Source organism: Delphinus delphis, chromosome 20 (assembly GCF_949987515.2).
Source record: "Delphinus delphis chromosome 20, mDelDel1.2, whole genome shotgun sequence".
NCBI lineage: Eukaryota > Metazoa > Chordata > Mammalia > Artiodactyla > Delphinidae > Delphinus > Delphinus delphis.
This window is the reverse complement of record NC_082702.1, coordinates 32,573,006-32,701,699: the sequence shown is the minus strand read 5'-3', so window position 1 is coordinate 32,701,699 and position 128,694 is coordinate 32,573,006. Positions and strand designations below refer to the sequence as shown.

The 128,694-nt window shown below is 44.1% G+C and overlaps 2 protein-coding genes and 1 long non-coding RNA gene across 4 annotated transcripts; all 3 read left to right on the top strand.

The window, feature by feature from the left end:
• The first annotated feature begins 38,029 nt into the window (after positions 1 to 38,029).
• On the top strand, positions 38,030 to 76,686 carry CSNK2A2 (casein kinase 2 alpha 2). 2 transcript variants are annotated; one of them, XM_060000237.1, is made up of 12 exons: positions 38,030 to 38,403; positions 39,223 to 39,334; positions 47,919 to 48,020; positions 50,614 to 50,664; positions 60,211 to 60,270; positions 65,187 to 65,270; positions 66,081 to 66,191; positions 67,023 to 67,124; positions 67,997 to 68,097; positions 68,926 to 69,074; positions 70,500 to 70,593; positions 76,262 to 76,686. In XM_060000237.1, exons 1-11 carry the CDS (start codon positions 38,300 to 38,302, stop codon positions 70,574 to 70,576), a joined length of 1,053 nt encoding a protein of 350 aa, XP_059856220.1. In that variant the 5' UTR covers positions 38,030 to 38,299; the 3' UTR covers positions 70,577 to 70,593; positions 76,262 to 76,686. The 2 variants fall into 2 exon arrangements, with proteins under 2 accessions (XP_059856220.1, XP_059856219.1); XM_060000236.1 differs by lacking the exon at positions 76,262 to 76,686 and having other exon boundaries at positions 38,032 to 38,403; positions 70,500 to 74,761.
• Positions 76,687 to 85,686: 9,000 nt separating this feature from the next.
• Positions 85,687 to 97,930, top strand: CFAP20 (cilia and flagella associated protein 20). The gene is made up of 6 exons (XM_060000810.1): positions 85,687 to 86,004; positions 94,592 to 94,671; positions 95,386 to 95,497; positions 96,336 to 96,524; positions 96,881 to 96,991; positions 97,503 to 97,930. Exons 1-6 carry the CDS (start codon positions 85,921 to 85,923, stop codon positions 97,506 to 97,508), a joined length of 582 nt encoding a protein of 193 aa, XP_059856793.1. The 5' UTR covers positions 85,687 to 85,920; the 3' UTR covers positions 97,509 to 97,930.
• Positions 97,931 to 98,871: 941 nt separating this feature from the next.
• LOC132417318 (uncharacterized) lies at positions 98,872 to 124,303 on the top strand. The gene is made up of 3 exons (XR_009517781.1): positions 98,872 to 98,946; positions 99,060 to 99,213; positions 124,260 to 124,303. It is a non-coding gene; the product is annotated as an uncharacterized lncRNA (long non-coding RNA).
• Positions 124,304 to 128,694: the final 4,391 nt, after the last annotated feature.

The following is a 128,694-nucleotide window of genomic DNA, read 5'->3' as shown; positions in this document are numbered from 1 at the left end:
TGTAATAGTATCTATTCTTCTCTTTTTCCAAACTGGGAAACTAAGACCCAGAAAGTTCATTTGATTTGTCGGAGTGTCCTGCTTCTTGCACCTCACTGTGAGGCCTCTACTCTGTTCGCCACCTGGCACCTCATACATATTCACTGTAGTTTCTCTCGGATACTAATAACCTTCATTCCTGGAAGGAAAAAACTTGGCTGATTATTAAATGGGTATAAATTCAAGAGACATTTCTAAGTAGTGATAATGTATTATGTCCTGAGTATCCTGGGGTAATGTATGGAGCAGACCATTCTGACCCTCAAGGGGCTTCTAGTTAAATGAGGAGATAGCCCCTAAACCAGCTGTTGCAACCTGGAGTAATGATGGTGGCAAGCGTTGTGCCTCACACCGTTTTATAGTCATTAACTCATTTAATTCTCAAAACAGTCTTATGAAATCGGTACCGTTGTCTTCCTCTTACAGATCAGGAAACTGAGGAATATAGTAGCTTAGATGAGTGGCCACCCAGGAATGGAGTCACCCTCCAGCTAAACTCAAGTCCATGCTGTTGACTCCTACACCCATGTGCCTCCAGACAAGGATCTGCCAGGCAGCAGGGTTGCAGTCTGTCTGCTCCCAACAGGATGGAAGAGGACAGAGGGCAGGATGGGCAGACTTCTTTGAGGGAGGGTGGGCCTGGATGTGATTAGAAAGCAAGCTGTGATAAAATGCTTAGAATGAGGGTCAGCCACTCCCTGACCCCCACCACCCCACAAGAGATGTGTGTTAGCATCAACACATAGTCACTGAAGTCCAAAGAAGGACTTTCATTTTGCTGCTTAGGACGCACAATTTTAGGGCCAGAGTGGACTTACTAGGGAGGATAGCAGAGAGACTGAGCCCTGCCACCACCTTCTCTCTGCTGGTAGGCCTCTTGGGATGGGCTTAGGGAGCAATGCTTAATATGCTCATATACCACGTGGTACAAATGGGTGCCGGCCCCAAGAGGGCTCAGAGCAAGAAACGGCTCTGCAGCAGGTCTGGCTATGGGGCCAACAGCCCTGTCAGTTGGGCTATGTGATACAGCAGGCCTTACGGTGTTGGAGCTATTAGTGGTGGGAAAAGCGTGAAGCTTAAAACAAGATCCAGTGGGAGAATAACTGTGCAGGACCTGAGATTTTGAAACAAGACCGACCATGCAATCCACGGCAGGAATTTTCACACCTTCTAAGAAACAGCTTCTGGCCTGTTACTAGACCCTGGTAGAGACAGAATACTTGACTATGTATCCAGTCCTGCCCACCATGAGCTGGGTTCTGTTGGAACTACCAAGTCATAAAATTGGATAGGCCCAGGGAGGTAGTGCCAGGTATCTAAAAGAAGTGGGGGAAAGGGTGCCTTAGAGGTGGGAGAGCAAGGAGCAGAGTGTTTTAGTGGCCGAGAGTTCCAGCCCTGACTTGGCTACTGGCCTCTTGACTTGGATAAGTCACTCAATGCTTTTGCCCCTCAATTTCTACCTCTGTGAAATGAGGATGACACATCTTAAGTGACTGCCCTGTGCATCTTGCAAGCTTCCTCTCGGGCTCAAGTGGGGTAGAGTAAGAGAAAGAAGGAGTTTGGAAACTAGGATGCCAAGTTGGGAAACCCAGCACCTCCTCCATCTTTAAGAGCCACTGCCTGGGTTTCTCATCAGTCCATAGTAGATTTTGATGAGAAAAACTGACTCAGCTTGCAAATGGTAAATAATAATGATAATGATCATTGCCATTGTTATTTCTTAATATATTTATTACCCATTAGGTAATATTAGTATTGCTTAATAAAAACACAACAATTACTCTTTCAGTCACTGTTTATTGAGCATTCGCTAAGGGCTGGACGCTGTGCTAAGCACGTTCGACATATTCCCTCATTGCCTCAGCGTGACCCCGTGCCCCCTGCAGTGGAAGCAAGGAGCCCTAAACACTGAACCACCAGGGAATTCCCGAGAGAAGGGAAATTAAATAAAGCAGCTATCACGTTTATAAAGCAACAAGAGAATGCTTTGAAAAATGAAAAAAATGAAAACTAGCCACTGGACCTCCAAGGAAGTCCCCCAAGTACCTTTTTAACTCCCATTTTACTCATGCGGAGACTGAGGTTCAGACATGTTTAGCAACTTTCCCAAGGTCACGTAGCTCTTCTGGGTGGGGCTGAAATTTAAACCCAGGTTCATCCCACTTTGCTCAGTCCTCTCATCATTTTTGCCCCATTAGAACAGTGGTTCTCAACAAGGGGTAGAGAGGGGACTATTTTGTTCCCTCAACCAGGCGACATTCTGCAATGTCTGGAGACATTTTTGTTTGTTATAACTGAGCAGGGTACTCTTGACTTCTAGAGGATAGAAGCCAGAGACAGTGCTTGTATGCAATATTAGTTTCCCAAGGCTGCCATAACAAGACACCACAAACAAATGGCTTAAAACAACAGAAATTTGTTGTCTCACAATTTTGGAAGCTAGAAGTCAAAAATCAAGGTGTTGGCAAGGCTACACTCCCTCCAAAGGCTCTAGGGAAGAATCCTTCCTAGCTTCTGATGGCTCCCAGCAATCCTTGGCATTCCTTGCCATGTAGCTCTATCACGCCAATCTCCTTCTCCATCTTCACATGGCCTTCTTCCCTGGGTCTTGTGTGACCTCTCCTCTTTCTATAAGGACACTAGTCATTAGATTCAGGGTCAACCCTAAATCGAAGATGATTTCATCACAAGATCCTTAACTATTTACATCTACAAAGATCCTTATTTCAAACAAGGTCACATTCTGAGGTTCCAGATGGACCTGAATTTTCAGGGATGCTTTTCAACCCACTACACTGTTAAACACCCTTCAAGGCACAGGACAATTTCCCACAACAAATATTTATATCAAAATATCAATAGTGGTGAGGTTGGGAAACCCTGCTTCTGAGGGAGGCATTTCTTCTCTGGGAAGCAAGGAGAATGTGTCTCTGCTAATCCAGACAGCTACAAACAAAAAGGGTCTCAGAGCAGCTTAAAGTCCAGAGGCCACCCTCACCCTCCATTCTTCTGGGACCGCTTCTTCTGACAGCCTCCAGTATCTCCATGTGCATGCTGCCCCCTGCCTGGCATTTTTGTAGCACTCTGCATTTTGACTTAAGAATCACATGATCAGATCCACCCAAAGTATAAGCTTCAACCATAAATGAAAAGTGTCTGGCCTCTTCTTCCCCAAAAAGAAAGCGGCTCAAAAAGCAAACAAAGGAACTCGGGCTCACAGGCAAGTGATATTTGCACGTTATGGGAAAGGGACCAGCCCTTCAAGGTGGACCATCATCCGATGACTGCCAGAGCACTTTCTCCATTCTTTCAACAAATATTTGTCAAGCGCCGACTGTGAGCTTGGCCCTGGGGATGCAGCAGCAAGCAGCAAGGCTGGTGTGTCTGATCATGTGGAGCTGCCAGTCTGATGTAAACAATTACAGTCCAGTGGGGGAGTGCTATAACAGGGAAGTACAAGGTGCCCAGGTTGCAAGGGGTCATGGAAGGCTTCCTGGAACAAGGGAGGCTTAATCTGAGATTTGAAGACTGAGTAGGATTCAAATCCAGGTGAGTCAGACTCGTAAGTCCAAACTCAAGCACAACTTTAGCCCCTAAGTGAAGGCCAAAAGCAGAGTAGTTTTGGGAGAATCGAAAGCTTGTGCAAAGGCCCAAAGAGGAGAGCGAGCACATTTGGGGAATTGAAAGATGGTCATCTATGCTTCACCCCTTTAGAAGAAAGCAGGGAAGATTATTACTAACATCCACCTTCTGGTTTTCCTCCAGAAAATCAGAATCAGAGGTGTAGTTAAGGGCTAGGAGCCATAGTCAACATCACTTGTGTGTCCTGCTTCCTCTGGATCATAGAGGAGCAAAGGGGTTAAGATCCTGGGCTCTGGGGCCAACACAACCTGAGTTCCAATCTTGCCCCAACCAGTTACTAGTTGTATGGCTTGGAGCCGTTCAGCTCACTGAGCCTCGTTCCTCATAACCATAGTGCTACCCCCTAGAGGTGTGTGTGTGTGCGCGCACGCGCGCAACTGAGGGGGCCGTGAGACCACTCCTGTAAGAGCTTAGCACATGGCTTGGCACCCAAAAAGACCCCAGGCCTTGGGGCTTATTTCTTTCTCATCTTTGGCTGTGAACCCAGGCCCAGCATCCTCCTGCATCCAGTTGCCAGGGAAGCTCTCTGGACTGAGATGAGGGATGCAGGAAGTGGGATAAGTAAACAGGCCCTCTCTTAGGGTATTCTTTTTTTTTAAGGTAAACATAATTAAAGAATAACATAGAAAAATGTGTACAAATCATAAATGTATAGCTTAACAAAATTTCAAAGACTGAGCACACTCATGTAACCAGCACGTGGCTGAAGAAACAGAACATTACCCAGAAGCCCCCTCCCAAATACTCCTTTACTGTCACCATCACCACCAAGGGTGACCACGACTCTGACTTCTGAAGCAGACATTAGTATTGCTTGTTTTTCTATTTATACAAATGGAATCATGCAGCACATACTCCTTTGTGTCTGGCTTCCTTCCCTTGCCATCCTGTTGACAAGAGTCATCCACGTTGATGTGGGTAGTTATAGATCACTCAATACTGTGGCTGTACGGTATTCCATTGTGTTTATCCATTTCACTGTTGATGAGCTTTTGGGGAGTTTCCAGTCTGAGGCTATTGTAATAAGCACCACTACAAACATTCTAGTAAATGTCTTCTGGTGAACATATGTACATCTTTACGTTAGGTACACGCTTAGGAGTGCAATTGCTAGGTCGTAGTGTGTTCAACATTAGTGAATATTACCAGTTTTCCAGAGTGATTATACCAGGTGTTCACTTTTTAAAACAATCAGTGACATAGGGCACTGTGCCTTCCTGCCCCAGCGGTCAGTCATTTGTTCACACATGTTTATGAAGCCTGGGTCTGTGCCAGGCACTGGATGAGCTATTGGAATGCCAAGGTGGAAAGGCCACGGGCTACTTTTAGCCCCTGTGCCCTGAGATCTATTCCTTCCCCTTCTTCATCCATGTGTGTGTGTGGGGGGGTAGGGGGTGGCAATGAGCCTTTCAGGCTGCACCCCCCAGGCTCCTGGGTCAGCTGGAAGGCACTGGCTGGACCCCAGGGGGCAGGTGAAAGGAAGAAGCTTGTGGCATCGGAGGAGGGCATGGGGGTGGGAGGATGGGGTTCTCCTCTCTCTCTGCCTTGGGCAACACCTCTGGTTGTGGCCGCATCTTTTCCACGGCTCCCAGAGGACAGGCCAGTCATGGTTACAGCTTCTGCAGGTGACCCTGGCCCCGGGCTCCAGTGACATCATCTGCCCCCTTGACCCTCCAGCTGAGGGGTGGCAGTAACTTTCTCAGTGGCTCTTTGGCTTCCCCACTCTTCTACCACATGTGTATCTAATTCTCTGCAATCAGGCCCTCTTCAGATGCTTGGAGTGGTTTCTCTTTTTCTGATTGGATCCTGACTGATCCTGACAGGGACCTCCAGGGCCAGTGGGGAGATCTCCAGGCAAAAGGACAAGTCTCATTCACCCAGACCTTGTACTGATGGTGACAGATGAGACCTCTTGTGGGTTGGGGGGTTCTGTTAGACATATGCTAACTTGCCTGGGGAGTCACCACGAGGACTACTGCCAAGTAAAGGCAGTTGCTTCTCCCAGACCAAGTAGCGATGTTGGGAGGCCTATCTCAGTGTCCTGCTGGCCGAGCCTGCTCCCTCCAAGGCATCCGTCTGTCTGGTTCTCTGGACCAGAGATCCACAGGTTGGTCCTCAACGTGAGTTGCCTGCAATGGCTGTTTATCTTTGTGGAGAGCAGCCCGGAGTGGAGAATAGCATCTTAGATCTCATGGTGATCTCAGTGCCTTAATGCACAGTAGGTAATAATAACAATTCACACATGAGCATTTACTGTGTGTAGGAATTGTTCTGAGCACTTGACGTGTCTTAACTCGATAAACATGTTACTATGATCCCATTTTACAGATGAGGAAACTGAGGCGTGGGGAGCTAAAGTAGCTGGTACTCAATTGATGTTTGTCTATGACAATAGCATCAATAATTTCTGTATCAGAGTGCTTAAAAACACTGGCTTTGGAATTCAAAAGACAGTGCTTTGAATCTGGATCCTGCCCCTTGCTAGTGTGTGACCTTCCTCAGTTTCCTTCTCTGTAAACTGAAGGTAATGATGCCCACCTGGCCAGGGTCCTGAGAGGATTAAATAATGGGTGAGCATCAGTGGTAGTAGAACGTGCAAAATTTACATGTATATGTAAAATGTAAAATTGTACCTAACTGCATGTATACTACATCTCAATTTTTTTGATCATGTACTTCTTTATTTATGATTATTAATGGCCTGAAAATAAATTATAACCTTCAGATTTAACAAACCAACAATTATTTTATTTAATAAAATAATATTTTTGATGAATTTGCCTATGTTATCCCAGACACTAGCCTCAAATCATGTTACCCATTTGGGGATCACATTAAGAATCCCACTCTATGAGGTATATTTTTAACACTGCACTATTTTTAATTTTTAATTTTGAAATAATTTCAGTTGCAATATATAATAAAAAATTGTCATACAACTTTTACCCAGAGTTTCCACATTACCCAAATATTAACTTTTTACTACATTTTCTTTACCATTCTCCCTCTCTCTCTACATATATATATATATATATATATATATATATATATGACAAAGTAGATGTTCATCTATATTTTCCTTACCCAAACATTTCTTTTTCTTGAAACATTTGAGAGTGGTTGCAGACCTGATGTGCCCCTTCATCCCTAAATATTTCAGTGTGTGTTTCCTAAAAGCAAGGACATTATCTTATAAGATAATGTTAATCAAGACATTAACATTGATTTCATATTGTTATCTAATATATAGATCTTATTTAAATCTTGTCAATTTTCTCACTAATGTTTTATTTATTTATTTATTTATTTTTGGCTGTGTTGCTGTGTGTGGGCTTTCATTGTTGTGCCTGGGCTTTCTCTAGTTGCAGTGAGCGGGGGCTACTCTTTGATGCAGTGCGAGGGCTTCTCATTGCAGTGGCTTCTCTTGTTGCAGAGCACGGACTCTACGTTGCACGGGCTTCAGTAGTTGTAGCACTCAGGCTCAGTAATTGTGGCTCATGGGCCCTAGAGCGCAGCCTCAGTAGTTGTGGCACACGGGCTTAGTTGCTCTGAGGCATGTGGGATCTTCCCGGACCAGGGCTCGAACCCGTGTCCCCTGCATTGGCAGGCAGATTCTTAACCACTGCGCCACCAGGGAAGCCCCACTAATGTCTTTTTTAGTAAAATAAATACATGAATTCTTCTGGTCCAGCACTGCATTTAGTGGTCATGTGCCTTCAGTTTCCTTTGATCTGAAACAGTTCCTTCGTGTTTGTGTTTGGGACCTTGACATTTGTAAAGAGTCAAGGCCAGTTGTTTTGAACTGTGCTCCTCAATTCGGGCTTGTCTGCTGTTTCCCCATGATTAGATTCAGGTTCTATATCTTGGGCAGGAAAACCACAGAAATGATATGTCATTCTCAGTGCAACGTGTCCGGAGGCGTTTGATATCATGTGATTTTAACTTTGATCACTTGGTTAAGGTGGTGCCTGCCAGGTTTCTCTGCTGTAAGGTTACTGGTTTTCTCTTTGCCCTTTATGAGTATCTTGTGGAGAGATACTTTAAGTCTGTAAATATTCTGTTTCTCATCATACTCTCACCCACCATCACTGGTGATTCTTGCTTGAATAAATTATTATGGGGACAGCTACCAAATGGTGATTTTTCTAATTTCAGGATTCCTTTTACATTTGTTAGTCGAGATTCTACTTTGTTTATATCTGTATGGACTCATGAATTCTTAGTTTATTCTATGATTTGTAATCCCTAACTATCATTATTTAATTTAATGCTCAAATTATCCCAAATTTGGCCAGTGCGAGCCCCTTCAAGCTGGTTCCTTCACCCTTTTGACGTGTCCCCGCCGTTTGCTGTTTGTGCTTGCTTCTGTGTGTGCATCTAGTTTCTGGCAAACTAGATGTTCATCTACATTTCCCTTACCCAAATCTAGAATTAGCCATTTCTCCAAACAGCCCTAGTTTCCTTTAGAAGAGAATTTATCCTTCAGTTTTTAAAAGGAGGAAGGAGAAGAACAAGGAAAAGGGGGAGGAGGGGAAATGCCCAAGAAGTGGGGGATAGGGGCTTGCACATATTGTAGTATGTGTTTGTTTACATTTAACAAATCAATAGTTTTTCAAAAAAAGATATGATACAAATATAATTGTACTCCACATAAGACGGTTACACCAAAAGTCTACATTTGAGGTCCTTCCTGAATATGGGTCCAAATCTGCTCCCCAGTGCACTCCCTCATAGCCCTCTACAGTGGTGCTCAAATGAGAAGGAAAAGGGAATTCCACAGTGCGATGATGAATCTCAGAGAGCTCAGCTCTGGCTTCTCTGAACCCTGACCTTGACCCCCACCCTCAGAGCAGCTCTGCTAATATCTGTTTATATCTTGATTTTACTCAGTTTTATTTGAGGAAGTTTTAGGAAAGTGGAGGGGGGAAGGTGGTTAAGAAGAGCCAGAAGAGCCAGACTGGACCAGTGGTTAGGACTCTGTGCTCCCAATGCAGGGGGCATGGGTTTGAGATCTGATCAGGGAACTGAGATCCCAGATGCCACACCAGCACAGCCAAAAAAAAAGAAAAAAGAAAAAAGAGCCAGACTACCTGATTTCAAATCCTGGCTCTGCAAGTCACTTGATAGCTCTATGCCTCAGTTTCCTCATCTGTAAAATGGGCGTGTACCACCCCCAGAAGATTTTGGAGAGGGTGGCACCATTTGATGTATGTCAAGCACAGGGAGATGCAGCTGGCAGATGAGAGTATTATTACACATGATGTTGGTGGTTGTCATGACTTCACACAGAGGCTTCTGCCTTTAGAGACACCTTCCCATTTTTATACTCCCTGCCCTCAAGGATTGGTGCTCACAAACTATCCCTCATGGCCCAGGACTGGAAGATCTCCACTCTGACCTATCTTCATCCCTGGACACCTGCAGGCAGCTGTGCATCAGTCTGGACCCTTTCCGGTGCAAGTGACAGAATCCCAGCTCCTACCAGGTTACACTAAACAAAATCCATTGGCTCTGAGGGTGTTTCCTCAACCTTCAGGCATGGCTGGATCCAGGGACACAATTATGCCATCAGGATACCAACCCCCTCCATCTCTTCTGGCCTCACTTTTTCTCTATGTTGGCTTTACTCTGAAGCTTCACTCTTCTTATGTGCAGCAAGATGATCAGTGGCATCAGGTTCATGTCCTACCAGCTGAGCCATCCCAGCAGAGAGAGCGAGAGCCTTTACCCAGTAGCTCCATCTAAGGTAGTCAGGCTGATGGCTATTGATCCGTTTGCATCACATGCTGTGCTAGATCTTTTCTATTTGCCCCTCCACAGCTACTCCCCACCCTTTCCATCCCACTCTGTGCCTCGGGGGGCTGACCCATGTAGCCTGTAGAATCAGGCTCCCCTGCCTTCTGGGTTTGGGTTGGGCTCAGCAAATCGAAAGCACAGGCAGGAGACTGGAGGGCATGGAGAGGGTACAGTCGGGGTGTGTATTTTCCAGCTCCTTCCCTTCCAGATCAGCATGGGCTGTCTGTGTGTCTCCACTGAAGGTCCCAGCTCCTGCTGGGGTGCCCTCTTCATAGGACCACCAGAAGCACCATTCCTTCTGGGTCCAGTAATCACTCCCTCTCCTTGCCCCTCAAGCTAGGGGAGATGATGGCTCCCTGCCGATGCAGGTCCGGCACTAGGTCTTGTTGGTTTCCTTACATCCTGACTTCACCTTTATAAAGAACTTTGATTACACTCTCCTCAGTGACCCAGTTGAAAGTGTCACCTGTGTTCTGCTGATGCACACGTGAAGTCTGTCCTAATCAACCATAAAAGAAGGGACAGACAGTGTAACAAAGATGTGAGTGTCATAATGCTTTGTAAACCTCACAGCCTCAGGCCACGTTGGGGGTGTCAATCTGTAAGTCAGGACCCTCTTAGTCTTGGTTTCACCCTCCATCTTCTGAGTTCCACTGAGCAATGGGATGAGGAGGGGAACTGAATTTGGAGTCCAAAGCCAACCACCCCCCTCCCTCTTATATCTCCCACTAGCTGTGTGACCTGAACCATTTACTCAGTTTCTCTGAGCTTCACTTGAAGTGAAGAGACATTGCCTGCCTCCCCCAAGCGTTGCTAGTAGAACTGTTGGCTGTGGGAAGGGATGGCTGACGTCTGGAGTTCTCCACTCTGTGTGTTGTGACACCTCAGGACTTCTGGGGTACCCACAGCAGCCTCCTTCCTTCTCGCTTGTGGTTCTATTTGTTTCCATTTTGGCCACAGAGGATCTCAGTCCTCTGCCAGCTACTCTCTGCATGACCTCAGAGGTAACCTCCTGTACCATTCGTCCCCTCCCCTACCCTGTGGCCAGGATGCTATGAGGATCAAAGTGATAACATCCTTTTATGGTCTCTCTGTGCCATTCCCACCACAGGAGACCATAAGCTTCTTGAGGGCAGGGATATCATCTCTTCTGTCCACTGTTGTATGCTCGTGTCTATGAGAGACGAGCACAGACCAAGTGCTCAACAAACATGCGTTCCATGAACAGAGGCAAACAGGAATCGAGGATGTGTTAAAAAACAAAATGAAGAATTGTAACACAACGTTACCCAAATTGCCCACATGGCCAGCCTGGTGATAATAATGTCTCCTACATTATAGGCTTGTTGTGAGACTGACATGAGATCATGTATGTGAAGCACTCAGCACAGTGCCCGGCCAGGAGCAAGTACCCCGTCAACGTTGGGTGGATTCATGAGCAACAACCTGCTCAGAGACCAGCATTGTCTGATGGTCCCTCTGCTCCTGCCAGCCTGGCATCATTGGATTCCAAGGAGGTGGACCATTGTCTTGGGGACAGAGATGTCTTTCTGTTTCCTTCTCAAGGAGGGACACAGTGGCAGATAAAAAGGCAAAGAGAAGCTATGGGCCAGGCTGAGAGGACACTGCACTCAGCTATTAACCTGCCCCTCAGATAAGTGGTCTAATCTCTCCAGGCCTCAGTCTCCTCATCTGGAAAATGGGCATATTTCCGCCAGTTCCTTCTACCTCACAGGTGGTCCTGAAGGCCAAATAAGAAAATGACCGTACTTAAAAGCTCTTTTAAATTAAAAGTCACTAATGAAACTCAATGGATGACAAAAACCTTTCACTATCCCAAACTCACCTCTCACAGCCCCAAGGTGTCCCCAGATCCCCATTCTAAGGCTCTTTCCCAGCTCCCCCCGATCCTTTGCTCTAATCAATGAACCTTTGCTCTAATCAATGAACCTTGGACTCTTCATCCTTTGCTCTAATCAATGAGCCTTGGACAACCCCTACCCGCTCTCCCCAGGCTGGCTCCAAAAGAGCTTTGTGCAAAGGCCCAGATTGAAATGGTCCCTTGTTTCTATTGATTTGGAAAGGACTCCTCCTTTAGGATGGCTGAAACAGGGAGCTCTGTAGGCTCTAGCCCCGGGGGAAGCTCACAGGGAAGGAGAGGAGGGAGTCATCTCCACCCCTCCTGAAAAGTGAGTCACTCTGTCAACATCCCCGTCTGATGTCACAGCTGGTTCTACCAGACGTCCCAGGAGCTGGGCCCCGCCCTTGCCAAGCCGAACCCTCACCCTCCTCCTGGGTCCAAAGCCAGAGACACACGCCAGCCAGAACTACCAGGACCCCAGAACCCCGTTCTACTCAAAAGCCTTTCAGACTATCACAGTCAAACTATTAATGCTGAATAACATGGAGGAAAAGGAGAAAGTTTTCTCTCCCTCCCTGCCCTCCACCTTCATCCACACCCCAAAGGAAACCACTATTAATAGCTTGGTATAGAACATCCAAGATGCTATATAAGGCATATTCAATTTTATTCATTAGGATTTTTTAAAAATTTTACAATGCTGTGTTAGTTGCTGCTGTAGAGCAAAGTGATTCAGTTATACATATATATTCTTTTTCATATTCTTTTCCATTATAGTTTATTACAAGATATTGAATATAGTTCCGTGTGCTATATAGTAGGACCTTATTGTTTATCTATTTTATATCATTAGGACTTTATTTTTTGGAGCAGTTTTAGGTTCACAGCAAAATTGAGGGGAAGGTATAGAGATTTCCCACACGCCCCCGGCCCTTACATGTGCATATCCTCACCCCCTACCAACATCCCCTACCTGATGGTACATTTGTTACAATGGACGAACCTACACTGACACATCATAATCACTCAAAGTCTGTAGTTTACGTTATGTTTACTTTTGGTGTTGTACGTTCTATGAGTTTGGACAAAATGTACAATGACATGTATCCATCATGATAGTATCATACAGAGTATTGTCACAGCCCTAAAAGTCCTCTGTGCTCTGCTTATTCATCCATCTCTCCACCTCCAACCCCTGGCAACCACTCCTTTTACTGTCTCCATAGTTTTGCCTCTTCCAGAACGTCTTATAGGTGGAATCCTATCGTATGCAGCCTTTTCAGATTGGTTTCTTTCCCTTAGTAACCTACATTTGTAGTTCCTACATATCTTTTCATGGCTTGATCGCTCACTTCTTTTTAACACTGAATAATATTCCATTGTCTAGATGTACCACAGTTTATTTCTCCATTCACCCACTGAAGGACATCTTGGTTGCTTCCAAGTTTTGTTAATTATGGATAAAGCTGCTAGAAACATCTGCGTGCGGGTTTTGGTGTGTGATTGCTGGATCATACGGTAAGAGTATGTTCAGTTTTGTAAGAAACCACCAAACTGTATTCCAAAGTGGCTGGATCAGTTTGCAATCCCATCAGCAATGAATGAGAGTTTCCTATTGCCCCACATTTTCTCCAGCATTTGGTGTTGTCAGTGTTCCCAATTTGGGCCATTCCAATAGGTGTGTAATGGTATCTAAGTGTTGTTTTAATTTGCATTTCCCTGATGACATATGATGTGGAGCAGCTTTTCATATGTTTGCTTGTCATCTGTATGTCTCCTTTGGTGAGATTCCTGTTAAGGTCTTTGGCCCATTTTTCAATTGCATTGTTTGTTTTCTTATTGTTGAGTTTTAAGAGTTCTTTGCAGATTTTGGATAACAGTGCTTTATCAGATGTGTCGTTTGTAAATATTTTCTCCCAATCTGTGGCTTGTCTTCTCAGTCTCTCGGTGTATATTCAACTTTTAAGATTTAATTTAATTTTAAAGGTAATACAAAATCTTACCTTCTTTGGGGGAAAAAAAAAGACACAGAACAAAATCTGCCTTGACTTTTACCCCCCATCTGAGTCCACTCTCGCCATGACCCATGTGTTATGCCTGTTACCTCTCCCAAGTGTATTCTTCCCCACTTTTCTCTTTGTGCTTTTATTTGTACATATTTCTATTCCTATGGGAAATATATAGCTCTATTTTGTGTGCATGTGGTTTACATAAATGCTGGCATATCATACTTATTCTTTGCCCGTCACAGCCATGCTGTGTCTTGAAGATCCAGCCATGTCAGGACCTACACAGCTATCTTGTTCTAAGCATAGCATTGTACTCCGTTAAATGGTATATCACAATTCATTTAGCCTTTTCTTGTTGATGGATACTTGGGTTGCTCCCAATTTTTTCTTTCGTCCCTTTATAAAAATTATTTTTTAAAATTTTGATCAAATTCATGTACATTCATGATATTAAAAATTAAATAATATTATGATGTTTATAGCAAAAGTCAGTGATGCATTCCCCCACCCCACTCCCTCACATGCATACATACACACACCCATCCCTCCAGAGTCCTGCTCCTTCAAGAAAATGACTTACTACTCTTTCAGCTGTTTCTTCTGATATTTACCTCCATATTTCTGAATAAGATGCTTATGTGCTATTTCTTGATTTATCAACCTGAGGCATGATCTGCTGCCTTCCTCTTGTAGTAGATGCAAATTTCTTGCCACCCACTTACTTGCCTCCTCTCTTTTTTCCTTCTTATATAGTTACATGACAACTTTCTGGTTAAATCATATTCTCTGTTTACATTATTGTGACTGTGGAAGTATTTTTTTCCTGCCGAGCTGTGGTTCTCAATGCTAACTGTACTCAGGGAGCTTTAAAATCACCCAGGGAGATTTAAATAATCCTGAAGCCCAACCTGCACCCCAGATTGATTAAGTCAGGCTACCTTCAGCTTTTTCCTTCTCAACCTTCCATCAAATGTTTTATTTCTGCTCTTATGTTTTCGTTTTTAAAATTTATTTATTTATTTATGGCTGCATTGTGTCTTTGTTGCTGCACGTGGGCTTTCTCTAGTTGCAGCGAGCGGGGGCTACTCTTCGTTGCGGTGCGTGGGGTTTCTCATTGAGCCTGGAGCACAGGCTCTAGGTACACAGGCTTCAGTAGTTGTGGCACACCGGCTCAGTAGTTGTGGCTCACGGGCTCTAGAGTGCAGGCTCAGTAGTTGTAGCGCATGGGCTTAGTTGCCCCCCGGCATGTGGGATCTTCCCGGACCAGGGCTCGAACCCCTGTCCCCTGCACTGGCAGGAGGATTCTTAACCACTGCACCACCAGGGAAGTCCTGCTCTCATGCTTTTAATTTTCAAGAACTCTTTCTTGTTTTCTGATTGCTTCTTGTAGCAGACACTGCTGCCATAAGCCCTTGGCATTCAACCCTATATGCTGCCCAAAGCTGTTTGCTGCAAATATCTATGACGCCTGCCCAAGGGCTGTTTTTTCTTCCAAGTAGCATCCTCAGCCTGAGTGCAGGACAAGTTAGAAGTAATGAAGATCGCTTCCCTCGGAAGCAGTGTGTTCTTATGCACTTGTTGGGTTATTTCTGAGGGATGTTCTACACCATCTCCAATAGGTCCCCAGCAAGATAGATGCCCACAGTAGTAACTGGCTGGAATAACACACCTTTTATTGTCTTCCTTTCTCCTCCTGTCTCACTTCCCAACTCCTCAACCAGTTTTTCTGGGATTACCTGCCAAAAATCACTTGCATTGGAATCATTGTCTCAGATTCTGCTTCTAGGGAAATCCAACAAGACACTCCTTCTTCTCAATTTAATAGAATCTTATTCATGTTTCATGGATGCAATACCTTATTGTCTCTCTGAGGATATTAATTATAAGTGAGATACAACATTTGTTGAAAAAATTTCACTCTTGCTGCTACATAGAGACTTAGCTTGGCCCGTAATATCTGCAGGTTGATTTTCTTGGGTTTCTCCAGAGATAACACTCCAGTTTCCCACTGTGATGAGGATATGTGCCCTGCTAGCAGCATCATTAGAGCCAAGTGGAAGGAGGGACCAGGGTTCTTCCTAGTCAGCATCTGGACTTTCCTATTACATTCCCGTTTGTAGTATAGTGATTCTGCCTACCTTCTGCTGTGTCTGGTGTCCGTAGGTCTGGAGCCTCCCTGGTTCCATTTTTCTGTAGAACGAACTTCTGTCAAGGATGGGAAGGGGTAGTTGCCTGGCTGCATCAGAACTGAAAGGGGCCCTAGGTGGTTATTATTCCAGTTACAATTGCTAAGTAAAAAGTCACCCAAAACTAATCAAAACAATAGGTATTTTAACCTCTGTCATAGTTTCTGTGACTAAAGAATTTGGGAAAGGCCTTCTGGCTTGAGCTCTCTCACGAGGTTACAACCAGAAGGTGATTGAGGCTCGAATAGCAGGGGGCCAGGCATATCTCTCTCTCTGTCTCTCTCTGTCTCTGTCTCTGTCTGTTTTTCCTTCTCTCTCTCCTTAGTCCCAGGTCCACTCCATGGGGTTTGGAGGCTACTTTGAGCTTCCTCACAGCATGGTGGTCTCAGGACAGTCACAGTGCTTACATGGGGGCTTAGGATTCCAGCACCAGAGTTCCAGCTTCGGAAATTACACAGCATCACTTCCACGCATTCTGCTGTTACAAGCCTGTCCCAATTCAAGGCGAGGGGACAGACCTTGGTCACATTGCGGAATCCATGTGGAATGAGAGATACCGCTGTGACCATCTTTGGAAAATACAATGTGCCACTGTGGTCTCACTGCTTCTCATACGCGGTTCCGAGCCATGCTTCTGTTGGTAATCCCTCTCCACCTCTGACACATTGTTCTGACTCAATTCCTGGCATTTTTGGATTTAGTCCGTAAATCTTCCTGCTTCTCATGGGGGGGCCCCCATGTACAGATTTGCAAGCTGGGCAGCACACAGTGGAACCACACCTTAGGGGTGCCATTCACCTTGTAAACATTGCCACTTTGTCTATTAAGATCATTTTCCAGGAGATGGCAGTAAAGGGGGGTGGGGGTAGGAAAGAGCATATTCTGTTAATTTCCCTCCAGATGGAAGTCAAGTATCTAGCGTTACTTCCTCTTCACACAAAGAGGCTGTAAGGCTAGCAGGTAGCCTGGCTGCTTGTTGGAACCCCCTTCTGCAGGTACTTTCCGCTTTAACTCACCTGCTCTCCACCTCCTCAAAATGTAGCCCCTTTCATCTGCTACTGTCCTCTCACCTGTTCTTTTTGGGTTGATATCTTTCGGTTAGATACTCTGATTTTGGTAGGGTTTTGGGAGTGGGCAAATACATGTCCTCAATCTATTATTTTAACTGAAACGTTTCCAACTTTTCCCTAATATAAATTGCTGCAATAACACCTCATTGTGCACATAGCAAATGTTAATATCTCTTTGTATAGTTTACTTTTACAAAAATGGATCATGCTATACGCGTTGTTGGGCAATTTGCTGTTTTCACTTAATATATTCTGGGCGTCTTTCAAGGTCAGTTTATGTAGTTCAACATTTTTCATTATGTTAGCCGTGTAATGTTCCATGGTAGGGACAGGAACTTTATTTCAGAGGAGAGCAAAGGAAGGAAAAACACCTTTTCATCACTCCTTATCCCCCAGGTGGAGGGACGAGTCCCCAGAGGAGTGCCCCCAGGTCAGGCAGAGGGTCTGGTCAGGGGGGATGAGGTGTACATAGTTTTAACTATATCCTTGACTCTATGTACATAATCATAACCATAGTGTGGACACTTGAGATCCTGTTTTTTCCTCCCCTGGCTTTTTGTTAAAAACCAGGATTTCTCAACTTCGGCACAATTCACATTGTGACCAGAGAATTCTTTGTTGTGGGCTGGTCTGTGCATTGGAGGATGTGTCACAGCATCCTTGGCCTCCACCCACTAGATGCCAGTAGCATTTCTCCACCACCCCCCAACCCAGTTGTGACAAATAAAAATGTCTCCAGGCTTTGCCTAATGTTCTCTGTGGCAAAATCACCCTCAGTTGAAAACTGATCTGAGGTTCTGTTAGCAACAAGTGACCCAGGTAGCTGTTTTTCCTTCCTTTGTTTCTGGTAAAACTAGGTATTTATGATTTTCTAGGAGAGGACGTATATTCCCCCCATGCCATTCCCCTGTGTGCCAAATAGGGTGTGAATTTCTCTTAATTTACTCTCAGATTTTTTATCAAGTGCATCTGCTGGTTTTCTCTTAAATAACTTTGAGGAACTTTCAAATGTAATGCATATTTCTGGTTAAAAGTTGAAAAATACAAAAAAGCACAGGAAAGAAAATTTAAATTTTCCCTTTAGGCTCCCTCCAGATAATCACTGATAATATAATTTTGGTGATTACTCTTATAGCCTTCCAGTCTTTTTTCTCTCTCTACCTCTGGGTAGAATGTGTGTATGTATATACACACATACACGTATATATACATGTATGTATAACATTTTGGGCAAACCCCTCTTTTTCATATAACATTGTAATATCTCTTCTTGCTTTAAGCCCCAGAGTCCTTTGCAATCACTCTCTTGCATCTGGAGAGCTACTCCTTACTGTTCAAGTTCTGATTGTTTATACTGATTAAGGTGATCACTTGTCCATAACATTTTTGAAATACAGCAAATGACCTCTGTTCCCTGTTAAAGTACAACTTTAAAAACATTAAAAATATGACTGGGACGGGAACCAAGATGGCAGAGTAGAAGGACGTGCTCTCATTCCCTCTCGCGAGAACACCAGAATCTCAACTAGCTGCTGGACAATCAACAGGAAGACACTGGAACTCACCAAAAAAGATACCCCACATCCAAAGACAAAGGAGAAGCCACAATGAGACGGTACGAGGGGCGCAATCACAGTAAAATCAAATCCCATAACTGCTGGGGGGGTGACTCACAGACTGGAGAACACTTATACCACAGAAGTCACCCACTGGAGTGAAGGTTCTGAGCCCCACGTCAGGCTTCCCAACCTGGGGGTCTGGCAACGGAAGGAGGAATTCCTGAGAATCAGACTTTGAAGCCTAGTGGATTTGATTACAGGACTTCGACAGAACTGGGGGAAACAGAGACTCCACTCTTGGAGGGCACACACAAAATAGTGTGCGCATCGGGACCCAGGGGAAGGAGCAGTGACCCCAGGGGAGACTGAACCAGACCTACCTGCTAGTGCTGGAGGGTCTCCTGCAGAGGCAGGGGGTGGCTGTGGCTCACCGTGGGGACAAGAACACTGGCAGCAGAAGTTCTGGGAAGTACTCCTTGGCATGAGCCCTCCCAGAGTCTGTCATTAGCCCCACCAAAGAGCCCAGGTAGGCTCCAGTGTTGGGTTGCCTCAGGCCAAACAACCAACAGGGAGGGAACCCAGCCCCACCCATCAGCAGTCAAGCAGATTAAAGTTTTACTGAGTTCTGCCCACCAGAGCAACAGTCAGCTCTACCCACCACCCGTCCCTCCCATCAGGATACTTACACAAGCCTCTGAGATAGCCTCATCCACCAGAGGGCAGACAGCAGAAGCAAGAAGAACTACAATCCTGCAGCCTGTGGAACAAAAACCACATTCACAGAAAGATAGACAAGATGAAAAGGCAGAGGGCTATGTACCAGATGAAGGAACAAGATAAAACCCCAGGAAAACAACTAAATGAAGTGGAGATAGATAGGCAACCTTCCAGAAAAAGAATTCAGAATAATGATAGAGAAGATGATCCAGGACCTCGGAAAAACAATGGAGGCAAAGATCGAGAAGATGCAAGAAATGTTTAACAAAGACCTAGAAGAATTAAAGAACAAACAAACAGAAATGAACAATACAATAACTGAAATGAAAACTACACTAGAAGGAATAAATAGCAGAATAACTGAGGCAGAAGAATGGATAAGTGACCTGGAAGACAGACGGGTGGAATTCACTGCTGCAGAACAGAATAAAGAAAAAAGAATGAAAAGAAATGAAGACAGCCTAAGGTCCCAGAAGGAGAAGAGAGAGAGAAAGGACCCAAGAAAATATTTGAAGAGATTATAGTCGAAAACTTCCCTAGCTTGGGAAAGGAAATACAGACGGAAGACAGACGGGTGGAATTCACTGCTGCAAAACAGAATAAAGAAAAAAGAATGAAAAGAAATGAAGACAGCCTAAGGTCCCAGAAGGAGAAGAGAGAGAGAAAGGACCCAAGAAAATATTTGAAGAGATTATAGTCGAAAACTTCCCTAGCTTGGGAAAGGAAATAGCCACCCAAGTCCAGGAAGCACAGAGGGCTTCCCTGGTAGCGCAGTGGTTGAGAGTCCGCCTGCCAATGCAGGGGACACGGGTTCGTGCCCCGGTCTGGGAGGATCCCACATGCCGTGGAGCAGCTAGGCCCGTGAGCCATGGCCATGGAGCCTGCACGTCCAGAGCCTGTGCTCTGCAACGGGAGAGGCCACAGCAGTGAGAGGCCCGCGTACCGCAAAAAAAAAAAAAACAAAAAAAACGAAAGCTGGAGTAACAATACTCATATCAGATAAAATGGACTGTAAAATAAAGAATGTTACAAGAGACAAGGAAAGACACTACATAATGATCAAGGGATCAATCCAAGAAGAAGATGTAACAATTATAAATATATATGCACCCAACATAGGCGAACCTCAATTCATAAGGCAACTGCAAACAGCTCTAAAAGAGGAAATCAACAGTAACACAATAATAGTGGGGGACTTTAACACCTCACTTACACCAATGGACAGATCACCCATAATGAAAATAAATAAGGAAACAGAAGCTTTAAATGACACTAGACCAGATAGATTTAATCGATATTTATAGGACATTCCATCCAAAACCAGCAGATTACACTTTCTTCTCAAGTGCGCACAGAACATTCTCCAGAATAGATCACATCTTGGGTCACAAATCAAGCCTCAGTAAATTTAAGAAAATTGAAATCATATCAAGCATCTTTTCTGACCACAATGCTATAAGATTAGAAGTCACTTACCGGAGGAAAAAACTTAAAAAACACAAACACATGGAGGCTAAACAATACGTTACTAAATAACCAAGAGATCACTGAAGAAATCAAAGAGGAAATCAAAAAATACCTAGACACAAATGACAATGAAAACACGATGATCCAAAACCTATGGGATGCAGCAAAAGCAGTTCTAAGAGGGAAGTTTATAGCTATACGAGCCTACCTCAAGAAACAAGAAAAATCTCAAACAAACAATCTAACCTAATCTACACCTAAAGGAACTAGAGAAAGAAGAACAAACAAAACCCAGTTGGCAGAAGGAAAGAAATCATAAAGATCAGATCAGAAATAAATGAAAAAGAAATGAAGGAAATGATAGCAAAGATCAATAAAACTAAAAGCTGGTTCTTTGAGAAGATAAACAAAATTGATAAACCATTAGCCACACTCATCAAGAAAAAAAGGGAGAAGACTCAAATCAATAGAATTAGAATTGAAAAAGGAGAAGTAACAACTGACACTACAGAAATACAAAGGATCATGAGAGATTACTACAAGCAACTCTATGCCAATAAAATGGACAACCTGGAAGAAATGGACAAATTCTTAGAAATGCACAACCTGCTGAGACTGAACCAGGAAGAAATAGAAAATATGAACAGACCAATCACAAGCCCTGAAATTGAAACGGTGATTAAAAATCTTACAACAAACAAAAGTCCAGGACGAGATGGCTTCACAGGCGAATTCTATCAAACATTGTTTGTTCTAACAAACATTTAGAGAAGAGCTAACACCTATCCTTCTTAAACTCTTCCAAAATATAGCAGAGGCCTCATTCTACGAGGCCACCATCACCGTGATACCAAAACCAGACAAAGATGTCACAAAGAAAGAAAACTACAGGCCAATATCACTGATGAACATAGATGCAAAAATCCTCAACAAAATACTAGCAAACAGAATCCAACAGCACATTAAAAGGATCATACACCATGATCAAGTGGGGTTTATTCCAGGAATGCAAGGATTCTTCAATATACGCAAATCAATCAACGTGATACACCATATTAAAAAATTGAAGGAGAAAAACCATATGATCATCTCAATAGATGAAGAGAAAGCTTTTGACAAAATTCAACACCCATTTATGATAAAAACTCTGCAGAAAGTAGGCATAGAGGGAACTTTCCTCAACATAATAAAGGCCATATATGACAAACCCACAGCCAACATCGTCCTCAATGATGAAAAACTGAAACCATTCCCACTAAGATCAGGAACAAGACAAGGTTGCCCACTCTCACCACTCTTATTCAACATAGTTTTGGAAGTTTTAGCCACAGCAATCAGAGAAGAAAAAGAAATAAAAGGAATCCAAATCGGATAAAAAGAAGTAAAGCTGTCACTGTTTGCAGATGACATGATCCTATACATAGAGAATCCTAAAGATGCTACCAGAAAACTACTAGAGCTAATCAATGAATTTGGTAAAGTAGCAGGATACAAAATTAATGCACAGAAATCTCTGGCATTCTTATACACTAGTGATGAAAAATCTGAAAGTGAAATCAAGAAAACACTCCCATTTACCATTGCAACAAAAAGCATAAAATATCTAGGAATAAACCTACCTAAGGAGACAAAAGACCTGTATGCAGAAAATTATAAGACACTGATGAAAGAAATTAAAGATTATACAAATAGATGGAGAGATATACCATGTTCTAGGATTGGAAGAATCAACATTGTGAAAATGACTCTACTACCCAAAGCAATCTACAGATTCAATGCAATCCCTATCAAACTACCACTGGCATTCTTGACAGAACTAGAACAAAAAATTTCACAATTTGTATGGAAACACAAAAGACCCCAAATACCAAAGGCATCTTGAGAACGAAAAATGGAGCTGGAGGAATCAGACTCCCTGACTTCAGACTATACTACAAAGCTACAGTAATCAAGCCAGTATGGTACTGGCACAAAAACAGAAATATAGATCAATGGAACAGGATAGAAAGCCCAGAGATAAACCCACGCACATATGGTCACCTTATCTTTGATAAAGAAGGCAAGAATATACAGGGGAGAAAAGACAGCCTCTTCAATAAGTGGTGCTGGGAAAACTGGACAGGTACATGTAAAAGTATGAAATTAGAACACTCCCTAACACCATACACAAAAATAAACTCAAAATGTATTAAAGACCTAAATATAAGGCCACACACTATCAAACTCTTAGACATAGGCAGAACACTCTGACATAAATCACAGCAAGATCCTTTTTGACCCACCTCATAGAGAAATGGAATTAAAAACATAAATAAACAAATGGGACCTAATGAGACTTAAAAGCTTTTGCACAGCAAAGGAAACCATAAACAAGACGAAAAGACAGCCCTCAGAATGGGAGAAAATATTTGCAAATGAAGCAACTGACAAAGGATTAATCTCCAAAATTTACAAGCAGCTCATGCAGCTCAATAACAAAAAAACAAACAACCCAATCCAAAAATGGGCAGAAGACCTAAATAGACATTTCTCCAAAGAAGATATACAGACTGCCAACAAACACATGAAAGAATGCTCAACATCATTAATCATTAGAGAAATGCAAATCAAAACTACAATGAGATATCATCTCACACCGGTCAGAATGTCCATCATCAAAAAATCTAGAAACAATAAATGCTGGAGAGGGTGTGGAGAAAAGGGAACACTCTTGCACTGTTGGTGGGAATGTAAATTGATACAGCCACTATGGAGAACAGTATGGAGGTTCCTTAAAAACTACAAATAGGACTACCATACGATCCAGCAATCCCACTACTGGGCATATACCCTGAGAAAACCATAATTCAAAAAGAGTCATGTACCAAAATGTTTATTGCAGCTCTATTTACAATAGCCAGGACATGGAAGCAACCTAAGTGTCCATCAGCAGATGAATGGATAAAGAAGATGTGGCACATATATACGATGGAATATTACTCAGCCATTAAAAGAAATGAAATTGAGTTATTTGTAGTGAGGTGGATGGACCTAGAGTCTATCATACAGAGTGAAGTAAGTCAAAAAAAAAAAACAAAACAAATACCGTATGCTAACACATATATATGGAATCTAGGGGAAAAAAAAAAGTCATGAAGAACCTAGGCATACAATGAGAATAAAGACACAGACCTAGTAGAGCATGGGCTTGAGGATATGGGGAGGGGGAAGAGTAAGCTGGGACAAAGTGAGAGAGTGGCATGGACATATATACACTACCAAACATAAAACAGATAGCTAGTGGGAAGCAGCCGCATAGCACAGGGAGATCAGCTCGGTGCGTTGTGACCACCTAGAGGGGTGGGATAGGGAGGGTGTGAGGGAGGGAGACACAAGAGGGAAGAGATATGGGAACATATGTATATATATAACTGATTCACTTTGTTATAAAGCAGAAACTAACACACCATTGTAAAGCAATTATACTCCAATAAGGATGTGTTTTTTTAACACATGCACCCCAATGTTCATTGCAGCACTATTTACAATAGCCAGGTCATGAAAGCATCCTAAATGCCCATCTACAGACGAATGGATAAAGAAGATGTGGTACATATATACAATGGAATATTACTCAGCCATAAAAAGGAACGAAATTGGGTCATTTGTTGAGACGTGGATGGATCTAGAGACTGTCATACAGAGTGAAGTAAGTCAGAAAGAGAAAAACAAATATCGTATATTAACACATGTACGTGGAACCTAGAAAAATGGTACAGATGAACCAGTATGTAGGGCAGAAGTTGAGACACAAATGTAGAGAACAAACATATAGACACCAAAGGGGGAAAGCTGCAGGGTGGTGGAGATGGTGGTGTGATGAATTGGGTGATTGGGACTGACATGTATACACTGATGTGTATAAAATTGATGACTAATAAGAACCTGCTGTATAAAAAAAATAAATTAAATTTAAAAAAAAACATGACTCTCATACAAATGAGAATGCACCCAAGATATATTTAATTTGTTAATGAGGGAAGCAGCAGGACAGTGAAAGATGGTGCAAAGGAGAATTAGAGGAAAAGGGATTATATAGTCCATCAGAAAAGACATGCCTAAATGAGTTTGCTTCTTTAGAGACAACACTAATTACTATTCTGCAGGGCAATAAAACTGTAACCTTTGGGGTTATCTTTTCTACCAGACAAAAATCATTTGCATCTATACCAAGCAAAGTTCTACAAGCTAACACACAACTTTACAGAATCTGGGACCCAAGCAATAGGAAAGTTTAAGTCGAACAAAGGTACATCCCCCAGATAATGAAATAATAATTCAGAGGTGGTCTGTTAGACAATGCTCCAGCATAAGCTGAAAGGAGATGCATTCCTCCTTTTGCTTTATTTCCAAGTTTGGGATAATTTTTCTTAATATCCCTATTCTTTACTCTGGTTCCCCAAGAAAATTCTGCACAGTATTTCCCTAAGGGAAAGTGGCCATGGTTTCTGTGGTCCCCTTGGAATCTCTCATCTTCTCATCTTCCTTCCCTCTACCCACATTCTAGGAAGGTGAGATCAGTCCCCAGGGACCTGGGTATTTCCAATGAGCTGCTATACCTGGTAAGGTCTCCTATTCAATATGGCCCTGCTCCTTCCTTTCTCTCTCTCTCTCTCCCCTTCCTTTCTTTTTTTAAAACGTATCATCCTATACTTTGATTTAATATGCTGCTTTTATTTTTTTTGGGCTGCTCTGCATGGCATGTGGGATCTTAGTTCCCCAAACAGGCATCGAACCCAGGCTCCAGCAGTGAAAGCGTGGAGTCCTAACCACTGGTCCACCAAGGAATTCCCTCTTCTTCCTTTCTTACTTACTTTTAAAAAATATATAACTGCTTTACTGAGATCTAACTCACTTACCATACACTCATTTAAAGTGTACAATTCCATGTTTTTTGGTTTGTTCACAGAGTTGTGAACTAAGTTTTAAAACATTTTCATCACCCCAAAAGGAAACCCTATTCCCATTAGCAGTCACTCTCTATTACCTCCCAGCTCCTGGCAAACAGTAACCTACATTCTATCTCTATGTATTTGCCTGTTCTGGACATTTTCTATAAATGGAATCATACAACATGTGAATCTTTTGTGTCTGGTTTCTTTCATTTAGCATAATATTTTCAAGGTCCATCCATGTTGTACCATGTATCAGAACTTCATTCCTTTTTATTGCCAAATTGCATTTCCTTGGGTAGACATATCACATTTTAATCAGTTGATGAACATATGAGTTGTTTCCACTTTTTGGATCTTATGAAAAATGCTGCTATAAACATTAGTTACAAGTTTTGTGTGGACATATGTTTCGGTTTCTCTTGGGTATATGCCTGGAAGTGGAATTTCTGGAGCATATGGTAACTTTATATCTGACTTCTTAGGAGCTGCCAAGCTGTCTTCTAAAGTGCCTGCACCATTTTACATTCCCATCAGCAGGGTAGGAGGTTCTGATTTCTCCACATCCTTGTCAACACTTGTTATTATCCGTCTTTTTGATTAAAGCCATCCTAGTATTACCTAACCAAGTTCATTTAAAGCCATCCTAATATTACCTAACCAAGTTCATTTGCCTGACGTGCAAAACACTGAGACGCCGAGTTTTGCAGCAAAGAAAGGGTTTATTTAAGAGGCAGCCAAGTGAGGAGATGGGAGAACAAGTCTCAAATCTGCCTCCTCGAAGGCGAGGGGCTTGGGATATTTATAGGATTAGGAAGTAGGTTGGTCTTAGGAATGGGGAAAGGAGGTAGGGAAGAGGTGAGGTAATCGGTATGCTGCTCAGGCATATCTGAGTTACATGCCTCTTCACGGGATGCATGTTCAAAAATGGAGGCGCTTAGAGGGGGTGGAAGAGGATTGGATCCGGAGTTTGGGATTAGCAGATGCAAGCTATTATATATAGGATGGATAAACAACAAGATCCTATTGTATAGCACAGGCAACTATATTCGACATCCTGTAATAAACCATAATGGAAAAGAAAAAGAAAAAATGGAGGCATTTAACGTGACCTGAGGGTGGAGTTTTCGGCCCTCTCATATCAAAAGGTCACCAAGCGGACACTCGCGCATGCCCAGTTGGAGGGTCAGTGGTCCTATCCAGTCTTAACCTGCTCAGCTCTAATTAGACATAGCTGACTCCGAGTTCCTGGGAAACAAGCTCCGGCAAGATTCCTGTTGTTTAGGCTATGTGCAACTTGAAGGACATGCAAGGTATTTTGTAGCAACAGTTAAAACTACCTTGATTAGTGAAGGCAGGTTACAGGTGTAATGGATTTAACTCCTGATTACCCACAGTTTCACCAGTGGGTGTGAAACGGTATCTCATTGTACTTTTGTGGCTTTGCGTCTTAAACCAGTCTTGCACAGAAATGAATTTTGCACACAGTCAAGGTCCTCAGTCCAGTGGCCTCAAGGTTTAAGTCTCTCTTAGTGAGTTGAGCCTGATGGATGAGTGAAGACTGCCCTGCTGAGCCATCCCACAGATGGGGGCCCCCAGAGGGGCAGGGCAGCTAAACCAAACCCTGCCCATCTTGGGGAAAGCATCTAGAATGCATGCTCTTCTGGCCAAGTGTGGATCATGTAAATACCCAGGTTGTGTGAGGCAAGGGAGGGGAGGAATGCAGCCTGGCCCTCGGCTGGACCGCTTCCAGGAGGTCCCAGACTTCTGTAAGCTGTCTTTTGACTACTGGCCAGAACAAAATGACCTCCTTCAACACGCTGCCACACCATCAGAGATTCCACCACTTTCCCAGAGCTAAGTAAATAAGTTGCTGCCTTTTCAAAAATGTGAATGCTTCTGGGACAAGTAGGCATCTTGCAAGAAGTCAATACCTTATTGTGAATTAGCTTATCAGATGGTCACCCACATCCTGCAGAGACAGGGCAGAGACAGAGGAAGTGGGAGCTTTGACTCACTGGGAAGGATGGGGGAGGGATGGATTGAAAAGGGGTAGCTCTGCTCAAGGGGTAACATTGCAGGAGGCTAGGACAGGGCCAGAGTTGGGATAAGGAGGCTGCTGGGAAAGGTTTCACCTCCATTCATCAACTGATAAACAGTGATCATGATTAGTGTATTATATGCCCCATGTCGTGCACGACATAAGTATTCTTTTTTATTTTTTATTTATTTTTATTTTTTTGTAAGTATTCTATTTTTTTAATTTATTCATTTATTAACAAACACTTATGTAGCACTGTGTGCCACGACGGATCTCTCACACTCCACCCGCTACATCTAATTTATTACAGATTCCATTGGCTCTCCCTGAAAAATGATTTTGGAATCTGACCCTTTCTCACCACCTTCCTAGCCGGGGTGCTCACCCACTGGTTTACTGTAAGTCTCTCCCTCTGGTCTCCCGGCTTCCATACTTGCAGTCAGAGCAACCCTTTTAAAACGATGTCTCTCCTGTATTCGAAATGCTCCAATGGCTTCCTATCTCGGTCACTATAAAAACCGAAGTCTTTACAATGCAAGGCGCTACCTGAACTAGCCCCTCTTACCTGGCTGACGCCATCTGCCTACTGGCTCAACCACAGGACTCCTGCTGTTCCTCAGACACACCTGCATGCCTCTGCTGGGGCCAATTCAAGGACTGCAGCGTTCTGTCTAGAACACTCTTCTCCCAGAATCTGCATGGCTTATGCCCTCACTTGCTTCAAGTCTCAGCTTAAAAGGTCACCTCCTCAGAGGGGCCTTTCTGACCACTCTCTCCACCACCTAAAAGAGCCTGCGTGTGCCAGATTTCCACTGTCAGAAAAGAGGGTTACAAATATAGAGAGGGAGAAAACTAGAACGAATTCTATGGTGTTAGATTGGAATTGGAGATATGCAGCGAACTCACGGTTTCCAATAAACACAGATAGAGAAATAAATATAGAAGGAAAATAAAGTGTGTGTGTGTGTGTGTGTGTGTGTGTGTGTGTGTCTGTACGTACATATATACATATTCTCTAGCTCAGTCGACTGGAGAAGGCTTGGGAACAGCAATAAGAAATAAGAAAGAGTGAGCATATCTTGTGTTCAGATCTTGGTTTCTAAATACTCTTCTCCACTAAAAGGAATCAGGACACTTTGGAGAAATGGTTGATTCCAGGACTGGGGAAGCGAAAGTACAAGACGAACTAGGAACATTTTTTTTGTGCCAAAAAATAAGAAAGTGCTCGAAGGATGATGGAACATTGAGAGGATACAGGAGCCAGCTTGAAGGAGTTCCCGCTAGCCACATAAGGGACAGTTTGAACATCAAAATAACTAATGACAAGAACTGATTATAACTCCTTGAATAAAATAGTTCATACCAACATAAAGAAATAAATAGAGAATTTGATGAAGACCGGGATAAGTACACAGTTTTCAGAACACTTCTCCATAAAATATATATTCCTTAAAAGGGTAAAAAGAGTGACTTTACAGTGGAGAAATCTGGCAGACACTACCTTGATAATCAAGTGATTGAAGTTAATATCAAAACTTTGGGTAACAGGATGATAGAAATTGTATGTCACCTAACAGGACGCGATGAGAACATGGAATTATGTCTGTAATATTTCTGCCAAGGATACATAATCTGAATCAAATCATGAAGAGATATGAGATAACCTCAAACTGAGGATCAGGCTACAAAAGTACTGGCCTATAATTCTCTAGAAGAAACTGAGGAACTGTTCTAAACAGAGAGAGAGTAAAGAGCCACAACTAACTCTGTGTGGCGATGGATGTTACCACGACTCAGTGTGGTGATCACTTCACAACATATACATGTATGGAATCATTATGTTGTACACCTGAAACTAATATATGTCAATTCTATCTCAATTTAAAAAAGTGAAACATGACAACTAAATGCCACTTGTGGTTCTGGAAGGGATCCTTTTGCTCTAAAGGACATTACTGGGCAAATGGCAAAATTAGAACAGGGTGTAAGGATTACGGGGTCAGCAGAATGACATGATTCTTGCACTAATTAGGGTGAGTCCAGCAATCCCACCGGTGTCTACTGTGCTTGCCACCAGGGCTATCTTCTCCCAACCATCTCTCTCACTGTGGTCTATGTCTCCCCCTCCATTTTTGCAGTGAAGGGATTGGTCCCCACTTAGGGTTGTGGAGTTTTCATTTTCTTCTTGGGCTTAGATTGTGCTTTCTGGGGCTGGCAGATCATCCACAGGAAATTCTGTTGTACTTTGTGCTCTTGTGAGCAGCGGAGCTGGCAGGCCCCTGCAGTCATAGGGCTGGCCCGTCGCTGGCACTTGGGCTTTCCATGTCATCTTCCAGTCAAACAGGAAGTCTTCTGCAAGCATCCAGAAATGATGCACTTCCTAAAACAAAAAGAGCTTGCAAGTGCAACATCTTTTAGTTTAGTTGGTTCTTTGTTGTTATTTTGTATGGTTTTTTTTGTTATTCCTCAGGGCATATCCCCTAGTATCTGTTGGGGGAAATAAAAAGTATCAAATGTCAGGCTCACAGCCTTCTAAACAGATGCCTTAGGGTCCGGAGGAGGGACAGTCCCACTGTATCCTCCGGAGGAGGGACAGTTCCACTGTTTCCGTTTTGCCTCCGGCAATCAGAGCAGCTGGTCCTTCTGGACAGCAATGGCTTTTAGTATAGTACGGAACATTTTTCCTTTTGTGCATTGGCATCCTTCTGATGTATTGAGATGATCTCCAAAGTTCTGACGAAAACTGAGACCTCCAGGAAAATCTACAGACAAGGTTTGGAACTATCTTATGAATCAGTTGGATCTTTGCTGGTCAACCATCATCTATCACGAGCCTAACTAACTAGAAAGCTCATCAGAAGTGACCCAAAGAAGCAGATCTAAAACAACATCTTTTTTTTTTTTTTTTTTTTTTTTTTTTGCGGTACGCGGGCCTCTCACTGTTGTGGCCTCTCCCGTTGCGGAGCACAGGCTCCGGACGCGCAGGCTCAGCGGCCATGGCTTACGGGCCCAGCCGCTCTGCGGCGCGTGGGATCCTCCCGGACCGGGACACGAACCCGCGTCCCCTGCATCGGCAGGCGGACTCCCAACCACTGCGCCACCAGGGAAGCCCTAAAACAACATCTTAATATTTGGGTTTGTGCTGAAATTCTTCTGGATCACTAACAATAAGAACTAACATTAATTGAATATTTATCATGTGCCAGGAATATATTGAGGTAAAGTGAGATTAAGCAATTTATAATCAGAAACACAGCTAGTAAGTTTGAACAAGGGTTTAACCTGGCTGGGAAATGGACCAAGCAGAAAGATCCAGCTGCCAAGCTTTCACACTTGACCACATGCTCCAGTCTACAGCCTCATGAACTGAATGACCAGCACCAAATGCCACCTTATGCTTCTATCAACCATTTTCTTCAATTCTGAGAGGATCCATTACAATCTAGTTAAGGATTAAATCTTACTTGTCAAGACTGCAGTGATGATATTTTTCCCTTTTAAATGTTTATGAAGATATGGCAATAAAACATGAGAATCTGAAAACAAAACAAAACAAAACACCAGGGACTTCCCTGGCGGTCCAGTGGTTAAGACTTCACCTGCCAGTGCAGGGGGTGCAGGTTCGATCCCTGGTCAGGGAGCTAAGATCCCACATGCCTCGGGGCCATAAAACCAAAACATAAAACAGAAGCACTATTGTAACAAATTCAGTAAAGACTTTAAAAAAAATGGTCCATATCAAAAAAACAAAAAAATCTTAAAAAAAAAAATAATAACACCAACTGTAAAGTGACAAGCAAATATCTGGGATTTCTACTAGTGACATACTCGCAGGGGGCACTAATACTACTGGGCTTTGTTTGTTTTCATTTTTTTAATTTATTTATTTACTACATCCATAATGGAAGGAAATGCTCAATTTTATTTAGAGGTTAGTGAATAAAGATGTAATTTTCTTTCACCCAAGGTTATGAACCCAATGAGTTCTAGCCACTGACCCAGCCAGGTTAAGGACCCCTGGGTTAGTACGTGGTGAGTCTGACAGCCCAGAAATGGCTGCAGAAAAGAACCTGCAGAAAAGCCAAGGAGGAAATGATTCAGGCTTAAGTCAGGGCCAACTCTATAGGCATCAAGACAGGAAGGTGGAAGTGAGCTGCCAGCTGGATAGAAAACCAGCTGGACTTGGTGATGGATGGGAGGTGGGAGTGGATGGTGATTGTGGACAATTTGGAAGAGCAATTGGTCTGCCCGGAAGAGGATAAATGTTTGCGAAGTACAGTGGCCTTGCCAGGGGCTGTGGTGCCTGTTACTGTAGAGTTCAGCCCACGCCCCTCCAAATGCCCACCTCAGTCTCTCGGGGTGGGTGCAGCTCTCAGGGAGGTACTGCCTGCCCTTCAAAATAACCCCTCCACCTACCACTCACAACTGCGTGATGAAGGATCCATTCTGCAGGACTTCTGAGTCCAGACCCTCCTTCAAATGCAAATCCCCTTTAGAGAGATGTTATTGACATTTTAGTCTGAATGAGTTTATCTCTTTCCCTGTGAATAATAGGAGAGTTTGAGTTCACTAAGCTTCTCAGAAAGGATGGGTGATGGGGGACAGGGGTGAAAAGTGTGCCCCCTTTTGCAGTCAAATGAGGCTGAATAGGGCTTCCCCGGTGGTGCAGTGGTTAAGAGTCCGCCTGCCAATGCAGGGGACACAGGTTCGAGCCTTGGTCCAGGAAGATCCCACATGCCGCGGAGCAACTAAGCCTGTGCGCCACAACTACTGAGCCTGCGCTGTGGAACCCACGAGCCACAACTACTGAGTCCGTGTGCCACAACTACTGAGGCCCGTGCGCCTAGAGCCCGTGCTCCGCAACAAGAGAAGCCACCGCAGTGAGAGGCCTGTGCGCTGCAACGAAGAGTAGCCCCCGCTCGCCGCAACTAGAGAAAGCCTGCATGCAGCAACGAAGACCCAATGCAGCCAAAAATAAAAAATAAATAAAATAAAATAAATTAATTTTTTTAAAAAAAGGCTGAATAAAGAAGGACCCCACTGGAGCACCAGCAGAAAATTTCTGTTTCTAGTCTGGGCAGGCTGTGCCACATCTGCTCCTGCCCCTCTGTGGGGACACCTGCTGGGTGGAGGGTGGAGTGGGTCACACTTTAAGGATGATTAAGAAAAAAAGAATCAAAGTGTGTTATCCCTAAGCAAGTTGTGGGAATGGAACCAGGTGGAGTGCTGCCAGTGCGGCCCTAATGAACACACTTTATTCACCTGTCTGGAGCCTCAAAGACACACAGAAATGAGAGTCCAGCATTCCCTGTGGATTCCTCTGATTACAGAGAGGATTTAAGACCTTACTCCCCAACCCTCTACAACCTCCCAACTGGTGAAAAGCCCCCACTAACCCATAGGTTGTTGGGAGAAGGGCCAACATAGTAAACAGCATGTAAACATTGGTTTTTTTTTTCTGACTACAAAAGAAAAATCAAGTGATTCCCAGACTCAAAGGCACTTGTATCTCCTTGCAGTTCTTTTTCTATACATTTGTTACAAGCCTGAGAACTTATCTACTAAGTATGTATATACACTTTGGTACAAAGCAAAGCAAAGCAAAAGAACATACATTGTATTGTATGTTATTGTATTATATGTTCTTATTGCAGAGGAAAAGGCCTGGAAGGATACACACCAAACTGTGGGAATGTCGAAGGGAAAGAAGAACACTCTTCACTTTTAACCTCACTGACCGAGTTTCTTGAAGAATGTTTAGTAACTATATTCTACTGTATGAGTTTCTTGTTGCTGTTATAACAAATTACCACAAACTTGGTGGCTTAAAACAACACAGGTTTATTATCTTATAGTTCAAGAGGTCAGAAGTTTGAAATGGGTGTCACTGGACTAAAATCAAGGTGTGGGCAGGGCTGCATTCCTTCTGGAGTTGCTAGGTGAGAATGTGTCCTTGCCTTTTCCAGTTTCTGGAGGCTGACTACAATTCTTGGCTCACGGCCCCCTTCCACCTGTAGAGCCAGCAATTGCATCACGCTGACCTCTGCTTCCGTCTTCACATCTACTTCATTGGCTCTCCTGCCTCTCTTTCCTTTATCAGGACCCTTGTGATTACATTAAGCCCACTTGGCTAATCCTGGATAATCTCCCCAACTCAAAATCCTTAACTTAATTGCATCTGCAAAGCCTCTTTTTCCATGTAAAGTAATATATTCACAGGTCACAGAGGTTAGAAAGTAGAGATCTCTGGGGAACAAGGTGGAGACTGCGGCATTATTCTGCTTACCACAATTACTTGTGTAATTTTTTAAAAACCTAATAAGAAACTTCATATAATAAAATTTTTCTCATCACTAAAAATTCCTGATAATCATAATTTCTAATGATGCCTAATATTTCACTGTAGGGATACACGATTTATTTAACTGGTCCCTCAATTGGGGATATTTAGGTTGTTTTACATTTTCATGATTTTAAAGATGGTGATTTTCATGATGAACATCTTTAGGTCTTTGGGGGGATATACTGAATCAGAAATGGACTTGGTGGTCAGAAAGACCAGAGTTCAAATCCAGGCTCTGCTTCAGTTATCCATGTCATTGGAGTCTTGGTTTCCACAACTGCAAAAAGGAGATCCTTACAATAGCTCCAACCTCACTGGAGTTTTAAACAGCTTTCTTGAGATATAATTCACATACTATACAATCCACCCAGTTAAGGGGTAAATTCAATGGTTTTTAGCCTCAGGGTTTTTGCAGGATTCAATGATATTGAACACACAAATTGTCACTACCATTAATAATTCTTTGATCATAATTGTCATCATTTTCTTGGGCTAGGTTCTAAGAATCAGCAATATAGCATAAAAGCCTGTAAACCTCTCAAATGTTTTGGAAATAGGCCTTGGAAAGATAGAAGGTGTTCTTGTGAGGGTTTTTTAATTTTGGAGGGGGGTTGGGGGTTATTTTTTAGTATTTGGATAGAATTTGGGGGCATAGGAGGAGCTGGCATTAAATTCTTGAGCCAGTTGACTCAAGATGCCCTCTTTCATTCTCCCTTGTGTAACCCTGAATTATGCTCATCCTGAAACACACACACACAGAGTAATTAGAGGAGGTTGATTCTGGTTCACTGAATGTCCCTACCCTGTCTGCCATCCCTGCCGAGCCACTGGCCTGTCCTTCTCCATATCCAAGTGAATCTTACTCCTTCAGTGAAAGCTGCATTGGTACCATCTCCAATCGCCCATCTTAATTCACACCAAGCACACTGCATGGCAAACTGGCAGGAAGGAGAGGAGGTGGGTATCTACCAAGTCCATGGAGTGCCTAACCTACCTACCAAGAAACCACAAAAGCATACTCCATTTGGCCGTGGGAGGACTGACTGCAGGTTTCAGGGCTGAGTTAGCCAAGTGTCAGCCAAATCCAACGGCATTTTTCACCAGAGTGTGTGGGCAAATCCTCAGGCATCCCGGCAGGTGTGGGAGCAGGTTACGTGAGATGGGTGCGGGTTAGGTGGTGAGGGATGAGAGAAAGGTGCAGGGAGGGTAGGTGGGGTCAGAGGTGGGTGAGGGTGGAGGTAAGGAGTGGAACCCCAGCTGGGACTGGACCTAGTAGTTAGACCAGTAGTTTGGAACCCTTTTTGGGCCATGGGCTCCTTTGAGAATCTGATGGATGCTAAGGACAGAATGCACACACACCCATATGCATAAACACACACACACACACACACACACACACACACAAATTTGCACAGTGTCAAGGTTTCCTTGAACCTAGGAGGCTCATCCAGGGCTCAGAATTGAAAACCTCCAGTCTAGACTAGTTCACAGGGACTTGTCAGAAAGAAATCCTAAGGCTGCATTAAGAATTTGAGAATGTTTGTGTCTTCTCATGCAACAGAGATTTAGGGAGGTTTGCAGGTTTGGGAATTAAATTCCAAAGCCCACTTATTCCATAAATGCTTTATTTATTTTTTTCCAGTTTTTATTTTGAAAATTTTCAAAGTACCAAAAAATTGCGAGCTCATGTAGTCCAATCACATTCTCCAACTGTCAACATTTCTCTCTAATCTCTCCCCTCTTCCTTGCATGCTTGTGCTTTCAGGAACCCCTGTTTTTCTGGGGAACCATTTGAGAGTAAGTTGCAGATATTATGATACTTCATCCCTAAACACTTGGCATATAACTCCTAAGATCAAGAGAGTCTCCTGCCTAACCACAACATAATCCTCACACTCATAAAATTTAACATTGATACAATACTTTTATGTAATATACATCCTATATTCAAATTTCCTCAGTAGTCCCAATACGTAGTGTCCTTTTAGCTGTATTCTTTCCCCTTCCCTTCCTCCCTCTGTCTCTCTTTCCTTTCCTTCCTACCTTTTTCATTCAGGATCGAATCCAGAATGATACACTTCATTTAGTTATATCTCTCAGGCTCTTTAATCAAGAGCACTACTCCAGAGTTTTGGTTTTTTGTTTTGTTTTCTCTTGTGACACATCTTTTTGAAGAGTCCAGGCTAGTTGTTTTGCAGAATGCTCCCCAGTTTGGATTTGTCTGATTAAAGTTAAAATCTGGGGGCAAATGTTGTGTCCCTTCTTGATGCATCACATCAGAGGGTCAGTTAGTTCCTTACTGATGATGTTAAGTTTGATTCATGATTAGCGTGATGACCTCCAGGTTGCCCTTTGTAATTAATACATGCTCTGTAGGGTAACACTGTATTCACTGAAAGCCTTGAGCTGTGGCAGATGCTGGGTGAGACAGTGGTGAGCAACCAGACTCAGTTTTTGTTCTCATGCTGTTTCTACAGTAGAGGAAACAGACAAAAACCCAGGAAACAAATAATTAGAAAATATGCAGTTTTCTGAAGAATGTGGATGGGTGCTGGGATAGAGCAGTATCAACTCTAACATTTAAAGTGAACTTAAAGGTGAGACTTGAAGAGGAAAAAGGAGTCAGGCATAGGAAGATGGGAGTGGAAGGGGTGGAGGTGGCCCTGGCCAAGCTTGGAGGGTAGAAAAGAACTGAAAGATGGGCATGTGATGATCTCAAGGACAGAAAAGTGATAGGAGGAAGGCTCTGGTCTGATAATAATAATATTGAGCATGTAGTATCTGCTAGACACTGTTCTAAGTGTATTACATGGCTTACCTTGTCTAATTTTCCCCATAGCCCTGTGAAGTAGGTGCCACTACTATTTTTATGCTGTAAAATCTACAACACAGAGAGATTAAGTTATTGACCCAAGGTCACACAGCTTGTAAGTAGCAGGGCTGGGATTCAGACCTGGGATGGATCTGACTCCACAGTCTGTGCCCTTAACTATATCAAAAGGGAGGAAACAGGGTCTCACCTGGAAAACAGAATATGAAAAAGGATTGGAGTCAGAGCAACCTGGGCTGAGTGAGGAAGTTCTGTTGACAAAAAAAAAAAAAAAAAAAATGTGGGATGGGAAAGCAAGAGAAAAGAAAGGCCCAGAAGATCAAAGAGAGAAGAGTGGGGCTTCCCTGGTGACGCAGTGGTTGAGAGTCCGCCTGCCGATGCAGGGGATACGGGTTCGTGCCCCGGTCCGGGAAGATCCCACATGCCGCAGAGCGGCTGGGCCCATGAGCCATGGCCGCTGGGCCTGCGCGTCCGGAGCCTGTGCTCCGCAACGAGAGAGGCCCCAACAGTGAGAGGCCTGCATACTGAAAAAAAAAAAAAAAAAAAAAAAAGAGTGTTCAGGGCTAGAAGACAACATGGTAAAATAGGCCAAAGTTTGGTTGGCTACCCCACCCTCAGTCCATGCCCCTAGCCTGTCCCTGCCGGCAGGACTCTCACAATACTCCTCCTGCTCTCTGTGGTCCCAAACAAAACCAGGGTACTTACATGGTCCTAAAGTATCTCCCCACAAATTGCTTATTAATTACAAAGGGAAAAATAGGAACTTTACAGTGAGAAACCCGGCTGACTCCAACTTAACCAAGTGACAGAAGTGAACATACAGAGGGCTCTTAGGGAAGGTTCTGGAAGGAAATTTGGGGGAAAGCGTAAAAGAAGGGTTTCGTGAGGAAGGCTCTGGATGAGGAGAGAAGGGGAAGTCTTGAGGTTCAAGAGTCTCTGGGTGACACGGCAGGGTCCATTGGGGGAAGATGGGGTGTCTCTGGGAGGGATGGGGAACTCTCTTGAGTTGGAGAGGTCCTGAGAGATAAGATCAAGTCATTAGGGAGAGACTTGATGGGAAATTTGTGTGACAAAAAGGTCACAACAGCGTCCGTTTGGGAGGTTGGGATGGGTAAACTCTGGATGACGAGAGAGTAGAGAGCTTCGGGTAGGGGTCTCTAGGAGACTCCTAAAAGGGTATACGAGGGGTAAGCCTCTAGAGCAGTAACCTGTGGGTGGACAAGACTCCGTGATGAGGGCGTTAGGCCAGACCGAGGATGGGGAGACTTGGAAGGTAGCCTTGAAGGGCGGGGCCGGGGGTGGGGCCGGGCCGCCGGGCGGGTCCCCCCGCGCAGCAGGGGGCGCTGTGAGCCCGGGAGGCCCCGGGCCGGGCGGCGGCCGCTCCTAGTGAGCGCGGCCCCTTTTCCGGGTGTCCTCCTCCTCCTCCTCCTCCTCCTTCTCCTTCTTCGCCACCGCCGCCGCCGCTACCCTTTCCCCGGCCGGCGGCTGCCGCTGCTGGTGCAGCCATCGCCGCCGCCGCCGCCGCCGCCGCGGGGCCGCGAGCCAAGCGGAGGCCGCCGCGGAACGCGAGAGCCTCCCGCCGCGCCGCCCCGCCGGTCGCTCCAGGGCCGGGCCGGCTCGGCCGGCGCCCCCAGCGCCCCCAGCCCGCCCGCCCCCGCGGGCCCGGCCTGGCGCGGCCGCCCGCAGCCGAGCTCCTCCTCCTCCTCCGGCGGTCCGCGGCCCGCCGCCTCCTCCGCCTGCCGCCCCGCGACCCCCGCCGCGCCGCCGCCGCCTTAGGCGCCCCGCGGCGCCCCCCGGTCCCGCCCGCCATGCCCGGCCCGGCCGCGGGCAGCAGGGCCCGGGTCTACGCCGAGGTGAACAGCCTGAGAAGCCGCGAGTACTGGGACTATGAGGCTCACGTCCCGAGCTGGGGGTAAAGCCGCCGCCGTCCCCCGCCGGGCCCTCTCACCCCCACCCCCGCCCGGCCGCCCCCCGACGCAGACCGCACTCGTTCCCCGCGATCTGACCCCCAGCGATCTGTCTCCCCGCTGGGCCCGTGCTTCCTCGGGTCTGGGGTGGGCGGCAGACCCCCACCCCCCACACACACACTATGTTCTCGTCTCCCTCTCCCCCCTTCTCGTTCCTTCCTCTCCGCCGTGCGCACCCCTCTCTCCCGCTCACCCCAGAGAATGCTTTCTTACTGACAAGTGTAGGGGTCCAGGGACCAGAGCCTGGTGGAAGTGAGGGAGCGGCCCTTCTCACGCTTTGGGGTTTCTATTGGGGTGGGAAGTCAGCAGCTGTACTCTTGAGCTATTAAAATTCTCTGCCTTTTTAGTTTTTTGAAATGAGGCTGGGTGGGAGGAAATTTTTTAAAGACGTCCAGGCTCTCAAAGGAGGGGCTGTCTACCTTCGGTGTGTGAAGTATAAGGCAGGTGCTGTGGGCAGAGGGGCACTTCTGAGCCTCCAGGATGGTGATGCTTTGCTCACCTCTGTAGATTGGCTCAGACCCTTGCCTTCCTACCTCATCTCCCCCAAGTTAATGAGGAACCAGTTAGGTTAGGAGCTGCGTCCAGTGAAGGGAGCCAAGTTTATGTTGTGGCTTTCATTTAGGTAATGAGTCGTGGCATGATGTATATAGACAGTACCAAGTGCTTGATTAATGGAAGTGGCTGGATGGGGGTGTGTCGTGGGCATAGGCTCAGTTAATCCCAAGTCCTGGCATTTATGTGTCGCTCTTTCTTGCCTTTCACAGTAATCAAGACGATTATCAGCTGGTTCGAAAACTTGGTCGGGGAAAGTATAGTGAAGTATTTGAGGCCATTAACATCACCAACAATGAGAGAGTGGTTGTCAAAATTCTCAAGGTGAGTGTCTTATGGGTGGCGTTAAAATTTCTTTTTCACAGGTCAGGAGGATATAAACTACTCCAGCCACATACTAGAATGAGTAGTACAAGCTCTCATTTTACATATCTTCTGCCTGATGTCTCTCTGCTACTCCTCCCACCCCGTTTTCCTGTGAACTTTCAAGAAAATACGCAGACCTGTTTCAAATCATGATAGTTCAGGAACGTTCTTGTTCTGAAATGTAATTATGGGGTCCCAAAGTGAAAATTCCAAAGGGGCTCCATTTGTTACAAAATAAATAGGTATTCGGGAGCAAGAAGAGCCTTTTCGTGCAGATCCTGTCACTCCAAGAGCTCCCTGAGTACTGAGCTTCTTATTCCAGAGAGGAAGTTGGAAACAATTAGAGTAGCTTCTTTGAAGATGAGCTTGAAGCCTGAGCGGAGGGAAACACCTCAGTGGATAATCATTGTTTTTTCTCCTTTGGTGATAAAAGTTTCAGGTGGGGTGGATATAGTGAGCCAATAGTGTCAGGAAGCTTCATTGTTGCTTATTAGCTAGTAAAAGTGAAGTTGGGAGCAGTGGGGGATACACTTGTAATCACAAATAATAATGGGAACAAAACAGCCTGAATCTGGTTTAGCAGCCTAAGTTTGTTAAACATACACCTTTGTCATCTCTTGAATGAAGGCATGGTCTTAATGAGCATGAAGATTGGCTAAATTATCTTCCAGGTGACTGATTGTGTAGCTTTGATAATGTTTTATAGGGTGTACTAAAAAGTAATTCTTAGAATCTGTGAAGGGTATTCATCATTGCTAGATTATTTAATATGTGTGCATGTCATTTAGTGAAATCTTGAGATGACCAGAGTTAGTTAATATAAACACTTTTACATATACAAGAGTTACATTGTGGCCATTTTGAAGAGGCTTTGTGAATAAGAATGTGGGATTGAAAAGCTGTTTTTGTATCTTAAGTAGAGTTAGGGCAGCTGTGTCCCTATTTAGAAAGAGGGGTCAGGCTTAGACTGTCTGAAAATCACCTTTCCGAAAAGTGATCATCTCTATTACGCAGTACCATCCTGGCCTAGTGATGAAGAGGCAGGATTGCAGTTGAGAGAAATAAGCAAATTATTTGTGCTGTCAGAAACACTGGGGTAAGAAGTGAGGAACTGATATTGAAGACGTGGAGTTTTTGACTCTCCTCTTCCCTAAGTATGAATTGTACCTACAGAGTCATGTGATCTTTTTTGTTTGTTTTTCTTCACAAGCATAAATATTGAAAGAAATGTTCTCTTCAGAGAAATCACCTGGCAAAGGCATACAATTTTTTTCTTTATACATTAGCATAAATGTTTTTAATATAAGCTGCTTAAAATCTCTTTAGGAAATTTTAAGCAAGGCATAAGTTGAAATTAGGAATATCCACATTCCATTGCTGTACATTCAGAAGAATGAACTGCTGACTCTAAAGCAATTCCAGAAAAATGTCTAAACATTTGTGTGATGGTAGCATTTTTAGAGTAAGTGTGCAACTTCCTGTAGTGTCTTTTTTGAGAAGGAACAGCATTCAGGTGTACATGTAAATAACAGTACGTTCATTTAGGGAAGCATCACGTTGCCCTTTAGTCATCCTTGTAGAGAGCTTCATAGCCTCAGTTGCTGGATAGCTTTTCCCCTGCTCTAAAGATTCGGAGGATATGTTTAGGGAACCCAATATGGAAGCTGAAGGTTATTTTTAACCGACAAGAAATGTAGGCACAAAGAAACATATCTAACATCACTATGTTGAAATAACCCTTAGCCAGAACTCCTGTTTCCCATTCTTCCTGTCTCTTACTGCTCATTTTAGCACTGGGCTATAAGATCTTAACGTTGAGCACAGAGTAAGTACCAGTGTTCTCGAATAAGACTTGGGAGGCCCCCTTGATGCTCTGGCTAATGAAGTGTTGTTTCTCGTATCTTTTCCACACAAATTCTTCTCAGAGTGCAGCCTGAACCACCTTGTTTCCACTGGTGAAAACTACACTCACTTTCTGTTTTTCAAAGCCCTGTGACATTTCTCTCCAGATTTTGTTCTGTCTGAAGGATGGGGTAAGAAACTACTAATGGTATTGTCGGGTTTTCTTGTTCTGACAGGCTGAATTAAAGTAGATTGAAAGTATTGTTTTTTAAAAAGAATAGGGTCTTTACTCAGTAAAGTGCCCCTATTCAGATAAGTCAAAGTTATGACTAATACCTACTGTTGTGGTGCTTGGCCACAGGAAATTAGTTCCTTAACAGAGTGCCAGTTGCTCATAATTTGAAGGAATCCAGAAAAAGCTTCCTCTTCATCTAGGCGTACTGTATTTCAACTTCAGGAAGGAATTATATATTGATGTGCACATTGTGACTGAGACAGAGGGTACATTCCTTGAGGACAGGGGCTGCCTGCTTTTTTGGCGAACATTCCATCCAGTCCTTTTCAATATATGACAATGGTTGGATGATGAATGACCACAGAGGGATTTTATATCATTTAATTTACATCAGTAGATTTCTCAATATTTTTGTGATCAAAAGATATTGGGGCTATTAAGAGGTTTTAGGAATTTAGAAATTGGTGAGCAAAATGTTTCTGTCTATGCTGAAGTGAGATCCTGAGTTGGAAATCTTCAAAGAAACTTTCCAATCAATAGGGAGGTTATATCTTTTTTTGACAGAAATTGTTTTGAGGAGAAAAGGCCGAGGTGGGGAGGGGGTGGATGGTAAGGGTTAATATAGCAGGGCAGAAAACCACTTTTGTGCCTGAGGTTTCATGTTGATTTTGAAAAGTCAACTTTTCAGTTCCTTTTTAGTACCTCTTAGGAAGGCATAGACAAATAAAAACATTTGGCCATTTTGGACAACTTTTAGCCCTTTGTGAGTATCACCTATGTATGGATTTCATCTCTTCTTAGAGTCCTTGGGATCCTTCAAATTCAGCTGCTATTTTCTAAGTAGAAGTTAAGAGCAATACCAGTTTTTAAAAAACAAATGTGCAGGCTTTTGGACCCATGCTGCAAGGACTGGAAATCCTCATATTAGGTTTCCTGTTGGTAGTCTTATTTTATACAAAGAGCTTGGCTGTCCATTTTTGCCCCCCAGAAATTAATTATCAAGCTTCAGACAAAGAATGGTGGTAATACAAGTTTATTTTTTCAGCATGTTTAGCCTACTTGTTTGTAGGTATATTTAAATTTTTGTACTTGCAGGAGGTAGTGTTAAAAGAAGGATGAGATGACTGTTGATTACAGATTTTTTTAGTTAGTTCATAGTGGGCTGGTGGCTGTTTAGGTTATATCAAAATGATGTTTGCTCTGTGCTTTCTCGTTTATTTCTACTTCATCAGCTGCTAGGTTTTTTACCCTCCATTTACTTTATTAGGCAAGTGTGCCAAGACATCATTGTTCTGAAACAAGACATTGATACTAATTTATCTAAATATTTTGGTGATTTCTAGTTTCTACACACATCTCATGGTATAAAAAGTGTTAAAGAGTATTATTAAAGTATTAAAAATAAAAATTTGGGGACTTCCCTGGTGGTCCAGTGGCTAAGACTCTGCGATCCCAATGCAGGGGGTCTGGGTTCGATCCCTGGTCAGGGAGCTAGATCCTGCATACAGCAACAGAGATCCCGCGTGCTGCAACTAAGACCCGGCACAGCCAAATAAATAAATGAATATTTTCTTAAAAAAAATAAAAATATTAAAAATTGTGAACTAGTCAGTGCTGTTTCTAATATTGTGGTTGTGGGGTCAGACATTGAGAGTGTGGTTAACCTGTGAAACAGAGTCACAGGATAGGGGAGCACGGATATTACTAGAACCCAGCCTCTTTTTTACGGACCCAGGGGAACCTGCAGTTTGCTCAGGGTCCCATGGCTGGTGGGGGCAGAAGCACTAGGTTCACGACCTTCGGTCCCTCCCATGGAGTCTTGGTAGATGTGAGGGAAACAAGTAGGACATTTGCTGGATGTTCTGAACTGTACTGGAAAGATGGCCAAACACTCACTGGAAGTCAAATGGAATTAATTTGTTTCCAATGATTTTGGGAGTTATTCTTCTGAAGGGAAATATTTGACATCAGAGTGTTGCTGGTTGAAGTGTGGGATAGGTTAAAGCCCAGAGAGCTATAGGGACCCAGACTTGGGTTCTCTGGTGTGTATCCACAGCAGCATGTTTAATGTGTAAGTGAAATGTTACTTTCTTTTCTTGTTTGATACCACAAGAACCAGTGTTTTTATACTTTTTAAACCCATACAGTTCTTCCAAGTCTCATCCTGATCACTTGCTCAGAGAGCAGAACCAGTAGTAGAAAGGACCGTACCATCCTCTCCATGAGATTCAAAAGGCCTGCTATGTGCCTCACATTTTTACATAAAAAAATTTTTTTAATCTAGAATAAACAGTTCAAGACGTTGATAATGTAATTGAGAAGATGAGAGTTGAAAGATTAGGGGCAAATTTGCTGTGAAGAAATAAACACTGCTCAGATAATGTTTATATTTAGGTCAGTCATGATGGATTTTAGAGATGCTACCAGGGTAATAAAATAAAAGCCATCATCCAGACTGAGCTTTCTTTCTCCTCTCTCCTACATTCCTGACAACCATTGTTCATTGTAATTGTTTATTGCAGGTGATGAAATTAATCTTAGTGGGGCAGTTGTTGCTTTGGTAGTGGAATAAAAGTAATCCCAGATTTGAAAGTTCTGAGCTATATTCCTGCCTTCCTTGAATTTATTAGTTCAGTTATGCTTGGAAAGAAATTAAAATGGGACTTTGCCTGTTAACATTTGCTGGCATTTACTGAGGTCATAATTCTTATGCCTTTGGTAGACATTACTTTGCAAATTCAGTCACAATTAAATGCTGGTAATTGAAATCATTCTCAGATCTGGCTTCTTAAAAATCTGCTGTAAGTAAATAGGACAGATTACTGGCCTTATCAACTTTTGTCTTTCTAAGCAGCCAGTACTAAATTGGTCTTTTGTTTTAAAATGTTTAATGTTGGTGAATAGGGAAAGAGAAAAAGGACCTTACTCTTGGATTACATTGAACAAGGTTCTCCTGAATAGCTGGGAGTCTTCGCCTGTGAGCAGAAACCTTCTGAAAAAAATCTGTTTTTCTTTGTTTTCAGAGCCCGTGCACAGAACTTTTTTTTTTTTTGGTGGTACGCGGGCCTCTCACTTTTGTGGCCTCTCCCGTTGCGGAGCACAGGCTCCGGACGCGCAGGCTCAGTGGCCATGGCCCACGGGCCCAGCCGCTCCGCGGCATGTGGGATCTTCCTGGACTGGGGCACAAACCCCTGTCCCCTGCATCGGCAGGCGGACTCTCAACCACTGCGCCACCAGGGAAGCCCCACAGAACATTTTAAATGAGTTTTTCCCCTTTAAATATTCTCTCTAGGTGTGTGCCAAAATTAATTTATTATTGAAACTTGATTTAATACTTTAATTTCTTTTTTAGCTTTTTTGCCATTTTATCTACTAGACTTTGAGTTTAAATTTTTTTGTTTTGTTAAACAGCTAAACTGATTCAGTTAGAACCAGATATTCTCTGAATTGGAATAAATGAACCTTAGGTGAGACAGAGGCTTTTTATAGCATGCAGGATGAAATGTGAAATGGTGAGATTGTGATGGAAATGTATTTTCCACTTTAGTGATGGTGAATGAATGCAGCCAGTGGGCTAGAGGGTCAGAGCATCCTTATTTCTATAAAAATTCATGGTCTGTTTTCCTTCGGATGCAATGATCCTCCCTTATAAATCCTAACTTTTTCTCTTCAATTCTTTTTATAGAATTTAAATCTTTGCTTTCACTCCCTAGGAGCTCATTGGTTTTTCAGCTTCTGGAGCATCTCTTAGGTTCAGAGGAGTGAGCTTGAGGCTAAAGGGAGTTACCCGTAGCCTGGGTCCTGTAGAGACCTGGTGCCCCTGCTTTGGAGGGGAGTGTCCTGAGCTGTACATCACTCTCCTTTTTCTTACAGTCTCTTGGTCTTTTGTCAGTATGTGAGAACTCCAGCTGCAGTGTGACTCCATTGTGCCACTTCAGAATTGTCCTGCTGTCCCCAGTCTCTAGTTTGGGAAGTTATTGGACAGGTGACAATTGGGTAACAAAATATGCTTCACATGCTCTATAGGTTACCTTTAGACATAATGAAAAATATGTTCATCTTAACTGGGTTGTCTAGGAACTGGGTGCCTGCCTGATCTGTTGCTGCATAATGGGAGAACAAAGCAAGGCTTTATATGGGGCATTGTCATAGGAGCAACTTATTTAATGGGTTACCCCTGTACTAATTCCCTGTTAGAGGGGAAGAGGGATTTTGGTGAACACAGGCTTCTTCTGGCCGTTGTGTTTTTCTCCCTCTGTTGTCACTCCCACAGATGTGTAACTGCTTTCCAATAGTGACTCTAGAATTCTACACTATTGACTCTAGAATTTTCTTACATTGAATATACTGGTATCGGCTAAATTTTTAGATATGATAGCCAGCTTTTATTTTTCTTTTAACTTACTAACAAAATTTCAGACTTACAGAAAAATTGCAAAAATTGCTGTATCTCTCACCCAGATTTCTCAAATACTGACATTTGTTTTATCCTTCTCTCTCACTCTTTCATATATATACTCATGTGTGTATATATATATACACACACACACATAGATGTGTATGTGTGTGCATATAAATAATTATATTTCTTTTACATGTCTTAAGTGCCTGAGAGGAAATTGCAGTCATCCCTAATTTCCTCTATTTCCTAAAAACAAGAACAATTGCTTACATAACCCACAATGCCATGATCAAAAATCAGAAATTAACATTGATGCAGTGCTGTTCATCTACAGCTCTCATTCTCATTTGCCAGTTGTCCTTACAATGTTCTTTATAGCAAAGGAAAATCCCAGCCCATGTGTTATATTCAGTTGTCATATCTTTTTAAACTGGAATAGTTGTTCAGTCTGTGTGTTTCATGACATTGACATTTTTGAAGCTTATAGGCTACTTATTTCGTAGTATATCCTTCTCTGGCTGTTTTCTGACCAAGTTGTACTTCATATTCAAGTGCTTCATTTTCCCAAAGTATTGAGCTCTGTAATTATGAAAAAGGGAAGTAAGGAGTAAAATTCCTAAGTGGACGTGGGGAAGAACCACAGTAGCCAGATCCATTCTACTGAAAATCCTGACAAAGTGGAGTGGACATGATTGTGGCAGCTGGCTTGGAAGGTTGCAGCCAGATTCCAGTCTCTCAATTGAGCACCCTCTTACAGGTGATACAGGTGTTCTGTATTTCATAAACCCTCTGTTTTGTTGTGTGTTCAAGCTGTAGCTTGGTGACCAACAAGAGGTTTCTCTGGCATGTGTGTATATTACATCTCCCCCGTCCCATCAGCACCACATACACACAGGCTTTTTCAGTCTTGTTTCATGGCTAATCCATTGCACTCTCTTTGCCTGTGCTTTTATAACGGTGTCTCAGTGGTGAAATACTCCTTTTCCTCAGTTATGTTTCTGCCATAGCCACACTTGGGAAATGAAAGTGCAGTGGTTAAGAGTGAGGCCTACAGTCAGATTGTCTAGATTAGAATCCTGCCCCCACTTTTTAGAATTAGCTGTGCGACCTTGGGCAAATAGCTCAACTTGCCTGAGTCTACTGCATAGGAATTTTGTGAGGATGAAATATGATTTATTACTAACTAAAATTTTGAAAATAATAAAGCTAACATTTATTGACTGCTTCCTATATGCCAGTCACTGTTTAAGTACTTTATAAAAAGCATGATTGATTATGATAATGCTTATTTTTCCATAACTACTTTTATTCTTCTTCAAACTCTTTAGCCCATTTAAGACAAGAAATAACATACATAATGCTAGTATTTCTGATTAAGGTTTTTGATTTTTCTATCCAGCAGATTGAAAGGTTTGTAGGTGGTGGGAGTTTTCAGTCACTGCTGTGTCAGAGGTCAGTTTTCTCCTTTGCTGACCCATCATCTCTTTCTTTAGGAATGGGATATCTTGGGAAGTTTTACTAGCTCTGAACTGATTTCAGATTCTAGATATTAAGGAAATGGGAGTGGAGACAGGACATGGGAGCCAGCAGCTGGGAAACAAGTTTGTAACTTGATGTCAGTGAACTGGTCTTCGCTCCTAGAAGACAAAATTACATGCAACCCGTTGGAAGAGCAGGTGTCTCACCATTTTGTTTCAGTTTTTCCATTTGTGAGTGCATGATAGACAGCTGTTCAGAGCTATAACAGTTTCCATTTGGCAGTTAGTTATCTAGTAAGCATTTTATTTTTAAAGTATGACATGGGTATTCAAAATTTTATGTGCCCCAAATGTAACTACTTAAAGATTTGACACATAAGCTGTATGAGTCCATGAATTATTTGATTCTTATGAGAAGGCCCATTTTATCTTTCTTTTCTTTTTTTTCTTCTAATTTAAACATGCCCTTTAGCATAACACAGCGTGCAAGATAGTACAATATCCATTTGATATAAACATTGTTTTAAAGTTTTATTTATTAACTTCAAAAGGAGTCTTACTTCTGATTACTCTTGTGTATTTAAGCCAGTGAAGAAAAAGAAGATAAAACGAGAGGTTAAGATTCTGGAGAACCTTCGTGGTGGAACAAATATCATTAAGCTGATTGACACCGTGAAGGACCCTGTGGTAGGTGCCTGGTGGTTGCGGGAGAGAGTGTGTGTGTGTGTGTTTATGTATGTCAAGTCACAAAACCTGAAAATAATGGGAAACATCATTATAATATAGTGGGAATGATTGTGTTTGTCTTTACTACTAACTGATTTTGAAAACCAGAAAAAGTCATGGTGGCCCAATGATAAAATAGCCACCACCACTTTTTTTTTTTTTTTTTTTTTTTTGCCGTACGCGGGCCTCTCACTGTTGTGGCCTCTCCCGTTGCGGAGCACAGGCTCCGGACGCGCAGGCTCAGCGGCCATGGCTCACGGGCCCAGCTGCTCCGCGGCATGTGGGATCTTCCCGGACCGGGGCACAAACCCGCGTCCCCTGCATCGGCAGGCAGACTCCCAACCACTGCGCCACCAGGGAAGCCCGCCACCACCACTTTTATGGAACCTAAAAGTTTATGTAGAAAAAAATCCCTGTCCCAGGTTTATTACCTCATTATTTTGATTTGGCCCACAAACGTTTGCTGAATATTTCCTTATGGCCCTGCATTTCTCCCAACTTTGAAAGCTTGTTACTGCCAATTAACATTATTTTACCTCACTTAAGTAAGCCTGACATTTGAAAATCTGGGTTTGTAGAAGGAAATAAGAAGTGTCTCCATGTGGACACTTGCCATAGAGAGCTGAACAGCCCCACAGACCCCTTGAGGTCACTATCTTGCTATTTCTCATACTGGTCTTTAATTCTGCATCCACCGTCGGGGCTCACATTGTATACGCAGATGCAATTTAAATATTTTTGTTAAAATGCTTAATTTTTAGCCATTTTAGATGTGCTGTTTAATTTTGTTTTCTCTCTCCCTCGGGAGTAACGTAACCTTAAGTGTTTATGATTAGCCAAGCTTCCCATTCAATTTCTGTTCTTTACCCGTTCTACCTCGAATATTTCCCTGTTCTCCCATGATAGCTTTTTAAGAAGTAGGTCTTTGCTTCTGTCTGCTAAAGACATCCACATAAAAATGTAGCTGACATGCATTGAATGCTTACTGTGTGCCAGGCACTGTTCTGTGTTTAATGGTATCATGTCTTTTAATCCCCACAACAGTTCAGTGGGGTGGGTAACATTATTGTCCACGTTGTCACATTGTATAGATAAGAAAACTGAAGTCTGCAGAGGTTAAGTAATTTGCCAAGATTACACAGTATCATTGAATTGAAAAAAAAAAAAAAAGTTTTTCCTTTTGGACCCTGAAAAGATTGAGAAGGATGGTTATATGCTGGATTCTATCTGAGGCATTAAAAATGTTTCCCAACCTTATCAGCTCAGATTGATTTTACATTGACTAACTCTGGACTACATAATCCTTGAAAATGGCCTGCAGTGTGGGCCAGTGTGTAGTTTTATACTTAGAGCATCTTCATTTTGCTTTTTTTTTTTAAGTTAACAGACCTTAATGATTCCTGTCTTACTATTTTTGTAATTCGTTACTCAAAGCATGTATGTGTTTTACATGATATGTAACGCAAGTAAATCAAGGTGAACGAAAACCAATAGGGAAGCCTCATCCCCTAACTTGTAGGGGGACAGGCTTGCTCCCAGCCTATAGAGAGATCTGGTGGTCTTGTTGAAACTTTCAACTTTGGGCCAGTGAGGAATCCTTGCACCAGGTCTGCTGCTTGCTCAAAGACTTGCATGCATGCACTGTGGCCTATTTCCTAGGTAACTTTTACTTGCTTCCTTGAGCAAAACTTCACAGCTGTAAAGATTTCCAAGATGATTTTATTTCTTCCTATAACCCTTTAAGCCCCTGCTTTTCTCTCAATTTTGAAAGCTTGTTACTGCCAGTTAGCATTATTTTACCTTACTTAGGTAGATGTGACTTTTGAACATCTGTATTTACACAAGGAAATATTGAACATTTTGTACTCATTGCATTAAAGATTATAGTACTCAAAAATACTTGATTTTATATGATTTGTGGGGGAAACACATCTTTGTAAAGTGAGACATTCTCTAATTGTCCCTAGCCAAGGCAATAATTTCACATTCTACCTTACTGATAATTATAGACTTTTCTGGATCCTAAAAAGACCAGTAATAAATTCCCAAGACCTATGATAATTCTGTAAAATGCATCTGGCTCATTAACCCAAGATGAAAACGTAACACTCCTTTTGTAGTTGGCAACCTGGAACACTGCAGAGTATAAATCTTCACATAATGTGCCAGGCCCACTGACAGGTTGGTCAGAGAATACAACTCTTCTTAAAAAACAAAAACAAAAGCTTTATTATGAACTTCTGCAACCATTTACAAAATAAAATGAATAGTATAATGAACCTCCCTGCACACATCACCCAGCTTCAGCTCACATTAAGCGGCTTGTGGCCAACTTTTTTCCATCTATACTCCACCCACTTCCCAACAACCACCATCCCCAGTTGTTTTGAAGCAAATTCCAAACTTAAAATTTCAAGAGGATTCTTTCTTAATAGGCTCTCCCTGATGAGTGAATCTCTTTCATCTAAGTGGGATTTGGGGTTGGGCCAGTACAACAGAAGCAAATTACATTTATTGTTTGAAACTTACAAAGCATTAATATTCTCTCTTGCAGTCAAAGACACCAGCTTTGGTATTTGAATATATCAATAATACAGATTTTAAGGTGCGTATATACTTTTTCTTTCTGACATGGGGTTAATGGGGAGTGGGGAGGTGGCGATAAGCACTCTTGATACTCTAGAACACAAGGGGGCCGGGAAAGGTCATTGGTGAGAGCAGGAAATAACATTGGATTCCTTAAAGCATTACTACAGAATGCAGAAAGTGGTTAGGTTCTTGCACAGGTGGAATTACTCATCACTCTTTGCCTTGCGTACTCTGGGGAGGGCTGCTGGGCTGGGTCTAAGTTAATGCCTCATTTATAACGCTCCTGTTGTAGACAACATAGTTTTAGGTAGGTGTTAACTTTAATTTTCATACAAATCTTATATTACCGCTAGGAAGTGATAAATGGATACGGGACTTGAATGGAAAACAAGTCAGTATAGTACCTTGGATTCAAGCTGTCAGATGGCATGTATATTCATGCACACTGTACAAAGCAGATGACAGAGTCACGGTGCTTTAGAAAAGCCCTATTTTGAGTTATTTACATTTCTTATGTTTATAAGGTGTGTTAATTTAGACTTTAAAGTGTTCCAAAAGCGTGGTTTTAAGCTGTCTTTTTGTGAATTTATTTTTGTTCAAACACTGCAACCTTCTGATAAGGAGCCAGGCATACTGGACATGGTAGAGCATAATATGAAAACCAATATAAAAACAAATAGTGGTGTTGATTTTTAGGGGCATTTAGAGAACTTTTAGGTGAATATAATTCTCTGTCAGTGTTTGAAAGGCTTGTGGTTTTGTTTTGACGGAAGTTAGGACAAAACCAAATCAGCAGTTGAAAGTTGATGCTATGGGGAGTGATGCTTTGGGGTGAAAGTAAAAGCATCTTATCCTCACATTTACTTTTTCTTTGGTAATCACTCTAAAATAATTAGTGAAAATAAGCAAAAGTGGACTTATGACTTATAAAACAATAAGCAAGTTTTATATTCAGTGCAGTCATCCCTTGGTATCCATAGGGGATTGGTGATTGGTTCTAGGAGCCCCAGGAATACCAAAACCCGAGGATGCTCAAGTCCCTTATATATTAATAAAAATGGCATAGTATTTGCATGTAATGTATGCATGTCATCCTGTATACTTTAAATCATCTCTAGATTACTTGTAATACCTAATATGTAAGTGGTATGTAAATAGTTGGTGGAGCACAGCAAATTCAACTTTCTGGAATTTTTTTTTTCAATCCGCAGTTTGTTGAATCCTCAAATATGGAGGGACAATTGGATGGCTTTTCCCACTTGTAACAAGTTTCCTTGTTGATGTGACTCCTTAAAGGTGAACTCTAAAAAGTGGGATGTAAATTTTTTCATTAACTAGCAGAGCAGTGCTTAGCTGGTAGAGTACTGTGCTGATACACGTAACTGATCACACTTTTGCTGTGAACAACTGAGGTTTATCAAGATGTACATGATTGCGAATGTGTTTCTTAAGAAATAGGCTTTAATGAAACCAAACATTTTCCTAATGCAAAAGTTTAAAAACTGGTCTCAATGGAACTTCATAGTGAAATCCCTCAGGTTTCAGATCCCTCAGGTTTCAGTGCTTCTGCTTCCTTAATGAATTTTTACCAGTTATCTAGCCACAGATGTAAAAATTTCACTTCAGTATTTTTTTTTCAGTTTTTATTTATTTATTTATTTTTGGCTGCATTTGGTCTTCGTTGCTGTGCACGGGCTTTTCTCTCCAGTTATGGCAAGCGGGGGCTACTCTTCATTGCGGCGCACGGACTTCTCATTGCAGTGGCTTCTCTTGTTGCGGAGCACGGGCTCTAGGTGCACAGGCTTCAGTAGTTGTGGCACGTGGGCTCAGTAGTTGTGGCTCGCAGGCTCTAGAGTGCAGGCTCAGTAGTTGTGGCACATGGGCTTAGTTGCTTCGCAGCATGTGAGATCTTCCTGGACCAGGGCTGGAACCCGTGTCCCCTGTATTAGCAGGCGGATTCTTAACCACTGCACCAGCAGTGAAGTCCCTCACTTCAGTATTTTTGTGTTTTTTAAATTGACAGCTGTTCTGTTGATTTAATAACATACAGAGGATCAGTTTTTAATTCCTAGAGAAATCTTACTTCTTACAAAGAGGATGTTTTGGTGGCATATATTCTCTAGGAGCTTCCTTTAAAAGGATCATGGGAAACTGATGTTTTTTGAGGCTTGCATATCTGAAAACATCTTTATTTTATCCTCCCAATTAATACATTTGCCGTGATATAGAATTCTAGGTTGTAATTAATAATTTCCTCAGAATTTTGAAGAGATTGTTACCACTATTACCACTGAAGCCATTCTGGTTTCATCTTATATGTAATCTGGGTTTTTTGTTTTCTTTCTTCTGAAAGCTTTTAGTATTTTCTCTTTATTCTCAGTCTCTGAAATTTCACAGTGATGTGCTTTCATACAGGTTGCTTTCATCCTTTGTTCTGGGGACTTACTGGGCTTTTTCAGTATAGAAACCCATGTCCTTCCATTTTGAAAAAATATTTTTAATGTTCTTTTATTTTTTTCCCTTTCTTCCTTGTTCTCACTTTCTAGAACTCATTCGAATGTTAGACTTCATATATTGGCATTCTATTTTCTTCTCTGAATTTTAAAAATAGTATCCTGTTCTTTTATGTTTTATGTAATATCTTCTATTTTCTCACTGAGAATATGTGGGGTTTTTTTCCCATTATGTTTTCTTCTTCATGTCTTTTTCTGTTTTCCTTCCAAATTCCTTTTTGGGGGGTGTTTTTGGGTTTTGTCTCTGCTACAGTTGTCTGAAATGTCACAGTTTTTGAATGTCTGCTCCCTCTGTAGAGTAATGAAATTACTGATTACTGATTGTCAGCTCCCGTCTCAAGAGTGCAAGCCTGGCTGCCTGCATCCCTAGTAGCCTCAAGTTGAGGAGAGCTGTAGGGAGTGCCATGTAGACTTTCACTTAATTCCCCCTTTTCAGTGTCGTGTTTTTAAACTCATTTTCCTGTCTTCAGCTCAATCTCTTTGCCCTTTTTCAGTGATACCTGGGGTCACCAATTCCTGAGCCTTTCTGTAGTTTTTCATTGTGAAGTGTTTGCTACTGGGCCCCCTCCGCTGGCCGAATGTTGGGAGAATTCTCAGCTTTTTTGGTCTGCTAAGTCAACTGGACATCTGTTTTATAGCTTCAAAGTTTGTTGTCTCTTCCATTCTCTTAGCATTGTGAGTAAATCCCCCTGTTCCTCTTACGGTTTTTGTTTTTGTTTTTTTAATATTTATTTATTTGGCTGCGTCAGGTCTTAGTTGTGGCGTGCGGGATCTTTCGTTGCAGCGCCTGGGCTTCTCTCTAGTTGTGGCGCACAGGCTCCGTAGTTGCGGCACGTGGGCTTAGTTGCCCTTGGCATGAGGGATCTTAGTTCCCCAACCAGAGATCAAACCTGCCTCCCCTGCATTGGAAGGCAGATTCTTAACCACTGGACCAACAGGGAAGTCCATCTTACAGTTATTTTAGAGGAGCTTTGGGAAGAAACAGAGGTAGGATGGGTTGGTTCTGCCATGTTATTAAACTGTAGGTCCCCTTTGAATGTTCAAACGATGCCATTTTAGTTAACTTAAAATATCTTAAATATCAGGTAGTAGATGTGTGTTTTGGAAGAGCAAATCATAACAGGAAAATTACTTTTTTTTCCAGATAGTATGACAGGCCATAAGTGGGGAAATCAGTTATTTAGTGTCCAGTGTCCTTCAGGCTATTTTGTCCTGTGTCCATCTTATTAGGAAAAGATGTTTTTATGTATTTTTAAAATTTTACTGTTAAGTGTATTAATAACTGGTTTTAAGGTATCATCTAGAGAAGGTTTGTCCTTGGTTTAAATATCAGGGGTGAATCAACAGTGACACAGCCTGTTCTTTTCAGTATTTTTTATTGATACAATTGATAATAAATTTTGATGTATAATTTCTTTTTATTGTAGAGTCTTTCTGATTTTGGTATCAAGGTTATACTAACTTCATAACATAAGTTAGATAGCTTTTCCTTTCTATTCTCTGAAAGTTTATATAAAATAGGGATGACCTAGGTAGTAGGTATCTTCTGAGGTGGGGAAGGGAGACTTTGAACTACACTTTCCTTTTTAAAACATACTGTTGGTTAAAGTTTTATCCTGGTTTTCTATCTCTTCCTGAGTCTATTTGGATAATTATTTCTAAAGTTGTCTACTTTAAATTATATTCGCATAAAGCTGTTAATAGAATTCTCTTAGGACTTAAAAACTTAATATGACTGTAATTATGCTTTCCTTTACATTTGTAATATTATTTGTACCTTTACTCTCTTTTCTCTCTTTTTTTTTTTCTTAAATCAGTGTTGCTAGAGATCTCTTAATTAATGCTTTCAAAGAATTGCCATTTGGTTTTGTGCCCAGAGAGTTTATGTTAGGTTTTCTATTTCATTCTGTTTCTGCTCCTGTCTTAATTATTTTGTTCCAGCTTTTCTTCTTTTTTCCTTAATTATTTTCTTTCTTGGGTTTTCACTGTTTTTTCCTGTTAACTTCTTGAGTTGAAGTCATCTCATTTGATTTGTTTCTGTCTTTCTTAATTGGTAGTAAGTGTGCTTTAAGTCTGTACAACCCCAAGCACCATTGTAGCCACATTCCATGGTTATGTAACTCACTTCTGTATAGTTTTCAAATTACAAGTACAGATTCCAAACTTGTGGATTTGGGTTTTTCTCCCCAAATCTTTTACTTTGAAAAATTTTAAATCTACTGAAAATTGGAAAGAGCACAGTTAATACGCTTACATTACCTAGATTTACTAGCTGTTATTATTTTGCCACATTTGTAGTTATTTCTCACCTCTTCCTCACCCTCCCCTCTTTGTCTTTCTTTTTGTTGAAGTCATCTTAAAGTAAGTTGTAGTCATCATGATACTTCACTTTTAAATATGCCATCACTGGAACTAGGTGACATTTTCCTGTATAACCACAATACTGTTAGTACACTTAAGAAATTTAATATTTATATTATGATGCCATCTAATATATAGTATAGAGTTTATATTCAAAAGTTTCCCAGTAATTATTGTCCTGGGAATGTCCACTCAGGATCCACTTGGTATTTTTTTGTTTATTTTTTTTTATTGATTCTTTTAGTTGGTTCCTAATTTGATTGCACTGTGTCCAGAAAACATGATCTGTATAATGTTGATTATTTGGAATTTGTTGATGGTTGCTTTGTGGCTTTGGTACACAGTCATTTTTTTATATCAAGCTTGTTAATTTAAATCTTGTTCAGATCTTCTATGGCCTTGATAATTTTTTCCCTTGATATTTTATTTTGTGGTAGTGGTACTGGTTTGGTCAGTTTCTCCTTAAAATCATCAGTTATGCTTCATATATGTGAAAGTGATAATAAAAGATACATGGTGATACTTAGAACAAAAGACAAAATTTGAAAGCAAATGAATAGGAAAAGCCAGTTTCTAAACGTTGGAATGAATAGTTACAGAAAACTTCCAAACTCAGAATTGTCTCAAGGAAGCTAAGGTACTGTTTTAAGGTAGAAAGAGTTTTTGTTGAGACATGCCTCTCAGTTTCCTATGCCTTTGGAAAAGTATCAATAAAAATAAGTATATATTTTAAGTAAAATGTATATAATTTGGGCATTTAAAAAATGTTTAAGACATCCCAAATGGGCTTCATCTTGAGAAGATGGTAGACCCATATTAATCTGTAGAAAATTTTATATCTTTCACATAGAATTAGGCCTTGACTACCTGATTATCTTGAGGCCTTGTTAATGCTGTTAGGGTCCGATGTGGAGATGGTGCATTCACAGACTAAATAAAGTTTCCTTAATTGGGGGAACAAAATTTACTTTTATTATAGATCACTGACATTATTTTGTCATTTCTTTGTAAGACATTTTCGGGTGATTTGTAGTAACTTTGATGTTCTTGATTAATGATTTTTTCTGCTTCCATAAGTTTCTAAAAATGTTGCTCTTGGGTTTCATTCTGGATCTTGGGGTTATGTGTGAACAGTGCTAAAATGGGTGCCTCCTGCATTCAGCACCTTTCACTTTTACTTTATTTCGCACTCCCCCCACTTTTTCTTCTCCTTTTACGTGGGGACCACTGGTTTCTGGACGTAGACCGAGCTGTGTATGGCAGGGAATATGCAAGCTGTGTGTGCAGCGTGAGAGTTTGCTGTGCTGGTGATTCCCACATCTGGCTGGGAACCTTCTTGAAGTGAGAAGTCCTCCTGAATGACAGTCGTTAGGGATGGGGCCTTGGAATCTAGCTGCACCGCGACTGGAGCCTGAAGAACTGTGTGTAGACAGCGTGAGTGAGGCCCACTTGTGGCCATTCCTTTCTGGATGTTGATTTTAGACCAAGAAGGCACTGATTCTCTTGGTCAAATTGCATTTTTCCCATTCTTCTTCTCAGACCTTCTGAGGTTAATTAAAAGTCCCAGGAGATTTCTACCTTGGGCCCTTGGAATAGTCCTGGAGTATAACTGACTTCTAGGGAAATGCCAGTGTGTTTGAGGCTTTGGAACCAAACTAGGATTGGTGAATAGTTTCTTTCTCAGCACCTTTGTAATCTTCCGGGAAGTATAGGCTTGTTTTGTTTTTGGTAAGTCAATTACTTTATGAAAATGTAAATAAAACTAACTTCCTGACAACATTTTGCAGTTGGTTGGTTAAGGATGTTCTCCACGTAGCTAAGAAAAATGGACGAGAAGTGTGCTTCTTGTGAAATTTCCCTTCCTAATTTGTCATGGAATCTTAGTACTTCTGTTTCTTGAAGACAGTTTTAATTTTGTTCCATTGACTAGTGAGCATCGTCAAAGACATTTATTGACTGCCTTCTGTGTACAAGCACAGAATTGCCACACGTGGTGTGGGCTATATAAAACATGTTATTCTGCTGTGCAAGGACAGAGTTGCTGTCCACAGACAGAGTTGCTGTCCACAGACAGAGTTGTACGGTGGACCCTTGACATGCCTGAGGGAGGGAAAGTTCAGAGATCTTTAATCACCAAATTAGTGACTGCCAGCAGCTGTGGCATCCGTTCCTCCCCAGCATGCATATGCCTCGATACGCAGGGGCGGTGGCGTGGGGCTCTTGGCGTGTGGGCAAGGTGAAGAAGCCTCTTGTTCACAGCAGAGTGAGAAAGTATCCTGAGAACTTCGGGTCACCGCCAGTACCCGAGTGCAGAACATTAACTCTAGGCACGCTGCTGCTGTAGGTGTCCTGTGAGCGCCCCAGAGAACAGTGAATAGCCTGGGGGTTCAGAGAAGGAAGAGACCACTGTGGGCTCTGTGGCACCCGGATGGGATGGTTATGACTTTACCAGCTTAAGGGGGAGGGGCAGGCATTCTAGATATGGGGGAGGGAAGAACAGAGGTGGCAAAGACAGGTTTCTTTGGTCAGAGTGGGGAACTCCTGGGGGCTGCAGTGGAGAAACAGCTACAAAAGTTGGAGGAAGGTACTCCCCGGACTCTGGTGAGTCCTAAATTTCAGGCCCGGGTGGTAAAATGTTACAGGTGTAGTTTGGTCTCCTTCCCAGAGCTCCTGAAAACCGAAAGTGAATATCAGCCTGTCACTCAAGACTTTGTAATGTATTAGGCCTAAACCCTATAGTCAGCTGGTGTTTTTTGTGTTACATAAAATTGATATTGGTTAGAGTAGCTAGAAATACTGTGTTGGCAGCCCAAGGACATTTGTTTTTATCCCTTAATACTCGCATGGATGCTTGGGATAGATACCGCATGGTATGAGAGGAAAGCCTTCCGTGGATAAAGGTCCAAATAATAAAACAGCCCATGTTTGTTTTCTGGAAATAGAATATTCTAGCCCTCTGAGGGTTATTAGAAAATGCCCTTTTCACTTTCATTGTCTGTTTATTGACTTGAGGTTCAACTTGGCACAGTCTCTGGGAGTGATCTCCTTAACTCTCAGAGGAAGAGCTGATTTGGCACCCGAAGAGATGCTATCTTCGGCCTGTGTCTGTACATACAGACTGTCAGTGTGCTGCTGAGAAGCCTTTCTCGCTATGCAGAGCTGGGGGAGAACAAAACACTTGGGTGTTTAGCTGTTATGCAGTTGAGTCTCTCGGGAGCAGAAGTGGTGGCACGTTCATGCCGTTGGGCCTAAATGCAATTCAGTCCCAAGCAGGGTCAGCCTTCAGTGGTGGAGCAGCTCCAAGCCACCACCAGTATACTGGAAAGTATGTGTTCATTTTCTACAGTGCCATGAGTGAAATCAGACACTCTTACTAAGCTGGAGGGAGAATTACTCTTACTTAAAAGGGGAAATTTGAGAAAGAGGCTAAGTCCTGCCTGGTGTTCGAAAATGTTGGATTCGATTCTTGGTAAATCTGTTGTTTTTCATAAAAATTTTTTTTGAACAGGTAGTATGTTTACATGGATCTAAAATATAAAGTGGTACACAGTGAAAAGTCGTTCTTGCAGATACAAATATGCATGTGTAGTTTTAGTTTCCCCTCCTTTTTTACACGAACGCATTGTATACGCTGCTCTGTGCTCCTTGGAGAGATTCCCTACATGGCTTGAGTCTTCCAGTAAAGAGAGAAACAAAATAGGTTTAATAAAGGTGTACTGATTAATTTTACGGAAGGTGCTGCTTGGACTGATGGGGAAAGAGATTTACTTGGAATTGATTGTCTAAAATAATAATATAGTTTCTGATGGGGTTTGTGATGATTTAAATGAACCTGGATGCGTAAATTCTACTCCATCTCTTAGAAATTGAAATTAAACAAACAGACAAAACTCCCAGTGAGTGGGTCTTTGGGTTACCAATTACGAAAACTTACACTGGTATGTCATTTAGGCCTGGAATCATTTTCAGAACTGGTATCCATCCATCCATCCCTCCCTCCCTTTTTTCCTTCCTTCCTTCCTTTTTTTTAAACATCTCACTCCACCACTCCTTTTTTTCCCCCCTAAACATTTTACGTCTTTAGCTCCCATCAGTTTTTGCCTATGAAGTGTTCTTTTTTCCAGCCTGGAAGTGGTTTTGAGGGAGTGGAGGTTATAGATTTTTTTTAAAGTCTCTTGCCATCTCCAAATGCTATAGCAGTTCATTTTCCTTGGGTTTCATGAACAGACTATCTTGCCATCATTTTACCATGTGGGCTAATGAAGTTTTTCAGATTCTGCTATCTGCTCGGAACTTGGTTCTCTAAAGTAAACTGTGGTGCTGCAGTGGGGATAGTTTGTTTGAAGTTCAGTAAGAATATGAGGACAATTGGACAACTTGGACTTCATAATAATGTAATTGTGGGTGTTGATATCATGGAGCATTACACAGGTTTTTAAAAGATCCAAGTTGGTGTAAATGGTTTTTTTTCTTCTCCCCTTGGAATTCCTTTCGTTTTTTCTTCTGAAAACCAAAGTGTTAGACCCTTGTCTTTAGTCTTTGCCCTCATTTGTTCCAGATCAGGTAGTAAAAAGTGGTGGGATTCTTCAATGACTTAAGCACTAAGTTTACAGAGAATAATGACCAACTTTGGATAACAAGATGCAATAAGACTAAATTAACTTAATGTTTTCTGAAATCTGTTTCAGCAACTCTACCAGATCCTGACAGACTTTGATATCCGGTTTTATATGTATGAACTACTTAAAGTAAGTGACATAAACTGTGAAATTTGAAAAGAGGTGTTTTTTGGTTTGGGATGGGGGGTTAACTTACAATGAGGCCTCCATTGTGGACTCTTTACATAGAAACTTCAGTGGAACTGAGAAAAATGGTTAAGTTAGTGGTACAGGGGACATTATACCAGAGGTTAGAACATACCTCTTGTTGGTCCTTGGTTTTTTGTTTACTGTTTTTCATTTTGTTTTGTTTTTGCTGCTTAATTAATACTTACAACTAGTTTTCATTACATAACAAATCACCCCAAACTTAGTGACTTTTTAAAAATGATTTATTATTTCCCATAATTCAGTGAGTAGGTTGAGTGAGTCTTTTGGTCTGGGTCAACTTGACTAGGGCAAGATGGTCCAGGATGGCCTCATTCACGTATCTGGGATGGCAGCTGGAATAGCTGAGGTCTCATTCTCCAGGATGGTCTGGACTGCTTCCCATGGTGGTCTCATCAGGTCCTAAGAGCAAGACAGGGCAAACCGCGATATATGTAAGCACTTTTCAAGCCTCTGCTTGTGTCACGTTTGCTAATGCCCTGTTGGCCAAAGCAAGTCATGTGGCCAAACCTAGAATCAAAGGGTGGAGAAGTAAACTCCACTTTTCATGGGCAGAGCATTGAAGTCACATCGTGGAAGGACATGCATACAGGGATGGTGGGCATTTTATGGCATTTTACATCCTTTTCTTGCCATTTCTCATAGTCCCCTTCTTGTATGAGATAACCCACCCATTTAGCCCCGGCTTGTTAACCTTAACATGCAAGAAGAGGTGACGGGTGGACCTTCTAGGAGACTGAAATTTTCAAGTGTTATTGATTGACAGAGGAATGATCTTTTTTAATTTGGTTAGGTAAATGCTTAAGTAAAGAATTCTAAAAAGGTTTGTAAAATGGAATACAGTGTTTTTTTAGGGTCATGGATCACTAAGAATCTAATGAAAGCTATGAACCCCACCCCGCCCCCCGCGCCACCAATGCATGTAAAAATATACATCATTACATAAAGTTATAGGGTGGAATGGATGGGTCTCAATTTAAGAACCTCTATAGGAATATAGAGGTGTCTAAGGTATTGGTATTATTGAAGAAAATTGTCAGGATGGAGTTTTGATGGGATTATGAACAGCTGCTCGAAGAAAATACAAGTTAAATCAAGGCTTAGGCTTTAAGGAATGGGAATTTGAAGGACTAGCTTTATGTGAAGTGAATGTGTTTTCTTACAAGCACTTACACAAACTAATCATTCGAGCCAAGGTGGTGGATTCACTCCTATGGCGAATGAGTCTTTGTCATTAAGATCAGAAAGATGAAGAAAGTTGAACTTGGTTTATCACACCTTTCTACCTTTCTTCATATCCCCTCCGGGCTAGAATGGAAGGCCTTGGTGGGCAGAGGTTTGCAGTGCTGTGAACTGTCAGGCTAGTCTGTTTCCTAGGGCTTCTCAGAAAATCCCAGGCATTCACTCCGTGAGAGCAGCAATCCAAATCTCACAGCTGGTTATTTTTTTTAAGTAAGGTATTAAGATTTTGTGGTTAACTAGCACACCAAAGGTAAGATATATAACCTAGTGCAGTTGTCCTTAGATCAGGTAACAGCATAGCAGTGGTACAGGCTGGTCGTTCCGATGGCAGTGTCTGATGTCCTCTCTGCCTTCTGGGGGTAGCAGCTATGCGGTGGGTCATACTTTGTGCTAATGAGGCAGAGCCCCAGATGAAACTTGAAAAACCTCTTTCATGCTTAATGGTCAGAAACGATCAGATTTTTAAATTGAAATAATTCCCCCAAGGAATTTAAAAGCAGTTAATAACTCCACAGGGAATCTGACTAGTGGCAAAAGAATTTATTCCCTTACTGTATTTGTTCAGCCTCTGCTTTCCTCAGGTATTTTTCACACCTCAGGTACTGTGGTCCTAATTAGTTTATTCCTTTGGACAAAGACCAGGCAAAATAACAGAATCAACACTTGCTAAATTTTCTCATAGAAAAGAAAAAAAAAAAAAAAAAACGGGGATGGGAGAGAGGAAATGTAGGTGGAATGTAGAAAATGCAGAAGGAACTAGGCTGAGGGCTGCAGAGTGATTGCTCAGTGACTCGCTGAGGCTTCCCACCAGGTCTGAGCTCCTGATTCCGATTTAGGGAGGTGTGTCCTCAGGAGCCATGGTTCTCTACAGCACTGCCACAGAGCCACTGTGGAATCTTGCTGCAACTGTTGGTATAAAATAAGACAAAGAGAAAAATTAAATTGAAGTAGAACCTACATAGATGAAATGAAGAAATCCTAAGGGTATAGTTTTTTGATTTTACTTAAGTGTGAAACCTTCACCCACACTGACACAGAACTATGCTGTCCAGTACAGTAGCTACTGTCCGGAGGTAGCTATTTAAATTAAGTAAAATAAAAAATTCAGTTCCTTAGTCACACTAGTCACATTTCAAGCATTCAATGGCCTCATGTGGCTGGTGGCTACCATATAGTGCAAAAATAGACTGTTTCTCTCCTTGCATAGATTATATTCTCACCTCTACCACCATAGTTTAGTTTTCCCTGTTCTTTTTTTTTTTTAACATCTTTATTGGGGTATAATTGCTTTACAATGGTGTGTTAGTTTCTGCTTTATAACAAAGTGAATCAGTTATACATATACATATGTTCCCATATCTCTTAGTTTTCCCTGTTCTTGACCTTCATATGAAAAGCATTGTACACTGTATACTCTTTTGTGTCTGGGGAAAGCAAAGTTTGCTTATTCTTGGATTGTTGGTTCTATGGATCATTCTCTGGATTATATATTCCCTCCCACTTAGAGATGCCTGGTACAATGCCCTTGCTAGTCTAGTCCAGTGATTTTCCACCAGGTTAACTTTGTCCCTCAGGGGACATTTGGCAATGTCTGGAACCATTTTTGGTTGTCACAGTCAGAGGGACACTACTGGCATCTCATGGGTGGAGGCTGGGGATTCTGCTAAACATCCTATAATACACAGGACCACTCCCCACAACAAAGAATTATCTGGTCCCAGATGTCAACAGTGCTGACGTCGAGAAACCCTAATCTTGTCCCATGGAAAACTCCACCTTGCAAGAGCTCTCAGTGTCAAGCACATAGTAGGTACCATACGATTATGGGTTGCTATCATTATTCAAAGAGTATATTATGGGCCTCATGTAGGCTTCAAGTGCTTTTTAAGACAAGCCAAAGGGCCCAACATTGAAATTTATGAAAATAGTTACTGTGTTAGAAAAGGGAGATTTAGGAGCAAAGTTTTATATTGTTTAAAACAAACAACCCAAATAAGAAATGGGTGAAAGATCTGAATCAACATTTGTCCAAAGAAGATATGAGATAGCCCAAAAGTATATGAAGAGATATGCAACTTGATCACTCATTAGGGAAATACAAATCAAAACCACAATGATATTCCTCATCAAACCCACTAGAACAGCTGTAATCAGAAAGATAATAACAAGTGTTAGCAAGAATGTAGAGAAACTGGAACCCTCTCATATGGTGCTGATGGTAATGTAAAATGGTGCAGCCACTTTGGAAAACAATTAGGCAGATTCTTTAAAAGTTTAAATGTAAACGTACATACAACCTAGCACTTCACCTGTAGGAATCTACCCAAGAGAAATGAAAATGTGCGTCCTCTTAAAGACTTGTACATGAATGTTCATAAGTAGCATTAGTCTCAATAGCCAAAAAGTTAAAACAAACCAAATGTCTTTCAACTAGTATACTTATACAATGGAATACTACTCAGCAATGAAAAAAGCAACATGGATGAATCTTAGGAACAGTATGCTGCGCAAAAGAAGATAAAGTACTGTGTGTTGTATTATTTCATTTGATGACTGTCCAGAAGAGGCAAATCTGTAGCAACAGGTGGTAGTAGAGCAGTGGTTGGGAGGAGAGGGGAAGGAAGGAAGGAGGTAGGAGGTAGATGGGATTGGGGGTTGACTGCAGGCAGGCTTAAGGGAAATTCTTGGGATGATGAAAAACTTCTAAAAATGAATTGTGGTAATGGTGGCACAGCTTGAGGAATTTACTAAAAAATCATTGACTTGTAGAGTCATAACATAATTCTTAAAGACCAACTGGCTCAGGGATTATTTTTAAGGAAAATACTAATATTAGAATATATGTTAATCTAGAAAACCCACATGGGGCACTTATCTAAAAGACAAGTCATATTGCAGATATATTTGGATGTCATTCTTCATGTCCACGTGTACTCTTTTCATGTCGTTGAACTCATAAGAGAAGTGACTCCAGTGTGGTTCCTAGATCTGGTTTTAAACTCATCAAATTAGACCAACAGATTAATGTATGATTTCTAAATCGAGGTGGCTGATTTATTGCTACCAGCTACAAGTAGGAGAGGAGCACCTAAAGAAGTATATCATTCCCACTTTTTAAGAAACCTTCATCATAGCCCTTGGTGTCCTCTCCACAGCCCCCTTTCTACCAGCTGCCAGCATAGTGTGCTCAGAGAGCAAGGGGTGCCTTCTGAAGCATGTTTTTTCTCTTTTGTTACAGACAGTAAGGCTGCCCCTTGAGAGGCTGTATTCAGATCAAGCTGTCACAAACAAATAAGAATATGCTTGCAGATGCTGAAAATCAGATCTCTTGCAGTAATACAATATGCCAATTCTTAAACTGTTAACAGAATTCTCAATTTAACATTTTCAAAGATGATATTAAAGGCAAGAATTTCACATCTATGGTAGCACTTACAGAAGGGCATTTATAAATATGATGTCCATACCTATGAAGCTTACAAATTTGACAATGCTCAATAAAAGCTTTCAGAATCAAAAAAAATAAAAAGAATATGCTTGCATTGCGGGGTGGTAGAGGGTTTGCTTACTTTTCTCTGTGCTTTCTTATCTAATAGGCTCTGGATTACTGCCACAGCAAGGGAATCATGCACAGGGATGTGAAACCTCACAATGTCATGATAGATCACCAACAGAAAAAGGTACCATTACAGCCAGGCAGTGAAAAGCCTTTCATTGGAAGGCTTAGAGCCAATCAAAACTCTGGCCAGTACCTAGGTAGTTTCTGAAGACCCATGCTGTTTTCTTTGGCAGACTTGTGATACTGTTATTTCTCTAGTCTCCAGTGTTGGTTTCTACTTCACATAAGCATAGTACACAAGAAGAGTAGACAGCTGACCCTGACTGTAGTCACTTGTTTACTTTGGTCATGATTTTCTGGAGGGCCTCAAGACAGAAACTACAGCTGGTGATTTTTACTTCCTTTCTTAATGACCCTCAGACCAACCTGCCTGGCCTTAAAAAGTATACTTGGGTCCCTCCTATTTTCTATTCTCAGTTCTGATTGTCCCTGACTGGTGAGTAAATGAATCAGCTAGTGTTAGATTAATGAAAAGCTAGAGCAATGCTTCAATCCTGGAGTGGGGCACATGTCCCCAACCTTTTCTGTTAATGACTAGAGCTTATAATGAAAGCTGTCAGTAATGAGGGGGTATGTTAACACATGCAGCTGGTATGGAGGCAGAAGACAAGCTTAAGCTTTATTGATCTAGAGAGAATGATAAGCCAGGATAATTTAAATTTTAAAAAAGAAAAAGCAAATAAGATTCCAAGTGCTCTGCTCTAGAAATGACCTCTTAACAGTTGCTGAAAAGTGTATCTTTTTAGCCAGTGCACTTGCTAACATTTTTTATGTGGGCAAATAATTGTTATTAATTAGATGTGGCCTTGTTGTAAGACACAGGCATCTGGAGACACTCCTTTCACATGTCTTATTTCTGTCGTATTTATAGCTGCGACTGATAGACTGGGGTCTGGCGGAATTTTATCATCCCGCCCAGGAGTACAATGTCCGCGTAGCCTCCAGGTACTTCAAGGGACCAGAGCTCCTTGTGGACTATCAGGTAAAATGTTAGTGAAGCACCTCTGGGTTCTTTTTACCTTTGCTAGGGCTTTTCTTGGCTTTTTCTTTTTCCTGGTTTTTATTTAGTCAATTTGGATACATTTAAAAGCCAGTCTTGGATACAAAAGGTATGTATCCAGGATCATTGTAAATGATCTTGGTTCCCGGGGAGACAGTTTAGGAAAAAACAGCTACAGAACTGGGCCTACATTCCATCCACGACCTCACTACTTTTGGGGAAAAGGTTTGCCACCTTTTGGGTACCATTCCCAGGAATCTGTCACCTGGCTGAAGAAGTTAGACTTGGGACTTCCCTGGTGGCACAGTGGTTAAGAATCCACCTGCCAATGCAGGAGACAAGGGTTCCATCCCTGGTCCACGAAGATCCCACATGCCGCGAAGCAACTAAGCCCGTGTGCCACAACCACTGAGCCTGCGCTCTAGAGCTCAAGAGCCACAACTACTGAGCCCACATGCCACAACTACTGAAGCCCGCGCACCTAGAGCCTATGCTCCGCAACAAGAGAAGCCACCACAGTGAGAGGCCCACGTATGAAAACGAAGAGTAGCCCCAACTCGCTGCAGCTAGAGAAAGTCCGCACACAGCAACGAAGACCCAATGCAGCCAATAAATAAATAAAATAAAATAAAATCCAGTCTTTATTCTACCCCAAAATGATAATTATGGACTTTTCTCAGCTACTTTTTTTTTTTTTGGCTTTGAATTTTAAAATATCTGAAGAGGTCAACTAAAGACTAGAAACCTAGAAACTCAGATCAGAAAAATGACATCTGTAACACCCTTGACTGACGGTTGTCTTTATTTCCTCAGATGTATGATTATAGCCTGGATATGTGGAGTTTGGGCTGTATGTTAGCGAGCATGATCTTTCGAAAGGAGCCCTTCTTTCATGGACAGGATAACTATGACCAGGTAAGCAAACATCATCTGGCTCCTATCCATTTGGAGGCAGATGCCAAGAAAATAGCATCTCGATAGGGATGCTGTTGTTGAGCCACTAAATATCATCCAGTATCTGCATATAAGCTTTTCTTCAGGGTAAAGAGTTTCACAAAATCTTGTCTGTGGTCCCCAAAGATAGAGACAGGTAGTGTGCTGTGTTCTGCCCAACTTCCAAATTGTGTCTATGAGGAAGTCAGGTACCTCCTTGTCTAATAAAACAAGATTCTAGTCATTAGGGACTTCACTGGTGGTGCAGTGGTTAAGAATTCGCCTGCCAATTCAGGGGACACGGGTTTTAGCCCTGGTCCGGGAAGATCCCACATGCTGTGGAGCAGCTAAGCCCATGCGCCACAACTACTGAGCCTGTGGTCTAGAGCCCGAGAGCCACAACTACTGAAGCCCACGTGCCTAGAGCCCGTGCTCCGCAACAAGAGAAGCCACCACAATGAGAAGCTCACGCACTGCAATGAAGAGTAGCCCCCGCTCGCCGCAACTAGAGAAAGCCCGAGCACAGCGACAAAGACCCAACGCAGCCAAAAATAAATAATAAATAAATAAATTTATTTATTTAAAAAAAAAAGATTCTAATCATTAGGTTTTATGTTCCCATAATCATCAGCCTCTAGAATATTATTGTCATAAGTTGTGTTATCATTTTAAAGGCATTTTGGAAATTTGCATTCATGTGAACTTCATATCTGTGAGTCTGCTGCCTGTCCGCCCCGGGCTCAGATCTGTATCTGTTCCCTGGAAATTTAGTGATGTGGAAGTCTCCTAATTCTTTGGTCCAGCATCCCCGCGGGCTGTGCTCAGTAATTTGGTCAGTTTGTTTTGTGTTTCAGCTTGTTCGCATTGCCAAGGTTCTGGGTACAGATGAGCTGTATGGGTATCTGAAGAAGTATCACATAGACCTAGATCCACACTTCAACGATATCCTGGGACAGTAAGTAAGAGAGAGAAAGAAAGAGGGTCTTAATTTACCCAATTCAGAAGTGAAAAGGTTAGCTGAAATCACTTTCTAAAGCTCTTTCTCCTTTCTAATTATATCAGAATTGAAATATTCTTTTTTTTCCCCATATATATTTTTTAACTTGAGAAATTTGGGCATTGTTTACATGTGTCTTCTAATCATTTTACTTCTCTAAGAGATAGCCTGTTTATCAATAGAAGATGGAAGACAAAATCATGCTACAGAAAACTTTCTGGAATAGCATATGGCTTATTTTAATGGAAAATCTTAGAAAGCTGTGATTCTTCTTTCAGTAAGAGATTTGTAGTTTCTTCTTGTTCTGTGTAATGGATTTTCTGTAAGGGAGCAAATTTTAAGGCATATTTTCAGATACAGTACAATAGTGTTGAAACGTAGATGTTGTGTTGACAATTTTCAGACAGTAATTTTATGGAACCTCCATGTTTCTGAAGCTAGCTCTTTAAATATATCTGCTGAACAATAAAGATTACTCAGCTACCTCCGTGCCTCACCCAGAATTGACTAAAAGTCTGGGGCATAAAAAACTATCTAGAAAGGTTCTACAAAGTTTAAATCAGATGCAGACATTATAATTAATTCTATGTATCAGTCACAGAGCACTGTTTTGTTTGAGGATGCTGTGATCATAACTATGGGGGGGGGACAGGTAACATTAAGAATGAGATTTAATGAGCTTGTAATCAACACAGTGTTCTAAGACTTTGTTGGCTTTAACCCTAATATGTAAGAATTCTTGTTGAATTTAATCTCAGAATACCAATGCTTTCCTTTTCTTCTCAGACATTCACGGAAACGCTGGGAAAATTTTATCCATAGTGAGAACAGACACCTCGTCAGCCCTGAGGCCCTAGATCTTCTGGACAAACTTCTGCGATATGACCATCAACAGAGACTGACTGCCAAAGAGGCCATGGAGCACCCATACTTCTGTGAGTTTCCAGGGACCTGATCTGTCAAAGGGAAATTCTTCTACTCCTTATCTTTGAGGCCTGACAAGAGAATTCTGGGTATTTGGATGAATCATGCTTGGGATTTGGCCTCATTAGTTTGACTCTTGAAACAGCTCTGCAGATCTGTTTCTAGTTGCCCAAAGGTGTTTGCTTGTTCGCTGTAGTTCCCTTGAGTCTGATCTGTATGACCATTGCCTATGACCCTGAGTTGATAGATGACAAGTATCTAAAGTTTTGTTTTCAAATATATACATTTGTGTGGAAACCTAATCAAAGATTTTTTTTTCCGCCTCAAAAAAAAAGTGATTTGTTGAAAGTAGTAAGGTGACCATAGCATATTTTTAAAGAAGGAAATAAGATAAATAAATACAAGGAATTTGAGGAAAGGAAAGCAGGTATGGCAGGACCTCGCTAAAATCCTATCTGAATTACAGACTTCCTAGGTCTCACTTTAAAGTATGTGTGTATATTCAGTTTATGCACTTGCTTATCGGTCTGCATGTGTATGGTTCTCCCCACTGATAAAGTATGTCCCAGACTCTCCTCTCATTAAAGGCAGTGTGACGTCATTTAGACCAGTCACAGAGGAGACTGAGAGTGAGGGAGGTTAAGTGATCTGTCTCAATTTTCTGTCTGAAGTGAGATGAGAAGTTTCAGCCTACCTCTTGCTTGACCAATATGCTCTTTCCTTCTCCTTTTTTTCCTCTCTGGAAATTAACTAAATCTTGCCTGAAGAATACATTGCTCTGTGGTCTTGAGCCTGGTAACCCATAAGCATTAGTAGACAGCAGATTTAAAAGGTGTTACCCTTCATTCTTCCAGACCTCAGACAAGTGTAAATGGTTGTCTTTCTGTCACAGAAAGCTATTTTTACACTCTGAGTTTGACTGAATTAAGAACACTGATGTTTATATTATGCAAATCATGATCTGTCTACTTTTCTGAATACATACTATACTTCTATAAAAAAATTTTTACACTGTTGCTTAAAATCGATAGTTCTTCTAGTAGCTCTTTTTATTCACCCTTTCCTCCAAAGTGTTTACTATCTATTGCACATACTTTGAAGAAATGGGAGTTGGATATGATGTTAGTATTCAAGGAAAAACAACACATAAGAAAATCAGTAGAAATTTTGAACAGTGGGAAATGGGTGTTTCTGTGCCTCTCTTTTTCCTGAGTCTTAGCAGTTGAACTTGTACTCTGAAGAGGTATACAAGTTGATTGTGAGAGCATTTCCCCCTGATCATTCCTCAGTGTCTGTAATTTTGGTTGCCCTCCTGACCCTGACTTCCTGGTAGCCTGTGTCTATGTCACTGTGGAAGAAGGTTGGGTCTGTTATGGTGTTCTCCCCTGGCACTGGCCAGCCCTGCCTCTGCTGACTGTCCTCCTGTTTCCTTGCAGACCCCGTGGTGAAGGAGCAGTCCCAGCCTTGTGCAGATAATGCTGTACTTTCCAGTGGTCTCACGGCGGCCCGATGAAGACTGGAAAGCGACGGGTAATGCGGCATTGATGCTTGCCAATAAAACCAACCAACCAAACACAAACCTTGAAGGAAAACTACAGTGTGATAAAAAGAAATTCTAGCCATTCCTTCTAAACGCAAAGAAGAGTAAAGACCTAAAAGTCTGTCAAAAAGAAAGAAACTCCCCAGCACTAGTCTACAGGGAACTGCTGTTTGGCAGCCTGACGATGCACATAGTTGGGTATCTGAGGGGACTTTCCCTTTGGAATGCATGGGAGATGAGAGACTCGGAGTTGTTGTACATTTACCTTTATTTAACAGGAGACCACTGTTGAATTAACCTGTTCAAGTCAACAAGCTCTGAATATCTGACTTCCTATCTATTCCACTGTGGTCTGGGTTTCCTTTGGTGAGATTCAGGCTCAAGTTTTAGCAAAATGTCAGCAGTCTATAGTGACACACCAGCCTCATTCACGAAAAGGAGATACTAAAACAGTGACAGTATTTTTTTTCTAAGCTCTTTTACAAATTCATGTTTTATGTATTTTTTTTTTTTTAATGACATGAGCTCTCTGGGAAATGTACCTCATCCCTGCAGTTTTCTTCTAAGTGATTCATTTGGGAGCAAACTGCAGTCACTCTCACAGGAGTCCCCTTTGATGTCAGGAGGCATCACTTTAAACCTTCCGATGCCATGGACAGGTCCATCTGTCTCATCAAGAGTTGGATGCTAAGTGCATAACTTGGAGCTCAGTGTAACCTTCGTTGATCTGCCTAACCATAAAATCTTGTTGCTATTTTTTTATGTAGCTTTTTTTTCCAGCCTCTTAAGGAAAACTTCATTTCCCAGCACATCCCTGTGTGTGCACCTATTTTAACGCACGTCTCTGAAACAAAGACTTTTTGTTCACAACCATAACTAAAGCTGGAAAGTCAGTCTTCAGGGAGGTCAGGGAGGGAGAAAGAAAAGCATCCTTATTAGAATTTATTCAGGAAAGACGGATTGGGTGAGATAAAAACAAGTACTCCCCTCCCATGCTTTACCCCTTTTTATCCCCATGAGAAACAGTTTCCCTCTGTAATCAGGGTAATCTGCGTTTTTAAGCTCTGATAGGTAATACATGAATGTGTTGGCAGAGAGAAGTCTTTCTCACGTGCAGGGACTGGAGTTGTGTGGGCAGGGCCACCCACCGATAACCCGAGCGACCGGAGAGAGTAGCATACAAGGGGCTTGGGGAAAGGAGTGGAGCTGCTGGGGCAAGTATCAAAGCTTGGGATCCATTGTGCTAGCCTTCACGTTAGCAAAGGAAGCTATATTTTGTTTAAGAAAATTTAAAAAAATAGAGCTGATATCACTCTGGGGACTTGTCATCAACATGGTTTGCAAGCAGTCCCCTGACCCCAGCTGCAGGGCCGTGCTACAGCTGTGGGGACCTCTCACACTAGGCTGGAGCTCAAGGTGTCTACCACCACATCACACTTCAGGACTCCTTTATTACTATTTAATAATGCCGTACATTTTTATAAGGTTAGGGTGTTTGAAAACATCTGTTTACATTCCATATCCCAATAAAATCGTATTGGTATTGGTAGCGGGTCCTATCTCTAAATGTAGATTCTATTTTTGTTGTTTGGTCAGTGGGAACTTCAAATAAAACAAGATCCCAAAGCCAGGAAATGCATTCAGTTAAGGTTCTCATACCAATGCTACCTGCCTTCATTGCACATTCTGTATATTAATGTATACATTTGTTCTACCTGAAAATCAAAAACAAGACAGGAGCTCTTGAGTGAACCTATATTGATATGTCAGGCAGCAAAACTCAGTGTTTGGGATTATCAAAAGCCTTCTAATGTGCCCTTCTAGGCAACACCGAACTGTTGGTTATTATTTATCAGGGAGATGTGCCACTGTGTGTCTTTCCTGCCCCACCCATTTCCTCCTTTGTCACCCATTCCCTCCCCCCACCCTTCTTTTTTTTTTTTTTTTTTTTTTAAATTGCCGGTCTGGACCAGGCAGAGGAAGCCTACTGGAGGGTCTTGGTGAAGTAGTAACCCCGTTTCTTTCTCTTGGGTCTCCCCAGAGGCAGTAAAAGCAGCTGGAGAAGAGTCAGGTGACTGACTTCTGTCTCTCCTCTGGTCATGATGTAGTAGGTGCAAAAACAGCTCACCTGCCTGTCCTTGGGTTCTGTGACTGCAGCTTGGCAAAGGAGTAATTCTTCCATTTTATGTGTACAGTTTACTTTTCCACCACCTATACTTTTTACCTCTCTTCATGCCTTAGACATATAGAATAACTGAGTTTAAAATGCTCCTTTCTGAGTCTGTTCTTGACACCCAACTTCTGGCTGACTGACTGTGGGTGGTTCTTTCCCAAACTGAACTGAGTCTCGTCCAGACCTTTCCTCTTTTACCTATCTCCAAAACCATTTTGTGTCCAGATGGACCTAGCTCCCCTGAGATTTTAGAGTATTTACCTGGGTTAGGAGGCAGTCTTGGAGAGTTCCAAAAGAGGGATGAGAGCGTGCGTGTGTGTGAGTGAGTCTAATCTTATATTTAGACAAAGCTGTGGTAGATTTACCCACCCAATTTCCTTTTCGGTTAGCATATTATTTCTTAAATTCATCTCAGTAATTTTCATTAGACATTTTGTTTGCTTCATTACCTTGTAACAGGTTAAAAGTGCCTATGATAAGGACCTATTATTTCCTAAAGAAAAGCAAAAAAATGTGGGGAACAGGGTAGTGTTACACTGTCATCTCAGGTACTGCCTGTGTTCAAGAACATAGACCCAGTATGGTGAGAACGGAAGGTTCCCGTGCCAAATACAGATTGGTGTATCAGAGGTTATTGGCCACAGGTGAACATAACTGCAAGGTTTTGCTTCAGCTGAGAAATCCCATGGCGAGAGCAGAACTGATGAAGTGCGAATATTTTCATCAGGTTTGCTTGCAGTTCACTCTCCCCGTGATCCTATCATCTGGCCTGCCCCTGTCCTATCCTAGCCCCGTGGTAAGTGACCAGGTGGGAGAAGCCAATGAGTGTATAACGCAGACCAAGCATTCCCGGGTCATCTTACCACTTAGAGGAGTGCCAGAGCCAGTTCTGTGAGGCACGTGAACATCAGTCACTCTGCTGGGTCTCCTCACAGGCATTCTCCAGCACATTGGTACTCACGAGGCTCAAAGCATATGTATTCCCTTGCAAAGAAGGAAGGTGCTTTCCAACTGATTGATTAGAGGAGATGGAAGAGCTTATAATCCTTGGGGGCAGGGAGAGAGGACAGGAGAGGGGGCTGTTAAAAGAAGAAAGGGAATCAGTAAAAACAGTTGAAAGGTAGATCTTGAGGTGGGGGAACATGACTTCTTGAGGGAAGAAAGCAAGGGAGCACAAAGTTCAAGTTCTGGAACGTGCCCTGAGTTCTGGAACGCCCCCAGGATTGGTTCCAGTGGGACTGCAAGGTGGTGCTCTTGAGGCAGATGCTGAGTCCCAGAGAGAGCCAGCCCATGGCCGTGGATCTCAGTCTGCGTCTACTCAGGGAAATGACTTAGCTTCTCCCAGGTGCTGCTTTGATGAGGATGGAAGCAAAATTATTTTGGGACACAAACAATTGGAAGAATTTTTACATATGCATTGAAATGGATCTGAGAGAGCCCCGTTGACAGTCTCCTTTAATGCCAGTTCAGATTAATGATTCGTTTAGGAACCTGTGTTACTGCATGAGCACTCACAGGAAAAAGCAATCTTCCCTCCTACAAATTAACAGGAGTGGATAGTAACTGATCAGAGTCAAGGCCATTGAGATACAAACCCGAAAGCAAAAGCAGGGTCCATATGAGCACACAAGAAGCCAAAGTTTGTCAGTGAGCTTAATAAATCTAAGACTGAGTGACATCTTGCCATTAAAACTAACCCCAGGGTGGGGATGAGGGGAGGGGAGGTGGCGAGGAAACATCTGGCTTAAGAAAACCAGTAATAACATATGCTTTGGAGCTATGTGGATGTGTCAGTGAAAATGACCGCAACCAGGTATTGTAGAGGCAGGGGGAAGTGATGTTATGGGATTATACAGGGGATGCATACTTTTGTGTAGAGAATCAACAATGTGCTACAAATGTGATACTTAATCCTGAACTGCATGTATTGGGGATTGTTTTTTTTTAAAAAAAATTCATTGAATCAATAAATTAACAGTTTTTCACTTGCTGGCTTTTCTTGCTGTAAATGGTGACTAAGAGGTTGGGACAGAAATCTTGACACCCAGTGGAAAGCTTGGATAAGTCTTCAAGAAACATGGAGCCGACTATTTTCTTCTGTTTGCAGAAAAGCAACACTGCCTGGGTTGTGATCCTTTACTAATGACTACTTCAGACACAATTGACCACCTCTTTGTATCACTGGATGACTGATGTATGATTTATGTGCTGCTGCCCTTTAGAGGAAAGAAAAATGCCATGTTAAATCCTGTTTTCATAAATAAAAATGTTGATAATCACCAGCATGTTGAGAATCACCAGCCTTCCCAAGTGGGAGACAAGCCACCGCTATGAGGACCTTAAACTTGTATTTCCTGTCTCTTGGGGGAGAGGAGGAATAAACCTTGAACTGTGAAGTTGTGTGGGCGGGTGGTTGCAGTTAATCACCTTGGTGTGAAGACTTGACTTTAGCAGAAGTGGTGGGACTAGGGTGGTGTGGGGATTGTTTCTTGGTACTTGCTTCTGAACTGTGTCACTCAGAACCTGCCAATCCTGCTTGGGATTGACCATTTCATTGCACAACTTTACCTTGTGGGAGCGTGTTCTGCACTTATGAAAACCTCTCCCCAGCCCCATTTCTTGCAACACAAGTGGGCACACGCCATTGTTTGGCAGATGGTGGAGTCTTTCATCAGTGCGCTTGCTTCTCACTGATCCCTCTGTGGAGTGGGATGCTTGAAAATCATCTGCTGAAGAGTCATTTCTAACCTTACGTACCATGCAGCCTTTCTCAAATACTAAGTGTAGAACCCTTCCCGTACCCAAAGAAAGTTTGGGTCATGAAATGTTTCTGTGTGACAGCTTCCCAGATACATTGTCCTTTCTCTCGGTACCCTGCTGTGGCACCGTTCTGAGCTGCTGCTTCTAGAGTTCTGCTGGAATCTCACAACCCACTCCGCTGTGCTGGACATGGAAGGAGGAACGAGGTTTTCAGGCCATGCCAGACAGCTCCTTCCAGGGTGGAGTTAAAAATATTTGAGCTCCATTTTTGCTCTTTATTAGTGAACTGGGCCCTTTCCCTCTGTAAATACAGTCATCTGATTCTTGGTCCCAAGACATAAGTAAGTTGGTTCAGGTCTGATGGGTATCTGGAGCTGGGCTGCTGAACCTGTAGCTTGGCTTACACAGAATAGACAAGAGGCTTTGGTGCTTCTAGATTAGCGTCCTGGACCCGAGAAAAGGGGAGGGACTCGGTCACAGTAAGGCTGGGACCAAGACTGCCTCTGTGAGTGGTGATCAGAAGAGGAAGAAAAAGGGTGCTATTTGAAACCTGAAACCGGTCAGTTCTTACTTGGTTTTCCACGAAGTGCCGTGGGAAAGTCAGGCTTGTATACCATTCCCAGTGCTCCCCAAGAGAAGGGAGCCACATGCCAGTGGAGGCCTGTCCTCACTCCGGGTCAGAATGATTAATGCCATCTTTCCCCTCCTCCCATCTCTCTCCCCAGGTCTGTTGCGGTTCCTCCCACTTTTCCATAAGCAGAACAAGAACCAAATCAAACGTCTTAACGTGTGTAGAGAGATCACGTTCCGTGAGCAGACACAAAACGGTGGCAGGTTTGGCGAGCACGAACTAGACCAACCGAAGGGCAGCCCACCACCGTATATCAAACCTCACTTCTGAATGTAAAAGGTTCACACGCCTTTGGCTTCCTGTTGACTTCCTCCTGACCCAGAAAGCATGGGAAATGTGAAGGGTATGCGAAATGGTGGTTACTGTTGCTCCCCCGCGCCCCTGGCTCGTCCCCGTGGCCGCCTGTTTTTTCCAGCAGACCATGTTAACTACCTGACCACAGACTCCAGTGGGAGCACGGGGCGTATATGGCATGATGGGCGGTTACATATTATAATTTTAAAAGTATATATTATTGAATAAAAGGTTTTAAAAGAAATGTATGGAGAGTTTTCAGTGCGGAAGGGGCCATTAAACAAGACCTGTGGCCACAGAGGACAGAGAGAGAGAAGGGCATTTGAGCCAGGTTCTAGCCAGAGGGAAGAGGGCCAGTCCCAGAGGTGAGGAGGGCCATTTCCAGCATGCTCTTGACAGAGATGAGAAGTTGAAGAGGTATGTGAAACCAGTCCTGGCAGTGGGGGACCCCAGGTGATTCCAGAAGACTTGGCGAGCCAGGAAAGCCAGGCCTCGGCCTCGCCTTGAACGCGTCCGTCTCCCTGGACCCCTCCTTCCAAAGCAGGTGAGTCAACCAGACATTTACGTGGTAGGTAAATGTCACCTCTAGTGAACTCAGGAAGCTGCCTTAGCCCATTCTTCGCTTTCCCTTTGCGCATCACCGTGTTCCATTCCACCTCCCAATACTGCTCACCACCCCGCCACGCCCCCTTCCGAAAAAGCATCTTACCTTGGAGGCTGGTTGAGTCTGCTGCCCCGAGGCAGGGGAAGGGGTTGGGTCTGGGGTTCAGATTATCCCGAAGCTCCCGTGAATGGGAGGAGAAGCAGCCCACTCACAGGTGAAAGAAGGTGGAATAGAAGCACCAGGTGTGTCTGTTAAGTGAGAAAACGAAACCTGTTTTACAAATGAGATTCTCTGGCACCCTCAGTCCTCTCCCAGGACAGCTGTGCCACGGGGAGGTGAAAGCAACAACCTGGTGGCTGCCCAGCCTTGTGTCTGGCTGAGGCCTGCGTCCTCCCACCGCCTGTAAAGCAGAAGCGGTGGGCAGACCCGACACCTGGGCAGCTAGACGGGGCACCCGCTAGTTCTCCACAAAAGCCACTGGTCTGCCCAACATCCCTTCTCCTGTCTTCTCTGCTGCTTGTCCTGAACAGGTGACTATGGGAACCCAGGTGTGGACGCTCACAGTTTTTGAAGCAATTATAGGGGGAAAGCAAAGAGGTCCCTCAGGGCCACCATGGCGTCAGTGTCCCTTGGACCAGCTCCTGTTGTATCCAAGCCATTCCTCAGGTGTGGGAGCTCAAGACTGTGCCTGCCCCCAGACACCAGCGAGTGAGGGCCCGCAGGCCCCCAACTAGGTGACAGGACACCGAACGTATGGACTTGGTCCTTTCCAGCTCCATCACCGGCCTCATATTCTCAAGCGGTCTCTCTCATGAGGCCCTTTTTGACCCAAGGCTCTGTAAACTTCTTTTGGTCTCCCACGTGTCTGAGACAGCATCTCAATACCTTGTTTTAATGAGCATGTCCCTGAAACTCTTAGGAACGTGGTACTTCATATGTGTGTGTTAATCTACATAGCATGTTATCACCATGTTGACCCACTGGCGTTCGAGGGCCTTCCCCGACAGGGAGGGTCTCTTCAGAGCACGTACACGGTCGATTGGCTTGGGAGTTCTTCAGATGCCATGCAGAACTGAAACGCTAGCTTTATCCAATTTCCCTTCTCAACCAGTGGGAAAGTCTTATTTTCCAAAAACCTCTCAACCAAGATAAACTTGGGTTTTGTGGATGATAATTGTTGGGTAGGAGAGTGCTCAGTTGTAGGTAGAAGGTGAAGGAAGAGTTTTTGCTTAGGTTGTTTTGGCCTTGAGAGAAGGAGACAAGGAACCCACTAAACCAAGCACAGTCTGAAGCTCATCCACAACGTGCTTGGAAATTCAGAACATCAATCACATCTTTCAGTAGTCCTGCTTGTATTGGGATTGTCTAAAGTAATATTTATTGACTTTTCTTGATTACCAAAGTAATATATATGTTCATGGCAAAAAATTCAAATGTTACATAAAAGTAAATAATGACAGCCTCACCCTAACCACATACCCACACATCCAAAAACTCTTCCCTGCCTTGGAGGAAACCACAGTTAAATTTGGCATGTATTTTTCGACTATTTTCTATGCATTTACTAACATTTTAAAATTATAATGATTTTTATTTGACAGGTAGTCAGATTTTACATTCTTTTTCTGCAACTTGTGCTTTCACTTAGTTGGGAAAATTTTACTGTTATCATGTATAGATCTACCTCACACCCCTTTTCATGGCTGTATAGCATTCCATTGTGTAATGTACCACAGTTGAAGCAATCCCTTATGGATAGATGCTTACCAGTATTGTTGCAATGAACAAATTTGCACATACATTCTTACACAGTCTGTATGTTTGTGAGATAAAATCTTTTCAAAAAAAGAATTACTGTGCCATATGCTTTTTTTCTTTTTTCCTTTTTTTAGCAAGGGCATTGTTGAAATTCAGAGAAAGTAGTCTTCCATTGCTTTCTCTCACTGGTGTAGGTTGGCACCATGATGCCTTTAGCTATGGAATTCTTGTGGGGCTCTGACAGGCACTTGGGGCATGGTGTCCAAGGTCTATGAGCTTTCCAGGGACCTACAGAATATTTGAGACTTGAAAAAAGGGTGTTGGATCTAACATAAGAAAGTTGCAAAATAAAAATTTAATAAATGTAAGTAAATGTCTCTCCGATCCTGTGAACTGAGAATTCCAAAAAAATTACAGGGAAAAAAAGTTATCTTAAATATGAAAAATGGCTGCCTTTTAATGTTTGAAATGCTATGGGGATGCCTTCAAAAGTAACCATGCAGAGGGCTGGTAAATGTTTTAAAATATCCCTGGCCTGAATGGTCTGGGTGTTGGAATGGATGAGCAACTCTTTGCAGAATATTCTACAGACTTTTAAAATAACGTGCATCTCAAGTACATTGTGCTAAATGAAGAAGCCAGTCTCAAAAGGCTGGATGATTCTATTTATATGACATTCAGGAAAAGGCAAAGCTGTGGGGATGGAGAACAGACCCGTAGGTGTCAAGGGTTAAGGTTGGGGGGTGGGGGGTTTGACTACAAAGGGATAGCATAAGGGAATTTGGGGGTGATGGAGCTGTTCTGTATCCTAAATGTGGCAATGGTTATATGACTTGGTACCTTTCTCAAAACTATACCAAAGGGACTTCCCTAGTGGCGCAGTGGTTAAGAATCCGCCTGCCAATGTAGGGAACACGGGTTCGAGCCCTGGTCTGGGAAGATCCCACATGCTGCAGAGCAACTAAGCCCGTGCGCTACAACTACTGATGCTGCACTCTAGAGCCCGCGAGCCACAACTACTGAGCCTGAGTGCCACAACTACTGAAGCCCAAGCGCCTAGAGCCCGTGCTCTGCAACAAGAGAAGCCACCGCAATGAGAAGCCCTCACACCGCGGCAAAGAGTAGCCCCTGCTCGCTGCAACTATAGAAAGCCGGAGTGCATCAACGAAGACCCAACACAGCCAAAAATAAATAATAAATAAATAAATTTATATAAAAAAAAACTATACCAAAAAGAGTACATTTTCCTGTATTTAAGTTTAAAAATAAATTTAAAAAAATAACAATAACATGCAGGGTCCCAACACAGTCCCCTTTGAACTTCACTCTCAGATTAGCAGGAGCTTCATCTGCCTGCCACTGGCTCTTTTAACGATGTCTTTGGATATAACCACTGAGCTGGGATTCAGCAGTCCTCCATCTGCTAGCTGAGCACCCCAGTCATTTGGGCAGTCTTCCATCTTTGCTCCCAGATAAGGGGTGATTCTCTAGGCACAACCCCTCACCTCATTCCTATATCTCCCCATTTCCATCAGCAGGGAGGGGTGAAGAATAATCTCTGCCTTACAGTGTGTGGCAAGGCCCTTGTGTCCTTTAGTGGCCAGGTGCTTGGAGTTTCTGGTCTCAGACTGACATAAACAGATGCTGTCCACTGGATTTTAGCAAGTAACCAGGGCTTTCGTGCTCTAAAAGGGATTCTTGGAGTTCTGGGTGTTTTATATAATATCTTAGTTATTAAAGCTGTACATTTTGGGATTTCCCTGGTGGCACAGTGGTTAAGAATCTGCCTGCCAATGCAGGGGACACGGCTTCGAGCACTGGTCCAGGAAGATCCCACATGCCATGGACCAACTAAGCCCTTGAGCCACAACTACTTGGCCTGTGTGCCTAGAGCCCGTGCTCTGCAACGAGAAGCCACCGCATTGAGAAACCCATGCACCGCAACAAAGAGTAGCCCCCACTCACTGCAACTAGAGAAAACCTGCACGCAGCAACGAAGACCCAAAGCAGCCATAAATGAATAAATAAATAAATTTATTTATATAAAAAAAAGGAAAAAGCTGTATGTTTAAAAACCTATTTTGTTTTGTGGCTACAAATCTTGTTATAACTACAAACTGGTTGGTTTTGTATGTAAATTTGAACATTTATTTTGGTTAATCTTTGATACTCAATTAATTCAAAACTTAATGGGTTAAACCATAAACATTGCTCACATACTAAATCTAGTTTCCTTAGACAATTTCAAAGTAAACCACGTATTTAATCGGTCTGATTTGCACAAACACTTCCAATAGCTAATATGAAAGGCCTAAAATCTGCTGAAATCTTCCTAAGCATTCAAATACTAACATATCGAAGTCTAAACTCATAGATTTAATCAATCAAACGTTGTTTACAAACTTAGTTAAATTTTCTTAGCATTTTAAAACTAAAATTGCAGACCTAATTTCAAATTCCTTTAAGCATTTCAAATTAAATTCAAAGTACCATATCCTCTAATCCTCTAAATGAGTTAACTATTTCAAATATCTTAAATAACAAAATATCACAATAATCAAACTTATTCCTCTGTTTGACATGGATTACTGATACTATGAATTTGATTCACTTCCCATAGTCTCTGTGTGTATTCTGACACTTATCCCACCAAGGTGAGATATTCTATCTAAACTCAGGACTGTGATTCGTTCATGGTCAGAGATTCTGGGCCGGGCACAGAATTCCTTGCTGCTTCTGCAATGGTTCTACCCAAACTGTAGGTTAACAAACTAAGCCCCTTCTTTTTTTTTTTTTTTGGCTGCATTGGGTCTTTGTGCGCGGGCTCTCTCTAGTTGTGTCACGCAGGGGCTATTCTTCGTTGCAGTGCAGTGGCTTCTCTTGTTGCGGAGCATGGGCTCTAGGCGCTCAGGCTTCTGTAGTTGCAGCACGCAGGCTCAGTAGTTGCAGCACGCCGGCCCTAGAGTGCGCAGGCTTCAGTAGTTGTGGCTCGTGGGCTGTAGAGCATAGGCTCAGTAGTTGTGGCGCACGGGCTTAGTTGCTCTGCAGCCTGTGGGATCTTCCCAGACCAGGGGTCGAACCCGTGTCCCCTGCATTGGCAGGTGGATTCTTAACCACTGCACCACTCGGAAAGTCCCCATCTATTGTTGATGGACATTTGAGTTGTTTCTAGTTTAGGGCTATTATAAATGACATTGCTAAGAACATTTCTGTACATGTCTTTTATGGACATAAGCAAGCATTTCTGTTTGGTACCCAGCATTAGAATTTCTCACTCACAGAGTATATATATGTCTAGATTCAGTAGACATTATCAAATAGTTTTCCAAAGTGGCTGAACCAGTTTATACTTCCATCAAGAAGGTATGAATGTTGGCTTCCCTGGTGGTGCAGTGGTTGAGGATCCGCCTGCCAATGCAGGGGACACGGGTTCGATCCCTGGTCCGGGAAGATACCACATGCCACGGAGCGACTAAGCCCGTGCGCCACAACTACTGAGCCTACACACCACAACTACTGAGACTGCATGCCGCAACAATTGAAGTCCGCGTGCCTAGAGCCCCTGCTCCACAACAAGAGAAGCCACTGCAATGAGAAGCCCACGCACTGCAACGAAGAGTAACCTCTGCTTGCAGCAACCAGAGGAAGCCCACGTGCAGCAACAAAGACCCAACACAGCCAGAAATAAATTAATTAATTAAATAAATTTATTTTTTTAAAAAAAGGTATGAATGTTCCAGTTGCTCCACATCCTCCCTATCAGCGGGTATTGTCAGTCCTTTTAATTTTAGCCATTCTGGTTGATCTACAGCAGTGTCTCATGATTTAAATTTGCATTTTCCTGATGACAAGATATGGTGAGCATCTTTCCATATGCTTATTGGTCATTTGAATATTTTCTTTTGTTTTTCAAAATTGGGTTTTCTGTCTTTTTCTTATTAATTTGTGGGAGTTCTTTATATATTCTGGATAAAAGATTTTTTTTTGTCTGGTGTATGTATTGCACATACATCCTCCCAGATTGTGGTATGCCTTTTCACTTTCTTAATCTTGTCTTTTAATTAACAGACTTTTAAAATTTTAATGACATTCAATTTATCAATATTTTCTTTTATGTTAGTACATTTTGTGTCCTATTTAAGAAATCTTTGTCTACCTCAAGGTCTTGAAGATATTTCTAAGGTTGTTGTTTTTAAATTAAGACCTTATTTTTGGAGCAGTTTTAGGTTCACAGTAAAATTGAGGGGAAGGTACACATTTTCTATATATTTCCTGCCCCCACACAGGCATGGCCCCCATTATCAACATCCCCCACTAGAGTGGTACATTTGTTATAATTAATGAGCCTACACTGACACATAATAATCACCCAAAGTCCATAGTTTATATTAGAGTTCACTCTTTGTGTTTTACATTCCATGGATTTGGACAAATGTATAGTGACATGTATCCATCATTATAGTATCATACAGAATGTTTTCACTGCCCTAAAAATCCTCTGTGCTCTATTCATCGTTCCCCACCCCCCTACCCCTGGAAAGCACTGATCTTTTTATTGACTCCATGCCTTTTCTAGAATGTCATATAGTAGAAATCATACAGTATGTAGCCTTTTTGTATTGGCTTCTCTCACTTAGTAACAAGCATTTAAGTTTCCTCCATGTCTTTTCATGGCTCGATAGCTCATTTTCTTTTTTAGTGCTGAATAATATTCCACTGTCTGGGTGTACCAGTTTATTTAGCTGTTCACCTACTGAAGGATGTCTTGGTCACTTACAAGTTTTGGCAACTTTGACTAAATCCGCTATAAACATCTGTGTACTGGTGTTGATATGGACATAAGTTTTCAACTCCTTTGGGTAAATACCAAGGAGTGGCGTTGCTGAATCCTATAAGAGTATATTTAGTTTTGTAATAAATCTCCAAGCTGTCTTCCAAAGTGACTGTACAATTTGCATTCCCGTCAGCAATGAATTCCTGTTCCTGTTGTTCCACATTCTAACCAGCATTTGGTGTTGTCTGCGTTCAAGAGAGCAGAATTAAAAAATCCTGCAATAGACTCAGGTGCACATGAAAATCTAATGTACAGTAATTGTGTTTCCCCCTAGGATATTTTGAAAAATTTAATAACCTTAAGGGATAAATTGTTCACTGACCTGAATTATACAGAGTCCTCAGAAATCATCCAAAAATAACAGCTTTGTATAAACATTTTTGACTTTCTGCTGTAATAAGATCCATATTTTTCCTTCTGTCTGGAAATTCTGGTTGGACTGTTCACGGCATTGCCATGAGGATTAAATGATTTAATAAAGGCTAAGGCACTCTATTATATGCCTGACACAAAATAAATGCTCAATTGATGTTAGGAATTATTAGTTATTACAATGATGACATTAGTTGTTACAGTGAAGTTAGCTGCAAACTCCTTTTCTGTCAGCCACAATACCCAACACAGGCCTGAACACAGAGTAATATCCAGGTAAGTGCTCAGTGAGTGACTGGTTTCCAACATTTGGGATTTCTTCCACACTTGAAATACCATAGCTTATTTTATGTCTTTTTAAAAATGTTCTAGGGCTTCCCTGGTGGCGCAGTGGTTAGGAATCTGCCTGCCAACACAGGAGACATGGGTTCGAGCCCTGGTCTGGGAAGATCCCACATTGCCACGGAGCAACTAAGACTGTGTGCCACAACTACTGAGCCTGCGCTCTAGAGCCTATGAGCCACAACTACTGAGCCCATGTGCCACAGCTAGTGAGCCTGTGCACCTACAGCCTGTGCTCCACAACAGGAGAAGCCACCACAAGCAGAAGTCCGTGCACCGGGACGAAGAAGATTAGCCCCTGCTTGCCGCAACTAGAGAAAGCCCGTGAGAAGCAATGAAGACCCAACTCAGCCAAAAATAAAAATAAATTTATTTTTAAAAATTCTAAGAATTAATTGATTTAAAAAAAAAAACAGCTGTTGATCCAACTCAACCAACTCAACTTTTTTTTTTTTGCGGTACGCTGGCCTCTCGCTGTTGTGGCCTCTCCCGTTGCGGAGCACAGGCTCGGGACGCGCAGGCTCAGCGTCCATGGCTCACAGGCCCAGCCGCTCCGCGGCATGTGGGATCTTCCCGGACCGGGGCATGAACCTGTGTCCCCTGCATCAGCAGGCGGACTCTCAACCACTGCGCCACCAGGGAAGCCCTCAACTTTATTTTAATTGCATTAATTTCTGCTTTTATCCTAATGTTCAGGCCTTGTTTTCTAATCATGCATTTAAGGCGATAAATTTTCCTCCAAGTATTGCTTTGACTTCATCCCACAAGTTATGTGGAGTATTCATAACATAACGATCCTGTCAATAATTAAAGCAGATGCCTATAAGGCATTTAGCACAGTTAGTGCGCAATACTGGTTAGCTGCTTTAACCTTATCCAGTACTCGGCCAACAAGTATTTATTTGTCATTCTCAGGACACCAGGTAAGCTTCTCCGAGCCACCTTCCGTGCCTCTCCTCACTTTTCTTTTGCCTTTGTAACTCCTCCTAGCCCCTTAGGGGGCGAGGCCTGGCCTTCACGCGCTTTGACCCCACCCCCCGCCAGGTTTCCATGACACTACGTAGCTTCTAACGACATATTCTATAATCCTGTCTCCTTCCGCTTTCTAAAAGCGGCTATGGGACCACGATGGAAAAATAGTCCCTTGGCAAAGGAGTTCTTTTCACGAGGAGGCGGAACTAGGGCGGGGCTTAAGCGGAAGGAACAGGAAGTCTGTGAGCCCTGTGGCGGGATTGGGCTCAGCGCTCTCAGGGGGCGGAGGGATCCATCACAGGCGGCGGGCGGCCACCGCCTCCATTTAAGGAGGGGAGAACGGTGCGGGCGGCAGTTGCTGTGGTTTCCGTGTTGAGGTGGCTTAGTTTTTATGGGAGCTGAAGTTCACGGACGCAGCGTCGCGTGTCCAAGTCCAGCTGTCTGTGGCTACCGAGCGGGAGGTCAGGAGTGCAGCGTCCTTTCTTCGGACTAGGGCCAGCTCCCTGTTTTCCCTTCGCCACTTGGTGCCAATATTTAGGTCGTCTTCGGCGCGGCTGAGGAGAAGGCCGCGGGCGAGATGTTCAAGAACACGTTCCAGAGCGGCTTCCTTTCTATCCTCTACAGCATTGGCAGCAAGCCCCTGCAAATCTGGGACAAAAAGGTCAGGGGCTGGGGGCGGCGGCGGCGGGGCGGGGGCCCGGGGCTGGGCCCGGGGTAGCGGGTAGTTGTGTCGAACTGGCGCCTGGGGGAGGCCGGGCGGTCTCTGCTGTCTCCTGTCCCCAGCCTGGCGTGACTGAGGCGCGAGGTGGGGGCGTCGTGTAGGCCGCGGGGGCTGCATTGTGGGGTGGGCGTGCCTGGGGTTTAAGTGTCCTGCGGCAGTAGTGTGGTTAGGACAGTTGCCCCTCGCGGCAGACTTGACTGGGCCAGTCGGTTCCTCAGCCTCGGTTTCCGCATCTATATGTGGGGTCGATAGTGCACGTCTCACGGCATGAAAAGCGTAAACTCACGTGAGGTTGCTTCGGGAACGCGCAGATGAAAGGAACCGCTGTGGAATGGAACGCGCAGATGAAAGGAACCGCTGTTCACTGATTTCACAAATATTTACTGATATCCTGTGTTGTGCCAGGCACTGTGCTGGGCACTAGACACAGAGCCTTTGTTCCAGGCCCCCTTATAGAGGCACAGCCAGAACTCAGTTATGTTTGGGTTTCATTCATTTGCTCCCTTCCTCCCACTGATCCCAGCCAAGCCGGAATTCGGTGGCCTTTGGCACCTGCTCCACACTCACTGTGACTTGGGGTCTGTACTCTGCCTTCAGTGGCTGATCTCCATCAGAGAGGTTGCAAAATGGTGATAAAGTGTTGTCTGGGTTAACAAGCTGAACGCCAGGTACAAGCCTCATCATCTTTATTCAGGCATCCACTAGATGATAACTTTCACTGACTCTGGGAGATGGTGACCCTGTCCACTTTTTGGAGATGTTGATTGGGGGCATGTGTGCCTAGCAATCTATGAGTTGGTCTGCATTTAATTACTTTGATATTTCCTTTCTCATGCAAATTCCCAGTCATCCGTACCTTTTTTGAATATAAGTTAATATAAAGCACTGTACATTGGAAGACAGGTGATTTAGGGTATAACCTTAGTACTGCACTCCTTCGGGGACAATGGAGAGAGGTGGTATGTTGAATGCTGTTTTTATAGAGAAGAATGTAGGATAATCTAAATAAGCAGTTCATTGGTAATGAGGCCAAGAATTTTGGATATCATCTCAGAACAATTCCCTGTCTTCCCTTATCCACAGATGAAGGTTTGGGGCCACATAGAGATTAGGAGAGAACATGGACAGCCTTCTGCCTGTTGCCACTAGGGAATTCTGCTTTCTGAGAGCAGCTTTGGGAATGGTGTGTTCACAATGTCATTTTTATAAGATAGTTGAAAGATCTGAATGTAATGAGTTTGGCCTTATGCATGTGTGAGAAATCTGACCAGCTCTCCTCTTTCACAGTGATTCTGTCCACAAACTAGAGCTAATGCCAAGAGTTACTTATTACCCAAGAGAGCAGTTCCTTAACTGTTTTCCTACATTTTACTGAGTTTTTCAGTTCCATGGTTTTGTTCACATTGGAATAAAAAACACTTTAAACTCCAAAATTGTACCTCTACAAAGAGAAGCCGGAATGAGTGTACCTGGGAACTTTGTAAAGATGATGGCTTCTCAGCTGTGGCTTGACTTAATTTTGGACTGTCCAAAGGCAAGGAGAGAGTGGATTGTATGCCAGTTGAATTTGGGATTGTAACCAAAGTGTCAATATGAGGCAATTGATATAGAGAATGGGGCTTGATCTAGGAGGAGAGGTTTTCAGAGCAGGTCAGAGAACTTACCAACACAAAGAATTCCAGTGGTAGAGAGGCCTCAGCATTTCTATCAGGTGAAACTTTTATCAGAGTTGCCCCATTTTAACCCTTCTGGGCTTGATCTTTTGTAGTGTGTTTTATTTTTCAAATGCAGCTTTTTGAGTAGTCAACATGTTTGCACACGGAATATAAAAGCAGAGTAACCATGGTGCACTGTGTCCCTTAACAACGCCACTAGAGGTCGGATGGTACCCTAATAACATAAACCTGTGTGAAAACATTGTTAGAAGATCGACTGGCAGGGTTACGTGGAGTAAATTAAGCAGACATTTTGGCAAAGAAAACCTTTAGAGGAACACTCATTTTAAGCAAAATTCTCATAATAGTAAAAATAAATTATATGTTTCTACTCTTCTTATTTAGACTAGATTGAAAAGTGTTTATCTGTGAACTTTTCCCCCTTGAGGCAAGAGAAGGAAAGGGAGGAAGAAAGGAAAGTTTGGGGCCAGATCCATAGGCTTTGGTGTATGTGTTCCTTTACTCAGCTGTATTATAAAGTCCTCAGAAAGTGTTGGGAATCCAGTCTAGAAGGGGAGACACTGGGAACTGATATTCTTATCAAAGATTTATTGAGCAACAGCAAAGTGACAGGCATTGTATAGATTTGGGGAGATACAAAGTTAGGGAAGAGAAGACATTTTCCCCACTCCCATGATTCCGAATAAGGCAAAGTTGTAATAAGGGCAAAGTTTGGTGGAGGGAGGGAAGGACTGTCCACATTTATCTAGAAATGACCCTGCCCTCTGCTAGTAGGTACATATTGGCTATAAGTGCCTGTTTTTAGTTGTTACATATTTTGATTTCACAAAACTTTACTATTCTCCTTCCTGAGTTTATGGAGAGAGAATTTCTGTTATTTGTTTACGGTGAAGAGCAGTCTTTGAAAACTTAGGTTTGGCTTCATTTAGGCTCTGTGTCTCCTTATGAATATGAGGAGTGAATGCCATATTCATAATAGTTAATTTGCAAATTCATTTTGGGGGTGTGGCTACATTTGCAATACCTGCATTTATCTGACACTCTGAAGTTCTCAGCCCTTCCCCCCATCTCATCTTCAAATCTCAGCTTAACTTAAGTTCCCAATGAAATAATGTTTATGTCTCCTGTGTGCTCCTGTGGCGCTCTATATCACGCTGAATGGCAGTTGCCTATTTATTGTATATCTCCCACTAGACTACAGGTTCCTTAGGGGGAAGAATAGTATCTTACCTTGAAACTCCAGTGCCAGAGTGTGGTCAGACACCTTGGATTTGTGTCCTGGCTCTGTCATATGTCCTGTGCAGTGTAACCTTGAGCAAGTACTCAACTACTCAGTTCTCTCATCTTGTAATCCACCTCCTTATCATGGTTATGGAGATTAAATGAAGATGTATATAAATGCTTAGCAACAGTTATGGCACACATTATTAAATAGGGCAGGGAACTGGGGCATTTGCTCAAGAGTAAGTGAAAAATTTATAACTGAGCCCAATATTCAGATGCCTGGGAATAGGAAGTACAGTAACTCCAGACTTCTGAAATGAGAATAATTTAGTCAGTGTACCATGGCTTTCCCAATCCAAAACTTTAACATGGCTGTAAGGCCACACAGACTGTGGTCTGGTACCTGCTTAACTAGTTCTCCAGGCTGACGTCCCACAGGATCCCCCTTCTAGTATTGACCTCCTACTGAACTGAAAGAAGTCTGTTCTCTCCTGCTTTAGGCTTTTGTACTTGCCAGCCCCTCTCCTGGGACCCACTCCTACCCCCTCTTCATTAGTCTCTAGGTCTCAGCTCAAAGGTACCTCCTCAGGTTAAGTTAATTTATATCCACTTATAGAACCTCTACTTCCTTCTCATCATACTTGAAATTAGCTTCTCAAGATCTGTATTCCTGGCTGGACGGTAAGCTTCCTGATAGAGACCTTTGTAATTTTTCAAACCAAGAGTTTAGCAGAAATTAGGGATTTCTTAATGCTCCCTTAACTTCTGGGATCAGCAAATACTACATTATTAAAGGACTTTTTATGTTTAATGTAAACATTACTTCCGGTTTGTAAAGAAAATACCAGGAGGTTCTTTTCCCACTTATGCCTGTGTAAAACATGTAACTTTCAGACTTTACTGGTAATACCCTAAAAATCTACTACATGAGATTGTTAACTCATACAAGCTTCTCTTTCTTTCTGCTCACCTTGTCTTTCTCTGCTGCTGATCCTCCCCATTCCCAAACGAAATATTAGAACCAGAGTTTTTGTGGCTGTTGCTGGAAAATACTAGATTCCCATTCCCAGTTCCTAATTTTAAAAATGAACAAAGTCTCTCTCCAGAAAAAAAGTTCCCACACCCTAACTTTTAATTAGCAAACCTTGTCGGTACATGTTAAATTTCTAGTAGTAGAATTGAGAGCATTTGGACATGAAAGTACTAAAACTATTTTTTTCAGATTATCCCTGGGTCAATCTGAGGATGTTATTCATTTTTCCAAAAAATATCTTTTACTATAATTGGGCAAAGGCCTGGGTTTTAGTTACACTTGCCCTTTCAAGGCATTCTTAGGAAGAGACTGGTTAGCAATACATATAATTGTCCTTACTTTAACTGAACGGTTGTTTGTAAATGTCCAAAGTTGCCTGTCTGCTGTTTGGATAGTCCCTGTTACGTGCCGCAAAGGAAGAGAAGCCTTTAATCCACTGGAGCCTACAAGGCCGAGCGCTTGAGACAGAGCTATGCCCAGCTCTCCCCACAGAGGTCTCCCTCTGCCTGTTTTCTGACTTAGAGCCCAGCCCCTAGCTCAGGGCAGAAACTTTCCTGCTGAAATGGACAGCTCTAAAGGCTTAATGTAAATTGGAACATGTGTCATTAAGACTAGGATGCCAGATGGCTGAGGGCTCAGCTGTCTGCCAGGATAAGTGGGTGGAGCCACAAAAAAGAAAGGTGGGAGTGGGGAACGGATACAACTCGTGTTATTTTTAAAGCACTTGACGAAATATAGAGCATTGGCCAGCTTCCTCCCTATCCCAGTAGTATTTTCCCCTGCTCAGCTTTGACTCTCCTCCCTGGGGCTTACATTGGGGGAAAAAAAATCAGTGTTCTTTATTAGTTGTCCCAGCAACCATGGAAAGCCTGGGAGAGTGATTGCAAAAAAGGGCTTGAAGTTTCCCTTCTTGGTGCCTGCAGAGGCTGAGAACCATTCTGATTGTTAATTGCCAGTAGCCTGGGTTCTGAAGCTTCTAAGGTACCTCCACCTCATAGTTGGGGCCCGGGGGTGGGGGAGGGGAGGAGATCATGAAATTAAAAAATGTAAGATTGGCTTTATTTATTATCATTATTTTGGAGGAAAAAAACACTCATAGGCCACACTACAGGAATGTGTCATGAAATAAAAAAATTAGCAAGTCAAAAACAATAGGCACTTTCTAATTTAGAGAGGGAAGTAAAATAAAACCTACTTCCACCAGGTGCAATAAATGCTGACCAGTTCATTTTATCTTCATTTCAAAGCCAGGCCTGCCTAGTGGCCTCTGAACTGGAAGAAGCTAAGGAAAGGAAGTTGATACTTTCTGAGTCCATGTGTCTTGTTATACATGTTTGTCAGAAGCTGGACTGGGGAGGGGCTTGCTTCCTGGAAGACCTTTACAACTTAAGGCAGTGACAGCCAGATTGCCAGAGTGGTTGGGAGGCCTTGCCCCAAATTGTCCACCTCTCTTTCTCCTTTGATCGTAGTTTTAGAGCCTAGAGAGAAGTTTGGGGACGTTTCCCACCCATATCTCTGGTTAATTGCACCCCTGGCCCCACTCCACTCTTCTTCCAGTGAATTTGTATTTACAGCCCTTTGAACTTAATAAAGAAGAAAAATCATAATTCACTAAGAAATCACCTTAATTTGATTTTAAAGCTCTGGCAGCTTGTGATATGAGAATACTTTTCTTTGAGGACTGAACTTTCTCCTTGGGCAAAGCTCTATTTAGACTGTTCTCGCCACTAAGCAGGTTAAAACTCTAGAGAGACTGTTGGGCATTCCTTCGAAAAAGCTGCCTTTTCCCCCTCTGGGTTCTCGTGTTTTATGGGCTATGTTAATTAATTTTGTAAGAATTAAGCTTGTGCGTGTGGTAGTTTATGTGTTGTGAAAGGAATTTCTCTTAAGAAGTTACTGACAGTCCAACTGAAAGTTAGTTTGCCCCTGGGACAGAAGTGTAAGAATACACATAGTCTGTTTTGGCTTTTAGTCTGTTGGCTTCTGTGTGCAGTGTAAGGCATTGTTTTCTTCTGTAAAGACCTGAGTAGTCACATTTACTGGAGTGCTATAAACTTTGAGATGGGCAGAAGGCAAACGTCCTAACATTTCCTCCCTGTGAAACCTGGCTGGGTTTTCTGGAGCTGAGGGAGGCTTCCCGTGACTGTAGTCAGAGAGACCTTCCAGGATGTAAGATCTGAGGTCCCACTTACAATGTTGGCTAAATTGCAACGTGTTGCCTTTTAACAATAGTAGTCTTTGGACCCTAATTACTTAATCCTTTCAATTTAACCATCTGTTTGGTTTGTTGCATTCGGTACCTTTTTAAGAAAGAATGAAGTTATAGAGAATAATTAGTGGTATGTTATATAATTAGTATTTGCATCTTGTTGGAATACTGTCAGCTCTTATCAGTGTGCCTGCAACATACTATATGGAAAAATTTCTTTATGAATTCCTCCTTTACCAAGAAGTCTGCCTGATTTTCCACAGCAGCTGTGGGCTAGCAAATAGAGGAGGAATATTGCCACTTTGGGAGCATTTATATGAGGAATGAGGTGGGCAGTGTTGGCATGTGCTACAAGTCTTTGTGATCCAAGTCTTTGTGCTTTTAATCTCCCTTGGAAAGAGGCCCAGAATTCAAAGCAGGAGGGCATTGGATGTCGCCAGCTTTGTTTGAGAAGCACTTCAATATGATGTTTGTGACTTGAGAATCCAGAAGTGCTACACTGGCAGAGATCTGGGGCCCATCCACTCAGCATTCTGTCTCTGACAATGGGTACCAAAGGATGATTTGTGGGAAGGCATTCTTTATGCTAGTAACCTCACTAGCATTGTGATATACCTTAGGATCTCTGGCTTCCCATAATAGCCCACGGTGGATATGTTATCCAGGAATTTTTGAAAAATCCTCCTTGAATCTCTTCATATGTGCCAACTCTTAGGATGACAGATTCCAGAAGTCAGCAAATATTTGAATGCTTAGTTTATGCCTAGCAGAGTACTAAGCACTATAGAACATATAAATGATGTTTAATACTTGGTCCTTACTCTTCAGCTTATACTTTTTTGAGGAGACAAGACTCAGTTGCATCTGGCAGAAAAAGATGGGCAGTGATATCAGATGTTACCTGGGGAATACCAAGCACACCACAAGTGGATCAAATTAACAGGAACAGAGCACACAGAGACTGATGTCTAAAGACAGAATGCCATGTTATTAATAATTGTGTTGAACAATACAACTATCAGACTCAACGCTGTATTCTCTCCCCATATGCAAGTCTCATGGAAAGCCACATGATGAGTTGTTGAATATGACAGCACAGGCAGCCGTTTTCACTATACGTAGTAAAAGACCACATGCTTGTCATTCTGATGCATCAGGTTCTAAACCTGGTTGATCTTTTTCATGTGTTAATACATTCAGCCCTAACAGTCCAGCCCTGTCTCAGAAGTGCCTTTGCATGTCTCTGCTCTGTCCATATAAGGTGCTTGGATGTAATGCTTGAAGATAATTGTGCTTTCCTAAATATGTTTTGAGAGGAGGAATCCGTATCGAATATTGATTCCTCTCCATCATATTCCCCCTACATATGCAGCAAACAATGCAAAACAATGTAGGATGAAGTGCTAAATTATGTAGTCTAGGCTACATGAGCAAGAAAAATGAATCAGAGAGAAGAGAGGTCAGTGTAGGCTGAAAACGCTAAAGAAGACTTCTGTGTGTGGCACAGATGGGACTCGAATTCATACCTGAAAAAGTAGAAACTTAGGGAAAAGAAGATAAGGAAGCATGAAGTAGGAGTAAACCTGGGGTAGTAATACGTTCGGTTTTTGGTTGCTACCCTCCCTCTCAGTGACACTCAGCACTTGACCTTTCTGGCCAGAGAACTATGTGAGGCAGTGTAGGGCAGTGGAAAGCCTGGCGTTAATCCTGCCCCTCTTACTTAGGGTCTGTCGTCTGCACTCCCTGAGTGTCAGTGTCCACGTCTGTAAAGTGGAAGCAACACCAACGACCTTGTGATTTTTGTTGTTGTTGTTAGGACTGAGCTCGTTGTTGTTAGCAATGTTCCTAGTGTATAGTAGATGCTTGGTAAACGTTAGCTGGATCTAAATTGAGTTGATTTCTTTGGGAAGAAATTTGTCCTGATTTATAGATTGCCAAATTGCCTGCAACTCCTGTGGTGGTTGATTGGGCCCTGTACAGAGGTAATAGCATGGCTTACTTTCACATATCGTGTCACAAACTTCTGTGTTATGCCCTTTGGGCTACTGTGGTTTTCTTTAAATCAGGAGTGTCCAACCCCTGGGCTGCGGACCGGTACTGGTCCGCTGCCTGTTTGGAACCGGGCCGCACAGCAGGAGGTAAGCGGCAGGCGAGCCGGGGTAGCTTCATCTGTGGCTCTGCATCGCTGGCATTATCGCCTGAACCACCATATCCCACCCCACCCCCAACCCCGGTCCGTGGAAAAACTGTCTTCCACACAACCGGTCCCTGGTGCCAAAGAGGTTGGAGACCGCTGCTTTAAATAGTCCCATTCAGCCTTCAAAATCTTAACAGAGTTATTTGTCGATATTTCAGTACTAACCAGTTTAATTTCATCCCTTGTAGGTACGGAATGGCCACATCAAAAGAATCACCGATAATGACATCCAGTCCCTGGTGCTAGAGATTGAAGGAACAAATGTCAGGTAGGTTGCCACTCTGTTCTCCCAGAGACATGGAATGCCAGGAGGTAGTACATTCATAGAGGTTAATAGCATGGACTGCAGAGTCAGACTGCCTGGTGTGAATCCAGCTTTGCTACTTAGAGCTCACCTTGGGCAAGTTATTTAATCCCCCAGGCTTTAGTTTCCTCACCTGTGAAGTAGGGATAATGACAGTACATCTTCCTTGTAGAATTATTGTGAAGATTAAGTAAGTGAATGTGTATAAAACACTTAAAACCTGCTTAGCACTTAGTCAGTGCCGTATAAGTCTTAGTTATTAATACTTAACCCAGATGTGTTTATGTGGAGGTATGGGTTTACAGTAATCATCCAGTGGATGGCCAGGGTAGTTTTCAGTGTTACAATGGTCTTAGTTTTGGTTTTCTATCATTTGATAGTTTCTTAGACCAGAATTAAATCTTTTTTCACTGGAAGAACTTGCAGATCCACTGGTCTGGCTTTGTTTCTCAGATATTTTATTGTTGATGTCTAGTGCTATGTTAAACTTTTGTTTCAGAGTCCAGCACTTTTTTTTAACACATTAGCTTAACTTAAGGGTTGAGGGATCATTGGATGACATATCTGGATCTTTTAGATCTGCCTTCCAATTTATCCTCTTGGACTGAGTGTTATTGCTGTGCATACCACAAAGGAAAAGGCAAGTAGTGTGTTTATTGGTGTTTCCTCTTTCTACAGCACCACATATATCACATGTCCTGCAGACCCAAAGAAAACATTGGGAATTAAACTTCCCTTCCTTGTCATGATTATCAAAAACCTGAAGAAATATTTTACCTTTGAAGTACAGGTAAGTATGTGCACATGAATCTCTACACTCTTGGCTATACCAAAGAGATGTCCTGTCAATTTATAGGAGAAAAGTGGCCGCAGGAAAGTATCTTTATCCTTTTGTATGTATTCTTTTCTGCCTCTGCTGTACACTTGATGCAACCTTTTTTTTTTGTGGTACGCGGGCCTCACTGTTGTGGCCTCTCCCGTTGCGGAGCACAGGCTCCGGACGCGCAGGCTAAGCGGCCATGGCTCACGGGCCCAGCCGCTCCGCGGCATGTGGGATCTTCCCGGACCGGGGCACAAACCCGTGTCCCCTGCATCGGCAGGCGGACTCTCTACCGCTGCGCCACCAGGGAAGCCCGCAACCATTATTATTATGGCATTATTATTATGGCATTATTATTTTGGTATTATCAATCAAAGTTTAATGCCAAGTTTTAAAAGAAGCAGTAAGCATCTAGAAAATCTAATCAATAACTACAAGAGTTCAAAGCTTGAAGGTTAGAGTAGTGTCCATTTGGGAAGTTACTATTTAATACTGAGCTATTGTTGGTCTCAAGTCTAGCTTTTTTAATTTTTCAAAGGGAAGAATGTTTATGGAATCATGCTATGGTCTGGGGGCCTGATGCATGTGTCATATGTCATAAGCAGCTGGTGTTGTCTTGGCAACAGACAAGATAAACTAGCTACTTCCGGGCCGTCTGCATCCAGTGTGACCTATATCTGGTTTGTTTATTCTCCCTTGGGTCTCAGCCTTGGGAAGCCAGGCTGTGGGAGTTTCAAGTCCTCGTCTTATCAAGGTTGTTTGCTTCTTGCAAGATGGAGTTAATGTGATTCTTCTCTATATTTCATAGGTACTAGATGACAAGAATGTGCGTCGGCGGTTTCGGGCAAGTAACTACCAGAGCACCACCAGGGTCAAACCCTTCATCTGTACCATGCCCATGCGGCTGGATGACGGCTGGAACCAGATTCAGTTCAACCTGTCAGACTTCACTCGGCGGGCATATGGCACAAATTACATTGAGACCCTCAGGGTGCAGGTACTGGCTCCTTTTCCAGATGGAGCCCCAAATGGGAGAGGGGTCTAGGCTCTGTTTGTTACTGGCTTGTGACCCAGGTGACAGAACAGTGTGGGTTTCTGGCTAAAGTTCCCAAGTCACTGTCCAGGGGGCTTTCACCTCAGAGAGGCCCAGGACCTTCTCAGGAATCTGCTCAGATACAGTGGGAGAATACAGCAAGTAAAATCTCCCTCTTGTCAAAATCTACCCCTAAGCCACGCTGAGGAGATGCCACAGAGGTGAAGCTTTGATGGCACCATGCGGGGGGCTCAAGGAACATCAGGAAAAGAGGAAAGACAATCATAGTTTGAGACTTATTTTAAGTCTTGCATCCACAGATCCATGCAAACTGTCGCATCCGACGGGTTTACTTCTCAGACAGACTCTACTCCGAAGACGAACTGCCAGCAGAGTTCAAACTGTATCTCCCAGTTCAGAATAAGGCAAAGGTAAGCCAGCTTTCCTCAGAGGAAGGCCAGACAGTGAGTTGTAGAAGCTGTGTCCCTGGAAAGTGCTCTGTTCTACAAGTTCAGCTGCAGAGCCTCTCTGTGTTGACATGGAGTAGGGAGGACTTTTACATCATAAGATCTTAGGTCTTCCACCACCAGCACTGAATCAGGAATGATCCCATGAAATGCTCTGTTATTGCTGTCTCACCTCCATGAAGTGATACCGTCTCTCCTGGGGGGCATCCTGCTGCTTCCTGCTCCCAGGCCTTCCTTGCAGAATATCTCCATCTGAACCTCTTCATCAGCCCCAAATTACTATCAGCCGATCTGTCCCCTCTGACACGATGATGGGTGCTTACATGCCTGCCCACTGGTGACACATATGCATCTCCCCACAGTCCAGCATCCCCTTGAGTGTCACTAGAGGTGGGGGGTCTGTGGCACTGACCGTCTGTTTTCTAATAACTTAAACTGATGCCTTTGTTCTATTTTTTTTTTCTTTCCCCTTCAGCAATAACTGGAATGCCACTCAAGGGATAGACCCTGGATGTGACTCTTAGTTTAAAAAGGAAACTATCTGGAGGACAATGCAAAAAACAAATATTTATATTAGTTCACTGTGCTGCAGTTCTTTTACCTACTCCTTGGCGTCCCTGGTTGTGGCTACCAGTGACCGTGCCGTGCATTGTAAGTACAGTGGGGGATAAGCTGTCCTTTGATACATGAATGCCAGAGTTTATCTTGCTGCCTGCCTCGGTGTGTGGGGAGATACATTTACCATGAACTTACAGAATTAAAGATGTCCCGTAAAGGCAATTTCAGACCAATATTTCTTCCTATGGTTTGTTCTTTGTTTTATATATTATCTAAATATATGTATATGCTGTGTAATACTCATAATCCAGAAATGAATAAAATGTTATATTCTTGGTTTGTAAATTTGTTCTTAGTTTGTGTCTTTTTTAATGGTGACATTTCTCTTTCTTTATGGTATGAAAATAGAACTCTTTCCAAAGAACATCCCATACATTCATGCTGTGAAATAGCTTACAATAAGCACTTGAAGAACAAGACATCTATAGAAATTGATTTGGAACAACTTCCAAGAGAAACTAAATGGAAAGAAACTGAATAGTGTATCACCAGTGGAATCATCTTACTGAGGGGTGGGTCCCAAGTGGAGCTTTAGACAAAACAGCATATATTCCAGATTGCTCTTAAACACCTTAGGAAGGTGTCTTGTTGGAGCCTCACTTGCCCTTTTGTGACAATCAGCACATCTAGTGTTCCTCAGCATTGGAACAGATCACCATCTCCCAATTTGAGCTCCAGATGAAGTACTTGCCTTGAATTTAGGGACTTGAAGGAAAAATGTTTCTTTAAACACTGGACTCACTTGAGAGAACTGAAATCTTGCACCACTCTCCCTGCTCACACTTATTCTGGGGCATGTGCTTGGTTAGTGAAATGACCCTGGCACAAATAGTTAAATTTACAAAAGTTAAACACTTATATGATACAACTCTACTGTATGTAATATTTCTGGAGGGAAAACCATTTGGGGGTGGATAAGAGCATATGTAGATACACCTAGATGATCTCATAGGACACGTAAGAACTGTACAGTGATTACTTCTGGAGAGAATGGTTGTATCATTTACGTACTTTTTTTGTACTATAGACGATTTCTTTGAAAGGTAATATTTATGTGATAAGAATTTCAAAGTCAAAAAAGAACAAAAGGCCATCCTGGATACTGTGCTCTCCCCGACACTCCCTCTGGATTTGGTTTCATCCCACAGGATGAGGCTGGAATTGTGGGCACTGGCTGTTTTGACTTTGACTAGAGGTAAAAACACAGTGCTGAATTCGTCATTACTGTTGCTGCCTCCTGAGAAGTTAAGTGACAAGGAGCACTGTTCTCCCGCATCCTTATCCTCCAGAGTGTGCTCTGGGTAAGCATGACCGAATCTCTGAGGAGGGCAGGGCTGCAGTGGTGGGAGGGCTGGAGGGAAAGGTGCTCCACTGCTGCCTTAGGCACTCACTGAGTTCTCATTTCCCCTCGCAGTCGTCAGGACCTGGCACTTAGGTGGGTTCAGTCAAGACGACTTTGCCTTCCTCTTCCTGCTAACAGCTGCACTGGAGCCGCCTTCACCGTGGATGCTGCCCCTCTCCTTGGAGAGTCACCATCGTTCAGCATCGCAGAGCACCCATCAGCCCAGGTGACAGCCTGCTCTCTCAGGGCCAACTCCAGTCACATCTGAATATTGGCCCGCTTCTCCATCCTGAAACACATTAGCATTCCCATTGTTAGACTCCGTGTGTCTGTCTCCCAAGCTTTCTGGGTTATAGAGGGGTCCTCAAAAATGGGTGGGGCTGGGTGGTCAGGGACTTCAACAGAGCTTCTTGTCTCTGGCCACTGTGTGGTGAAATCTTCCCTCCAATCTGGAGTCTGTTGTGGGATGAAAGATGCTTTTGTGGAGGCGAGAAAGCCCGGTTAACTTTTCATCTCTCTCCCGTGCCAGGACATCAGTGGAGTGCTCCTGGAAGTCCAGAGAAATACAGTAATGCACTCTCCTCCACACAGAGCCCCTTTCACCCCGCGGCACTTGTCAGACTATGTATGGGGATTACCTCACCACCCTCTTTGGGGTATAAGGCGGCAGCTGTTGGCTTCCCAGATGCTTCACATATCCATCCGAGAGGAAGTGAGGGGGCGTTGAGGGTGATGGGATGTATTATCTAAGCTGGACCCAGGCCAATGTGAATTGTGGCACCAACGACTGCATGGCCCCTGCCCTCAGCTTTCCAGCTCACCAGGAAGATGACGACGACTAATTATGAGGCCAAGGGAAGGAGGAAGGAAAGGTCAGGCTGCAGGGGCTGGAGCCCTCCTCCTTCATGGAGCTGGAGCCAGAGTGACCTTAGACTGAGGAAATTGCAGCAGGCAGAGTTGCGTTACCCAGCTCCTCTGAAGTCACGGTGTGTTGCAGGAGGCGTTGTCTTCCAAATGAGAGTGTTCGTTAATTGGCATGAACTTGAGGGGACAGGCATGCAGTCATTCTCAGCAGGGCCCATCCTGGGGGAGAGCAGATCCACTGTGGCCCTTATTTGCTACCAGCACGTTGATTGCTTCGCCTGCAACCAAGCCAATAATACTGACCGTGCCAGTCCAGCCCCCTCCCGGGGCATTTCTTAAGGAGGCAAGTATGCCAGAGAACAACCCCCAAGGTGATTTCCCTAGATCCTTGGCAGCTTTAGCCAAAAGCCTCAAGTGTCAGGAGCCCTTCTTGTCTGAGCCCTCCCTTCTTCCGTTTTACTGATGAGGACACTATAGCCCAGAGAGGCTCGGGCCGGCTCCTGTCAGAGTGGCAGGAGTAGAACACGGGTGAGGATCACCTGATGGGAGTCATATGCCATCCCTGTCCTCCCTTGTGCTGACGTCCCCCTGCTTCCTATGTGGTGGCTGTATCCTTTTTGTAGAGGCATTGACGGGTCAGATAATGTCTGCCTGGAGGCTGGGCCAGGGCAGACTTGGCTGCTCAGGAGGCCTAGACTCAGCTCTGCCTCTGCAGCGAGGGCCTGCCTGGTTTGTCCCGTCGTGGTTGCACATTAGCTGAACTTCAGGGCCTGAGGCTGAGGATAGAAAGCTGTGGGGCAAAGATTTGTGTTTAACTGATGGATCATAAAAGTAACATAGGCTCATGGGAAATTCAAACTGTTCCCATTCCTGAACTGAAAGTATTTGAATGGGCCAGGCCAAGTTTGTTTTGTTTTTTAATTTATTTTTATATAGCAGGTTCTTGTTAGTCATCCATTTTATACACATCAGTGTATACATGTCAATCCCAATCTCCCAATTCATCACACCACCCCCCACCACCCCCGCTTTCCCCCCTTGGTGTCCATACGTTTGTTCTCTACATCTGTGTCTCTATTTCTGCCTTGCACACCGGTTCATCTGTACCATTTTTCTAGGCTCCACATATATGCGTTAATATACGATATTTGTTTTTCTCTTTCTGACTTGCTTCACTCTGTATGACAGTCTCTCGGTCCATCCACGTCTCTACAAATAACCCAATTTCATTTCTTTTTATGGCTGAGTAATATTCCATTGTATATATATATACCACATCTTTATCCGTTCGTCCGTCGATGGGCATTTAGGTTGCTTCCATGACCTGGCTGTTACAAATAGTGCTGCAATGAACATGGGGGTGCATGTGTCTTTTTGAATTATGTCTTTCTCTGGATGTATGCCCAGTAGTGGGATTGCTGGGTCATATGGTAATTCTATTTTTAGTTTCCCCAGGCCAGGTTTTAACTACTTTACATGTATTTGTTTTACGGAATTATCACAACACTGAAACAAGAACTATTATTGTCATTTTACTGATGAGAAAACCAAGGCACAGGGATTAATGTGCCCAGGCTCACACAGTGGTGGCAGAAGGAGGTTTCAAACTCAGGCTGTTTAACTCCTGTGCTAGGCTCTTAAATCACGTGACTTCTTTGACCCGCCGTTTCCTCCTCAACAAAATTAGCCTTATGATAAAACACAAGAAACTTACCTCAGAGCTGGGCTGGAAGAAATGTCTGTCTGTGAATGATACATTAGATCATTTGTATTATCTTCACCCAGTGGAATACTATACGGTGATGAAAAAGGGGCAATTTACAGCTAGGTGCAAGAAAAGAGGAACCACACAACCATAATGCAGTGAAAACAGCAAGGCACAATATAGTAAAGATGATTCCACTTCTGTACAATTTTTTTTTTTTTTTTTTTTTTTGCAGTACGTGGGCCTCTCACTGTTGTGGCCTCTCCCGTTGGCGGAGCACAGGCTCCGCACGCGCAGGCTCAGTGGCCATGGCTCACAGTCCCAGCCGCTCCGCGGCATGTGGGATCTTCCTGGACCGGGGCATGAACCCGTGTCCCCTGCATCGGCAGGCAGACTCTCAACCACTGCGCCACCAGGGAAGCCCACTTCTGTACAATTTTTTTTTTTTTTTTTTTTTGCCATATGCGAGCCTCTCACTGTTGTGGCCTCTCCCGTTGCAGAGCACAGGCTCCGGAAGCGCAGGCTCAGCGGCCATGGCTCACAGGCCCAGCCGCTCCGCGGCATGTGGGATCCTCACGGACCGGGGCACGAACCCGTGTCCCCTGCATCGGCAGGCAGACTCCCAACCACTGTGCCACCAGGGAAACCCTCTGTACAGTTTTTAAATAGACAAAACAATATACTGTTTAGGATGCATTTATAAACAACAGTCTATACAGTAGTCCCCCTTTATCAGCAGTTTTGCTTTTCCTGGTTTCAGTTCCCTGTAGTCAGCTGCAGTCCAAAAATTTTAAATGGAAAATTCCAGAAATAATTCATAAATTTAAACTTGTGCTGCATTCTGAGTAGCATGATGAAATCTCGTGCTGCCCTACCTGGGATCCCCAAACCATCAACATGGTTTGCTCTTAACACCCCACCATTGACATTGTCATGGCTCAATGATGCAAGATCACCTGATGCAGATGATCTCCACCTGACATTGTCAGAAGTTCAGTAGTATAATAATGACATAATGCTATGTCACCCACCTCACTTCATCTCATCATGTAGGCATTTTATCATCTCACATTGCAAAAAGAAGGATGAGTATAGTACAATAAGATATTTTGAGAGAGACCACATTCACATAACTTTTATTACAGTGTATCATTATAATTGTTCTATTTTATTATTAGTTACTGTTAATTTCTTACTGTGCCTAATTTATAAATTATACTTTATCATAGGCATGTATATATTGGAAAAAAGTAGCATATATAGGGTTTGGTACCATCTGCAGTTTCAGGCATCCACCGGGGGTCTTGGAACGTATTCCTTTGGGGACTACTCTAGTGACAGGCGGAGGGCGGAGTATCTGAAAACTCAGGAGTGCGCTTTTGCCTAGAGGTGTGGCGTTGGGGATGGGGATACAAATGTTGGGAGAGGCACTTAGGGGGCGTCCAAAGACCATCAGTGCTTTATTTCTTAACCTGGGCAGTGTTTACACATGGACGCTTGCTTCATTACTATTTGAATTGCACACACAGTTGAATATATTCTTCCGATTATGTTTCTCAATTTAAAAAAAGAGTCAAATTTAGATTACTTAGCCCTGATCTATTAAAATGCAGCTCTTGGGGCCCAGCTCATTAAAATGCAGATTCTCTTTCAGGAGATCTAAATCTGGCCCAGAAATCTGCATGTTAACGTCGTCCCCTGGTGATTTTTGGTGTTTCTGTCACTTGAAGCTGCTCCAAGTTGGAGCGAGCAAGAGTTGATGTGATACCTCTTGAGTGCTGAGAAGCCAGATGCCGGGAAGGAAGGAGAGTGTAAAGCAGCCCACCCTGGCACGTTTGCAGATAGCAACTCCACTACCTTTGAAATCCTTAAGTTCCCTTTATACAAAATTCTAGTGTGTAACTTACATCTCGGTACCTTTTCCGTAACGTGAAAATATGGAGTCCTGTAATACAAATCATGAGCACCCCTGGGCTGCAATAGAGGCCCTCCAAATTGTAAATCCATAAGGCGCTGAGCATCTGACGGAGCATGAGCCTTGGAAAAATTGTGCTTGGTATCCATGGTGTCTGAAGCAAAGCAAAACAGTGTGCAAGGGTGGGATATGGAAACACATTGGACAGAACCCCTTAGTAAAGGGTGTAAAATGTCACTGAGAGCCTCTGCTGTTTTATTGCATGAGGGTAATAAATATTAATAAGGGCTTTCATAAGTTTTCTCATCACATGGGTTTCCCCCAACCCTTTTTTCCATAAAGTCTTCAGTTGTGAATCCTCCTGGTATTTGGGAGGAAATACAGTAAAATCAGGAAATACAGTAGAATCAGTACACACACACACACACACACACACACACACACACACACACACACACACACACACACACACACACACACACACACACACACACACTAGCCTTTGGGTTCCAAGTCACCCTCAAAGCCGCCTCCCCTCCTCCAGGTCTGTCCTCATGTTCACCTGAAGCCTAAAGCATCCTTGCAAGCCTGGGGCCTCTCTTCTTGGTGTTGGAAACTGACCTAAGCCAACATGTCGGTCCTGGTCTCTCTCGGGAGCCTGTATCAGAGGTAGTGGGAAGCCGAGTTCTCTCCCCTCCAAACTGGCTACCCCGTGGTGTGCTGTGAAAGCACGTCTCAGGACACAAGTACAAAACTGACAAGTGAGCATGCAAAAAAGATTCATGCCACCCGTTGCCAAAGCTCGGTGAAGTGTCTGCTCGCTCTCTCTTGGTGCACTTCTGTGGGGAATGTGGCGATATGTGGACAGTAGGATCACATGGGGATTCTCTGCTAAGTGTGTGGGCAGGAGGAGGGATGAGCTGCTGGTCCTGAGTTCCAGACTATACTGTTCTGAAGGTCTTATATGGCTGCGCTTGCCAAGTTCTTATGCCCCATTTTAATGGGGACAGAGGTACCTGTAAAATGTTCAGTCATGTATTTTGGAATTGACTCATTTCTCCAGTGGAAAGATATTTCTTTTTTTTTTTTTGGCCATGTGTGAATCTTATTTATTTCTTATGGAATGGTATTTCTGATATCCCTGCACTACTTGTAGGGAGTAAATATTCATTCCCAAGGGTTGTGCTCACTTTGATCCGTGTGCTGGCAGATGAGTGGGGGAGGGGAGATGCTCTACACCCAAAGCTCTACACCAGTCCTCATGCCCAGGAAATCCCAGCAACCTCAAGTAAGAGAAATGGAGAAGCTGGAGCTTCCTTAGGCAGCTGAGCCTCAGAGGGGCCACTGGCCTTCCCTATGGGATTTGGACATTAGCTTTGTCCCATTCTACTCCCCTTGCCCGAGGAAACTGTTGAGGCCTAAAGGGTGCTTCAGGGCATCACCCATTCCCCAGGAGGCTGAGCTCACCTGGTGTGGGGACCCATGGTGGCTGCCACCCTCCCCTCCCATTGGTGGCTCCATGGGCCTCAGAGGCACCAGTTTCCTGCCTTATTTGTGAAACCATATAAAAGAAAAAATTTGTTTCTTTCTCTACTCACACAATACTTCTGACACCAACCAATTTTCCAACACCAGTTGGGTGTCCTACCATTCAGTTCTGATACTATCTACCTGGCGTTAGCATCAGATTCCACAGGTTAAGGGCTCAGTTCCACAAGACTTCCTACCCTGCAACTCAGAGGCCAATTGCAAGTAGTGGGTCCCCAGGTTAGCCACACTTCTGTCTGACTGAGCTACAAATTGGTAATTCTCCTGACCCACTCCTCAGGTTTGATAATTTGCTGTGATGGCTCACCCCTGTGGAATTGGGGTGCACCAACTTCCCAGTACAGTGGATGTGTTCACCAGTCTAAAAGCTCCCCAAACCCTGTATTTTAGGGATTTTTATGGAGGCTTCATCATGTAGGCGTGATTCATGATTAACTCAGTCTCTACCCCCTCTCTCCTCCCCAGAGGATGGAGAGGGGGACTGAAAGTTCTGAGCTTCTGATTATGGCTTGGTCTTTCAGGTAACAGCTCCCATCCAGGAACCCACCAAGAGTCACTTCATTAGAACAAAAGATGTTCCTATCACCCAGAAAACTCCAAGGAATTTAGACCTCTGTGTCAGGAACTGAGGTCAAAGACCAAATATCAGAACAAAAGATGTTCCTGGCACCCTTACTGCTTAGGAAATTACAAAGGTTTTAGGAGCTCTGGTCAGGAGCCGGGGATAAAAACCAAGATAGGTATTTCTTCCTATATCGCAATATCACACTGTAACAAGGAAGGAGTTCAGGGCTGTGCAAATCCTCGTGGAGACGGAGAAGGGAGCCAGGCTACAGTTTCCTAGGTTGGCAGACCTATAGAAAGTGAAGTGGATTGAAAATTCATGCTAATGTGGTAACCAGTAGCCACCTGTGTCTATTTAAATTAAATGTTAATTAATTTTAAGTAAATTTAGAATTCCGTTCTTCTGTCATACTAGCCACATTTCAAGTGCTCTGTAGCTACATGTGTCTAATGGCCACCGTGTTGGTCAGTGCAGATACAGGAAGTTTTGATTGGACAATGCTGTTTCAAATGCTTGCATTAAACAAAATAAGATTTTATCACCACTACCAAAAAACGTTTAATGTAATATAATCACTTCCTTAAAAATGGATCTGAGCAGGCTTTTCAGACATTAATGTGCATAGGAATCATCTAGGGGTTTTGTTAAAACGCAAGTTCTGATTCAGCAGATCTGGTAGGAGGCCCTAAGTGCAGCATTTCTAATAAGGTCACAGGTTGTGCTAATGCTTCCGAGCCATGGACCCCCCTTTGACCTGCAAGGGATTGTAGGATTAGTTACAAACACTTAGGGTGCATTTTAGGTGATGAGCCTCGGGAGTGGGACGCAAGTTCAAAACTGTATGAATGCTGAGCATCATCTTTCACTCCTGACCTTGGTCGCTGACCTTAGCTACTGTGTAACCTCATTCAGACATGAAAGGCTGAGGGTGGGAGGGCGAAGTGCCACCGGCCAGACGAAGGTGTATTGACACGCCAGCGCGCTCTCTCTCTCTCTCTCTCTCTCTCTCTCTCTCTCTCTCTCTCTCTCTCTCTCTGTCTCTCCCCCTCTCCCTCTCCCTCTCCCTCTCCCTCTTTCGAGTTTGCTTAGGGAGGGGCTAGCCTGAAAGTGTGGCTTTGAGAGCCCTTGTAACCAAGACCTGCAGGGAGAAAGCAACATCCATCAGGCTGCCTCAGGAAAGGGACACAGGGACAATGGGGTGTCTGCAGAGGGAGGAGGAGTGGGGGGGCGAGGTGAACTTCGAGTGGCCCCAGGGCAGAGTGGCACAGGTACAGAGGGGCCATCCAGAGAGAGAAGCAGCAGCCCCAAAGGTAGCGGGGAGATGTGCACCGAGGCTGGCGCTCATGTGACACAGCCCTGCCTTGGGGACTCAGAGCTCTCTCGGGGCCCTCCCCAGCCCAGTCACACCTCCCCTTGTCCTTTGGCTGAGCTGGCCTTGGATGAGGTGTCACTGCTCAGAGTGAGGCCTATGCAGCTCAGTTCAACTCCGGGGTCCAAGGGAGCCCCCCATCTCCTCCAGCTGAGGGTGGCTCTGCCCTCTCACCGAGTCGCCCTCACCAGGGGGTCTGTTCCTGGCAGAAGTACCGTTAGAGGTGGTTGTGTGAGCAGTAAAAGGTGTAACTTCCAGTCTCTGCGTTTTGTTGGAGGCGCGCGGGGGGGATCGAGGAAGGCTCTGTGGAGGAGGACTTTGTGTGGCCAGGAGGCCAAAGGAGGAAAGGTGGTCCAGGCGGAGGGAACAGTGGGAGCAAAGGCCCGGAAGTGGGAACTCCAGCTTCCTCCTGCAATGAGCATGCAGTTCCTTTATGCCTGACTTTCAAGCAGCAACCTCAGGCTGGGGGCCCAGTCCTGGCCACAGGTGGGCTGGGCTGAGGGAGGCAGCCGTCCTTCAGCTCCCTTCTTTGACTTCCTGCTCCTGGCGAAGAGGACTTCACTCCGGGGGCGAGGCGACCCTGGGTGCTGGATGCCGGGGTGGGGCAGGCCCCTCACACCACGCCCCCGGCCCCCCCGGCCTCCAGCTCGGTGGGTGGGGTTCCATTCCCCATACCTAATCCCTTGCAGCTGTTGTCCTCCCCAGGAAAGACAGTTGTGCTGGAGGGAAGGGAAATAGTTATTTTGAGTTGGTCACTGGCTTCTGACCAGGAGAGGTAGATGGCCCTGTCCGGGCCTGGCAATGGGACCAGAGCCACGATTAATTATAGGGGGTGTTGGGCAGGAGGACATGGTCCCCACCAAGATGGGGACTGTAGAGGAGAGTGATGGACCAGGGAGGAAGCAGGCCTCAGGTGGGGGATGCAAAAACGGAGCCCATGTCTTGAGTGTACTCTGGATTTGGCTGGAGAGGATGGGGAAGTTGGACACAGCCTCCCCAAAATAGGCCCCTGTGCCACAGGAGTCCCTGTGACCGAGACTGGGGCTGTGCTGGGAGGGGTCTCCCACTGAATGAGCTTCCTGTAAGGGACTGGGCTGGCTGGTCACCGTCCCCTCTCTTCCAGGCAGGCCCTCTCCAGCACTGCCCTCCCAGCAGAAAGCAAGTCTGATGGAGACCAGATGCTCTGGGGCATTTGCCCTTCCCGCCTGCGGGGTCATTGTAGGGCAGTGAGATGAATGGATGTGCCCACTCTGGGCCTGGAAAAGCCAAGTGGCCAGTGATTAAGCCCTTCCCTGTAGCGTGTGCCAGCGTGGGCTTGAATCCTGGCTCTATTGCTTACCAGCCCTGTAAACTGAGCTACAGTTCACCTCACTGGACCTTCCCATTTTACAGCAACAGGAATTACAGTAGCGATGTGCACCTCATAGTGCTGTGGCTGGGGTTTGCTGAGAGAATGAGGGGACCGTGCTTAGGGCAAGACCCAGCACTCCTGGGCGGGAGTTGTCAGGGTGACGGTCTTTGTCTCGGTTCATCAGCCTCATGGGTGTCATTGTGGTTGGCCTCCTTCTGGCCCAGGTGTGTCTGCCTGCTTAGAGAGGTTCCATGGAGAGGAGAAACGAAGACATCTTCATCAGGGAGAAGGCGGAGGCTTCCAGAAATGTGGGGAGGAGAGAGGAGCCCATTCGACTGTGCCCGAGAGGCCAGGGCACACTTCCGTCTTCTTCCCTGCCGTATCCTCAGCACCTAGGATAGTGCCCAGCACAGATTTAGTGCTCAGAGCAAATTTTTTGAATAAATGAATGAACAGATTTTTTTAGTGAATTATTGGCTGCCTGGGATATGGAGCCTGGGCCCCTGGCTGATGAATTCTTGGGCTGGTCAGTGACCCAGGACGTGGCCATCAGGTCCCTCTGTCTCGAATCTGAACAGGGGAATAGAGGAGGGGACAGTTAGCAGCAGGGGCCCGGGAAACGGAAGTGAGAAGTGGGCCCAACAGAGCAGGGTGGAGTTGGCCCTTCCAAGAGGGAGGCGACCCTTGGGGAGAGAGTGGTGCCTCCTCCCTCTCCCAGGGATTCCTCCATCTCCCCAGCCACCTTAAGTGGCCAGAGCGGGGAAGTTCGAAAGAGAAGAAGGCAGTGCTCCCTGGGGACCGCCCCCCATCCTAGAGACCCTCCATCATGAGGAGCTCATTCCCCTCATTCACAGTCCGCTTCACTGAGCAAACACTGAGCTCCTGCTGTGTACTGGCCATAGTGCTGGGATCTGGGGCTGAACCACAGCCCTAGAGAGTGGCTTCTACGATGGGTAGAAACCCAGAGAGGGCCTCATAGCCCCGGCTTCACGGAAGCAGAAGGAGAGGGAGCACTTCTTGGAGGAAGCTGTGTCTACTGTTTGTAGGAGAGCTGAGGGATGGGCACAGGTTGGCCAGGAAAGAGAAAGGGGAGATGACCTTCCAGGCAGAAGGGACTGGATAGAGCCTGGCCAGTTTGAGGAACTGCAAGAGGTTCCATGTGGCTGGGGTGGGGTGAGAGATGGGGCAAGAGGGCGCACTGGATGGGGTCTCCACTCCGGGCTCCGAGCCTGCCTGTGCCGGAGCATCCGACCGGGCAGTGATGGACAGCAGCACTTGAGCGGCTTGTCCTCGAAGCAGAGCCAAGTGCGAGGCCTGGCGCGGAAAGAGCTGGGCCCTGTCTCTTTCTGCCCCAGGCCTTCACTGCTGCTCCCTGGGACGATTTCCCCATCTGCACAGTGAAGGACCCAGCTTGCTGTCCCCTAAGGCCCTGTCTCTGGCTCGGAGGGGCCTTGGGAGACACTGTGGGCTCATGGGGATGGAGTGGTAAGATGAAGGGGGGCATGAAGGCAGTCTGGAGGGGTCAGGCAGCCCCACGTTTGGCCTTTATAAGGAAGTCCCTTTTTCAGGGACCACTGTTAGCATCACTCAGGTCCTTGGATCAGGATTGAAAGAGATGGATTCCAATGGCTCCTGGCCTGAATGGCTTTGCCCTTCCCTGGGGAGACTGTCCCCATCCACAGAGCAGGCCCCAGGGCCCCTGGCCCTCCACTTCCTGCTGGGCCCTGGGCTGCCTGGCTTTTCAGGGACGGCTGACTCATGGCTTTGGCAGCCCCGAGCTCAGCCTTTTCCTCCAGCCGGGGGCTGAGGGAACCAAGCCTTTTCTCTGGAGTCCTTCCCACCCCTAGCTTCCTGCCAGCTTCAGGCCTTTGCAGAGGGGTCTGTGGCTTTACAGTCGGGTCCCAGGAGCCCTTTCTGTACATTCTCACCTGTGCTCCTCACAGACGCACCTGCTGAGCAGGTGTTACTGCCCCACTTTACACAGGGTGGGAGAGGTGGGGGGGGGCACTAAATTTCCAGAAGCAGTAGGAACCCTGCCTAATGATGCACAGCTGGGCAGGGTCAGACTTGCAGGGGTGAGGTGCAGGGGAGTGGTGGAGCTGCTCCCCTCTTCTCACAGGGACAGAGCTCTGCTTGAGGACCTGGCATTGGGCCCCCATTGGACCTGTAAGGCAGGGATTGGGCCATCCAAACATTCTCTGAGGGCTGAGCCCTTCTCTCTGCCCTTCTTTCCTTGGGGTCCCTCCAGGCAGGGTCCCAGCACATGAGGGTGGCTGTCACAGGGAGATAGGGAACTATGGGTTAACGGCATGGCTTCTGGGGTCAAATAGCCTTGAATCTGAATCCCAGTTCCACTTCTAAAAAATATATTTATTATTTATTTATTTGTATTGGCTGCACCGTGTCTTAGTTGCAGCATGCGGACTCAGCCACAGCATGTGGACTTCTGGGTTGCCGTATGTGGGCTCTTAGTTGTGGCATGTGGGATCGAGTTCCCCGACCAGGGATCGAACCTAGGCCCCCTGCATTGGGAGCGTGGAGTGACCCACTGCACCACCAGGGAAGTCCCTCAGTTCCACTTCTTTTTCACTACGTAACTTGAGAAGTATCCCTCAGTTCCAGATGGAGAACCATTGTGCCTCCCTCTCAGGGTAGGAGAAAGGGGAAGTGAAGTGATCTATACCTTCATTCGAAGAAATATTCATTGAGCACCTACGGTGTGTCAGGCACTGGGACAAGAGATAAATGAAAAATGAATGTAAGTTTCCTCACCAAACTCACATTCCAGCTGGGGAGACTGACAAAAAAAAAAAAAAAACAGACATAACAAATGACATGGTAGGCTGGAAGGTGAGGAGGTGGGATAAGGGGAAGTAGAGCTAGCCCAGAAGGGCAGAGGAGCGGTCAAAGTGGGCACCTCTGAGGTGATGAGCAGTGCAGACGGAGGGAACAGTGTTCTAGGTGGAAGGAACAGCATTGCAAAGTACCTGCCTGGGCTGTGCAAAGTGACTCAAGAAGCAATGAAAGCAGAGTGGGTGAGAGGTAGAGTAGGTGAGAATGTGGTCAGTGAGACTGGGTGGCAGGGGAGCTGCCCCTCCTCTGTGACCAATTCCACAGGAATTCACTCCTCCGCAGCTGCGAAAGGTCAGGGCCTATGTGGACACAGGACACGACAACTCTAACCTCGCTTCCGCATGCTGCAATTTGAGTGTCTCCTCTCTCCTTTCCTGCCATCACATGGCTTCTTCCTCAGGTCCTTGGGCCCAGAGGCCTCCCCCAGTATGGCCTGTGACCCTCCTCCCCACAGGACAGAGAGCCCCCCAGCTGCCTGTTACTGTCTCCTGTTTGGGGAGGGCACTGTGTCTGCTCTGGCCAGTCTCAGGGAGCATCACAAAGGCTCCTTTCACCAGAGGGCATTGTAGGGGGACTGGGAAGGGATGCGGTGCCCTCCTGCCCGTGGGCATAAAGACCCCCTTTCTCTTCTGCTGCGTCAGCCCTCTCTCGGCTGGCAGGCAGGGGGGCCGCGTGCAGGGAGATTCTTGTCTTCCTTTTAAAGTACAGGCGAGACTGGGGCCAGGCCAGACAATGGTGGTGATTTACAGTCTGCTGGGCTGCTGGGCTGCAGGGCTGCCTGCTGGGGTGGCAATGACCAGCCAGGAGTGCCTGGCATAGGGAGCCCTGCCCTGCTGAGTCTGGGGCTGCCCGCTTAGGACCCCACAGTGGGAGCCCCGACTTACAAGCTGTAAAGTGCAGGGGCTGTGCTGGTAATTTCAGAGCCCCCGAGCTCTGCTGTTCTGGGGTGCTGCCTCAACTGGCCTCGTCTTGGGTCTGTTAGCTCCTGGCTAGTCTTTACCTCGATTTCTCAGCCCTAACCCACGTCAGGTCCCTCGCACTGCAGCTCCAGCTCCGACATTCTGTGCTGGACAGAGGTCTGCCTTTGGAGGGAGACAGGCAGGAAGTGGGGAGCATGCAGGGGCTGCACAGGTATGGTGAGAGCCTGGGGGAGCACTGGGGGAGGAGGGGCAGGCTGAGGAGCTGGTGGAACAGCTTGGGGAGATGCCTGCAGGACAGCTGCATCTGTGGCAGGGGAGTGCTGGAAAGTCAAGGGAGAGAGGGACGGGGAGGGGGGAGCAAAGGAGGGAGAGAGGAGGAAAGAGAGGGGCAGAAGCGGCAAAGGAGAAAGCCAAGGAAAGTGAAAGTGAGAGAGCGCCCAGGACAGAGAGAGACATGCACACACAAGAGAGAAAAGAGAGACAAGAAGTGATTCAGAGGAAGAGAGAGGGAGGACACACAGGAGGGGGGAAAGCGGGGGTGGGGGGAGGGGGAGAATAGGGAGGAAAGAAAGGATGAGGGAGAGCTAGGCCAGAGCCACGCGGAGCAGAGAGCAGAGCAGGTGAAAAGCCAGAGAACTTCTCCCCAGTGCTCACCGGCCTCGCCTTCTCACTGCTCGGCCCACGCCCTGCACTCTCACCCCAGGCGTTGCTGGCCAGGGAGGGAGACAGGGACATGGCAGGTGCTAGTCTGTCCCCCACTGGGGATGATTGGCTGGACATAGCAGGAACTTTTTGATGAAGAGCAAAACAGGCCCCCAAGGGAAGTGTCCCCCTCGTTGGAGCCCTGGCCTTTCTGAGGCAGGGGACTGACCGTCATGACCCCTCAAAGGGTGTGGGCTGCACCGTTTTATTCTGGCTTGACAGGACCCAATGTGGAGGAAGGTGGTTTTCTGACCTTCTGCCTCGGTTTCCCTCTATGAGGCAGAGAGGTGGTCAGGGATCTGGGCTGCCGGATGGGGTTGGGGCCACGCTCTGGGGCCAAGCTGGGCTGGTGAAGTCACAGTGCATCTGTCCAGGTGGATCTTGGGACCGTCTCCTTTCCACCCCCAGCCTTTGTTCCAGGAAAAGGCAGCTGGGGGAGGGGGTGGAAGGCAGGAGTGTTTCGAGGGAAAAATGGATCCTTCCATGGAACAGGCAGCCACTTCACCCCTCCACCCCCATCCTATCCCCCTCCTGCCACCAGCGCCATTCCTTCCTTCCTCCCCTCTTGGCAGGAGGAGCCCAGCAGCGGGAAACACCATGCTCTGCTCCCATCTCCCACCTCAGCAGTGCTGAGCCCAGGGTGGCCTTGCAGAGGGGGCGGGGGTGCATGTGAGTGTGTGTGCGTGTGAATGTGCACGTGTGCACACACACATGGCCTGGCCAACATCGCCTGCAGCCATGGAGGTGGGAGAGGCAGGGTGCATCAAAGGGAAGGAGGCAGCCTGAACTGAGCTCCTGGAGCCTCAGTTTTGTCATCTGAAATATAGGCACTAGCCTTGTCCTGCTTCCCTAATAGGGCTGATGTAAGGATCACAGAGCCACAGTGGGGGAGCGGGAACATGTCCCTGAGGGCCCTGGGTACCCGTTGCCCTCATACCGACCCTTGAGGCAGGTGCTGTTATTACTGTCCCCCTTTCCCAGTGAGGAGCCTGAGGCTTAGAGATGTAAATGGCCCACAGGGGGCAAGTGGCTGCCCTGAGACTGGAGCCCAGGTCTGACTGATGCTGCTATTGACAAGGTCCCTGGGTGCCTCTTCCTCCATCCTGGGCTTTGAGGCTCCTTGTCCCGCCCCTTGAAGAGCTGCCTCTTCCCAGGGACTGGGGGCCCTTCCTGACTTAGGGACTTTCGGCAGGTTGTTCCAGCCCAAAGAGTCCCCGCAGGCCACCTGGTCCAACTCCTTGTCATTAATTTGGAAAGCCTGAAGCCCAGGGGCCCAGAGCTTCAGGTTGCAAAGCACAGGGAGCAGAGCTGGGATTCCAGCTTCCTGCCTGGTGGTCCCAGCTGTGGGCTGTTTTTCTCTCTTCCTTCCTGTAAGCATGAACCTGTTCCTGGAGGGGTTATCAACACAGGCACACTCCCCTTCCTCACTCTCTTCTGCCTGGCCCAAACCCCACCACATTTCACCACCCTCCCCAAACACAGGGCCCAGCAGGGTAGGGATGCTGAGTGAAGCTTCTGGACACCCTTCCTGGTCCCACCCCTTTCCAGCGGCTGAACTCCTCCTCCCGCAGGCTGCTCAAAGGGAGCCAGCTCTTCTCCAGACCCCAGCTCTGTACCCTGACCCCCTCATCATGGCCTAAACACCATGGCCTTTGGCTGGATGACTGAGGCCCCTGAGACCAGCTCCTTGGTTGGTCAGCCTGGAGACCACCCTCACCACCGCCACTACCACCACCAGGGGACAGGAAGCGGCCAGAACCGTGCCCCTTCCCCAATATCACCTTTTTCCTGAGTCCAGGTCTGGGGAGGCTTCCAAAACGAGGAGGGATTTAGGGAGCTGCTTACCCATCTAGACGTGACTTGTGTAGGGATGGTGCCCAAGGCAGGGAGAGGAGTGGAAGGTGGACAGGGCTGGGGAGAGGTCCAGAACATCCTTGGCACAGAGGCCTGCAGCCCTCCTAGAGCCTGCTGGACACACAGCCGGGCCGACCAACACGACCCAGGGGAGAGAGGTGGGACACAGCCAGAGGAGATGAGGCCCAGGGGCACAGACACCAGGCCTGCTGGGAAGGCACTGGGGCAGGGGGTGACCCCCACATACCGGGGCTCAGGCCACAGAGTCAGTACCAGCCCTGAAGCTGCTGCCCTCCCTGGGTTCAGCAGTATGTCACGTGTCACATCTGTCTTTGGGTGCCCAGTTCTGGGCTCTTGGGTGCCTCAGATGCCACACCTGCTGTGGGCAGCTCCCACTTGGTGGGGTACTCCCTGCTGCAGGCGCTGATCATGTCCGCCCAGATCCCCGGGCTGGTGCTCCCATCCCTGAGCTGCTGTGCTATTGGCTGCTCTCAGCTCACCCCCTCCAGAGGCTGCCCTTGGCTGACGGGAGCCGCATCACCTGGAGATGTTCAGGAGGTTATGAGCAGTGACTGACCAGCATGGGCGGTTAGCAGCCAGGTCCCTTGGCCTCTGGAGTCCACAATGTCTTTGGTACCGTTCACAATCTGGAGTCCTCGGGGATCAGGCTGAGGCAAGATTTCTCCTGAAACCACACCCTGTTTGGCTTCTTTCTCTGCCCTATTCTCTGCTTCCCTCACTTTCACATGGATTGAGGATCTCAGTAAACCACTTGCATAAAAATTGCATCTCAGGCTCTGCTTCTAGAGAACTTGATCTCAGATACCCAGAAAATTGACCTGGTGGCCTCTCCTATAGCATGGTACCAGGGCTGGGGAAGGGGCATATGGGGGACCAGTCTTAGGGGCACAGGAAAGCCTCCCTGAAGAGGTGACATTAGAATCAGGGCCTTGAAGGTTGAGTAAGAATTGTTGAGCTGAACAGTGTCTGCTTCATTTGATAAATCTTGCCTGATTAAATTGCTCAGGACACGAGAGGCCAGAGGCACAACAAAAGCAAAGGCCCCGGGGCAGGAAAAGGCAGGTCGTGTTCAAAGGGGAGAACGGACCTGTGGCTGGAGGGGTGGGGCATGGCCGTGAGGTAGGAGATGAGACAAGAAAGGGAGTTAGGGCCTGGGCAGAGGGCTGCCGTCACCATGCTGTAAGCTCACGTCACCAGCCCCACCCAGCACTCACGGCTGATGGACTGTCAGGCTTGCTGAGCCCAGACAGAGCCTCAGGAGCCTCGCTGTGCCCGGCAGGCTCTATCAATCTACTGAATTAGCACGTGAGGTGACACGCATTTATTGTCCCTACCCCAGAGAAAGGCCAGGCTGGGCCGTCATGGGAGGTCTGGGCCCAGCCCAGAGGCCTGTGGAGAATGGCCCGAGTACAGTAGGGGCCTCCCCAGGGAAGGGGCCATTGTGGCCCATAAATAGGTTAGGTGGCCAGGAAACAGGAAATCCTGACAATACAATGAAGCCTGGGGCACAGGGGTTTCCTCCAGGCTGAGGGCTGGACCGAGGATGCTTCTTCGGCCAAAGGCCTTGCTGAAGCAAGACACCCTGACCGCTGGCCTCAAATGCCTGACTTTTCTCACAGTCCTCAGGGGGACTCTGGGTCCACCCTCACCCGACCCGGCCCAGCCAAGGGCAACTCAGGACAGGCCAGCACATGCCAGGACTGGCAGCGGAACCCCGAGGGAGGAGGGGTGACCGGCTCGCTCCCAGCTGAGCTTGGAACCAGGTGGTGATGGGAGCAGCTGGGGCAGCCAGACCAGGGGCCAGAGGCCAGGCCAGGGGGACTCCCTCAGGATCAGAAGGTACTTCTGCCAGGCGCTCTGACCCAAGGAGCCTGCACATCTCTAAGCCGGTGTCGGTGGGCCTGTCTCTGCCCTGGGCTCTGAAAGGGCATAGCAAGCAGCAGGCTGACCCTACCTGGACCCCAACAATGGAGAAAAATGAGTCCCTCATTAGAGAACCAGGCAGCCTATAAAACCACATCCCAGAAGAATTTTATTAAGAAAAGCAAATAACAAAACATGATGTCCAATAGGATCCCTATTTTGTTAAAACGCACACAAATGTAAAAATCTGTGTGTGTGCATGTGTATGTTTGCGCGCCTGTGCATGTGCACAGAGGAGACAAGAAAGAGGACCAACAGAATGTCAACGGGTGTCAGGGGATTTTTATTCTTCCTTGTTCTTTTCTGAACATTCTAACTTTTCTACAATGAACTTTGTAACCATAAAAAAAAAATCAAAACAAAGCACTCAAATCCTGCAATACCTGTTTTCTTTTAAGTAAAATGTTTACTAAGAGTTTTTAGAGAAGTGGAGAAATGTTGATAATCCAAGCTGAGGGGAAAACAGGATACAACATTGTATACAACGTATGTAAAGGACAAGAAGCTCAGGGCAGGAAGGGGACAGGAAGGAAGCACGTGGGGTGTCAGGGCCAATGGCTTTGCAGGGGCACCACCATGGTTCCACCCACCTGCAGTGTGAGAAACCCCACACTTTTGTGCCCACTGTATCCCTAGTCTTCAACATTTTTGGCAATCCAGAGTGTAGAAGATAGTCTTGTAATTTGATCCCAGGGGTGGAAGATAGTCTCATAATTTACACATCCCTGATTATTGAGCCTCTTTCCCCAGAAAAACATTTTATTATGAAAATTTTCAACATACAGAAAAGTAGAAAGAATTGTACAGTGAACACCCATTTACCCATCATGTAGGTTCTGCAATTTACATTTTACTAGACTTGCTTTAGCACATATCAATTTATCCATCCATCCATCCATCAGTCTTTATTTTTTGATACAATTCAGAGCAAGTTACAGGCGTCACTACACTTCATCTTACACACTCGAGCATGTATATCATTAACTAGAGCTCAATCTTTGTCTATCGCTCTCCCTCCTCACCTCTATGTAAAATTTACACATGGTGATGCAAAAATCTTAAGTGTATTGTTTGATTGGTTATGACAAATGCATACACTTGTGTAACCCAGACCTTTATTATGATATATTGTAGAACGTGACCCCCAGAAAACTCTCTCTTGTCCCTACCTAGTCAATCTCTGCTCTGACTCCTCAGAGGCAATCACCATTCTTATGTTTTCATCAGAGATTAACTTTGGCTGTTCTGGAACTTCCTATAAATGGGATCATAGAGCCCATACTAGTTTGTGTTTGGCTTTTTTGTGTGTGTGGTACGCGGGCCTCTCACTGTCGTGGCCTCTCCTGTTGCAGAGCACAGGCTCCGGACGCGCAGGCTCAGTGGCCACGGCTCACGGGCCCAGCTGCTCCGTGGCATGTGGGATCTTCCTGGACCGGGGCACGAACCCGTGTCCCCTGCATCAGCAGGCGGACTCTCAACCACTGCGCCACCAGGGAAGCCCCTGTGGCTTCTTTCATTCAACATTATGTCTTGTGCGATTCATCTATGTCATTGCAATAGTTAGTTACTTTTTATTGTTGAATAGTGTTCCACTGTATGGACATGCAAATACCCATACAATATTGATTGAATGTATATTGTATGGATATACAAATGGATAGCCAGTTGTATGGATACATTTCATACATGGATAAGGATACACTGTATGGATAGTTCTCTTGTTGATGGATACCTGGGCTGCTTAAACTTTTCCTTATTATAAATAAAGCTGCTATGAACATTCATATGCAAATATTTTGTGAACACATGCTTTCATTGCTCTTGGATAAATTCCTAGGAATGCAATTGAGCCGGTTGCTTTTCATGTTTGTTAAACACTTGGATTTTTCTTTTGCCTATTTTTTGGTCTTTTTCTCATTGATTTGTAGGAACTCTTTCATTATTAGTGATGATCCCTAGGGATGCAAAAAAATTTACTATAGTCCCTTGCCCTCAAATTGCTCAGAGTTTAGCAGTCATGGACACAGTGAGGATGTGATATGGTGGCTGCTATGCATTCATTTACGTCTTTGTAAGTCTGATCATGCCACTTCTCTGCTCAAAACCCGGCCAGGGCTCCACTTCACTCAGGGTCAAAGCCAGCAAGACCCTGCATGGTCTCACATGATCTGGTTCCCTAGGCTCTAACCTCACTCCTACCACTTTCCTTGTGCAGTCTGCTTCAGCAGCTCCAGCTCCTTGGTGGTCCATAAACTACCAAATCCCCACCCCAGGGCTTTTGTCCTGGAGAGTCTCTCTCCCTGGAACATTCTTCCCCACCCCAGATTTCCACAAGATTTGCTGCCTGTATTAGTTTCCTAGGGCTTCCATAACAAATTACCACAAATTTGGTTACTTAACATAAATTCATTCTCTAACGGCTCTGCAAAAACCTTTTTCCCCATTAAGCTTCCATTCAGAGGTTCTGGAGACTAGGACGTAGACATATCTTTTGGGGCCACCATTCAACCTACCACACTTCCTAATCTTCTTCAGGTCCTTGCTCAAATTTTACTTTCTCCGAAAGACTTTCCCTGGACATTTAATTAATTAATTAATTTATTTATTTATTTATTTATTGCCACACCGTGCGGCTTGCAGGATCTTAGTTCCCCAACCAGGGATCGAACCCGGGCTCCGGCAGTGAAAACACCGAGTCCTAACCGCCAGGAAATTCCCATCCCTGGACACATTATTTAAAGTCACACACACACCATTCCAGCTCTCCTAATCCTCCTTCTCTGCTTGATTTTTCTCCCTAGTCCTTACTTGCAGGTATACCATGTGTAGTTTACTTTACATGTAGATCTTTATTGTCTGTTCCCCTATTAGAATGTAAGCTCCATGAAGACAGAGTTTTCTCTGCTCTATTCCTAATGCACAAAACAGTGCTGGCAACACAGAAGATGCTCAGTAAATAACTGTTAAATGAATGAGTGAATGATCATATTGAGCACCAAGCTCTGCTTTAAATAGAAAGTTATAAACAGTAGGAGCACAGGAGGAGGGAATAAATCATTCTGTTTGGAGTCTTATCTAAGCAGGATTCACAAAAAGGGTATATTTGAGCTGGACCAGGTGGGAATGGGGAGGTGTGGGATTCCCCAGAGGCAGACAGGACAGGACCTGAGAAAAATCTTTTTGGCTGCCTGTGTGGAGGGTGGTATGGAGGAAATGAGACTGAGGAGGGGGGTCTCATCTGGGACATGAAACAGGGCTCTGTGTGTGGGTGACTGCTGTGGCCCAGAAGGAAGGGTGGAGGGACCTCATTCCACAGTAGAACCAGAGGCACTAGGAGACGCATTAGTGAATCGAAGTATTGATCATGTGCTGCGATGGCTCGGGTGTGGGGAAACAGGTGCTCTGACACACTTGGTAGCAGTGTGAATTGGGGCAACCTCAGTGGGGGCAATTTGATGACTTTAAAATGCACATGGACTTACCTGGTGGCGCAGTGGTTAAGAATCCGCCTGCTAATGCAGGGGAAAACGGGTTCGAGCCCTGGTCTGGGAAGATCCCACATGCCGCGGAGCAACTAAGCCTGTGCGCCACAACTACTGAGCCTGCGTGCCACAACTACTGAAGCCTTTGCGCCTAGAACCCGTGCTCCACAACAAGAGAAGGCACCGCAATGAGAAGGCTGCACACTGCAATGAAGACCCAACGCAGCCAAAAATAAAAATTGTAAATACAAAAAATAAATTTATTTTAAAAAAATAAATAAAGTGCACACATCCTTTGAGCCAGGAATTTCACTTCTAGGGATTTATTCCACACATATGCATACTTGCGCACGTATGTTAGAAAGTAGCATATTGCTCAAATATATGACAATTTTCTATTTCCCAAAGAGATCAAAACCAAAAACAGCATCACACCTCTTAGGAGGACTACTGTCAAAAGCCAGAAAACCATGAGTTTTGACAAGGATGTGGAGAAATTGGAACACTTGTGCATTGTTGGTGGGAATAGAAAATGGTGCCACCACTGTGGAAAACAGTATGGTGGTTCCTCAAAATATTAAAAATAGAATTACCATATAATCCAGCAATTTCACTTCTAGCTATATACACAAAGAATTGAAAGCAGGGTCTCAAAGAGGTATTTGTATACCCATGATCATAGCAGCATTATTCACAATAAGCAAAATGTTGAAGAAACCCAAGTGTCCACTGATGGATGGATGGATATATGAACGAAATGTGGTCTATACATACAACGGAATATTATTCAGCCTGAAAAAAGGAAGGAAAATTTGACATATGCTGTACTGTAGATGAACCTTGAGGACATTATACTATGTGAAATAAGCCAGTCACAAAAAGACAAATACTGTATGATCCACTTTTACGTGAAACAGTCAAGATCATAGAGACAGAGAGTAAAATGGTGATTGGGAGAAACTAGAGAATGAGGAGTTATTGTTTTGGGGGGACAGAATTGTAGTTTTGCAAGATCAAAAGTTATGGAGATGGATGGTGGTGATGTTTGCACAACAGTGTGAATGTATTTAATACCACTGAACTAACTGTAAACTTGAAAATGGTTAAGACAGTAAATTTTATGTTATGTGTATTTTACCACAACTAAAAATAATAATAATTTTTAAAAAACCAACAACACATTCATGGACCAGCTTGTATTTATAACTTTTAGGTATGTAGGTTAAATAGTCAAATACTTAAAATATTTAGTCTATTAATTTTTATACATATATTTTAAAAATCACATATTAGATAAAACATCACTTTAGAAATACAGCTTTGTCCCCTCTATCACATTAAACAATTGTGTTCTACTTTTTGCATTACACTTCTGCTGATGCATCTCTGTTACCATTTTGTCATTGTCACATGAAAAGGTGCTCAACATCACTAATTGTCAGGGAAATGCAAATCAAAACCACAATGAGATATCACCTCACACCTGTGAGAATGACTATTATCAAAAAGACAAGTAGAGCTTCCCTGGTGGCGCAGTGGTTGAGAGTCTGCCTGCTGATGCAGGGGACACGGGTTCATGCCCCGGTCCGGGAAGATCCCACATGCCGCCGAGCCGCTGGGCCCATGAGCCATGGCCGTTGAGCTTGCGCGTCCGGAGCCTGTGCTCCACAACGGGAGAGGCCACGACAGTGAGAAGCCCACATACCGCAAAAAAAAAAAAAAAAAAAAAAAAAAAAGACAACAAGTAATAAGTGTTGACAGGGATGTGGAGAAAAGAGAACACTTATGCACTGTTAGTAGGAATGTAAATTGGTGCAGCCACTATGGAAAACATCATGAAGGTTCTTCAAAAAGTTAAAAATAGAACTACTGAAGGATCCAGCAATTCCACTCCTGGGTATTTATCCAAAGAAAACGAAAACACTAATTAGAAAAGATATGTGCACCTCTATGTTCACTGCAACATTATTTACAATAGCCAAGATATGGAAGCAACTTCAGTGCCCATCAATAGATGAATGGATAAAGAAGATGTGGTGTATATATACAATGGAATATTACTCAGCCATAAAAAAGAATGAAACCTTGCCCTTTGCAACAACATGGCTGGACCCAGAGGGTATTATGCTAAGTGAAATAAGTCAGACAAAGACAAATATGGTATGATTTCACTTATATGTGGAATCTAAAAAACAAAACAAATGAACAAACATAACAAAACAGAAACAGAGTCATAGATTCAGATAACAAATAAGTGGTTGCCAGAGGGGGGCAATGAGAAAAATAGGTGAGGGAGATTAAAAGGTACGAACTTCCTGTTGCAAAATAAATTAGTCATGGGTATGAAATGTACGGTGTGGGGAATATAGTCAGTAATTATGTAATATCTTTGTATGGTAACAGATGGTTTCTAGATTTATCATGGTGATCATTTTAAAATATATAGAAATATGGAATCACTATGCTGTATAATAGGAACTAATGTGTTGTAGGTCAATTATACTTCAAAAACAAACAATAGAAAAAGAGATCAGATTTGTGGTTAACAGAAGCAGGGAGTGGGGAGAAGGGGAATTGGATGAAGGTGGTCAAAAGGTACAAACTTTCAATTATAAGATAAATAAGTTCTAGGGATGTGATGTACAACATGATAAATATAATTAACACGGCTGTACGTTATAGATGAAAATTATTAAGAGAGTAAATCCTGAGTTCTCATCGCAAGAAAAAAACATTTTTCTATTTCTTTAATTTTGTATCTACATGATATGATGGATGTTCACTAAACTTACTGTGGTACTTGCTTCATGATGTATGTAAGTCAAATCATTATGTTGTACACCTTAAACTTATACAGCGCTGCAGGTCAACTATATCTCAATATAACTGGGAGGGAAGAAAGCTTCCATTTAAACCATTTTTAGGTGTGAATTCAGTGGCATTAATTACCCCCACATTGTTGTGCGACCATCACTGCTATCTGTTTCCAAAGCTTTTTCATCACCCCAGACTCTAAGCACAAAGCAATAACTCCTTATTTCTCCATTACCCCAGCCCCTGGTAACCTCTAATCTACTTCCTATTTCTATGAATTTGCCTCTTCTAGATATTTCTTACAAATGGAATCATTCAGTCTTTGCACTTTTGTGTCTGGCTTATTACACTTAGTGTAGTGTTTTCAAGGTTCATCCATGTTGTTGCCGAATCATATTGCATTGTATGGATATACCAATTTTGTTCATCTGTTCATCTGTCGATGGACACTTAGGTCTTTTCTACCTCGTGGCTAGCTTGCCTATTTTTGAATTTTATATAAATGGAATCATACAGCCTATACTCCTTTATGTATACCTTCCTTCGCTCATGTTTCTGAGATTCTTCCAAGCCGTTGCATGCTGTTATAATTTGTTCATTTTCAATGCTCTATAGTATTTGTATGTATATACCACAATCGATCCATTCTACTGTTGTTGACAGTCTTTGGCTATTACAAATTCTGACACCAATTCTGATGTGCGTGTTTCAACATTACCAAGCAGTCAACTCAATTCTGACACTACCTGGAGATATCATTAGATCCCACAGGTTAAGGACCGAGTCCTACAAGACGCCTCCCCTAACCCACCCCACTCCCCTGGCCATCTTCCAGTTGCCAATCAAAAGCCCAGGTTGTCTCCTGTGCTTTGACTGACCAACTATAGATCAGAGGTTCTAACGAACCCCCCACTTGGGTTCAATTAATTTGCTAGAGTGGCTCACAGAACTCAGAGAAACAGTTTACTTTCCAGATTACCAGCTTATTATAAAAGGATATAACTCAGGAACAGCCAGATGGAAGTGATGCATAGGGCAAGGTATGTGGGAAGGGACTCGGAGTGTCTATGCCCTCTCTGAGTACACCACTCTCTCCGCATCTATATGTGTTCACCAGCCTGGAAGTTCTGCAAACCCCACCCTTCGGGGTTTTTATGGAGGCTTCGTTACATAGGCTTGATAGATCAAATCATTGGCTATTGGTGATTGACCTTAATCACTAGCTCCTCTTTCCTCCCCAGAAGTTGGGGTGGGACTGAAACTCCAAGCCTCCAATCATGTGGTTGGTTCCCTTAGCAACCTGTCCCCAATCTTACCTTACCTAGGGGCTTTCCAAAAGTCACTTCAATAGCATAACAACATACCTTTATCACTCTCATCACTTAGGAAATTCCAAGGAATTTAGGAGCTATGTGCCAGGAACTCAGAGGAAGACCAAAGGTATGTTTTTTTGGTTTTGTTTTTTAAAATTTTATTTATTTATTTATTTTTGGCTGCGTTGGGTCTTCGTTGCTGCATGCAGGCTTTCTCTAGTTGGGGCGAGTGGGAGCTACTGTTTGTTGCGGTGCGAGGGCCTCTCATCGTGGTGGCTTCTCTTGTGGCGGAGCACGGGCTCCAGGTGCGCGGGCTTTAGTAGTTGTGGCATACGGGCTCAGTAGTTGTGGCTCACGGGCTCTAGAGCGCAGACTCAGTAGTTGTGGCGCACGGGCTTAGTTGCTCCACGGCATGTGGGATCTTCCCGGACCAGGGCTCGAGCCCGTGTCCCCTGCATTGGCAGGCGGATTCTTAACCACTGCGCCACCAGGGAAGCCCCAAGGGTATGTTTTTTATTATCGATCACAGTATCGTACTACTGCTTTGAATTTTCTTATACATGCCTTTTCATGAATATGTGCGAGCGTTTTTGTTAAGTATATTTCTAGGAGCGAAGCTGCTGGATCAGAGAATATACATATGTCCAGCTTTCACAGATGATGCCAAACAGTCTTCCAAAGTTGTACAATTTGTATTCCTACCAGCAGGGTATGAGAGTTCTGATTGCTCCACATCCTTGTCAACACTTGGTATTGTCTTCTGTTTTCATTCTGGCCATTCTGGTGGGTAGATAGTAGTGTTGCATTGTTGTTTTAATTTGCATTTCCCTGATGGCTAATGAAGTTAAGCATGTTTTCATGTGTTTATTGGTTATTGGCATATCCTTTTTTAATAAAGTGCTGACCGAGTCTTTTATCCATTTTTCTTTTGTATCATCTGCTTTTTTTTCCTTATTGTTTTGTAGAAGTTCTTTATATAGTTTGCATACAAGTCTTCTGCTGGCCATACAGATTGCAAGTATCTTTTCCTGATCTGTGGCTTCCTCTTCATTTTCTTAATGGTGTCTGATGAAGGGACATTCTTAATTTTAAAGCATTGCTTTCTAAAGTGATCTTTAAAAGATTTGTTTACAGTGTTACTTTAACATTTGCAGTTGTGAAGTCATATCCCCAGGAAAAATTATGGCATTTGTGTTAAATGCCTTTGCCTCCTTTTCCCCCTCTAACCAATTTTGTTGGGTGTCCGCCATAAACATCCCAAATTAGAATTCACTGAGGTCATTTCAGGCTATTGTATCTTCCGCAAGTAGTACTTCCTTGTTTAAAATAAAGGAATCAGAAAGCATCAGGTAATGGGAATTTGTATATACAGTAAAGGGAACTCCCTCTTTTCTGAGAGATTTTTTTGGAGGAAAAAAAGTTGCCTAATATCCAGGCATAGCCAGTCTATGTAGAAGTAGTCTCTGTTCCAATGCTGTAATAGAAAAATATTGGAAATACCTGCACATCCTAATTGTGGCATATTCATTCAGTGGAATACTAAATAGCTATTCAACGAAGACGGTGAATTTATGCATAAGAATGTAGACTTAAGATGGAAAAAAAAGCTGGGAGTGGAACAGCATGTGCATTAAACTGTGCACACATCTCTTCTTGAATATGCAGTCTGCATGGAAGGAATCACACTAGTGGTAGGAAGGGGATGGGGGTACAGGAGTGGAAGGGAGCGTTATATTCTTTTGCAAATCATTTGGGGCATTCAAAATATTTTTCAACCTGTGTGCATTTATTATTTATCCTCCAAAAGTAATTTAAAAATTGAAAAATACAAAATATAAGAATTTGAAAGGGAATAAAATTTTTCATCCTAAGAAACGTATGCAATCACTTTGAGTCCTGAATGGTTCCCTTCAAAGCTGTCAAAACTTCTCCCTACAACCTCTACTGTTGGGGTAAGGACCAAGGTGAGGGCTAAACACTGGGGTGTCTCCTTTTGGGGCTGTACTCTCAGCAGTGTGGGACCCACCTATGGCCAACTCTCAGGGCTAACGTCTCTGTGAGGCATAGCAGGTGCAGTGCCTGAGGTCCACAAGAGTTCTAGCGGCGCATAGAGATGTTGGAATTGATTTAAAACAGTAGAAAAAGAATACAATCATGCCTGGATTATATTTGTCTTTATACCAACGCAGTCATAAAATATAATTATATATCTATAGCTATATCTATAATTTTATGTGTATGTAACTGAGCAAGGACTCGTGTACCTACGGTACAGAAAGCCAAACTCTGACAGCCGGTGTCTGCAGCAAAGTCAGGGTTTATTTGCAGGGCACCAAGCAAGGGAGTGGGAGACAAGTCTCAGATCCACCCCATCTTGGTCTTCGAGTTAAGGATGTTTTAAAGGTTAAGGACAAAGGAACTGGGATTAGTCATCATCTTGTGACGTTTCTGTGACATTTCTTAATCGTGCTTTTGGGAGTCAGGATGTCTCTGGCTTAAGGATTCTCTAGCCAGGTGGTCCATGGCTGAGGCGGGTGGCGGGAGCTGGTCTGTGAGCTCATCTTGCCCTGGAGAAAGAACCCGAGTCTGTACATTAATGATGAATCTCTAACAGCAGTTTTAGGACGTTAACGATGTTATGGACAACAGCAATCTTAGACATCTGACGCTGGTTGATTAGGGTTCAGTTAGCATAGGACTGAGATCAGGCGGGACAGCAGGGGAATCGAGTTTTGGATAGAGAGATTAATCATAAATTCAGTAAGGGGATTTGGTTTTAGGGGGACTCGGATTCATACATATATATAAGCATATATATAGTTTTTTATAAGGAAGAGTTCATGAAGGTGCAGAAGTACCTAGAAAGTCATAATGTGGCCCTGGGCACATTTTTTCTGTAAAGGGCCCCATAGTAAATATATTAAGCTTGGGGGCCAGATGGTCTCTGTTTTGACTGAACTCTGCCTGTAGCAGAAAGGAGCCATAGACATACACAGATGGAAGGGAATGGCTGTGTTCCAATAAAATTTTATTTACAAAAACAGGAGGTGGGCGGGGTTTGGTCCAGGGCCAACCCTCTGCAGTTGGTGCCCGGGAAGTTTCAGTATTTGTTGAATGAATGGACGGACTGGAGAGGGGGGATTGCTACCAGGCCTGATCCTTGTCTGGTGGTTGAGTTTGGGTTTGGGTAGTGGGGAGTGGATACTGGGCTGGGGGTCAGTTTTCACATTCTCAGCCCCTAACTTGCTGTGTGACCTTGGGCAAGCTGCCTTCTCTTGCTGGGCCTCAGCTCCCTGTCTGTAAGGTAGAGGCTATACCTCCCATTTGCTGGACTGTGATGAGAGAATGAAATGTAACAGGGGATATGGAAGTGCCTGGAATAGGAAAAGGAGATTCCCACTGGGCAGCTCAGGGCAGGAACTGCCAGCTTCCTGGAGGTCTGGCAGCCCAGGGAGTGTCACTTTGGCAGAGGAAAGAAGGGGGTGGGGCAACCAACAGCGTGACCCGAAACACAAACAGTCCCCAAAGAGGGGCCGAAACTCTCACGCTGGTGAAAACACGCCTGTCAGGTTTCTGTCCTGCCTCTGAACAGGAGAGGGGGAGGCGCTCCAGGCTGGTCTCAGTTGGCAGTGGCCGCTAGTGGCTGGCAGGGCCTGGGCCCCTCATGTGCTCTTGGGCATGTGTCCAGCCAGAGGTGGCTGCGGGTGCCCCAGCGTACAACTGTTCATCAGCCAGGACGCTCGCTTCAGAACCCGAGGCTGCGCCTCAGGGGCAGGTGCCCGGACCCATGGGGGGAACCCCACATCCGCATCTCTCCGCAAGGTTACCCAGTGGCCCAGTCAGGCAAACTGTCCTGCGACCTGGAAGGGCAACGTGGAAGCAAGTATTAAAATAGACAACACACATGTCCAGGGATCTGGGAATTTCAGCTTCTCTCCTGCTGTATTAGTTCGAGCCCAGGCAGGATACAGAATTCACTGCACACAGGACCAACAAAATGTAGTTTTAGTGACTTACAGAGGTGTGGTCAGGACCACTGGACTCTACAGTGCAAGTTGAGGCACAAGACTGGCCCAGTGGGGTGCTATTGCCACCCTAGAGGCAGACCCAAACTCTGCTTGATTTGTTTATGAAAACAAGCAAGATCACTTGTTTATAAAGCCTTTTGTTAACTTGTGAATTCTCAAGGAAGTGAGGGAGAGTGACGGGGCTGTACATCCTGACCAGGCCAGCAGGGGAATGTGGCTGAGGAGGAGTGCATCTGGGCTTCTAACACGCTACAGCTAAGTGGTATGTGACCTGAGACAAATCTATTCTCATTGAGCCCCAGACTTGGGTGACGAAAGACTGAATTAAGTGACAGTTGTGTTCGGTTGTATTTTTTTTTTGAGTTACAAATCACAGAAATTCCAGCTCAAACTGAATTGACCAAAGGGAGTATTTATTGGCTCTCACAAGAGTAAGGGGGATGGCTGTCAGGTCTGGCTGTATCCAGGGGTTCAAACAAT

Excerpts from the sequence above, each read along its gene's own strand:
- CSNK2A2 (XM_060000237.1), top strand. The coding sequence starts at position 38,300 with ATGCCCGGCCCGGCCGCGGGCAGCAGGGCCCGGGTCTACGCCGAGGTG. Across the intron at positions 48,021-50,613 it reads ACACCGTGAAGGACCCTGTG|TCAAAGACACCAGCTTTGGT; the intron begins GTAGGTGCCTGG and ends TCTCTCTTGCAG. Across the intron at positions 50,665-60,210 it reads TCAATAATACAGATTTTAAG|CAACTCTACCAGATCCTGAC; the intron begins GTGCGTATATAC and ends AATCTGTTTCAG.
- CFAP20 (XM_060000810.1), top strand. The coding sequence starts at position 85,921 with ATGTTCAAGAACACGTTCCAGAGCGGCTTCCTTTCTATCCTCTACAGC. Across the intron at positions 95,498-96,335 it reads ATTTTACCTTTGAAGTACAG|GTACTAGATGACAAGAATGT; the intron begins GTAAGTATGTGC and ends TATATTTCATAG. Across the intron at positions 96,525-96,880 it reads TTGAGACCCTCAGGGTGCAG|ATCCATGCAAACTGTCGCAT; the intron begins GTACTGGCTCCT and ends TTGCATCCACAG.